Source organism: Bufo gargarizans, chromosome 2, assembly GCF_014858855.1.
Source record: "Bufo gargarizans isolate SCDJY-AF-19 chromosome 2, ASM1485885v1, whole genome shotgun sequence".
NCBI lineage: Eukaryota > Metazoa > Chordata > Amphibia > Anura > Bufonidae > Bufo > Bufo gargarizans.
Genome location: NC_058081.1, coordinates 507,466,580 through 507,610,758, shown reverse-complemented (window position 1 = coordinate 507,610,758; position 144,179 = coordinate 507,466,580). Strand labels below are relative to the sequence as shown.

The following is a 144,179-nucleotide window of genomic DNA, read 5'->3' as shown; positions in this document are numbered from 1 at the left end:
CGTCAAAGCACATTTTTTGTTCTGGGTTGAAATACAATTCCAAATTTAGCAATTTCATAATTTAGTGGTTTCTGCTATATCAGAGCTATTTGAAATCTATCCCTAAAAGGGTATATAATATTCAAGGTGCACATAGGGTCATTCAGAATAACTTCACACACACGCTACTGTGCATTTCCAAGTCTAATTCTGTTAGTAAATCCATACCGGTCACCCAGCGCCTAAATACTAGGCCTCAAGGAGGATATGAATAAGGTTAGGGAGAAGGTGAAGGAGTTGCAGATAACATCCGGAAGCATGAAAAACGATATAGAGGGTTTAAAGAAAAGAGTGGAAGGAATGGAAGAGGAAAAGAAGACTCTTTTAGAAAGAGTCACAATAATGGAAGATATATCCAGGAGACCAAATATTAGAATATTTGGATTCCCTGAGGGAACGGAAGGTGAGGATACAACAGGGTTTATTCAACAGTGGCTGCAGGAGAGCTTTAAAGACAAGGGTCTAACTAACTCGTTTTTAGTGGAAAGAGCCCACAGAATACCAGGGAGACCCCCTATTAAAGGGGCTCCTCCGAGGGCAATCCTTGCTAAAATACAAAGTGCTAAAGACAGGGATATAATAATGCGAACGAAAAGAATGCTGCAGACAATTGAGTTCAATGGAAATAATATAGCGATTTACCCTGACTTCTCAAGAGCTACCCAGATTAAGAGGCGGGAGTTCAAAGAAGTGAAAAAGAGATTAGCTGACGCCCAGATACAATATTCCCTGTTGTATCCTACCAAGCTACGCATAGTATATCGTGAACAGGTCAGATTTTTTGCATCGCCGGAGGAGGTAGTGGAGTGGTTGGACAGTAAAGGAATAGGAACATGATAAGCGTTAACCTGGCTTGTGGGGCGGGGGGTGGGGGGTGGGGGAGGGAAGGGGTCGTGTGTAAGAGGTGGGGGAAATTTTTGATTTCTGCCGACCAGATAGGGGGGGGGGGAGAGGGGGGTTGGGGGGGGGAGTAGGGTGGGTTTGGTTGTCTTGGGAGGTCCAATAGGGTCTAAGGTGAAGAAAAAGTAAGTGACTGATCTGAATGAGTAGTATTATGACATGGAATGTACGGGGCCTAGGAGATAGGGTCAAAAGGGTTATGGTTTTTGATACCGTCTCTAAACATCTCCCAGCTATTGTAGGACTAATGGAGACTCATAGTACAAAGGATAAAATAAATCTGATAAAGAAGAAATGGGCCCGGTATCAATACCATTCATGTTTTTCTACATATTCATCTGGAGTTAGTGTATACGTCCACCATAAAGTAGATTTCCGTCCAATTGATGAGAAAATAGATGACAGGGGTAGATATATATTTCTTCATTGTCAGTGGAATGGTTTTGTATGTATATTGGCCTTTGTATATATACCTCCCCCTTTCTCTTTAATGGTTATCCATAGACTAGTGGAGTATGCAGATTCAAGAGGTAAATGCCCCATAGTAATTATGGGGGATTTAAATAATGTTATGAACGATGAGTTAGACAGATACTCTGTGATCCCAAAGGTTAAACAGACGACAGGGCGACAATCAGTGTTGTGGAAAATATCACAGGAACTATCCTTAATAGATGTCTGGAGACATCTCTATGATGACAAGCCAGGGTTTTCCTGTTTTAGTCGGGGAAATAAAATAATGTCCAGGATAGACTTGGCATTGGTTAGCTCAGAATTAGTACATAAAATAGCTAGCATGAAGTACGAAGTGAACAGTATATCAGATCACTCCCCCGTTTGCCTGCGGTTTAAAACAAATATAGGACGAATACCCCGTGAGTTTCGCCTGAATCCTCATTGGCTGAATTTAATTAAGGAGGAAGATGATATTAGGGTGAATATAGAGGAGTTTTGGGAACATAATTTAGGGTCAGCGGGCTCAGGTTATGTCTGGGACGCCTTTAAGGCATTTCTACGTGGTATTTTGATAAGTAAAATTAAGGGCTTGAAAAGGGGATTTGCAGAACAGGAGAGAAAGCTGACAGATAGGATAAAAGAAATAGAAGTAAAACTTAGGGTTAAGGAAATCCCTGAATTGATAACCCAGTTGGACCAGGCTAAAAGTACATTGAGGAGTTATTTTAGTGATAAGGCACAACAAAAAGTGTTTTTTGAGGGGGAACGATACTTTAGGGAATCTGGGAAGTCGGGAAAATTGCTGTCCACACTTATACAGAATCAAAGGGGGGGCAATAGGATTGACGGTGTAGAGGGGAGAGCTGGGGGGATGGTATCCAGCCAGGGAGAGATAGAGCGTGAATTTATGGAATATTATGAGGCCCTATACTCCTCGGAGGGGGGGGGGGCCTGAAGAAATTAGAATCTTCATGGAGGGAGTACCAATTCCCAGACTTACGGATGAGGAGAGGGATTGGTTGAATGGTCCCATTGAAGTTGAGGAATTACGAGAGACACTGAAAACTGTTCAGGGGAACACCAGCCCTGGGCTGGACGGCCTACCCTTCGAGATATATAGAAGGTATGGAGATATCATTCTTCCAGTGTTAGTACAGGTTTTAAATGAATCAATGGATAGTGGTGAACTTCCGCCCTCCCTCTCCGAGGCAGTGATAACTTTGATAGGTAAAAAGGGGAAGGATGAGCGAAGGGTGGACTCGTATCGCCCCATCTCTCTTCTCAATACCGACTTCAAAATCTGTGCTAAATTACTTGCAAATCGCCTAAGAAAAGTTATAGAGAAGTTAATACACCCGGACCAAACCGGGTTTGTACCCAAACGTCAGGCGCAGATGAATATTAGACGAACACTTTTGAATATGCAGATGGTTGGTGAGGGTGCCCACTCCATCCTGTCTTTGGACGCGGAAAAAGCGTTTGACAGGGTTGAGTGGGCATACCTCTGGAAGACTATGTACGAGTTTAATTTGGGGGAGAAATTTATTAAATGGATACAGCTTTTATATAATAACTCGAAAGTTAGGGTTAGGATTAATGGAGTAATATCAGAGTCAATACCTCTGCAGAGGGGAACTCGTCAGGGCTGTCCACTCTCCCCATTGTTGTTCGCTATATTTGTAGAACCACTAGCCTGTAAGGTCCGAGCAGATGGAAAAATAAGGGGATTTGGGGGAAACGGTGCATCGGATAAGATATGTCTCTACGCTGATGACATTCTGTTTTTTGTGGATGGAGGAGTACCAATGGTACAGTACTTGATGGGGGTAGTTAACCAGTTTGGCCTTGTCTCCGGCTTTAAGGTGAATTGGACAAAATCGGTACTGCTTCCAATTGGTCAGGAAATTGGGCCGGAGGAAATTAACATCAAAGTTTTGAAACCCACGGAATCGTTTGAATATTTGGGAATAAAAGTCAGCTCGAGGATACAGGAGTATCTAGAACTTAATATTGACCCTTTATTAAAAAGGGTTAGGGAAAAAACAAGTTCTTGGCAAAAACTGTTGATCCGTCAAGCGGACCGAATAGCAATAATAAAGATGGTTCTATTACCACAGATTTTGTATGTTATTTCCTCATGCCCAATTTGGATAGGGGACCACTTCTTTAATGCATTGGAAGGAGCGATAAATGATCTCATTTGGGGGAGAAAAAGGGTCAGGCTGAAACAAAAATATCTATGGTTAGATGAGGAAGATGGCGGTCTGTCTATCCCATGCTTCAGGGGCTATTACTTTGCATCCCAGCTTCAGTGGTTAATGATGGAGGATGACAGACTGCGTCGCTTCCTGGAAGGGGAGTTGGAAGTTCTTCAATATAATATTATCAGTATATTGGAAGCAGGAATGTTAAAAATAAAGGGGAGGCAGTGCCCAATTAGTAAGATGGTACATTTAGTTTGGGTTAACATTAAAAAAATTATTGGGAATAAATCACTCACTAAAGTTCACACCTATCTGGGGAAATATTAACTTAAAAGAATTTCTGAAGTTTGAGGATTATTTGTTCTGGGAGAAAAAGGGCATTAGATTTGTGCCCCAGATAGTAGTGGAAGGAAAGTTGAAGACACCAGAGGAAATGGGTTTAAGTTTAGACAAAGATTATCTCACAGGGTTTAGATATAGTAGACTGAAACACGCTTTTGATAAAACGAAGATTAAAGAATATTTTATTATACAGCACTCAGAATTTGTTGATTTTTGTCATCAGGGAATAGGTAGTAAAATCTCAATCTCACAGATTTATAAAAAGGTAAAAAAGGGTCTGGGAAGGGTGATTAGTTTTAAAAGTGAAAAGAAATGGGCAGAGGAGGTGGCACCCTTAATCATGGACTGGAGAAACATATATAAAAGTGTTAAAAGGAGTACAATTTCCAGTAGCTTCCGATTGACGCAGTTTTTTATCCTTCACTGGACCTATGTTACCCCAAGGGTTATGAGTAAAATGTATAAAACAGGAGATGCAAGGTGTTGGAAGTGTGGAGAGGAAGGGGCCGATTTTCTCCATCTGATTTGGTCCTGCCTGATTGTACAGGGGTACTGGTCTCAAGTTTTCCAGGACCTCGAGAGAGAGACAAGGAAATCTGCTCCTTTTGAGATTAGTATAGCAGTCCTGGGAGACACCGGAAGAATGGGGGTAGACAGAGAAAGTGAAAGGAAATGGGAAAAAGGTCTGATGCTGGCACGTGTTGTTCTGGCTAGAGGTTGGGGAGCGGATAGCCCGCCAAGTGTGGTAGAATGGAAAAACCTATGTGAAAGGGTGACAAGCTATGAGAAAGCTAGACAGACGAAGTTAGTGAGTAGATAAGGAAGAAAAAGGGGGAAGTTTTAGTTTTCTTTTTTTGAAAAGAGGTTACTGAAAGGAAATATTACTAGGATACTCCCAAGACAACCAAAAAAGGGTGGAGGGGTGGGAGGAGGTGTGGGTGGGGCTGGGGATGGGAGGGGGGGGGGGAAAGCACTCTCTTTTGTGAAGCCTTTTGTAAAAGTATAAATGAAGGGGATAAACTGTTATGATATGTTTGTGTTGCTTAGGAGTATGTATATCGATATTGTTAGGACACACTTGTGTAATTTATGATGGTGTATATATGTATTTTTTGTAATGGTGAATCCCCACCTATGTCTTTTATAATGAGAAGAAGAAAATTACAAATAAATATAATAAAAAAAAAAAAAATACTAGGCCTCAAATTTATATCCCGCTAAATCTGTCGTTACCGCTGTACTGTTGTGGCTGGGCAAGTTATTTAGTGTCCGTCAAAGAACATTTTTTGTTCAGGGTTGAAATACAATTCCCAATTTAGCAATTTCATAATTTAGTGGTTTCTGCTATATCAGAGCTATTTGAAATCTATCCCTAAAAGGGTATATAATATTCAAGGTGCACATAGGGTCATTCAGAATAACTTCACACACACGCCACTGTGCATTTCCAAGTCTAATTCTGTCACTAAATCCATACCGGTCACCCAGCGCCTAAATACTAGGCCTCAAATTTATATCCCGCTAAATCTGTCGTTACCGCTGTACTGTTGTGGCTGGGCAAGTTATTTAGTGTCTGTCAAAGCACATTTTTTGTTCTGGGTTGAAATACAATTCCAAATTTAGCAATTTCATAATTTAGTGGTTTCTGCTATATCAGAGCTATTTGAAATCTATCCCTAAAAGGGTATATAATATTCAAGGTGCACATAGGGTCATTCAGAATAACTTCACACACACGCTACTGTGCATTTCCAAGTCTAATTCTGTTAGTAAATCCATACTGGTCACCCAGCGCCTAAATACTAGGCCTCAAATTTATATCCCGCTAAATCTGTCGTTACCGCTGTACTGTTGTGGCTGGGCAAGTTATTTAGTGTCCGTCAAAGCACATTTTTTGTTCAGGGTTGAAATACAATTCCCAATTTAGCAATTTCATAATTTAGTGGTTTCTGCTATATCAGAGCTATTTGAAATCTATCCCTAAAAGGGTATATAATATTCAAGGTGCACATAGGGTCATTCAGAATAACTTCACACACACGCTACTGTGCATTTCCAAGTCTAATTCTGTTAGTAAATCCATACCGGTCACCCAGCGCCTAAATACTAGGCCTCAAATTTATATCCCGCTAAATCTGTCGTTACCGCTGTACTGTTGTGGCTGGGCAAGTTATTTAGTGTCCGTCAAAGCACATTTTTTGTTCAGGGTTGAAATACAATTCCCAATTTAGCAATTTCATAATTTAGTGGTTTCTGCTATATCAGAGCTATTTGAAATCTATCCCTAAAAGGGTATATAATATTCAAGGTGCACATAGGGTCATTCAGAATAACTTCACACACACGCTACTGTGCATTTCCAAGTCTAATTCTGTCACTAAATCCATACCGGTCACCCAGCGCCTAAATACTAGGCCTCAAATTTATATCCCGCTAAATCTGTCGTTACTGCTGTACTGTTGTGGCTGGGCAAGTTATTTAGTGTCCGTCAAAGCACATTTTTTGTTCAGGGTTGAAATACAATTCCCAATTTAGCAATTTCATAATTTAGTGGTTTCTGCTATATCAGAGCTATTTGAAATCTATCCCTAAAAGGGTATATAATATTCAAGGTGCACATAGGGTCATTCAGAATAACTTCACACACACGCTACTGTGCATTTCCAAGTCTAATTCTGTCACTAAATCCATACCGGTCACCCAGCGCCTAAATACTAGGCCTCAAATTTATATCCCGCTAAATCTGTCGTTACCGCTGTACTGTTGTGGCTGGGCAAGTTATTTAGTGTCCGTCAAAGCACATTTTTTGTTCAGGGTTGAAATACAATTCCCAATTTAGCAATTTCATAATTTAGTGGTTTCTGCTATATCAGAGCTATTTGAAATCTATCCCTAAAAGGGTATATAATATTCAAGGTGCACATAGGGTCATTCAGAATAACTTCACACACACGCTACTGTGCATTTCCAAGTCTAATTCTGTCACTAAATCCATACCGGTCACCCAGCGCCTAAATACTAGGCCTCAAATTTATATCCCGCTAAATCTGTCGTTACCGCTGTACTGTTGTGGCTGGGCAAGTTATTTAGTGTCCGTCAAAGCACATTTTTTGTTCAGGGTTGAAATACAATTCCCAATTTAGCAATTTCATAATTTAGTGGTTTCTGCTATATCAGAGCTATTTGAAATCTATCCCTAAAAGGGTATATAATATTCAAGGTGCACATAGGGTCATTCAGAATAACTTCACACACACGCTACTGTGCATTTCCAAGTCTAATTCTGTCACTAAATCCATACCGGTCACCCAGCGCCTAAATACTAGGCCTCAAATTTATATTCAGCTGAATTTGAATACAATACATTGGGCCAAATAATATTTTTGTTGTTGTGGTGAACCATAACAATGAGGAAAACATCTAGTAAGGGACGCGGACGTGGACATGGTCGTGGTGGTGTTAGTGGACCCTCTGGTGCTGGGAGAGGACGTGGCCGTTCTGCCACATCCACACGTCCTAGTGTACCAACTACCTCAGGTCCCAGTAGCCGCCAGAATTTACAGCGATATATGGTGGGGCCCAATGCCGTTCTAAGGATGGTAAGGCCTGAGCAGGTACAGGCATTAGTCAATTGGGTGGCCGACAGTGGATCCAGCACGTTCACATTATCTCCCACCCAGTCTTCTGCAGAAAGCGCACAGATGGCGCCTGAAAACCAACCCCATCGGTCTGTCAAATCACCCCCATGCATATCAGGGAAACTGTCTGAGCCTCAAGTTATGCAGCAGTCTCTTATGCTGTTTGAAGACTCTGCTGGCAGGGTTTCCCAAGGGCATCCACCTAGCCCTTCCCCAGCGGTGGAAGACATAGACTGCACTGACGCACAACCACTTATGTTTCCTGATGATGAGGACATGGGAATACCACCTCAGCATGTCTCTGATGATGACGAAACACAGGTGCCAACTGCTGCGTCTTTCTGCAGTGTGCAGACTGAACAGGAGGTCAGGGATCAAGACTGGGTGGAAGACGATGCAGGGGACGATGAGCTCCTAGACCCCACATGGAATGAAGGTCGTGCCACTGACTTTCACAGTTCGGAGGAAGAGGCAGTGGTGAGACCGAGCCAACAGCGTAGCAAAAGAGGGAGCAGTGGGCAAAAGCAGAACACCCGCCGCCAAGAGACTCCGCCTGCTACTGACCGCCGCCATCTGGGACCGAGCACCCCAAAGGCAGCTTCAAGGAGTTCCCTGGCATGGCACTTCTTCAAACAATGTGCTGACGACAAGACCCGAGTGGTTTGCACGCTGTGCCATCAGAGCCTGAAGCGAGGCATTAACGTTCTGAACCTGAGCACAACCTGCATGACCAGGCACCTGCATGCAAAGCATGAACTGCAGTGGAGTAAACGCCTTAAAACCAAGGAAGTCACTCAGGCTCCCCCTGCTACCTCTTCTGCTGCTGCCGCCTCGGCCTCTTCTGCTGCTGCCGCCTCGGCCTCGGCCTCTTCCTCCGCCTCTGCAGGAACGTTGGCACCTGCCGCCCAGCAAAAAGGGGATGTACCACCAACTCCATCACCACCTCCGTCACCAAGCGTCTCAACCATGTCACACGGCAGCGTTCAGCTCTCCATCTCACAAACATTTGAGAGAAAGCGTAAATTCCCACCTAGCCATCCTCGATCCCTGGCCCTGAATGCCAGCATTTCTAAACTACTGGCCTATGAAATGCTGTCATTTAGGCTGGTGGACACAGACAGCTTCAAACAGCTCATGTCGCTTGCTGTCCCACAGTATGTTGTTCCTAGCCGCCACTACTTCTCCAAGAGAGCCGTGCCTTCCCTGCACAACCAAGTATCCGATAAAATCAAGTGTGCACTGCGCAACGCCATCTGTAGCAAGGTCCACCTAACCACAGATACGTGGACCAGTAAGCATGGCCAGGGACGCTATATCTCCCTAACTGCACACTGGGTAAATGTAGTGGCAGCTGGGCCCCAGGCGGAGAGCTGTTTGGCGCACGTCCTTCCGCCGCCAAGGATCGCAGGGCAACATTCTTTGCCTCCTGTTGCCACCTCCTCCTTCTCGGCTTCCTCCTCCTCTTCTCCCACCTGCTCATCCAGTCAGCCACACACCTTCACCACCAACTTCAGCACAGCCCGGGGTAAACGTCAGCAGGCCATTCTGAAACTCATATGTTTGGGGGACAGGCCCCACACCGCACAGGAGTTGTGGCGGGGTATAGAACAACAGACCGACGAGTGGTTGCTGCCGGTGAGCCTCAAGCCCGGCCTGGTGGTGTGTGATAATGGGCGAAATCTCGTTGCAGCTCTGGGACTAGCCAATTTGACGCACATCCCTTGCTTGGCGCATGTGCTGAATTTGGTGGTGCAGAAGTTCATTCACAACTACCCCGACATGTCAGAGCTGCTGCATAAAGTGCGGGCCGTCTGTTCGCGCTTCCGGCGTTCACATCCTGCTGCTGCTCGCCTGTCTGCGCTACAGCGTAACTTCGGCCTTCCCGCTCACCGCCTCATATGCGACGTGCCCACCAGGTGGAACTCCACCTTGCACATGCTGGACAGACTGTGCGAGCAGCAGCAGGCCATAGTGGAGTTTCAGCTGCAGCACGCACGGGTCAGTCGCACTACAGAACAGCACCACTTCACCACCAATGACTGGGCCTCCATGCGAGACCTGTGTGCCCTGTTGCGCTGTTTCGAGTACTCCACCAACATGGCCAGTGGCGATGACGCCGTTATCAGCGTTACAATACCACTTCTATGTCTCCTTGAGAAAACACTTAGGGCGATGATGGAAGAGGAGGTGGCACAGGAGGAGGAGGAGGAGGAGGAGGAGGAAGAGGGGTCATTTTTAGCACTTTCAGGCCAGTCTCTTCGAAGTGACTCAGAGGGAGGTTTTTGGCAACAGCAGAGGCCAGGTACAAATGTGGCCAGCCAGGGCCCACTACTGGAGGACGAGGAGGACGAGGATGAGGAGGAGGTGGAGGAGGATGAGGATGAAGCATGGTCACAGCGGGGTGGCACCCAACGCAGCTCGGGTCCATCACTGGTGCGTGGCTGGGGGGAAAGGCAGGACGATGACGATACGCCTCCCACAGAGAACAGCTTGTCCTTACCCCTGGGCAGCCTGGCACACATGAGCGACTACATGCTGCAGTGCCTGCGCAACGACAGCAGAGTTGCCCACATTTTAACCTGTGCGGACTACTGGGTTGCCACCCTGCTGGATCCACGCTACAAAGACAATGTGCCCACCTTACTTCCTGCACTGGAGCGTGATAGGAAGATGCGTGAGTACAAGCGCACGTTGGTAGACGCACTACTGAGAGCATTCCCAAATGTCACAGGGGAACAAGTGGAAGCCCAAGGCCAAGGCAGAGGAGGAGCAAGAGGTCGCCAAGGCAGCTGTGTCACGGCCAGCTCCTCTGAGGGCAGGGTTAGCATGGCAGAGATGTGGAAAACTTTTGTCAACACGCCACAGCTAACTGCACCACCACCTGATACGCAACGTGTTAGCAGGAGGCAACATTTCACTAACATGGTGGAACAGTACGTGTGCACACCCCTCCACGTACTGACTGATGGTTCGGCCCCATTCAACTTCTGGGTCTCTAAATTGTCCACGTGGCCAGAGCTAGCCTTTTATGCCTTGGAGGTGCTGGCCTGCCCGGCGGCCAGCGTTTTGTCTGAACGTGTATTCAGCACGGCAGGGGGCGTCATTACAGACAAACGCAGGCGCCTGTCTACAGCCAATGTGGACAAGCTGACGTTCATAAAAATGAACCAGGCATGGATCCCACAGGACCTGTCCGTCCCTTGTCCAGATTAGACATTAACTACCTCCCCTTAACCATATATTATTGGACTCCAGGGCACTTCCTCATTCAATCCTATTTTTATTTTCATTTTACCATTATATTGCGAGGCTACCCAAAGTTGAATGAACCTCTCCTCTGTCTGGGTGCCGGGGCCTAAATATATGACAATGGACTGTTCCAATGTTGGGTGACGTGAAGCCTGATTCTCTGCTATGACATGCAGACTAATTCTCTGCTGACATGAAGCCAGATCCTCTGTTACGGGACCTCTCTCCTCTGCCTGGGTGCTGGGCCTAAATATCTGACAATGGACTGTTGCAGTGGTGGCTGACGTGAAGCCTGATTTTCTGCTATGACATGCAGACTGATTCTCTGCTGACATGAAGCCAGATCCTCTGTTACGGGACCTCTCTCCTCTGCCTGGGTGCTGGGCCTAAATATCTGACAATGGACTGTTGCAGTGGTGGCTGACGTGAAGCCTGATTCTCTGCTATGACATGCAGACTGATTCTCTGCTGACATGAAGCCAGATCCTCTGTTACGGGACCTCTCTCCTCTGCCTGTGTGCTGGACCTAAATATATGCCAATGGACTGTTGCAGTGGTGGCTGACGTGAAGCCTCATTCTCTGCTATGACATGCAGACTAATTCTCTGCTGACATGAAGCCAGATTGTCTGTTACGGGGCCTCTCTCCTCTGCCTGGGTGCTGGGCCTAAATTTATGAAAATGGACTCTTACAGTGTTGGGTGACGTGAAGCCTGATTCTCTGCTATGATATGAAGACTGATTCTCTGCTGACATGAAGCCAGATTGTCTGTTACGGGACCTCTCTCCTCTGCCTGGGTGCTGGGCCTAAATTTATGAAAATGGACTCTTACAGTGGTGGGTGACATGAAGCCTGATTCTCTGCTATGACATGAAGACTGATTCTCTGCTGACATGAAGCCAGATTGTCTGTTACGGGACCTCTCTCCTCTGCCTGGGTGCTGGGCCTAAATTTATGAAAATGGACTTATACAGTGGTGGGTGACGTGAAGCCTGATTCTCTGCTATGATATGAAGACTGATTCTCTGCTGACATGAAGCCAGATTGTCTGTTACGGGACCTCTCTCCTCTGCCTGGGTGCTGGGCCTAAATTTATGAAAATGGACTCTTACAGTGGTGGGTGACGTAAAGCCTGATTCTTTGCTATGATATGAAGACTGATTCTCTGCTGACATGAAGCCAGATTGTCTGTTACGGGACCTCTCTCCTCTGCCTGGGTGCTGGGCCTAAATATCTGACAATGGACTGTTGCAGTGGTGGCTGACGTGAAGCCTGATTCTCTGCTATGACATGAAGACTGATTCTCTGCTATGACATGAAGACTGATTCTCTGCTGACATGAAGCCAGATTGTCTGTTACGGGACCTCTCTCCTCTGCCTGGGTGCTGGGCCTAAATTTATGAAAATGGACTCTTACAGTGGTGGGTGACGTGAAGCCTGATTCTCTGCTATGATATGAAGACTGATTCTCTGCTGACATGAAGCCAGATTGTCTGTTACCGGACCTCTCTCCTCTGCCTGGGTGCTGGGCCTAAATTTATGAAAATGGACTGTTACAGAGGTGGGTGACGTGAAGCCTGATTCTCTGCTATGATATGAAGATTGATTCTCTGCTGACATGAAGCCAGATTGTCTGTTACGGGACCTCTCTCCTCTGCCTGGGTGCTGGGCCTAAATTTATGACAATGGACTGTTGCAGTGGTGGCTGACGTGAAGCCTGATTTTCTGCTATGACATGCAGACTGATTCTCTGCTGACATGAAGCCAGATCCTCTGTTACAGGACCTCTCTCCTCTGCCTGGGTGCTGGGCCTAAATATCTGACAATGGACTGTTGCATTGGTGGCTGACGTGAAGCCTGATTCTCTGCTATGACATGCAGACTAATTCTCTGCTGACATGAAGCCAGATTCTCTGTTACGAGACCTCTCTCCTCTGCCTGGGTGCTGGGCCTAAATATCTGACAATGGACTGTTGCAGTGGTGGCTGACGTGAAGCCTGATTTTCTGCTATGACATGCAGACTGATTCTCTGCTGACATAAAGCCAGATTGTCTGTTACGGGACCTCTCTCCTCTGCCTGGGTGCTGGGCCTAAATTTATGACAATGGACTGTTGCAGTGGTGGCTGATGTAAAGCCTGATTCTCTGCTATGACATGCAGACTAATTCTCTGCTGACATGAAGCCAGATTGTCTGTTACGGGACCTCTCTCCTCTGCCTGGGTGCTGGGCCTAAATTTATGACAATGGACTGTTGCAGTGGTGGCTGACGTGAAGCCTGATTCTCTGCTATGCCATGCAGACTGATTCTCTGCTGACATGAAGACAGATTCTCTGTTACGGGACCTCTCTCCTCTGCCTGGGTGCCGGGGCCTAAATATCTGAGAATGGACTGTTCCAGTGGTGGGTGACGTGAAGCCAGATTCTCTGCTATGGGACCTCTGTCCAATTGATTTTGGTTAATTTTTATTTATTTAATTTTTATTTTAATTCATTTCCCTATCCAAATTTGTTTGCAGGGGATTTACCTACATGTTGCTGCCTTTTGCAGCCCTCTAGCCCTTTCCTGGGCTGTTTTACAGCCTTTTTAGTGCCGAAAAGTTCGGGTCCCCATTGACTTCAATGGGGTTCGGGTTCGGGACGAAGTTCGGATCGGGTTCGGATCCCAAACCCGAACATTTTCGGGAAGTTCGGCCGAACTTCTCAAACCCGAACATCCAGGTGTCCGCTCAACTCTACTAAGCAGTCACAAAACGCTGTGGCACTTGAACAGCTGATTGGTGGGTGTCCCAGAAGTTGGACCTTCACTGATCAAATTCTCATAAAAACCCCTTTAAAACAGGCAGGCAGAAAATGACTAACTTAAAGTAGGGCTTCAGAGATCAGACATCATGACAGAGTATGACCAGAGAGTAGGGCGGCAGGCACTTCGAGATAACCGTGTGTAAATGGCCTCCACTCTCAGTTCAAAAGAAATGCCAAACTGGATAAAGCAAGCTGCCATTTTGACAAGAAAAATAACAAAAAAAAAAAAGCAGAGCTCATTAGCGAGATCAATGCAGTAATGATCCTTCTAGCTTGTGTGTGGGGCTGTAGGCTGGGAGGCATGACATTATCCACAGAGATTTAATGTGTGAAATGATACACAGTTCTGGCCTAAACCCTTAAAGGGGTTGTCCAAGTTATATTTATTGATGACCTATCCTCAGGATAGGTCATCAATATCAGATCGGCGGGGGGTACGACACCCGGCACCCCCTCCGATCAGCTGTTTGAAGAGAAGGCGCGTGCGGTGTCAGCGCTGCCTCCTCTTCACTGTTTACCTTTTAGCCGTTGCATCTGCAGTGGTGAGCAGGTGTAATTACAACCAAGCTTGCCTATTGAAATGAATGGGATGGTTAGGTGTAATTACACCTGCTTATAGCTGCAGATGCAACGGCTAGAAGGTAAACAGTGAAGTGGAGGCGGCGCTGGCACGGCGCACGCCTTCTCTTCAAACAGCTGATCGGAGGGGGTGCTGGGTGTCAGACCCCCTCTGATCTGATATTGATGACCTATCCTGAGGATAGGTCATCAATAAATATAACTTGGACAACCCCTTTAACAACTAGTGATAGATATATTTGTCATGGGCACATGCCAACTGCAAAAGTATTCACACCCCTTGACTTTTTTTGTATTTTGGTGCCTCACAACTTGGAATTAACATGGATTGTTTGAGGATTTGCATCATTTAATTTACAGAACACGCCTACAACTTTGAATATGTTTTTTTTTATTGTGAAGCAAACAACAAATAGGACAAAATAACAGAAAGTCAATGTGCATAATTATTCACCCCCCTAAAGTCAATACTTTGTAGAGCCGCCTTTTGCTGCAATCACAGCTCCAAGTCGCTTTGGATAAGTCTCTATGAGCTTGCCACATCTTACCACTGGGATTTTTGCCCATTCCTCGCAGAACTGCTCCAGCTCCTTCAAGTTGGATGGTTTGCGCTTGTGAACAGCAATCTTTAAGTCTGACCACAGATTTTCTATTGGATTGAGATCTGGGCTTTGACTGGGCCATCCCAATACATTTACATGTTTCCCCTTAAACCACTAAAGTGTTGCTTTAGCAGTGTGTTTGGGGTCATTGTCCTGCTGGAAGGTGAACCTCCGTCCTAGCCTCAAATCACGCACAGAGTGGTACAGGTTTTGCTCAAGAATATCCCTGTATTTAGCACCATCCATCTTTCCCTCAACTCTGACCAGTTTCTCAGTCCCATCCCCACAGCATGATGCTACCACCACCATGTCTCACTGTGGGGATGGTGTTCTTTGGGTGATGTGATGTGTTGGCTTTGCGCCAGACATAGCGTTTTCTTTGATGGCTGAAAAGTTCAAATTTAGTCTCATCAGTCCAGGGCACCTTCCTCCATACATTTTGGGAGACCTTTTAGTTTTTTTGCTGAAAGTAATGGCTTTCTTGTGGCCACTCTGCCATAAAGCCCAACTATGGAGCGTACGGCTTATTATCGTCCTATGTACAGATACTCCAGTCTCTGCTGTGGAACTCTGCAGCTCCTCCAGGGTTACCTGAGGTCCCCCCCAAAAAATAATAATAAAAAATACTCATTAAAAGTAGTAATAAAATAATAAAAAAAAACTGAGGTCCCCCCCAAAAAATAATAATAAAAAATACTCATCAAAAGTAGTAATAAAATAGGTTCGCTGTAAAAAGTTTACATGGAATAAAGTAACATTATTTACATGGCACATTGTGTTAAAACATGGTAGATGTGTTGCTTTTATTATTAGCTTCCAAATCAATACCAATAAAAAAAATTTACAATTGGGGCCCCCCCCCCCCCCCCAAAAAAAGCCCTCCTATGGATATCTTGAAAGAGAAACAACAGAAAAATGTGAATATAGTGACAATTTTTCCCCATAAAGTGTTTTTTTTTATAGTGTATAAGTAGTAAAGATAAAATAATTATACATATTTTGTATTGCTGCACTTAATCTGACCCTTAGGGCTCATGCACATGAACTTATTTTTTGTCTGCATCCGATCTGCACGTTTTGCGGGTTGGATTCGGACCTCATTCACTTCAATGGGGCTGCAAAAGAACACGGACAGCACACCATGTGCTATCTGCCTCTATATGTCCATTCTGCTGCCCCTCAAAAATATAGAACATGTCCTATTCTTGGCCGCATTACGGATAAGGATAGGACTGTTCTATAATGTGCTGGACGTTCTGCAAAATGCAGAACATACATGGCCGTGTATCCGTGTTTTGTGGATCTGCAATTGTGGACTGCAAAACAGGTTGTGTGCATGAGCCCTTAGAATAACGTTAAACCGCTATTCTTTTTTTTCACAAACCGCTCCACAGGCTACACATTATGTAGACTTCACACTGTGGAAAGATGTTTTTTTTTTTTTTATTTATTTTTGCTCTGAAGTGAGATTTTCCTTTAACTAAGTGTACAGTAAATTTGTCTATTGTAGGGAAGCAACAGGTCAGTGTTTCAAAAGAAAGGCGATGAAATGTAGATTCCAATTAAGAAAATTGTCTGCTGCCGCTTTTCTCTGATTGCAGTTTTGTGTACAGTTGCCGTCTATAAACGTTAAGGCGCCATCTGCAGCTCTCATTTACAACTTTGCTTTGCAGTTTTCATTTAATTCATTAGATCTGAGGCTTAAATGAATAGATGTAGTCAAGAGTGCGGGAGAAAAAAAACACCAATTATCGCATATTCTGTTGTCATAAATCACTTCAGCAGCTCTTGAAGAGAGATAAAGCGTAGAATAAATTTGCATCAATGATACTGTAAATTGCATGCAGATTTGAGGTTTAAAGGAGATTTCTGACCTCTAAACAAAAATTCTAATATTAAAAAGGAAAAACTCACGGTCCTTGCATTCTCAATGCTATGTTTGTTTCTTGCAGTCAAACTAGGGGGAGTTCACTGCATACGATTTATACCTTGAAGTCAATCAAGCAGTATGCATTAAGCTTCTTAGCTCCCTCTAGTGGTGACAGCAGGCAGCCATAATGTAAACTCTGGTTGAGAAAATGTTTACTCCACACACCTTGAATCCAATGTGGGTGCCCGTGAGAGTAGTGGAACAAGTATAAGGTTAATCCACAGCACTCCAATTCTTATGCAAAACATTTTTTTACATTTTATTTTGTTTGCAGATTATCATTATATACATCCAGAGTAAATAATGGATGTCCAACGTCACACCTACTGCCCTGCCACTAAGACCCCGCTGAGGAAGGTCACACCAGACAAAACATCCAGGAATTATGATTTATGTGGCTACATACTAATTATTTACTCTGGATATATATATAATGATAATCTGCAAACAAAATAAAATTTAAAAAACATTTTTGCACAAGAATTGGAGTGCTGTGGATTAACCTTATAATGTTAAACTCTGTCTATGCTGGTCATTTGGAGCTCTGTATCACAAAATAACTCCAACCCCATAAATATAATAAAGCTTAGCACAAAATCTTAGACTACAAAGAACTACGTTTTATAGGTTATGATTTAATACAGTCTTTTTTTCTCAAACACTGTGATTAGATCCAAAACCAAAAGGAGGAACACAAAGGTTTTCCTGCAAAAATACAATTTATGGAGAAAACGAGCCCTTACAGTAAAAATATACTGCGGGAGGATTTGATGTGCTGCTATCCAATTAAAAATATACATAGACACAAATAAAATATATTACGAATTATACATACATCTACTAGAGAAAAATGTCCCATTAGTATTTATTTTAAACTCCAAGAACTGTAAGTCACATCGAAAACATCCCAAATAAACCCCTGGGCCCCATAAACGAGACTACTTATGTGTCAGCAAAACGCGTTCTAAATGCATCTCGACCCCTTGTACCTCATTAGCATGATCACCATCAGCCACTTTAAATAAATAATTGTCCCTCTTAGAATTGCAGGGTTAACAGCGCAACAAAAGACTTCTCCCCACAAAGCTGAAAAGGCATAAAACAAGCTGTGCATTAGGAGACCAATGTAATATTTATGCACAAAATTTCCCTGCAGAATTAATAGGACTTCCATTAATTATAATAATTACTGAGTGCATTTTCAAAGTACGTTGCTGAAAGTTGAAGCGCCAGGACTAAATTAGTATTTAGCTAAAGTTATAGTTGCTTTAATAATTCATCTACTACTCTGCTTGATTGTGTGCCATGTTGTCCATGTATTGCAGCGTGTAGTGGTAAAACGTCTACTGCTTCTCAGAACTGTAATTTATTGTCATCTGCATATGCAAATTGCATGTTATTGGAACAGTCTGTACCTGTCCTGCGCATAGTATACAGTGACCATTTTGTTGCCATGCAAACTATATACTCATATTAGCTGCTCCCCCAGAAAGTGAGAGGACTAGGTTTTCAGAGGATTACCTGTGTATATAGTATTACTATCCAGCTTTACGTAGATCTCTGACAGCACAAGAGAGGTGACATTAACTCGCCTGCCCTCTAATATTGAGACGATCCTGCTCCTCCTGCCCTAGTCTATACAGCAAAGCTGGCATGTGAGATACAGAAATCAGGAACTGTTAGCATATTGGGGGTATTTTATGAGGTCAAGTTATCTTTATTCTGCAAAAATTGTCTAGAGATTTCAGTTCTATTCACCACAACTCTGGAACAAGACATGTGGCTTTATTTTTATTTTTTTATTTTACAAACGTTACAGTTGATGAACCTAATTAAAGGTGTTCTCCAGGATTTTCATACTGGTGGTGCTTGTTGGGCTCCGATATCTTCCTGACAGGAATATATTGGCAAAAGTCTCAGCTTTTAATATCTGCATTTATGACTAGCCAGTATAGTCAGTGGCATATCCGTGTGGTGCATTTTTTCTGTGATTTATGATTATATTTTCATCCGCACAATGCTCCGTTTTGTGTAGGATGCCTTTGTGGTGCATGTGGACCGCGCCGACATCCTCCACCGTATGCAAAATATTTTTTGCTGGGGATAGTCGTTTGCTGCGGTCCACATGCGGTGGGGCTGCTCCCCCAATGAAAAACACGCTACAGTGTTAGGGGTTGAGCAGCTACCCCAGATTTGCCACTATATTTCTGTGTTTTTGTCTTGTTTTATATGTAGTGTATGTGCCTTTACCTGGCATTCAAACACTCTCCTTTGCACCTGGTAACCTCCATCACATGGTCTGATATGGGTGTGGCTTACAGTCTGGCTTTGTCCACATTGCACTAGTTGTCCTGCTGGGCGGTTGTGTGGAAGCTTGGCTGTGAGCTGGATTACATCACCCTCAGACCTTGTTCACACCATAGGTAGCGTAGTGGTAGGACCCCTTGCCATGCTGAGAACCGTGACGTGGTGCTTGTTGGGCTCCGATATCTTCCTGACAGGAATATATTGGCAAAAGTCTCAGCTTTTAATATCTGCATTTATGACTAGCCAGTATAGTCAGTGGCATATCCGTGTGGTGCATTTTTTTTGTATGGTGGCCTAGGATGTCAATATAAGACCGGCAAGGGTCAGACTCTAAAAACGGATGCAACCATCATTTTTATTTTTATTTTTTGAATGAAAACTGATTTTTTTTTAAATCAATTTTTGCTTTTTTTTTTTTTACACAGATAAGTTAAAAACTGATGGAAAAAAATGGATGCTACTGAATTCAATCCGATACTCCTATTACTTTCAATAGATTTTTTCATCGCATCATTTTTTTTTGCCAGATGGAAACGCACAGAAATCTGCAGTTTCCTGGTATCAAGTAAAACAAACCAACAGGAATGCAAACTGATGCACTTTTGGCATCATTTTTCTATAGAAGCTTATGTATCAGTGGGATTTTTTTTAGCAAAAACCTGATCCAGTTAAGGCCACGTTCACATCTGTGCTAGATATTTCCCTTGATCTGCTCTATTAGAGTAGAATCTGCATTTACAGTCTGGAAAAGAAATATTTGAACACCCTGCGATTTTGCAAGTTCTCCCACTTAGAAATCATGGAGGGGTCTGACATTCACATTGTAGGTGCATTACCACTCAGAGACAGAATATAAAAAAAAAAAAAAAAAAAAAATCAGGAAATCACATTGTATAATTTTTAAAGAATGTATTTGTCTTGTACTGCTGAACATAATTATTTGAACACCTGAGAAAATCTGTGTTAATATTTGGTACAGAAGCCTTTGTTTGCAATTACAGAGGTAACATTTTTCCTGTAGTTCTTGACCAGGTTTTCACACACTGCAACAGGGATTTTGGCCCACTCCTCCACACAGATCTCTAGATCTGTCCGGTTTCGGGCTGTCGCTGAGCAACACGGAATTTCAGTCCCCTCCAAAGATGTTCTATTGGATTTAGTTCTGGAGACTGGCTAGGCCACTCCAGAACCTTGATATGCCCCTACGGAGCCAGTCCTTGGTTATCCTGGCTGTGTGCTTCGGGTCGTTGTCATGTTGGAAGACCCAGCCACGACCCATCTTCAATGCTTTGACTGAGGGAAGGAGGTTGTTGCTCAAAATCTCACAATAAATGGCCCCATTCATCCTCTCCTTAATACAGTCCAGTCATCCTGTCCTTCACAGAAATGCACCCCAAAGCATGATGTTACCACCTCCATGCTTCACAGTAGGGATGGTGTTCTTATGATGCAACTCATCCTTATTTTCCCTTCAAACACGACGAGTGAAGTTTAGACCAAAAAGTTCTACTTTGGTCTCATCTGACCACATAACTTTCTCCCATGCCTCCTCTGGATCATCCAGATGGTCATTGGCAAACTTCCGACGGGCCTGGACATGTGATGACTTGAGCAGGGGAACCTTTTGTGCAATGCATTTGAAACCATGACGGCATAGTGTTTTACTGACAGTGACCTTTGAAACTGTGGTCCCAGCTCTCTTCATGTCATTGACCAGCTCCTCCCTTCTTGTTCTGGTCTGATTCCTCACCTTTCTTATCATCAGTGATACCCCACGAGGTGAGATCTTGCATGGAGCCCCAGTCCGAGGGAGACTGACAATAGTCTTTAGCCTCTTCCATTTTCTGACAATTGCTCCAACAGTTTATTTTCACCAAACTGCTTGGCAATTGCCCCGTAGCCCTTTCCAGCCTTGTGGAGGTCCACAATTTTGTCTCTGGTGTCTTTTGACAGCTCTTTGGTCTTGCCCATGGTAGTAGTTGGCGTCTGACTAACTGTAGGGTGGACAGGGGTCTTTAAAGAGCTCAGACAGGTGCTACTAAGTTAGATTAATAAGTGGAGTACAGGTGGACTTTTTAAAAGGCACAGTAACAGGTCTTTGAGAGCCAGAATTCTTGCTGTTTCTCAGATGTTCAAATACTTCAGCAGTGCAAGACAAATAAATTCTTTAAAAATCATACAATGTGATTTCCTGAATTTAATTCTGTCTCTCAGAGTGGGAATGCACCTACAATGTGAATGTCAAACCCCTCCATGATTTCTAAGTGGGAGAACTTGCAAAATTGCAGGGTTTTCATATACTTCTGTTCCTCACTGCATGCATCTTGCCTGTTGTATAAATCATAGAAAAACCTCAAGTATCACGTCTTCAGAATACAGGTGCCCCTGTGAACGCTGTAAATGTTAATTCACGTTACCGCTCTCACCCTCTCTACTATGTGGTGTCACTATAATCCCTACACACATTCTAACTGGCACCAGTGCAGGGCACAGCAGTTTTAATAAGCTTTTTTTCCGCCTAGGCCAATGAAGGGATTATCAGTACTTCTCAGGACAACTGTACTTATCAGCAACTGCCAATTGTATGGGGATATTAGACTGAAAAAACTACTCTGCATGTAACTACTGAACCAGTTTTCCTATGTATGACATAGCTGCCGAGTAAAGATTAACTAGATGGCTTAACAGCAGCCTAATGAGTGTGCTGCTCTTAAAAGGGGAATTCTAATATGGCAGAAAATTTATATTTGTCGTGATCCACCCTCTGAGACCCCATGATTCCTAAACATAAAGCAACTCTGACTCCCATCTTCCCCATACACATGCCTGCTCAGCCAAGCGTGTATGTGTCCTGGGGGAGAGGTGACAAAGCTGCTGCCAGACACCTCTGCCAGCATCTTATCTTACCAAAAACAAAAGGATTGGGCAGTTCAAAAGTAAATGCCTTTCTCCTTATCTCTCCCAACATCTGCAATTGGGGGAGAACGCCATAAATATTACATGCTGCCTGGTTCTGCCAAAACCAGCTTCATTTATCTAACGTGTGTTGCCATCCTAAAGAGGACCTGTCACCACTTCCGACACACCTGTTTTAATAGCTTCATGCATCCCCAGTGGAGAATCTATTCTTCTGGCTCTGTGTTGTGCACATTTCTCTGTTATTTCTACTAGAACAGTGTTTCCCAACCAGTGTGCCTCCAGCTGTTGCAAAACTACAACTCCCAGCATGCCTGGACAGCATTTGGCTGTGCGGGCATGCTGGGAGTTGTAGTTTTGTAACAGCTGGAGGCACACTGGTTGGGAAACACTGTACTAGAAGTTCTGAATTAATTGCTAGCAGTCTGCAGTAAGGGTATAGGGGGGTGTTAACCAGTTGTGGGGTGTGTACCAGCACAGTCTGACAATGGCAGCACTGACAGGATAGAGTGTGTCTGTGCAGGTACACCACCCAACTGGTTGCCTCCCCTCTGTACCATTACTGCAGACTGCTAGTAATTCATTCATAACTTCTAGTAGAAATAATACAGGAATGGCACAACATACAGACATAAGAATAGATGCTCCAGAATTGTTATTACATGGAGAATGTATAAATCTATTAAAACAGGCATGTCAGGAGTGGTGAAAGGTCCTCTTTAAAGGGGTTTTCTGAGTCTTTTAAACTGATGAACTAAACTATCCTCAGGACAGGTCATCAGTATGTGATCGGTTGGGGTCTGACTCCCCACTGATCAGCTGTCTGAAGAGGCTTCTTCACCGCTAATGGGACAGCACTACACCTAGGTCATGTCACCGAGGTGCCGGAGTTGGACCCCCACGGATCACATACTGATGACCTATCCTGAGGATGGGTCATCAGTATAAATTATTTGAACCCCTTTAATCATCCATGTAAATGGCACTGTCATATGGATGAACCCTGTATAACAACACACTGCAGAGTTGCAGACACACAGTGTGCTGCCATATGGTGCCTCAAACCTTCCGTTCTGCTCTAGCAGCAGTGCTTCCAGGGGCGAAATCCAATCTGTTACATGCCATGCTTCTCTTTTATTTGGTATGTGCCACAAACCTTTAGTGTGTTGAATAAAATCAGAGGCACCAAGAGGTACAGTAGGGGCTCCTAAATATGGCAACAAGTGTTTAGAGAGACATCTTGCCATGTACGACCTGCCACTTAACTCATTTCTTTCATAAAGTGAAAAAGAGTCATCGCTTAAAGATAGATCTTAAAATGTTTTATTTTGCCTACATACAGTTTGGCCAGTGAAACCGCCCTGCTTTAATATTATCAATGCACAATTGGGGTCTTCTGGCATACAAGCTTAGTATGGGCACAGTCATCCAAAATAATACAGTCCTGGATATCCATGAGTAAAAAGCCATATTAACCAGTCAATATAAGTTGAAGAGTATCCACTTGGTGGTCGTCTTGCTAATCCCATTTTGGAAAATCTTCAGAAATGTTACATGGGGTTGATGTTGTCTTGACTATGGAGAAGTGGGGTTCCTAAGAATCCATGGATTCTGCAGCTACTGCACTGGTTGATGCAGGGCTGGATAAGTTGGTCACCATTAGCCGTTCTCTGCCACCAAAGGCTTCTTTAACTGGAGGGGGAGGTTAAAAAGCATATGTCAATGATTAATTATTTCACATTTTGAAGAATAGACATAGAACATAATGTTTTACTAAAGTTCCTCATTACATGTACATATTTGTCAGGTACGTGACCACCTGGGTGGGAGCCATCCATCAGACCATGACTATCTTTGTGAAGATTTCTGCAGGTCCATTTACAAAGTTAATCAGGTTGTCCTGTCACCTCTGAAGGTCCATTGTGGATGATCCATTTTTAGAAATAGCTGGGTGCCTGTGGCCTACCTTGGAATACTTGGCTGTTTGCCAAGTGTCCTGGGAGCTGAACCCATGACAATCAGTTCACTACTGCAGCAGATTCCATATTCCAGAGTAATCCTTTATCCCAGCATTAGAGCATAGTGTCAGCTCAATGATACAGCTGGCACCCACAAGTGAAGGCACTGTGCCCATTCCAACATTGCACTGTAACAGTACAGCGACTTGTTGGACTGCACAGTTCCAGCATTATAATGCTACAGTGTAGAGGGTAGAAATTAGTGAATCGACGTCAGATGAAACATCCGAAGTAGATTCGCATAAAACTTTGTTTCAATACTGTACGGAGTGAGCACTCCATACAGTGTTAGAATGTATTTGCTCCGATGAGCCGAAGTTACGACTTGGAACTGAACCCGAGTTCGGGAGATTTTTTTTTACAGTAGAAATCAATTTATGAAGTTATTGCCCAAAGTCTCACGAGACTTTGTGAAGTAATAACTTGGGCTCATCAGAGCCAATACATTCTAATACCGTACGGAGTTCTCAACCCATACAGTAATAAAACAACGTTTTTTGTGAATCGACTTCGGATGTTTTATCCGAAGTAGATTCGCTCATCCCTAGTAGAGTGTTAAAGGGTTAAAAAATAAAATAGGTACTCAGCCTCTCATGTGATTATATGGAAACGTGACTCTACAAGCTCATTAGTCCAGAGTAAAGGCTATATTACACTGGCCGATAATCGCTAATGAGTGTCTGCATGTAATACTGCCACCTATGAACGAGCAAACGCTTGTTCCTCGGGCAATTCAGATTTTTAAGCATGCTTAAAAGTCCTCGCTTGGAGGCGGCAGATCGTGCTGTCTAATAGCAATCTGCTGCCTGTAAACCAGTAGGCAGTATGGAGATGAGCGATGGCATAGCGATCACTGATCCCCATGCTGCGGAGGAAATCTCTGCATGTAATAATAGCAGTCTGCTCCTCTAGTGAGCAGGCGATCTGCCTGTCCAATAAACTCTTAAGATCCAATGCAATTGTTATTACAATCAATATCAGTGGCATATTGACTCACCAGCTGCAATAGTGCTGATGTCCCATACTCTCAGGCCATCCTTCTGGCCCCCAAATGCATACAAAAAGGGCAAGTCTGGGCAGCATGCTGTGCAGAACAGGATGCCCTAGGGAAAAAAGTGAGGTTTGTAAATGCAATAAAATGAGTGAGAAATACAAATAGTAAACGGTTAACTGACAGATTAATGAGAGATAATAGGCTGTATTTAAAGTCATTTTTAAATGCAACCTCTGCTTACTGACTACCTTCCTTGTAAGGGGAGGATCAGAAGAGTATACAACAAACATAATAGTAATGTCAAGAAACTCAACAATCCTTAAAAGGGTTGGTTGTGTAACCTTTTGCTTCCTGGCTTGCAATTAATTTTTTAACGTATATGAGGAATAAAAGAGGAACAGCACAACACAGAGTCTTAAGAATAGATGCTCCAGTTATTACACGGGGTTTGCAAATAGTTACTAAAACAGACATGTCAGGAGAGGTGACCGGTCCTCTTTAAAGGTGTTGTGCAACCTCCTCCCGAGTGGATATGTGAAGGGAAGCAGAAGCATGCTTACTTTCTTCCTATTGCTGTCTCCCCACTCCTCTCCCCAGACTGGCCAGCTCCACTGCGCTCCTAGAAGCAGTGACCACCGCCCATTACGTCACATGACCATTTGAAATAACACAACTGAAGCTAGTCACCACTGAAGCCAATGATTGGCTGCAGCAGTGTCAAAATGGAAGTTTACATTCTGGGAGCACAGTGAGAGGTTGGGGACAGAAGGATTGGGGAGCCAGAGATGCGAATAAAGTAAGTATGCTTCTGCTTCCCTTCACATATCCACTTGGAGTGGGGGAAAAGGGGGGGGGGGCAACATCTCTCCTGACAGGTCTGTTTTAGTAACTATTTGCAAACCATATGTAATAACTGGAGCATCTTTTCTTCTGATTCTGTGTTGTTCCTCTTATTCCTAATAAAAGTTTAAAAATGAATTGCCAGCAGTCTGCAATGAAGGTCCACATGGGTGTTACCAGTTGGGAGGGTCTCCCTGCACACTCTGACACTGATTGGATGTCAGACTGTTCACGGACACACCCTCAATTGGTAACACTCAGTTGGATCTTTATGGCAGACTGTTAGTTCATTCAGAAACTTCTAGTAGGGATAATAGAGGAATGGCACAATATAGGAATAGCTAAATGCAAATAAACTCCAGAATTGTCATTACGTGCCAAATGCAAGTAATTATTAAATAGACATGTCAGGTGAGGTGACAGGTCTTCTTTAAAAAGTTATAACCATCTGGACATTTATGGCTTATCAACAGGATATCTGGAAAACAGGGACGTGTCTTGTACCGCTAGGAATGGACACATGGCTGCACATGTGTGGCTCTCTCCATCGACGTCTATGGGAGTTCCAACAATAGGCAAGCAAGTAAGCTTAGGTATTTTAAGAACTACCGGGCACCGGCTGTGTGCATTCCACATCACGGACCCATTCACTTGAATGGGTCTGCAATCACGGAGATGCGGAACGGAGGCACGGATCGGAACCCCACGGAAGCACTACGGGGGGCTTCCGTGGTGTTTCTGGCCGTGCCAGTGCACTGCAGAAAAGTAGCGCATGCACTACTTTTTTGCGGTGCGCAGCACGGGCACGGAGCCCTAACGTTCGTGTGCATGTAGCCTTAAAGAGAATTCAGAACAAGTCAGTGTTGTCATGGGAGCCTAAACATAAACCTAGTGTAACTGAAGAGTTTGGGTCTGTAAATCAAGTATTGATGACACAACAAAGAGGTGTACTGAAAGGCCTGTTGTAAATTTCATCTTCTGGTAGCCTTTGCTCCATAGTGAAGTTTACATGTGATGAGCTGTCCAACTATCTATTACCGGTGAGATAATTTATACAGGAGTCATTGAGGGTGAAAATGAAGCGACCAAAAACGGCGAATCAGCCATTTGAACGCTTTTTTCCGTTTTGCTGTATGGGGAATATATTTTTATACTATGGGCGTTTTTGCACATTGCTACACCCATGATGTGAAATTTTTTTAAATTTTTAGTTCTTTTATTTTGGGAAAAGAGGGGTGATTTGAATTTTAATGTTTTTTTAGATTGCTATTCTCATAGACTCCAATGCACTAGCCCTATTACAGGCAAGGGCTCCATAGGAAATACTATGCAACAGTCTCCTGTCATTCACAAAGACAGGGGCTGCTGCACACACGCTCCGGCTCAGCCGATCGCCACACAGTTTTCAGTGCACTCAGATGCTGTGGTCAGGATTGACCACGGCATCTGAGGTGTTAGATGTCTGAGGGATTAAATGTCCACGATCGGCACTACTGCTGGTCGAGGACATAAGCTGTTAAAAGAAGCAGGTGGCCACCCGCGGCTATGGCATCCGCAGTGGGCGCCATCTTTAAACACATGCTCAATGACGTACATGTACATCATCAGGCATGAAAAGGTTAAACCAAGACCAGAAAACATTATCTCCTCTACATCGGGAGATATAGGACGATTTATCAATCTGGTGCAAAGGAAAACTGGCTTAGTTGCCTATTGCAACCAATCAGATTTCACCTCTCAATTTTCAGAGCTCTTTTAAAATAAAAAGGTGGAATCTGGTTGCTATGGACAACTAAACTAGTTTTCCTTGACACCCGTTTTGATAAATTTCCCCCATTTAGAAATAGTGTTGAGAGTGAAAGCGGCTAAAACCAGATTTCACTTTCAGCTGCTTTCACTTCCGACCCGATTGTTTTAAATCTGAGATTGCCAGCTTTCAAAAAAGACCAGCAGCTACACAGCCCAAGATATGAAGGCTTAAAGCAGCTCTCACCCCTCACCTTGCTGGGGCTAAACTGTTAGGGGGTTAATATAAACTTGCTTTGCAGGTTTAGGAATAGTGAGATATGTGGGCAGGTGATTCTGGGATGATTAAATGGTGAGTGGGGGTGTTCTTACCATTTTCATATCCCGGGAATGAACGAGACTTGGTTTGTCCAGTAAAACGTCCCAGATCTTCACATGTTTATCAGCCGAAGAGGTCACTAAGCACCCTTTCACCTGACTGCTCAACTCCAGGCCTGGGTGCACAAAAAAGAAAAAAAAAATGGAATTTGACGTCAGATGAAAATTTTATCTCGCAGTACAAGATTATATTAAACTCCCATTAAACTACAGTATACACGGCCACATGTAAGTGAACACGAACATCCCTTCCATATGAATAGCTCATTCCTAAACTGTTCATTAAAAAGGGATGTACAGGATTTTTCTCTTTAACAACTACTCTTTTGGCCCTGGGCTGCGTCTGCTATTGCACCTTAGCCCTAATCACTAGCCTGTGACAAAGCAGCAATAGCAGACACAGTCCATGGACAAAAGTGGCGCTGTTTTTAGAAGAAAAAAATAAATAAAATAAAAAACGTGAAACTGCAGCTGTACTGACTACACAGATGTCCCTAAATTAACTGGAAGTCAGGGTTAATTGACCAATTGGCTTTGTCGATTCACCCAACATGACATATCCAACGTGTCTGGCCCCATAACTGGTTCGGGGGAGGTGTTGGAAGTACTAAATCAATAGCAAATGAAACAAAGTCCCCTTTATGTGAACTGGAAAATGATATACTGATGGTAAGAATGGCTGCAGCAGAAAGCGATTTCATCTGCTATGCTAGCAAACGGTAAATCTGAAGAGTGACCTTTATGTAGTGCCAGAAATAAAAAGGAACTGTAACCGAAATTCTGCTCTCAGTGAGATCTTTACATGCCGCCACATTGTGAAGAGAGCAAACAAAACATCAATAACATACTTGTTACAACCCTGGATGGAATAAGTCGCAGAATATTAAGTCTTCTACTCACTGTGGGTAAAGTCAGAGATGACGTCAAAGGAGAAGATTCCTTAATGGCGTGTGTGGTTTTGCAGCACAGTCTCACGTTACCTCTGTTAGCGCTATTTTTGGAAGAAATAAGCCATGTTTTCAAGCCCTACACAAGCCATTAAGGGTACTTTCACACTAGTGTTATTCTTTTCCGGTATTGAAATCCGGAAAAGGGTCTCAATACCGGGAAAAAAAACGCATCCGTTTTGTCCCAATGCATTCTGAATAGAAAGCAATCCGTTCAGTATGTATCAGGGTGTCTTCCGTTCCGTCCCTTGTACGGTATTTGACCGGACAAAATACCGCAGCATACTGCAGTATTTTTTCCAGACAAAATCCCGGAACACTACCGCACTTGCCAGATCCGTCATCAATTTCCATTGAAATGTATTAATGCTGGATCCAGTACCAAGTGTTCTGGAAATTGCCGGATCCGGTTTTCTGGTCTGCGCATGCGCAGTTCTTTCTAGCTTTGAAAAAATTAAATACTGCATTCGTTATTCCAGATGATACCAGAAAGACAGATCCGGTATTTCAATGCATAAGTCTTTCCGGCAGGCAGTTCCGGCAACTGAACTGTCTGCCGGATTCTTCTAATGCTAGTGTGAAAGTACCCTTAAGCGGGCTGTAGACTTGATAGGAAGCAGCGGCTGGACTGAGGAGGACCAGAGACATTTAAGGGGTTGTCCAGGATTAGAAAACATGGCTGCTTTTGTCAAAACCAGCACCAGACGTGTCCACAGGCTGTGTTCAGATTTGCAGATCTGTACCATTCACTTCAATGGAGCCAAAATACCAGATCTAATCCATGGACAGAAAGCAGCCACATTTTTATAATCCTGGACAACCCCTTTAAGGGAGACTCCAAACTGCACACTAAAAGCTACTTAAAGGGATTTTCCATGATATTTTAAAGCTGCTTCCCTGGAATTTATATTGATAACTTCTCCTCTTGATAGGTCATCAACAGGGATGAGCGAATCAACTTCGGATGAAACATCCGAAGTCGATTTGCATAACACTTTGTTTTAATACTATACGGGGCGAGCGCTCCTTACAGTATTAAAATGTATTGGCTCTGATGAGCCAAAGTTATTACTTTGCGAAGTCTCGCACGATTTGCTCATCCCTAGTCATCAATATCAGATCAGTGGTGGTCTGACAACCGGGAACCTCAACGATCAGCTGTTAGAAGAGGGCAGCCCCGGCTTCTTCCTAGGCCATGTGACCTCACCATACATTGGCCATGTGGCTTGTTTGAAGCATAGCCCCCATCAAGTAAATTGGGCTGAGCTGCAACACCAAGCACAGCTGCTGAACAATGTACTGTGCTGGGAAAACTGGCAGGAGCCCACTGTGGCCACCATAGCTGAGTGCAGCAGCACCCTGAAATAGCTTATTGGCAGGGGTGCCGGGACTCGGACCCCCACCAATATGATCGGTCATCATTATCAATTCCTGGATAACCGCTTCAACTGATGGCATATTCTCTGGATAGGTCATCAGTATCTGATTGGTGGGGGTCCGACACCCAGGAACGCCACCATTCAGCTATTTGAGAAGGCAGCAGCACTAACAGTAGCGCAGCAGCCTTCTCTCTGCTAACCAAACAAAGCGGCTGTGCTTTGTTATTGCAGCTTAGCCCCATTTACTTCAATAGGATTAAGCTGCGCCTAGGCCACGTGACCGATGAATGTGATGTCACATGGCCTAGGCAAAGCTGCAAGAAGGCCGCTGCGCTACTGCATCCTCAAACAGCTGATCAGTTGTGGTCCTGGGAGTTGAACCACCAACGATCAGATACTGATGAGCTATCCGGAGGATAGGTCGTTTGTTAAAATGTCTCAGAAAACCCCATATGTAGGACTTGTCTGCTTTGGACAATCATCCTTGTTAGAAGGTTCACTCAAATGGCTGCAAGCTTTAAATACCAATATGATGCCACAGATTTGTACAAAGGAAAGGTTGCGATTAGTGATAAGCAAAACAAGCATTGGATGTTACATCCAAAGTCGCTTTGTTCAAAACTTCGGATTAATACTGTACGAAAATCTTGAAACCGAACTTGGCTTTGGTTCCTACTGGTACCTCGGACCCGAAGCAGAGTTTGATTCCAAGTTTTAATTTGGTTTTCCACTTTTAAAAAAATCAACTACCGAAGTTATTCAAAGAAGTCACACGCGACTTAGTGAATAACTCACTTCGTCTCATCGGAGCACATACATTTTAATACTGTATGGAGACGAATCTCCGTACAGTATTTATCCGAAGTTTTGAACAAAGCTACTTCAGATTTAGCATCCGCTTTGCTCAACTCTAGTTACGATGCTACCAAAGATGTGTATAATATCCACTGTTTTGGGATCTAACAACAAATATGGTCAGAGTGCTCTAGAGTCCTTCAAAAGACCTTGGCCTGTCCACCCACCTTCATCACGTCACAGGAATGACTGAGGAGCTATTTCAAGCACAAAGGGAGATACGTACCAGACACCTCACCGTCGTGAGCCTTTAATGTGAAGAGAGGCTTGTCCGACCGGGCATCTAAGCAGTACACAAACCCGTCCTCCGTGCTGGCCTAGAGCAGATAAAAGAGGAAGTGATCTATCTGTGCGCCAATTATTGATCTTTACATTAGAACAAGACAACTTCTAATCTTTCTACAAAGCCAATTGAACCGAGAAGATAAAAAATGGAGCCTGATGTTATCGAACCTCTCATTCACACTCCTATGATGGCGCTTTTTAGAAATCAATGTTTGCTTATAATTCTTGATGTACAGCGCCATAGAATTAATGGCACTTTCAAATAAATATTGCTCAAGAGGGCATATTGGCGGCTAATAAAAGGGACAAACACATCCATTGACAATACAGTGTTTGCCGTTACTCTGAATCACAGAAATAGTCAATGACTACCGAGTATGCTGAAAACTTTTATGAAAGAATGTTACATAGCAATATGAGGCAGAAAAGCACATACATCCATCCAGATCAGCCTGTTAGGCCTCATGAACACCACAATATCCATTTTGCGTTCCATGGTCTGTATTTTGCAGCATGTTCTATCACTTTGCGGACCTGGCATATGGAGGACATCTGTGTTTAGGCCATTTATTTTATTTATATTCTTTTGTGGACCCATAGAAAAGAATAGGTTCGCAAAAAATGTGGATCAGACACAAATACTAAATACGGCAGTTGTGTGCATGAGGCATTAGGCCCAATTCAGACGACTGTATTTTTGCCCTGAATTAGCATTATTTGTGGATCGGGTGTGAACCAATTAGTTTCAATGGGGCTACAAAAAACGTGTGTCCGCATCAGTAAAATAAAAGAACTTGTGTTATTGCTTGTCTGTTTTGTGGAAAAGAATATGCATTGTTACAATGGGCGAAACAAATGCAGGCAACATGTACGTCACACTGATGTCATCCGTATTTCTTGTGGATCTGCATTTTGCAGACAGCAAAATACATACAGTCGCGTGTATGCACCCACATCCTGAAACTGCTGATCCAGAGGAAGGCCAAAAAAATAAAAATTACACAAAAGCCACTACCTTTAGGGAAAAAAATCCCCGGACTACCAACCTTTCATTAGAATTGAGTAACTACACGTAATAGATAATAGTAATAGATAATAGATGGTTGAAACGACCTAGTTTAGCTGACCATGGTTTTGAAAATTTTACCCAAACTGTGACTAGTCAAGTTAAAATATTTTGGCTATGGTTGGCTGAAACAGTGTCCTGCTTCATCAGCCAAACTCGGCAAATCATTGGCCATTGTGCACAAGTGCATTGCACGTGTTTTTTTTTTTAAAAGAAGTGTTTGACTGGCCAGTATAGTGTGGCATATTGCTGGTGGGATCTTTATATTATGCATGCACCCTATGGTTGTATAAGCCTTGGCAGCAGCTGACTGACACTATAAGGGTACTTTCACACTTGCGGTAGAGGAATCCGGCAGGCAGTTCAGTCGCCGGAACTGCCTGCTGGATCCAACAAAATGTATGCCAAATGATTGCATTTTAAGTCTGATCATTCCTATGTAAAAAAATAAATACATAAAAATATTACGGATCCGGCATTCAGACAAGTGTTCGGTTTTTTTGATCGGAGATAAAACCGTAGCATGCTGCGGTATTATCTCCTTCCTGAACAGTCAAAATGACTGAACTGAAGACATCCTGATGCATCCTGAACGGATTTCTCTCCATTCAGAAAGCATTAGGATAAAACTGATCAGTTATTTTCTGGTATAGAGCCCCGAGGACGGAACTCCGTGCCGGAAAAGGAGATTTTTGTGAAACTCACCTGTAAAATCTTTTTCTCGTCTTTTCCATTGGGGGACACAGACCATGGGTATAGCTTAGAGGTATTAGTAGGAGGGACACTATGCAAATGAAAGAGCTCCTCCTCCTCGGGCTATACCCCCAGACTCCACCAGGAGGAACTCAGGCGTTGCACAAGCAGTAGGAGAAGGAGCAAGAAAAAATCATGGAAACCATCGGACCAAGCCATAAGGTCCAACCAGAAACAGAAAAAACTGAACTAAAGACCCCTCCTGCAACAGGAATAATGGGTGGGAGCTGTGTCCCCCAATGGAAAAGACGAGAAAAAGATTTTACAGGTGAGTTTCACAAAAATCTCCTTTTCTCGTGCTTTTTTCCATTGGGGGACACAGACCATGGGACGTCCAAAAGCAGTCCATGGGGTGGGAAAAAATATCAGCACCGCCAGGAGGAACGCCCCAACGGTCAAACAGGAACCACAGCCTGCAAAACCCTGCGGCCAAAGCCGCATCAGCCGAAGCCAGTGAATGCAACTGACAAAAATTTGCAAAGGTATGCAAGGACGACCAGGTGGCCGCCGTACACAGCTGAGACGCAGAGGCACGACTGCGTCTTGCCCAGGAAGCCCCCTCCGCCCCAATGGAGTGAGCGGCAATTCTAGCCGGGGGAACTCCACCACAAGCGTGACAAGCCGCGGAAATAGCCAAGCAGATCCAGAGCGCCAAGAACGGCGGACGGAAGCAGTAGCCGCGAGACACACCTTCAGGACCCGTACAACATCCAGGGAATGCAGAGTGCGTTCCTCGGGGTTAGCCGGAGAAGGACAAAAGGAAGGCAGGACAAGATCCTCATCAAGGCGGAAGGGAGAGACCACCCTGGGCAAAAAGAAGGGGACTGGACGGAGCACAACTTAATCCTGGAGGAAAACCATTAAGGCTCCTGACAGGAAAGAGCGGCCAGCTTCGACACCAGTCTGACCTAAAAGCTCGTGATGGGACGTGAACTCACCGCCACTGCATAATAGCCCAGAACTTTAATCACTACGCTATGTAGCTGTATCAGAAGCTATGGTCACAAGGAAGTCCAGATGAGAACAGTCAGAGAGACCCTCCTCAAAGGCTCGAAGGGAGCCGACTGCAGAGCGCGCAGAACCAAATTGAGATCCCAAGGAGACAAAGGGGGAACATACGGGGAACCGAATGCGCCACCCCCGAAGAAAGGTCACCACCGGACCCTTAAGAGCAAGGGACCTCTGACGGCCCGCGCCGAAACCTGACCTTACAGGGAACTAAGCGACAGTCCCTGCACAAGCCCAGACTGAAGAAAAGACAGTACCATCAAGATGGAAAACCGAAGGGGAGGGAACCCCGAACCCTCAAAAAAGGATAGGAAGGCCATCCAGGTACGATAGTAAATCCGGGAGGAAGAAGACTTCCCCGGACTGATCATGGTCCTAACCACTGAATCCGAGAACCCCATCTTTATCAGGATGGCGGTTTCAACAGTCACGCCGGTAAACGAAGAGACCGCAAATTCCGGTGGAAGAACGGGCCCTGAGACAGTAAGTCCTGTCCGTCGGGAAGAGGCCATGGGGCGTCCGCCAGCAACCGAACCACGCGCGGCGAGGCCACTCTGGGGTGATGAGAACGGTCGGAGTCCCTTCCGCCTCGAACTGGCGTAGACCCTTTGGTAGGAGAGGAAAACAGAGGAGGCTGAAGTCCTGCCACGGAGACACCTGCGCATCCATCCGTACGCCTCCGGATCTCGGGCGCGAGCCAGGACCACTGGGATCTTGTTGTTGAACCCGGACGCCATTAAGTCCACATCCGGACGGTCCCATCTGTGGCAGATTTCTTCGAACCCTTCTGGATGCAGAGACCACTCGCTTGGATCCACCGTGTTGTGGCTTAGAAAGTCCGCTGTCCAGTTGTCCATTCCTGGAATGCAAACTGCTGACAACACCGGAACGTGAGTCTCCGCCCACGTCAGAATTCACTTCACCTCCTGCATCACCATCCGGCTGCGGGTCCCGTCCTGATGGTCGATATAGGCCACGGCCGCGGCATTGCCCGTTTGAACCCGCACTGGGAGGCCCGCAAGGAGAGAGGTCCAATAGGAGAGAGAGAGCGGAAAAAATCGCCCTCAATTCCAGAAAGTTGATTGGAAGGCGAGACTCTGCCGCCGGCCAAATTCCTTGAACCGTGCGAGACTGGAAAACGCCCCCCCAACCCAGGATGCTGGCATCGGTGGCGGCGATCGCCCAGGAGAATGCGAGAAAGGAACTCCCCGACCTCAGGTTCTTTGGGAACAGCCACCAAGGGAGAACTGCCCGAACCCGCTGAAAGGTAAAGGATCTCCTGTTGCGCCAGGCGAGTGTGAAACTGGGCATATGGAAAGGCCTCGAAAGAGGCTACATAAGACCCAGGACCTGCAAGTATTCCCGAATGGAGAGGCACGGGGAGCGCAGCAGATGCGACACTGCCCCCTGGACCTGGGAGGACTTGAAGGCTGGTAGAATACTTTGGCAGCCGAGGTGTCCAAAATCACCCTCCGGAAGGAGAGCCTCTGGGACGGGAAGAGGCAGGAGTTTGGGAAAGTTACCAGGCAGCCGAACCGTTCCAGGGACTGAACAGTGATCCGGACGCTGTCCGTGGTCTGCGGTAGAGAGGGGGGCCTCTATCCGGATATCGTCCCGACAGGGCAGCAAAGGAATGCCCCTGGTACGAAGAAGCGCCATGAGCGGTCCAGGACCGTGGCAAGGACCCGCGGGGTGGTCGCCAACCCGAAGGAAGGGCGACAAACTGACAGTGTCGACCCATAATGGCGAAGCGCAGGAATCGATGGTGGGATTCCGCAATCGGGACATGTGATAGGCCTAGGAGCAGCAGGGCGGGCTGACTGGGCCCTCTAGTGCCGGGAAGGCTGGTGCAAAGGAAGGCCTCTTTGCGGGCGACCTGAGACCCCCGGCGGAGGAAGCAGGCGACGGCCTACCAGATGAGAAACGGCAAAAGGCATGCAGAGACGAACTCGTCCAGCTGATCCCCACAAGGCCTGGAAACCCCAAAGGGGAGATTAGCAAGGGAACGCTTGGTGTGTCAGCGTCCCACACCTTCAATCAGATCTCTTCGCGCTGAGTGACAGAGATGGCCAACCTGCGGGCAAAGAGGGAAACAATGTCCCTAGAAGCTTCGCAAAGAATGTTAGAAGCCTGAGACATCTGGAGAACCAACTCCAGTGTGTTAGTAGCCGCATCTCGTACCGCCAGTTCCTGGTGGTGGTGTTGTAACCACACCGAGAGAGCACTGGCTACCCCTGCTGAGTGAAAGGTAGGTCACAGGGACGCGCTGCCAGCGAAAAAAGGACCTGGAAGAGAGTCTATGCGTCTGTCTACAGCATCCTGGAAAGAGGAACTGACTAAGACAGGAAGGGCCACATAATTGGCTAATCCGGCCACCGGAGGATCCACCTTAGGGGGAGGAGACACCTCTCCTCGCCGTCAGCAGGGAAAGGAAAGTATATTCATGCGCTGGGTGGTCGAGAACCTTATTAAGACCACCCCAGGCCCTGGACATGACCGCGGAAAAATCCCTCATGGACCGGGAACATGGTAGTCTCCGACTGCCTGGACGGAAAAAGGGGGAACTCCTGACCAGTGGAAGGAGGAGAATCCCCTTGGAGAATAAAGGTGTCTCGGACAGTCACCACTAAGTCAGCCACCCTGGTGGAGAGCTTAGGCGAGGGGTCCCGCTCCATGACCTAATCAGAGCCGGAAATTCTCCTTCAGACTTGCGCCCCCTAAGGGAGGGGAGAGTCGCCCGAACGCGCCTCTAGACGAGGGGGGGGTGGGGGAGAGCCAGAGCCATCCGAGGAGGGATGCTGCTGCTCACGCTCCCTGTTAGTATTCGGGCGTCTTCTGTGGAAAACCACTTAGAGAGGTGGTTGGCGTCACAGGATTTGAAAATGCCCTATAGTCCAAAAAGGACGTGGCTCGTCCGAGCCGGATAATTCTCCTTCGGAGTACTCTCCCTAGGGAGGGGGAAGAGCAGTCCGCAAGCGCCACCGGCGAGGTGAGGGGGGTGGAGAGACAGAGACATCCGAGGTGGGATGCTGCCGCTCACGCTGCCTCTTCGTAGTCAGTCACCCACTGTGGGGACCACTGAGAGAGATGGAGTCGTTAGCGCCACAGGATTAAAGGACATGGTTGCCTTGGTGACTAAGACCAATTTAGCGGCCGCGCTGGACATGGCAGATGCCCAAGCGGGGACCGCAGGCCCCCAGGGACGTGGAGGAGGGGTGGAGGAGGGGGGTAAGGCAGGGATGCAGGTAATACTTATCTGCTCCTGCAGAACTTCTCCCTCGACTCCAGGACCAGCAGGGATGCACCTCTTCAGGCGTCTGACTCCTTGTCCAGGAGTGCAGTGTTCTGGTGGAGGGTGGCAGCAGGAGACCCAGTAGCTGGTGGGATACCGGAGCTGCAGGTCGAGCCCGGATCCACTTGTCTTCTTTGGGGGGCAATGGAGGCAGCCAGGCAGCGTCCAAGGACGGCAGCGGGCATTCCACGGGGGACCAGGAAGGCGCCATGCCGACCTGTGTCCCCATCTAGAATAATATAAACAATTTTTGAAGGCTGAAAGGGGCTTTGAACTCAGAAAGCCTGGACATGGGGCAACAGCAGCAGTACCACTGAGCTACCAGCTTGCCTGGCACAAAATGGAGTAGAGTGATGAGGAGCTGCACGGCCATGAGCAAACAGAGTCTCCGGTGTAAGGAGAGTCAGAGCGGCATGCCGAGGCTCCGCCTCCCCTAACGCGTCATTATGGCGCGAAAAAAAGCGCGCGAAAATAAGCGCGCGCACGAAAAATAAGCGCGCGCGCGAAAATATGGCGCGCGAAAATTTGCGCGAGCGCGAAAATATGCGCGAAAATAAGCGCACCACGTGGAGGAGCGGCCTGCCGGCGGGCGCTGAGGGAGCGCAGCAGCCAAGGCCCGACGAGAGAAGCGCTGAAGCCCACAGTTTAAGGGGAAGAGATGCCAGTACTCCAGTGCCAAAATGAAGAAAGTGCCCCATCAGGATCCTTCTTCAAGCTCACCCAGGCAGCCACAGACAAATAGACACAGAGGGAGGGGGAGGGATTGTGCAACACTTATCTGCTCAGCATGCTCCCTCGATGTCCAGACCAGCAGGGATGCGCCTCTTCAGACTTCTGACTCCAATCCAGGAGAACAGTGCTCTGGAGGAGGGTAGGCAGCAGGCGTCCCAGCAGCTGGTGGGATGCCGGAGCTAACAGGTCGAGCCCGGATCCACTTATCTTCTTGGGGGGAAATGGAGGCAGCCAGGCAACGTCCCAAAGACGGCGGCGGGCACTCCACGGGGGACCAGGAAGGCGCCATGCCGACCTGTGTCCCCATCTAGAATAAAAATAACAAAAAGGAGTAGAATCAGAGAGTGTCAACCTCCTTCACCAGACACTAAGCAAAGACTGAGTTCCTCCTGGTGGAGTCTGGGGGTATAGCCCGAGGAGGAGGAGCTCTTTCATTTGCATAGTGTCCCTCCTACTAATACCTCTAAGCTATACCCATGGTCTGTGTCCCCCAATGGAAAAAAGCACGAGAAAAGAAAAACGCTAGTGTGAAAGTACCCTAAAAATGGTTATAATTCAATTCTCATGACTTTGAGGGCATTAACAGTCAGGGCTTGCTTTCTTGAGCCTGAACCACAAATGACTGACATGCCCATAAGGATCTAGGAAACAGGAGTACTATTACTTGGGGTGCCTGGTCTCCGATGCCTACTATCAAAAAGGGCAGCGGGGGGGGCATGCCCAGTCAATCTTCATTAAAATTAATGGGAGATACAAAAAAATTAGAAGAGAGCATCCCCATTAATACGAATGCAATGTGAGACATAGATTATGGAGAAGGGTGGCGGCATTTCTGGAACAAAAGTATTCACTTGTTTCTTACAACTTCGGCAAATTGGACATTAAGACTTAAAACTTACTAAAAAGTTCCTGGGCGAAAAATGGTTCCATGTGACTCGTTCGACTTGTCCGCTAAATCTCCATGTTCTGTGGTTTTCCTGGGGACTCCTGCAGTCGTACAATATTGCAGACCTACAGAGAACACCAAAGAACAGTTAGACCAGGTATAAATATTATTTGGCTGCAGGTATCCAGGACAGAGCTAAACAGCCTGAATCATGCTGCTGGAACCCCACAGAGAACAGCTGTAATCTGCTGCAGTGCCACCAAAGGAGAAAAGAAGTATTACACGGCACTCATTGAAATGAATAGATTTTCTGTGTATTGCATGATGTGCCCAATTTTCCAGAATTGTAGAATTTAAAGGAGCTTTCCAAGGAAAATATTTAAAAAATGGATTAAAAATAAAAAACAATCAATACTCCCCATCACAGATCCTCCACCACTGCCATCCTAATGCTGCCCCATATCCCACTTCTCTCTACTTCTTGGACTGCCTGCTCACCGTTGTGGCCAGTCACTGGTCGAGCAGGCAGTCCAAGCCATTTCCTGTGCATCGAGACCAGGAGCAGGAAGTGGAGCACAGAGGAAGGTTGAGCAGCTTGGAGATATTGGAGAGGAGTACTAATTTTTGAGTATTATTTTTAACTCATTCCACTAAAATGGAGAGCCAGTGTTTAAGATTGCTTCCCACTCTAGTCGATACACAAACCATCTAATAAATGTAGGATTAAGGCCTCCTGCACATGAACGTGTGCACCTCGTGGCCGTGCTGCAGCCCGCATTTTGCACGAACACCGACCGTGGGGCACCCGCAGGGGATCGTGGAACCATTCACTTTAATGGGTCCGCGATACGGCTGTTCCACACAAAAAAAGGACATGTTCTATCTTTTTGCAGAACGGAAGTACAGGATGAAACCCTACAGAAGCACTAGAAGCACTCCCTAGTGCGGAATGCACACGGAACGGTGCCCGTGTATTGCGGATCCGCAAAACGGCAATGGGACACCTACGGTCGTGTGCAGGAGGCCTAAATGACAGCTATTCAGAATAAAGGCAGTCCACTTGATACTACATCTCCCAGCAGGCCATGCCTAAGGTAGTCAGAAGCTAGACTAGGAGCACATGAGAGGGTCTGGATACTCTGTGGATTTTCCTCCTTTATTAAGTTTTACCAAGTCTCATTTAGATGCTGCATAAGAAAATTGCGGTGACACTGTAGCAGAATAGACCTCTACTGTACATTTTAAAGCGATCCTCCAGTTTAAGGAGGAAAAAAATAAATAAAAAAAACGTATTTACCGGGGAACGAACAGAACATTTACCTGGTGCCATCTTTTTCATCTTTTTAGCTGCAGATTCACAAATTTCCAAGCTCCTCTTCTGCCATCCAAGATGGCCGCACCACTTCTCAGACTACCTGATGCATGCTGTGCATTTGGTTATCCAAAGGCACTTCCTGCTGCCCTTGGATTGGCCAGCACTGATCATGTGAACAAAGCTGGCCAATCCAAGAGAAGGGCTGGACAAGTAGGAAGTGGTTTCGGCTACCGATGTACAGCGTGCAACTGAGAAGTGGTACAGTCATCTTGGATGGCAGAGGAGCCCAGGAATCTGCTGATTTGCAGCTAAAAAGATTAAAAAGGAGATCACTATGTAGGTGTTCTATTCCACAGTAAATGTGATTATTTTTTCTTGAACCACAGGGTCGCTTTCAATCTACATGTTGATTAATGTAGGGGAATTTTGCGCAAATTGCTCAAAAGCAAATTGTCCTCTAGAAAAGACATCACAAGCTAACCCCTTTTTCATCTAAAAACAATGGTGAGCCGAACCTTACATTGCACGTTCCTTGACTTTAAAGTTTATAGCAACCTGAACAGACGAGTACAGAGGAATCAGGACCTGGGCAAGCAGCTCATATGAAACTACAACATCGCAGAAGAAAAACAAAAGGGCTTTGACAAAAAGGAAACTTATCCCAGAACTGCAAATCCTCAAAGACCTGAGCTTCAACTACAAGTGTGTCTGGGCACCAAGCATCAAAAGATAATTGACTATAAGTGCGTACGCACAACGCATTTTAGACACGATGCTTCCGAAATGCATGTGTCGGGGGAATGCAGACAACGTAATTTATTACATCGCTCATCAAAAAATAAAATTCACATCCCACCAAGGGTTCAGCTGCATTAGATAAATGTTCTAAAAACACCACCACATGCCCATCTGCTGCAGAGCAAGAAGAAGTCCCTGATGTACCGCCATTCACATTATCAATGTACTCTGTGACAAAAAGTCAGATGATAAAACTGGATTCAAGGTTCGTTCAGCACGACAGATGGCCTGGGCTATTTCCATAGCATTTTACTGGACTGATGGCGGTTTTGCCTTTGGTTATCCATGACAAGGTTGCTACTATGAAACTGAAATTAGTATAAACTTGGACAACATGTCACAATTAAGTTGCAATAAAAGACTTGAGAGGTTCTCTTCTGTCAACTGGTTAAAGGGGCTCTCCAACTTTGACAATTACTTTTTGTGTACCACTTCCATAATTGATCGGGGTCAGTTGTAATCTATGGATAATTAGGCAGCAAGTGATCCATTCCCCTTCAGCGTCACCACTGGGGAAATTAAGTATTACACAGTTCTGATTGAAATGAATAGGCTGCCTTGTAATGCACAGACATGCTCTTTGTAGCCACTTTTAATATTAAGGGGGCTAACCCACATGCGAATCAGCAGCAGTCTCAGATTTCTACCACATAACCTCTTGTAATATATATGTCACACCCTGCCCTGTGAGAGACCTGAGAAGATCTGACAGACTTGCTGCACATGAGTCTTTCTGACAGATTGTTCTGTTTCTCTTTGTTGTGGTTTTGGGCAGGATCCCACCTCCCCACAGGTTCTGCTCATTCGCTATTTAGTCGTGCTATTTATCTCCGCCTTTCCCTATAGCCCTTCCAGTTTATATTTGCTTATGGAGTTCTCAGCTGGCATTTGGTGGATCTCCTGCTCCCCGTCCGTCTTAAGCCAAGTCCTACTCCTTCTCTTTTGTTGTGTGTTCTTGCTAGGCCTCAGGAAGATGCTGGTTCCTGCACCTAGTGCTAGGAACCGGTCGTCTTATCTCCAGCTCCCTAGCTGAGGGTTTGTTTCAGTTTCAGCTAGGCTTAGGTTCCAGCGCATGAGCACTTCCACCTTAACGATTTGCTCATGTTGTCAGCAGTCAGGGAAAGGCTCAGGGATTGTCAGGTGGTGACCTTTCCCTGTTCCCTTGCTGTGGGGCCTAGCCTGGTGTTTTGTTGCTTTTGTTGTATTTGGTTTGCTTCCCTTCCCTCACCTACCGTGACAATATATGTCAGATTTAATTTCGACATGCCAACATACCCCAATAATCTGAATGCACCTGTAAAGAAGCAATCCCATAATATCATTTTGCACGGTGTTTCAATGATAGAAGAATGTACTTTACTTGTCAAATGATCCAGAGATCAGCGTCTGTGGCTCAAAGGGGTGGAACTGTAATGTCTGAACCTGGAGAAAAAAGCCAAATGGTCTTAAAAACCAGGAATAACATCACAAGTATACGCTGTCAGGAGAACATTTAACGTTGAACACGAAATACTTTCACTTAAAGAAGTCCTGTATAGTAAATACTTGGAATCCTCATAAAGTAACAATTCTGGAGATTTTTTTTTTCTAAGAATTCTACATTGTCCCGTTCCTCTGTAATTCCTCCTGGAGGGGTTTCAGTAATTTGACAGCCATGCATTAACATTCCTCTTGTCAAAAGAATGTGTACCTGCACAATCCAAGAAAATTCAGGGGTTGGCAGCACTACTCATCCCACTCATTTGGGTACTGACCAGGAAATGGCTTACAAGCCAAATGGTGCGCGCAGATAGGGATCCTGGCTGGGGGTCCCAACTCATCCAGACAATTCAATAATCCGCAGCACTCGCCGGTGAATAATGAAAATAGTGGTGATTTATTCACTCAAGCAGCCAGTATACAGCGACGTTTCGACCTCAGTTGGTCTTTATCAAGCAGTGCTTGATAAAGACCAACTGAGGTCGAAACGTCGCTGTATACTGGCTGCTTGAGTGAATAAATCACCACTATTTTCATTATTCACCGGCGAGTGCTGCGGATTATTGAATTGCCTGCACAATCCAAGACAGCTAGCTCTGATTGGAAAACATGAGAAAGTGAAGGGACATGCCTCCTTAAAGGGGTTGGCCCATCTCAGACACTGATGGAATAGGATATGCCATCAAGGTCAGATAGGTGCAGGTTCCAAAAGATGGGGGCACGCGCAGTGTACTCTCCATTCACTGCTATGTGGAGAGTACACCACACATGCACGCCCACCTCTCCATTCACCGCTATGGGACTGCAGGAAATAGCTAAGCCAGAGCTTGGTTATTTTCAGACTTCCCATAGTGGTGATAGCGCTTGAGCTGTGTACTCTACTTCACTTTGGAGGGGGGCTGCTCTGGGACCCGCACCTATCTGACACTGATGGTATTATCCTAGCGATCCTAGTGATATGCCATCAATGTCTGAGATGGGAATTCTCCAGTTTCACAATGAAATTTATTTTTCATCTGCCTAGAGCACTGTAAACACTACATTGTACCTGTCTGAACAGGCAATTACCCATTTCCTCAGCTTTTTTTTTTTTTTTTTTTTTTTTTTTCACCAAACGCACCATGCTTTGCTCTGTAATGTTTCACAGGGCTTGTTCCGCCTAGATAACATTGAGAGGGGAGATGTAGGGGGCATGCCTACTGCATACAGAATGGTGCGACAGGTGGAGCAAGCCCTGTGAAGCACTACAGAGCAAAGCGCGCTGGGTTTCGTTAGAAAATCGAGAAGGAAGCCATGATGGCAGGATGCAGTGACGCCAAGAAAAGGGTAAAAAAAAAACGCTACTAACAGCTATATGGGGAAAAAATATGCAGTGTTTGGGGTGCTCTGGGCAGATAAAAGGCATTATGAAATCAGAGAACCCCTTTAACAAAAGGGAGAAATTCAAACATCTCCAGGAGGACTGACAGGGGACAGCATAATGCAGAGTTTTATGAATGAACGCTCCGTAAGTATTAAGTGGAACGCAAACAGTTAAAGACATATCTAAAGGACTACTACTAGAGAGAAATCACAGCCATGCAGATAACCAGTGGCTACAGAGAATATAAAGGTCCTTGCCTGTTAATAGGCAATTAATAGCGGCATGACCACCTGAAGACTAAACCCACCACCAGACTACTGGACCCTATTACAGAAGTCTACATTTTACAGGTAGGCAGTTATGAAGGCAAGGGCACATGTACCCCCCTACAGACCGCTCACTTTAGCCTCCTAACCCTGCATACAATCACCCTCCTCACAGTTTTGGAATGGTGCTACCATTTTAGCAGGTTAGGGATAGAAGCTAGCACCAAGTAATGCTGATTGTATAGGGTTGAGGAAGGCTCCCCTTGTCACTACATGAGGAGGTTGTAATTTCTATAACGGTTCTTTCCATTTTTTAAATACCCTTCAACATACCATAGAATGGCGATTACCTTGTCTGTGTGCATTGTAAGGCTGGCAGCTGGTTTACCTACGGACAGATCCCAAAGTAGCACTGTATTATCTGCTGAGGCACTCGCCAACACATTTCTGTCAGGGAAAAGAAAAAACGTAAGTTTCTTTTTCATGAAAGGGTTTATCCGGGATTTTGATATTGGTGGCGTATCCTCAGGATGGGTCATCAATATCAGATTGCCAGAGGTCCGAGTCCTGAGACCCCCACCAATCAACTGTCTGAAAAGGCCGCGGTTCAGTGACATCACCATACATCAGTCACATGGCCAAGGCGCAGCGCAGTCCCATTCTGAGCTGGTATACCAAGCACAGCCGCTATACAATGGAAGCATAGGCCATCAATATCAAAATCCTAGATATCCCCTTTAAGGGTGTTGTCCAAGACTAGAAAAGCATGGCTGCATTCTTCTAGAAACAGCGCCACGCTAGTCCTCGTTTTTTGTTGTCGTCAGAAAAGCAGCCATGTTTTTTCAATCCCGGACAACTCCTTTAAAATAACTAATCAGATATTCATTGTGCTCTCTTACAGACAGGGACACAGAGCTAACGAGATGGCCAAGAGAGCACCGGTGCAGACAAATTTAATATCTAAATTTTTTAATTATTTTTGAGTTAACCATGTTTACTTTAGTAAAGAATGCAGATCCATACCGGAGAAGCACAATTCCAGTAAGCATTTCCAGGAATCTAACCGCTCTAAACTAAACACAGATTTGCACCAACGTCATGTAACCTAATACACATCCAACAACAGATGACACAGAAGGAAATCTTGGAGAATTCATCCATCTAAATTGTTTCCAGGGCCATTGTCACCTTAAAAGCAGACATCCAAATAAAGACATATCCTATCCTCAGGATAGATCATCAATTTCAGATTGGTCGGACTCTTGGCACCCCCACCAGTGGTGGTACAGGGTAATTTTCCTTATTTCGCTGTCCACCTCACTGAGGTGGTCGCACATGCTTGATTCTATCATTCAACTGCCGCCTGCCTTATCTATAAGAAGCTATGGAAAATGCAGGAAAACCACTGCAGCAGAAAGGACGCAACCCCTGAGAAAGGATGCACCCTTGAACTGCTAGCCTAAGGAGAATCTAGCAGAGAAATTGGAGTAATGAATGGGGAGAGATCTGGATCCATGAGATATACAGGGCTGGTTATAGTTTTGTTATGTACTATATGATGTCCAATTTTTTTTTCCCCATAAATCATGGAATAACTCTCTTCAAACAGAATGGAATTGCCTAAAATGTTCAGGAATTACATTATGAGAAATTAACACCTTTACTGTTCAAGTTACAATGAACTGGGAAATTCAGTCCAGTCAATAAATCACAGCCCATTAAAGGGAGCTGCATATGCTGTTATACATTAAGCTTGCACTTCTTGTTATAGCAGTGGGTGTGGAACCACCATGTCAACCAACTGGTTTGACTTTGGGCTAAACCTAAGGGCACTATCCTGGCAGTCCCCTGGTATTCACTCTTTAACCCCTATATACGGTAGGGATCTGGACTTCACTGCAAGAGAGCAACCAGGCCACTTTCTCTTGGAGCAGTCCCGATGTTGTTGATAGCTGACCGATGGGGTCACAGACACCAGTGCAGGGTGCCAAAGAATCTGGCAACTCAGATAGTCGGTAACAGGGCGAGGTCAGTATGATAATCAGACACCATTCAGGTCAGTCAGCGGAGGGACAATATGGGTAAACTGGCAGAAGTCGGTACAGGGGAAGACAAAAAGGAGATTTTTGTATAACTTACCAGTTAAATCTCTTTCTCGCTCTTCCTTGGGGGACACAGACCTTGGGTATAGCTCAGCTCCCTAGGAGGCGTGACACTAAGTAAAACTGTTAAGCCCCTCCTCCATCAGCTATACCCTCAGCCTGGAGATAGAGGCTACCAGTTGCGTGTCCAAGTAGTGAAAGGATAACAACCAATAACGGAAACAACCAGCCAGCAACCCAACGGGGCGCCAGACCATAACCCTGTAACCAAACACAGAAGGGTGGGTGCTGTGTCCCCCAAGGAAGAGCGAGAAAGAGATTTAACTGGTAAGTTATACAAAAATCTCCTTTTCTCGCCCATTTTCCTTGGGGGACACAGACCTTGGGACGTTCAAGAGCAGTCCAAGAAGGGAGGGACCACAAACCCAAGGCGGAACACCACCAGAGCATCAGGAAACCGCTGCCTGCAAAACCAGGCGGCCCAAAGCAGCATCCGCTGATGCATGCGTATGCACCCTATAGAACTTTGTGAAAGTGTGCAGAGAGGACCAAGTGGCTGCTTTGCACAACTGTTCAGCCGAGGCCCGATGCCTCTGCGCCCAGGAAGCTCCGACTGCTCTGGTGGAATGAGCAGTGACGCCGAAAGGCGGAGGTCTGCCCTTGGCTCGATAAGCCTCAGACACCGCCAGTTTAATGAAACGGGCAATAGCCACCTTGGAGACCGCCACCCTTTGCGCGAACCCTCCGGAACCACAAACAGGGAGTCCGTGCGCCGAAAGGACCCGGTGACCTCCAAGTAAATCCTCAACGCCCTGACCACATCCAGACGGTGCAGTTCCCGTTCTCTGGGGTGGGAAGGAGAGGGACAGAGCGACGGAAGGACGATGTCCTCATTGATGTGAAAGGCGGAGACCACCTTTGGCAGGAAAGTCGGGACAGGCCGAAGCACAACCTTATCCTGGTGGAAGATCAGGAAAGGTTCGGAGCAAGAAAGAGCCGCTAACTCCGACACCCGTCGGAGAGACGTGACGGCCACAAGAAAAGATGACCTTGCAGGACAGAAGGCGAAGGGAGACCTCCCGTAAAGGCTCGAAGGGGGCTGATTGGAGCGACGAGAGCACCACATTCAGGTCCCAGGAAGGAACTGGAGGGCGGCACGGCGGAACAGAGTGAGCCACCCCTTGTAAAAAGGTCTTAATTGGCCCTAGAGGGGCCAGGGGACGCTGGAGAAGAGGGATGCTCCGGGACTCACAGAACCCCAGATAGGACCTCCAAACCCGATAGTAGATCCTAGAGGATACGGGCTTACGAGCCCGGATCATGGTGCGGACTACGTCCGCGGAGAAACCCCGTCGCGTTAAGACGGCGGTCTCAATAGCCACGCCGTCAAACGTAGCGAGCCTAAATGCTCGTGGAAGATCGGTCCCTGAGAGAGAAGGTCTTCCCTGGAGGGCAGTGGCCACGGTGCGTCTGCCAACAGCAACATTAGGTCGGCGTACCAAGACCGGCGGGGCCAATCCGGGGCGATTAGAATCGCGGGGACGCCCTCTGCCGCGATCCTCCGAAGAACCCGTGGCAGGAGGGGAAAAGGAGGAAAGACGTACAGAAGGGAGAATTCGCGCCACGGAAGGACGAGCGCGTCGGCGCCGTATGCCTTCGGGTCCCGTGCCCTGGCCAGGTATAGGGGGACCTTGTGGTTGAATTTGGAGGCCATGAGGTCCACGTCGGGGCGACCCCAGCGAAGACAAAGGGCTTCGAACACCTCTGGGTGCAGGGACCATTCTCCCGGGTCGATGGTGGACCGGCTGAGGAAATCCGCCGCCCAGTTGTCCACCCCCGGGATGTAAATCGCAGATAAGGCCGGCACGTGCGTCTCCGCCCAGAGGAGAATGAGGGTCACCTCTTGCATCGCTGCAGCGCTGCGAGTGCCTCCCTGATGGTTTATGTATGCCACAGCCGTGGCATTGTCCGATTGGATCCGAACAGGGTGGCCCCTCAGCAGATGGGTCCAGTGTCTGAGGGACAGAAGAATCGCCCTCAGTTCCAGAATATTGATTGGAAGTCTGGACTCCGATAGAGACCAAACGCCCTGGACGGACCGGGGAGGGAAAACCCCCCCCCACCCCCGTAAGCTGGCATCTGTGGTAATCACCAGCCAGTTCAGTGGAAGGAAGGACTTCCCCCTTAGAGGGATATGCAACCACCAGCCGAGGGAAGCCCGAGCCAGGGGAGGCAGAAGAAAGGTCCTGTCCAGACTCCTCGGTGATTTGTCCCAGGCCGACAGAATTGCCCTCAGAAAGGTGCGGGATCGGAATTGTGCGAACGGCACCGCTTCGAAACAGGCAACCATCTTTCCCAACAACCGCATGCTGGATCTGAGGGAAGGGCGGTGATGACGGAGGAGACTGCGAACCGACCCGCGAAGGGCCAGACGCTTGTCTGACGGAAGGCGGACCTCCGCCAACTCTGTATCCAGGAGCATCCCCAGGAAGATCAGCCGTCTGGAGGGGGTAAGGGAAGATTTGGGGTGGTTGATAATCCAACCGAACCGTGTCAGGGTCTCCAGAGTGAGTTCCACACTGCGGGATGTCTGAGAGAAGGAGGGTGCCTTGACCAGGATGTCGTCCAAGTATGGGAGAAGAAAAACACTTCTTGAACGTAGAAGGGCCAAGACAGGGGCCAGGACCTTGGTGAACACTCGAGGAGCCGTCGCCAGACCAAAGGGAAGGGCGACGAATTGGAAGTGATCGTCCCCCACCGCGAAGCGCAGGAAGCGGTGATGACATGGAGCAACCGGAACGTGGAGGTATGCATCCTGAATGTCGATTGAGGCCATGAAATCCCCTCTTTCCAGGGAGGCCACTGCGGACCTGAGAGACTCCATCCGGAATCTCTGCAGTCGGAGAAAACGGTTCAGGCGTTTTAGGTCCAAGATCGGACGCACTGAGCCTTCCTTCTTGGGAACCACAAAGAGGTTCGAGTAGAACCCCCTGAACCTTTCCGTCGGAGGCACGTGGGCGACGACACCCTTGTCCATTAGAGAGTGAATGGCCGCGAAGAAGGCGGCCACTCGTAAGGGATCTCGCGGAGGACGGGATCGGAAGAAACGGTCTGGCGGAATGGACGCAAATTCGATTTTGTATCCGCAAGATACAATCTCGAGCGCCCATGCGTCTGAGATGTGGGCCCGCCATACGTTCCTGAATAGGAGAAGGCGGCCCCCCACCCGGGTGGGTGGGGGCGCACCTTCAGGCAGAGGGCTGCTGGCCTGTGGGAGCCCGTGCAGGCTGGGACTTGCGCCAGGTAGGTTGCGTCCGAAAAAACGGCTTCTTGCGTCTATCCTGGGCTGGGCCAGAGGAAGAAGAACTGGCCGCGGGTCTAGACCCGGTGGGCTTGCGAAAGGACCGAAAACGGGACGAACCAGCGCGACCACGGGGGGCGCCCATTGGCCTGGACTGGGGGAGGTGAGTACTCTTCCCACCCGTGGCCTCTGATATAAGTTCGTCCAGACGGGTTCCGAACAGGCGGGAACCCGTGAATGGTAGGCCGGCCAAAGAGCGTTTGGAAGCGGCGTCCGCCGCCCAAACCTTCAGCCAGAGTTCCCTCCTGACAGAAACTGCCAGGGCAGAGGAACGGGCAATGAGGGCACCCGCATCAAGGGAGGCCTCACAGACGAATTTTCCGGCCTGAACAATTAGTTGGGCTAAGGAACGGAGGTCCTGAACAGGGACGTCCGACCCTAACTCCCGTTCCAGTTGCAAACCCCATTCAGAGACCGCTTTGCCAACCCAGGCGGAGGCAAAGACCGGTCTAAGGGCCGAACCAGAGGCAGTAAATATGGCCTTGGAGAGGGATTCCGTACGACGGTCCTCAACAGACTGGAGGGAAGATCCGTCCTGTACAGGAATAGTAGTGCTTTTGGACAGGCGAGCCACGGGAGGATCAACCTTAGGCGGGGATGTCCACGTGGTCACAGAATCCGCTGGAAAGGGATAACAAATGTCCAGCTTTTTGGGTGTAATAAAGCGGACGTTAGGCCGAGTCCAAGCCTTGGATACCACAGAAGAAAAATCAGCGAGTATGGGAAAAACCTTGGAGGCCTGTTTGGGGCGGAGAAAGGACACGCCGGCCTGTTCAGAGCTGGGGGGGTCATCGTGTAGCTGAAAGGTATCACGGATGCTAGTGACAAGATGCCCCACCGCGGACGCCAATTTGGACGGAAGCTCTGAGTCCATGTCCACGTCCGAATCCGCCAGTTCTCCCTCAGAAAGCGTATCCCTTTGAGAGGATAGACTTGACTGAGCTCGCACGCATGGCGGAGAGAGCGAAGCATCTGGAGAAGATGTGCGCTCAACCCTTGAACGTTTCTGAGTATGCCGGGCCCTGGAAGATTCGCTGCGAGGCAGGGAACCAGTGGGGGCGGCAGAAACGGTAGTCCCAGCGGGTGCGACAGGGATTGTGGCAGCCTGCGGGAGAGGCGGTCTATCCACGAGACGGCCCACTACGTGTGTAAGGCTTTCCACCGCCTGAGACAGAGACCTAGCCCAGTCAGGGGGTTCAGAGGCACCGGGGGGCGCAGCGGGAAGCGGGCCCTGCACCGGGGCCTGACATGCAAGGCAATGCGGCTCAGATTGCCCACGCGGAAAAAGTTCCTTACAGGCGGTACAGGCATGGTACCAGGGTTTGGGGGCACCTGTGGGATCTGACATGCTGAAGTATGGTTGTACTCTAATATAGAGACCACAAAGGGTTATAGCAGCTATGACCAGGAGGGTTAGGAGAGGGTTAACTGTCCTACCAGTGCCTCAGAAGAACGTCAGGAGATGGCCCAGATCAGCAGCAGCAGAGAAGCAGTGAACAGCAGTGAGCAGCAGAGAGCAGCAGAGAGCGCCCACAGAAGCCGAGAGATGTACACAGGAGGTTAGAGTCCCCCACCGTGTCCCAGCTTCCTGTCAGGAGTGAGGAAGCGCGGGAACCCTCAGCAGAAAGCACGGGGAACAAGCTCCGCCCCCTCCAGCGCTTGAAATGTCTCCTGTGAAGGAGAACGTAGCTCCGCCCCCAAAATGACGCGCGCGTAAGCCCCGCCCCCTACCGGGACCGCTAAGCCCCGCCCCCCGTTCTCGGCGGGAAGGGGGAGAGAGAGAAGAGAAAAATGGAGTCAGCCCTGAATGAGGGGGAGGGGGGGGAGAAAGATAGCAGCGTGGGGGGGAACGGCGTGGGGGTGCTGAGGATGCTGCTGTGCTGCATTGTCCTGCAGATGAGCGCTCAGAATGAGCGACCACGGGTGCCCCCCTTACCCAGAGGGGTAGATGCTGCAGATAGGGACGGGGTATGGGCTGGAATAGCCATCTCACCGTCCGACGTCTTCACCCTCAGTCCTTTCCAGCAGGGTCGCCCCTTCAGCCACTGGCACCGCAGTGGCAGGAAGCTGGAAGAGGGGCTTGGCGTGCGGGCGACCCCCTAGCTGGCGGGATGTAGGGGAGTCATTGCTGCCCAGATCCTCCTATTGCTTCTGTGGGGGAGGCAGCAGTGCAGATAAGTTGGCACTGGCGCAGCTCAACCCCGGGAGAGCAGAGAGGTCTAATGCGTCTCTGGTATCCCTAGGAAAAAATAAAATAACAAAATTAGAAGAAAAAGTAAAAATAACAAGGAGAAAACAGCCCTGCAGTAGCAGGGAGTGTCTTGCCTCCTTGGACACTAAGCTAAAACTGGTAGCCTCTATCTCCAGGCTGAGGGTATAGCTGATGGAGGAGGGGCTTAACAGTTTTACTTAGTGTCACGCCTCCTAGGGAGCTGAGCTATACCCAAGGTCTGTGTCCCCCAAGGAAAATGGGCGAGAAATGATAGCACACCTTTGCAGGGAACTTAGCAAGCTAAAGAACCTTACTGATCAGGTACCCTCTCACTGGGAAAGGTGCACAGTGAAGCCCTTTAAGTGCCAAAGGAAAAGTGCGCGAATGTCCGACGGGTGCAGGGAACAGGCTGACTGGCAAGCAGGTCACAGACTGCGGGAGGAGACAGAGCAGGCCCCAGCCGGGTAATTATATCAGGGCAGCAGCGGCTTGCTGCAAATAATGTAAATCCCAATATTTTAGACATTTCACCCCTAATGTATCTTGTAATATCCTTCTCAGCCTTCTGATTACACTGCTACTGAACAAAGCAAAGACACTACTTACCGGATTTGTTTATTCCATGAAAGATCCAGGACGGCATCAGAATGGCCTTCCTGAGTTTCCTGCGATGAGGCCCCCTGGTAAAAAAATAATTAAAAAATTAAATAAATACATGGTTATGGCTTTACGCTGAGACTCAGTTTTCAGAATGTATTTTTATAATATAGCACTGTGCTTGGTAAGCTGCAATGACATTGGGAAGGCTGTAGTGCTCATTGGAGCTTTGATGAGCACCATAAACAGCTGAACGTCAGGGTGCCAGGAGTCAGACTGTTGCCAATCGCATACTGGTGGCCTATTCTGGTTGCCAATCAGCTGTTTGAAAAGGCAGCGGCGCTCCCAGTAGCTTTTCCTAGGCCAGTGACAACATGTTCATCGGTCACATGGCCTAGGTGCAGCTCAGCCCCATTGAAGTGAATGGGGCTGAGCTGCGATACCAAGCACTGCCACTATACAATGTACGGCACTGTGCTTGGCGAGCTGAGAGAAGGCAGCGGCGGTCACAGGAGCACCGGTGCCTTCTCAAACATCTGATCGGCAGGGGTTCCAGGTGTTAGACCTCCACCGATCAGATACTGATGATCTATCCTGAGGATAGGTCATCAGTATAAAAGTCCTGGAAAACTCATTTAATACCAGGAGGCCAAATGAGAGCAAAATGAAAACGGAGACCAGGTTTTGTTTGGCCACACTGGCTTCATATACAAGGAAGCCTGCCGAGGTAATGGATGGAAGAACGATCACAACAGCTACACTGGTCAATGCTGGCATCTGTGTTCTAGTAATAACATCTATAGGTAGCTAATGGGCATATGAAGTCCGTACTAGGTTATTATAGATTTCTTCTACTTGAAAAGAGAAGTCATGATTATATTAGGGAACTGAATAACTAACAATACCTTGATAAAATGATGTTATAAGAAAACCAGAGGTCCAATGCCAAGCAGATGGTCTGACATATAAGTCTGCACTATATACACACTCTGAAGACTTTCTACAATTTTCCAATTCATCCATTACAATAGTACAATACAAGTAACTTTGTACATGTCCCATATTTAGACTCTACATACAATACACTTTAGTATAAAGCATCCCACCACCACCACCAGCCGAGCAACTCAATTCATCCAGCCCTTACATTGCCTTCAATCTGTTTTCCATCACATGCAGTAACCACATTGGTATTTACTAGCGATTCTGCTTTTCAGTTCCATTAACCATCAGATGAAACTGGTCCTAAATGGGTTGTATTGGGGGTGCGTGCACCCCTCATGTAATTACCTTCTTTCCTTTCTTTTTCTTCTTTTTCATTTGTTTGCTTCCCAGGGAAAAAACGGGCTCTAAGCAGTCAACCAGATCGAGGTCCCAGACGTCAATGACGGGCGTCATATTACCAACAGCTACATAGTTTCCTGGTGAAATGCAAGTCAATAGACGGTGCCGATAATGAGAGACTAGATTGGCTCAGTGCATGACAAATTGTAACAGTCACCAGTCTATGGCTATACGAACTACAAATACAGGGAAACGCCATTAAAGTGAACGTGGCATCAGAAAAAGCCGTATTGTTTAAATCACAGTTTTTGGCAACTTTTTTTTTTCTTTTCCATGTCACCATCTATATTTAAAATATATTTAAAAAAAATAAAATAAAATTATATAATCCTGCAATTTTCACACTGGCCACTAGGTCTAATATATCATGATTTCATGTTCTGTACAGGTAAAGGACAAGTAACACCTCTACAGTGGATATAAAAAGTATACACCCCTGTTAAAATGTCAGGTTTCTGTGATGTAAATAAATAAGACAAAGATAAATCATTTCAGAACTTTTTCCACCTTTAATGTGACCTATAAACTGTACAACTCAATTGAAAATCAAACAAACTTTTTTTTAGGTGGCGGGAAGAAAAAATATAAAAAAAAAAATAATATATAGTTGCATAAGTGTGCACACCGTTAAACTAATACTTTGTTGAAGCACCTTTTGATTTTATTACAGCACTCAGTCTTTTTGGGTATGAGTCTATCAGCATGGCACATTTTGACTTGGCAAGATTTGCCCACTCTTCTTTGCAAAAACACTCCAAATCGGTCAGATTGCGAGGGCATCTCCTGTGCACAGCCCTCTTCAGATCACCCCACAGATTTTCAATCGGATTCAGGTCTGGGCAATTCCAAAACTTTAATCTTCTTCTGGTAAAGCCATTCCTTTGTTGATTTGGATGTATGCTTTGGGTCGTTGTCATGCTGAAAGATGAAGTTCCTCTTCATGTTCAGCTTTCTAGCAGAAGCCTGAAGGTTTTGTGCCAATTTTGACTGGTATTTGGAACTGTTCATAATTCCCTCTAGCTTAACTAAGGCCCCAGTTCCAGCTGAAGAAAAACAGCCCAAAGCATGGTGCTGCCACCACCATGCTTCACTGTGGGTATGGTGTTCTTTTAGTGATATGCAGTGTTGTTTTTGCGCCAAACATGTCTTTTGGAATTATGGCCAAAAAGTTCAACCTTGGTTTCATCAGACCATAACACCTTTTCCCACATGCTTTTGGGAGAATTAAGATGTGTTTTTGCAAAATGTAGTCTGGCTTGGAAGTTTTTCTTCGTAAGAAAAGGCTTTCGTCTTACCGTTCTACTGCGTAGCCCAGACCTATGAAGAATACGGGAGATTGTTGTCACATGTACCACACAGCCAGTACTTGCCAGATATTCCTGCAGCTCCTTTAATGTTGCTGTAGGCCTCTTGGTAGCCCCCCAGACCAGTTTTCTTCTCGTCTTTTCATCAATTTTAGAGGGACGTCCAGTTCTTGGTAATGTCACTGTTGTGCCATATTTTCTCCACTTGATGATGGCTGTCTTCACTGTGTTCCATGTTATATCTAATGCCTTGGAAATTCTTTTGTACCCTTCTCCTGACTGATACCTTTTAACAATGAGATCCCTCTGATGCTTTGGAAGCTCTCTGTGGACCTGAACTTTATTTGGGGTTAATCAGAGGCACTTTAAATGATGGCAGGTGTATGCTGACTCCTATTTAACATGATTTTGAATGTGATTGCTTAATTCTGAACACAGCTACATCCCCAGTTATAAGAGGGTGTGCACACTTATGTAACCACATTATTTTAGTTTATAGGTCACATTAAAAGGTGGAAAAAGTTCTCAAATCATTAATCTTTGTCTCATTTTTTTTACAGCACAGAAACCTGACATTTTAACAGGGGTGAGTAGACTTTTTATATCCACTGTATATAGATAACAGGATCCATCATACACAATAGGTGATATCACAGTTCACCTACTCCCTCCTGACCTCTGCACACGTCACAGAGCATAAACATGCCTAGAAAACTCTCCCATAAGTCAATAGGGTCAGTAGATATACAGACTAAAAAAGAAAATCACCAAAAAATGTAGTACAATAGGCAATTTTCTGATGACACATTCCCTTTGAGCTGCAACTACCGTATTTTTCGCTTTGTAAAGACGCACTTTTCCCCCCCAAAAGTAGGGGGGAAATGGCCATGCATCTTACAAAGCGAATACTAGTGAACGCTTCATTATGGAAGGGCTCACTAGTATGCTTTAGGTGCCGGGAGTAGGGAGTAAAGCGCTTGTAATACTCACCCTCCCGGTCTTCAGTCCTGGAGCCGACACTGCACTGTCCTGACCCCGTACAGCGTCAGAACGTAGTGCGCGCACTATTACCTGATGTTGCATGCAGTCAGGTGACAGTGCAGAGTGGGCCGGAGAAGACAGGGGAGCGCGACTTCTAAAGAGACAACCGGACCCATAGCTTAGCTGCGGCGCAGGAGAGGTAAGAGAAGTTATTTTTTTTCAGTCTGATGGGGTCTAAAAGAAAAAGGGCTGATCTGAGGTCTGATTGGGGGTCTAAAAGAAAAGGACTGATAAGTGTCTGACATGGAGGGCTGATATAGGGGTCTGATGTGATGTCCTGATATTTATGGGGGTCTGATGAAAAATATTTTTTCCTTATTTTCCTCCTCTAAAATCTGGGGTGCGTCTTATCATCGGATACGTCTTATAAAGTGAAAATACGGTAGTTAGTCCAGAAAGTCTGGTAATCTGGTGGGACAAGTTGTACTTTCTAACTTCAGCATCTTATATTGCATATGATGTAGTGGGAAGCTGGAAATTGTTTTATTTTAAAATGGTGTGGAATTGGAGGAAAAAAGCAAAACCACCACAATTCTGCCCTCGTTTTATAAATTTAATTTCTCGCCCATTCCATTGGGGGACACAGACCATGGGGTATAGCTTAGGCTACCACTAGGAGGAGACACTATGCAAATAAGAAAAAACAGCTCCTCCTCCACTGGCTATACCCCCATGCTCCAACAGGAGGACCTCAGTTTTAGCTTAGTGTCGGATAAGGAGGTGACACTCCTGCTCCTGCAGGGTTGTCCCTGTAGTTTTTTTCTTCTCCTGTTTGTTGTTTTTCTAAACAGAGGACGCAGGGTCGCATGGTGCGTCCCTGGTCTCTCAGCGGAGCGAGCGCCGGGGTCGAATGACCGTCCCAGGCTACCTCCCTTTCCAACCAGAAGATAAGTGGAACTGGCCTCGACCTGCAGCTCCGGTGGCCTACCAGATCCGGGGTCACCTAGTCCTGCCCTCTATCCAGTGCACTGCCACTCCTTGTGCCAGATGACTGAAGAGGTGACCCCCTGCTGGTCTGGAACAGAGGGTGAAGACTGCAGGACTCAGATAAGTACAGCGGCTCTCCTGCATGCTCCTTCACCCCCCCCCATGCTCACACTGTGACATGGCTCTTTAGGGCCTACCTGTGGATCTGGGAGAGCCTGCTGGGTGAGAGGGAGGAGGGATTCCTTCTTGGGGCAGTGGCTATTCGCAGCGCCATGCTGCTGTGCCTTTTTCGTTTTGTTCGGAGGGCTTCTTAACTCCTCCTCCCCCTCCACCAATCCAGCCCAGTCCCTCCTCTGCCCCTTCACAGCCCTTCTGGGCCTCTGCCATAGCTAGGGCGGCTGCGGACTTGGCTCAAGTCTCGCACACGGCCATGGCCTTTATGGAAAGCATGGCGGCCACTGATCCACCGCCTGCGGTGCCTGTGGTTAGCACCGTTCCACCTCCCATGCCCCCCACAGAGGACGCTCGACCGTTAAGAGGCAGCGTACGCAGCAGCATCCCTCCTCGGATGACTCTGCTTCTCCCCCTCGCCTGGAGGCGTGTTCAGCCTCTCCCCCTCGCAGGGACTACAGGTCTGAAGGGGAAAGGTCCGGCTTGGACGAGGACACGGAGCCGAAACCCTCGCCAAAGCTCTCCACCATAGTGGCAGACTTGGTCACGGCGGTCCGTGACACCTTTGACATCCAAGGGGAACCTCCTACTAGTACCCAGGAATTCCACCTTTTCCACTCTAGAAGGGGTGGTGCACCAGAGGCAATCACATTCCCCATTCATGGCGAGTTCGCCAAGGTCCTTTCAAAGGCTTGGGAGCGCCCTAATCACAGTTTTTCTGCCACAAGGCGCATGGATACTCTGTATCCTTTCCAGGTAGATAATGTGCAGCAGTGGTCTTCTCCTCCTAAGGTCGACCCGCCGGTGGCCAGATTGGCTAAGAATACGTCAATACCAGTCCTGGACGGGTCCTCCCTACAGGACTCCGTTGACAGGCATTTGGACTCTCTTTCCAAAGCCATCTTTACTCTGGCGGGCACAGGTCTGCGGCCCGCGTTCGCCTCGGCCTGGGTAGCCAGGGCGCTGTCGGTGTGGTTGCAGCGCCGTCATCAGGACCTCGCAAAGCAGGATGCCTCTGCGGACACCCTGAACTTTGTCCTCCAGATGTCCTAAGCGACAACATTCCTCTGTGAGGCCTCATTGGACGTCAGCACTCTCTTTGCGCGGGTTTCGGCCCTCTAAGTCACGCAGCGCAGGGAGGTCTAGTTGAAGGTCTGGGGCGCCGACGCTTCCTCCAAGTGCTCCCTCACTAACCTCCCCTTTGAGGGCTCCAGGCTCTTCGGTGCCATGCTGGACGAGATTATCTCTGACGCTACGGGGGGCAAGAGCACACACCTGCCCCAATCTCGATCCAAGTGCGCCGTCAGAGCTCGCCCCTTTGGCTCTAGGAACCAGTCCTTTCGGCGCTTCTCCTCATCCAGGTCTGCGACAGCCCCCTCCTCCTGAGGCAAGAAGAGTTCCTTTAAGCCTCAACCTTCCTGGCGCCCGGGGGCACAATTCCAGGGGAGTTCTGCCCGCCCCGCGCCTCCCAAGCAGTCCTCCACCTGACCACCTCCGCCGTCTGCTCTCCTTTCAGCAGGTCTGCAGAGCTCACGTTGAAGACGCCTGGGCCCTGGAAATTGTAACTTCTGGTTACAAGATAGAATTTGCTTCCAGACCTCCGGAACGTTTCTTCCCTTCTCGGGTTCCGGAGGATCCGGCCCGAGCCTTGGCCCTTTTACAAACGGTCTCTTCCCTTCTGGTCCGGGGGGTAGTTGCCCCAGTTCCTCTGGAGAAACAAGGTACAGGGTTCTACTCAAATCTCTTTGTAGTGCCAAAGAAGGAGGGATCAGTACGTCCGGTCCTAGACGTCGAGTTCTTAAACAAGTCCCTGCGGGTGCGGAGGTTCCGGATGGAATCCCTCCGTTCAGTTATTGCTTCTCTTCTTCCAGGGGAGTTCCTCGCGTCAGTGGACATCCAGGACGCCTATCTGCATGTCCCTATCGCAGAATCTCACCACAGATTCCTGCGCTTCGCCATTGGCGGCCGTCATTATCAGTTCGTCGCCCTTCCCTTTGGGCTGGCGACAGCCCTGCGGGTATTCACAAAGATCTTGGCGCCGCTCATGGCACTTCTTCGCACCAGGGGCATATCTCTGTTGCCCTACCTGGACGACATACTGATAAAGGCTTCCTCTCGTCCCCAGGCTGAAGACAGCGTCAAGATCACTGTTCAGACTCTGCAACAGTTCGGCTGGCTGATCAACTTCCCGAAGTCCTCTCTCCAACCTTCCCAGAGGGTGACCTTCCTGGGGATGATTCTGGACACCACTGCAGCCCGGGTATTCCTTCCGGATTACAAGTTCTCACGGATACGGGAGTCGGTGTCTCGCCTTCTGCATTCTGAAGGAAGGCCAGAATGTTAGGGACAGAGAAACAGAGGGGACGAAAACTCCCAAACTCGCACCAGGCAAAATACGCTCTCCAGGTCCGGTAGTAAATACGGGCCGACTGGGGTTTGCGAGCGTGAAGCATTGTCTGAATGACCGATTCCGAGAGGCCACGGGACTTCAGGTCTCAACAGCCACGCCGTCAAACGAAGCTGAGGTAAATTCGGGTGGAACAGAGGGCCCTGTGAAAGGAGATTGTGGCGCAGAGGAAGACGCCACGGAACGTCGGCGAGCAGAAACACTAGATCTGCGTACCACGCTCTGCGGGGCCAAACCGGGCTGCCTTGAGACGCTTGAGCACTCGGGGCAGGAGAGGAATGGGGGGAAAAAAGGTACAGAAGGTCGAACTGAGACCAAGGCAGAACTAGGGCGTTGACCGCAAGAGCCTGAGGGTCCCTGGACCGTGCGACATAGCGCGGAAGCCTGTGGTTGAGGCGAGACGCGAAGAGATCCACGTCCGGAGTTCCCCATCGGTGACAAAGTTGAAGGAACGCCTCTGGGTGGAGAGACCATTCGCCCGGGTTGACGAGCTGACGACTGAGGAAGTCTGCCGCCCAGTTGTCGACCCCGGGAATGTGAACGGCGGAGAGGACGGGAACGCGTTTCTCCGCCCACCGCAAGATATGGGAGGCTTCCTGCAAGGCCATCACACTCCTGGTGCCCCCTTGGTGGTTCAGATAAGCCACGGCGGTGGAATTGTCCGTCTGAACCTGGATCGGGAGACCGCGGAGACATGGGGTCCAGTGAGACAGTGCCAGGAAAATTGCCCTGAGCTCGAGAACATTGATCTGCAGGGAAGACTCCTGAACAGACCAAAGACCCTGGACCGTGAGAGACTCGAATACTGCTCCCCAACCCGAGAGACTGGCGTCCGTCGTGATCACCCGCCAACTGGGGGGGAGAAAGGACCGGCCCAGGGACACCGTCCGAGGAAGTAGCCACCAGGAAAGGTCCTGGCGAAGCTGAGGGGGGAGACGGGTAAGGCGATCGAGGCCTGCCGGGGACTTGTCCCACCTGGATAGAATGAACAACTGAAGGTCCCGGGAGTGGAATTGGAAATGGCTTCGAATGAGGCCACCATCCTCCCCAGGACAGGCATACACGTCCTGATAGTCAGAGAGGACGGGCCGCGGAGAAGATTTACCCCAGCCTGAAGAGAAGAGACCTTCTCTGGAGGAAGGAACACCCGCCCGAGGCGAGTGTCGAAGATCATGCCCAGAAAGGGCATCCTCTGGCGTGGGAGGAGGGAGGACTTGGAGTGGTTGATGAGCCACCCGAACTGGGCAAGAGCTGAGAGGGTGATGCTCAGGCTGGACAGGTTGTCCTCCAACGACGGGGCCCAAATCAGAAGGTCGTCCAGGTAAGGTACCAAGTCGACCCCCCTGGCACGAAGAAGGGCCACGAAGGGAGCTAACACCTTGGTGAAAACCCTCGGAGCGGAGGCCAGGCCGAAGGGCAGGGCTACAAATTGGAAATGAAGAGAACCTACCGCGAAGCAAAGGAACTTTTGATGGGAGAGGGCAATGGGGACGTGCAGATAGGCATCCTGAATATCGATGGACGACAGGAACTCGTCCAACTCCAAGGAGGCGATCACGGACCGGAGGGACTCCATGCGAAAATGACGGACCCGGACGAAGTGATTCAGCGCCTTCAGGTCCAGGATAGGACGGAGCGAACCGTCCTTCTTGGGAACAGTGAACAGGTTCGAGTAGAAACCCCGAAAACGTTCTGACTCTGGAACCAGAACGATGACCCCTAGAGAGCGCAGGGAACGAATGGCCTGAAAAAAAAAAACGTCTGCCCCGGCGGGAGACCTGGGGGGCAACGTCAGGGAGAACCATCCGAGCGGAAGATCGGAAAATTCGATCCTGTATCCGGAGGAGACCACCTCGAGAACCCAAGCATCTTCTACACTTGCTTGCCAGACATTCCGAAAGGAGAGCAGGCACCCTCCCACCTTGACCGAGGTCGAGTCATGCGGAAGGAGGCTTAGTGGACTGGGGGCGAGCAGGTTTGGGCTTGGCATGCCAGGAGGGCTTGGCCTTAAAGGAAGGCCTGGAGGTCTTATCAGATCGGGCGGGGGGGGGCCCCGAAAGGACCGCGCCCGAGAGGACGACCCAGGGAAGCGACGGTGGCGAGGCTGATTCTGGGGAAGAAGGGAACTCTTACCGCCAGTGGCCTCTGAAATTAGCTCCTCCAAACGCTTCCCAAAGAGCTTCCCACCAAGAAAGGGAAGGGAAATTAGAGCTTTCTTGGAGGCGGAATCCGCCGCCCAAGAATGAAGCCAGATAGTGCGGTGGATGGCCACAGGAGCGGTGGGCCGATTCCATAGAGGCATCACAAAGAAACTTGGATGCCTGGTAAATTTGAGAGGCAAGCACTGCCAAATCCCCATGATCCGAGTCTGGAGGTAAGGCACGGATAAGCTGTTTTGCCCAGATAGCGCAGGCCTTAGCCACCCAGGAGGCGGCAAACGCGGGGCAGATGGCGGCGCCCGCCGCTACGAAAACAGACTTGGCCAAGGAGTCGACCCGTTTGTCAGCGGGATCCGACAAGGAAGCCGCATCAGCCAGGGGAAGGGTAGTAGCTTTCGCCAGGCGAGCAACCTGAGGGTCTACCTGAGGAGGAACCGTCCAGAGATTGACAGATTCCTGAGAAAAAGGATAAGGGACATCAGAGGCCTTGGTAAGATGAAGGCGCCAATCAGGGTGACGCCACTCCTTAGCGAGAAGTGCGTCCAGATCCTCGTGATTTGGGAAGACCACAGTGGACCGTCTAGAACGGCGGAAGGACACAGACTCCAGGGAAGAGGAAGAAGGAACGTCCTGCACATGGAGCGCTTCCCGGACGGCCTTGATGAGATCCTGTATGGCCGCCGACATCGCCAAGCACCACTCTGATTCAGAATCAGAAGCGGAGGAGTCCCCAGGAGCGGCGGAAGCGGCTGAAGAAGAAATTTCGCCTGACTCAGACCTAACCGGGGAGTGATCCGGGGTAACTGAGGAGGAGTGGGACTCAGCCGAGATCGTACGAGGTCGCTTGCGGGACCGCGTGCCAGAGCGAGAACGGGAACTTTCGCCAGGCGCATCACCAGCGGGAGGGCCCCTGCCAGAGGCGGCCGCAATCTGGGCAGGCAGACTGTCCAAGGACTGTGCCAGGGATTGGGAGAGGCTGGCAAGGTTACCTATGGCCTGGGATAGGGTAGCAGCCCATTCCGGAAGAACCGATAAAGAGGGGGCCGCGGGGGCGGACTGGGCGGGCCTGGGGTTGAGGCACTGCACGCAGAGGGAAGTAGGCTGGCCGCATGGGAACTTCCTATTACACACAGAGCAGGCGTAATGAGTGGAAATGGCGGCGGGGGGAGTGGGGGCCTGACCAGAGGAAAACATGAGGGCAGATGGTGGAGCCTGCAAAGAAAAAAAGAGAGTCAGCCAAAGGCTGCCTACCAGAACCAATGGTGCTGTGTCCCAGAGAACCGATCGCAGGGAAGCTGCAAGATGGCGACCAGACAGAGCCTGAAGCAGGAAGGAACCGGCAGTTCAGAAGAAAACGCCCCCCCCCCCAGCAGCCCGCGCTGGCGCTGGATTGGGCGAAACAAACGCCTCCCAGGGCACCACCCACAGAGGGGAGGGACGCAGCAAGAAAAGCCCGGGAAGCCGGTAAAGGCGGAGACAGAGCGGCCTAGGCCAGAACAAAGCCGGGCAGAACAAAGCCGGGGCCCAGAGTGAAAAAACGATGCCGGAGACGGGCGTCCGCGATCGCAGTGATGTCCGGTGGCAGCAGCAGAAGAGGGGACACAGTGCCGATGCGGGAGGCCCGGAAGGCCAGGTAGGTGGAGCAGGAGAAGGCCCGAAATGAAAAAAACGGCAGTCTTAAAGGGCCAGGCCCCATGAAAAAATGCGCCCCCATGCAGGAGTCCCTGCCCAAAAATGACCCCCAGAGAGCTGATTCAGAGCCTCAAGGACCGTGCCTAATAAGGGGCCAGGCCACAAAGGGACTCAGGAGAACAAGGAGAGGGGGAAGGGAATAGGATGACCGCCATACTCACCTTCCGACATCTTCAGGCGCAGCATGACCACCCCCTCGGCGGACTCAACACAGAAGCCGTGGGTCCGCCGGAATTCCACTGCGGAAGCAGGTCAAGTGGGGACTGGGTGGCTGACGGGTACCTGAGTACGCGCCAGCAGGGGGGGGGGGGCAACTAAGGTGGAGCACGATGGAGCCACCCCTGCAACCTGTAGAGAAAAAATAAAATAAAGAAAACAAAATTAGCAGGATGACCTGCGAAAAAAGAATAGCAGGTCATGTCTGCCTCCTACAGACACTAGAACTAGACTGAGTTCTTTTGGCTCTGGCAGAGGGGTATAGCCAACACTTTTTTATTTCTAGTGTTAGCCTCCTAGTGGCAGCTGGGCATATACCCATGGTGCTGTGTCCCCCAATGCCATGCACAAGAAATCTCCTTTTCACAGGGTTCCCTATGTGGTAAAATGGACCTGTTACTTTTATTCTCAGGGTCAGTAACGATTACAGCAATACCACATTTATATAGTTCTTTATCCAGTTTTTTTTTTCTTTGCATTGCCATATTCTGACCCGAAGTGCTTTATTATAGTTACGCCTATAGAGCTATGTGAGGGACAATTTTTGAGGGACGATTTGTAGCACGTGTATAACATCTTTGATCTCTTTTAATAAAATTTTGAAGTGAAAATGAGGAAAACCCATTTAAGTAGCAAAGACTACAAGTCAAAAATGAAAGGAAAAAGGTTTGTATTTTCAACTTAAGGTATAAGTAAAACCACATACACAGTCCAAGGTAAGCTGCTCACTGAGCTAGGGTATGCTATTAACCCCTCAGATCAAAACCCAGGACTGTATACATACAAAGGGAGCAGACTAGTAGCTGGAAATCAGGGGGGTGGGAACCTAGCATTGAGCGCTCCCCCAGTATATAACCAGTTACTAAACTGCAACATATTAGTATGGGTCTTCTGCCCTTTGACTGTGAATTACACTAGGCTACCTGTATGTGGCGCTATTTACATTGAAGCTGTCTATCTCTGCAGGATGGGCAGCCTGGCTCGACGCGATTCTTAGGCTGTTATTCATTATACAGCCAAGTCATCAGGAGCTATTACAATTAGACAGACAAACAAACAAACGGTGCTGCAGGCTCTGGTACATAGCGTGCAGACACGTAGCCTGCGTCACTGGGATGGCACGCTATGTACCAGACCCTGCAGCACTTGTTGTTTGTTTGTCTGTCTAATTGTAATAGCTCCTGATTAGAGTTGAGCGAACCCGAACTGTAAAGTTCGGGTTCGTACCGAACTTTAGGGTTTTCGGCACCTGGACCCGAACATTTATGTAAAAGTTCGGGTTCAGTGTTCAGCGATTTTTATGGCGCTTTTTGAAAGGCTACACAGCAGGCAATCAACAAGCGAATACTAGTGAACGCTTCATTATGGAAGGGCTCACTAGTATGCTTTAGGTGCGGGGAGTAGGGAGTGAAGCGCTTGTATGCTCATCCTCCCGGTCTTCATTCCTGGAGCCGGCGCTGCACTGTCCTGACCCCGTACAGCGTCACAACGTAGTGCGTGCACTATTACCTGACGTTGCATGCAGTCAGGTGACAGTGCAGAGTGGGCCGGAGAAGACAGGGGAGCGCGACTTCTAAAGAGACAGCCGGACCCATAGCTTAGCTGCGGCGCAGGAGAGGTAAGAAGTTTTTTTTTTTTTCAGTCTGATGGGGGTCTGAAAGAAAAGGGCTGATCTGAGGTCTGATGGGGGTCTGAAAGAAAAAGGTCTGATCTGAGGTCTGATGGGGTCTAAAAGAAAAGGTCTGATCTGAGGTCTGATAAGTGTCTGACATGGAGGGCTGATATAGGGGTCTGATGTGATGTCCTGATATTTATGAGAGTCTGATGAAAAATATTTTTTCCTTATTTTCCTCCTCTAAATCTGGGGTGCGTCTTATCATCGGATGCGTCTTATAAAGTGAAAATACGGTAGTTAGTCCAGAAAGTCTGGTAATCTGGTGGGACAAGTTGTACTTTCTAACTTCAGCATCTTATATTGCATATGATGTAGTGGGAAGCTGGAATTTTTTTTTTTAAATGGTGTGGAATTGGAGGAAAAAAACAAAACCACCACAATTCTGCCCTCGTTTTATAAAATTAAATTTCACAGGGTTCCCCAAGTGGTAAAATGGACCTGTTACTTTCATTCTCATGGTCAGTAACGATTACAGCAATACCACATTTATATAGTTTTTTATCCATTTATTTTTTTCTTTGCATTGCCATATTCTGACCCGAAGTGCTTTATTATAGTTACGCCTATAGAGCTATGTGAGGGACAATTTTTGAGGGACGATTTGTAGCACGTGTATAACATCTTTGATCACTTTTAATTAAATTTTGAAGTGAAAATGAGGAAAACCCATTTAAGTAGCAAAGACTACAAGTCAAAAATGAAAGGAAAAAGGTTTGTATTTTCAACTTAAGGTATAAGTAAAACCACATACACAGTCCAAGGTAAGCTGCTCACCGAGTACGGGTATGCTATTAACCCCTCAGATCAAAACCCAGGACTGTATACATACAAAGGGAGCAGACTAGTAGCTGGAAATCAGGGGAGTGGGAACCTAGCATTGAGCGCTCCCCCAGTATATAACCAGTTACTAAACTGCAACATATTAGTATGGGTCTTCTGCCCTTTGACTGTAAATTACACTAGGCTACCTGTATGTGGCGCTATTCACATTGAAGCTGTCTCCTATCTCTGCAGGATGGGCAGCTTGGCTCGACGCGTTTCTTAGGCTGTTATTAATTATACAGCCAAGTCATCAGGAGCTATTACAATTAGACAGACAAACAAACAAAAAGTGCTGTAGGCTCTGGTACATAGCGTGCAGACACGTAGCCTGCGTCACTGGGATGGCACGCTATGTACCAGACCCTGCAGCACTTGTTGTTTGTTTGTTTGTCTGTCTAATTGTAATAGCTCCTGATTAGAGTTGAGCAGTTCGGGTTTGTACCGAACTTTAGGGTTTTCGGCACCCGGACATTTACGTAAAAGTTCAGGTTCGGTGTTCGGCGATTTTTATGGCGCTTTTTGAAAGGCTGCACAGCAGGCAATCAACAAGCGTCATACTACTTGCCCCAAAAGGCCATCACAGCCATGCCTACTATTGGCATGGCTATGACTGGTCAACTGCAGCATGTGACCCAGCCTCTATTTAAGCTGGAGTGACGTCGCGCCACACGTCACTCTGCTCGGATTAGTGTAGGGAGAGGTTGCAGCTGCTGTGAGGAAGAGATCAGGGAGAAATCTTATGAAGATTCAGAACTGCTTATTTACTCAGCGATCTACAGCAAATGTGTTTTGTGGGTGCAGTGCACAATTTTTTTAAGCCTGCCATGAGCCAACTACTACTGAAAACAAACTTTTTTTCTTCAGTTAGTCAATATCAATACATAATCGGCAGCCATTTTATGCAACGATAGTGCACCAGCACAGACTATCTGCATGTCTGCAAGTCCAGAAATACAACTTTTTGCTTACTGGGGTTAAAAAAATACATCTGTTAAATATAGTGCACATCTGGGATTACACATGCATAAGTGACTGTCACATTTAGGCCAGAAATACGGCTTTTTGGTTACTGGGGTGAAAAAAAACCTCTAATATACTGCACATCTGGGATTAGACAAGCATAAGTGACTGTCACATTTAGGCCACAAATACGGCCATTAGGATAATGTGGTGAAAAATTCCTCTGATATGCAAGTGTAATCCCAGATGTGCAGCATATCAGAGGGATTTTCCACCACAGTATCCTAATAGCCTTATTTGTGGCCTAAACGTAACAGTCACCTATGCAAGTGTAATCCCAGATGTGCAGTATAGATGACTGTCACATTTAGGCCACAAATAAGGCTTTTAGGATACTGTGGTGAAAAAAAACCTATTTTTCATATGCATAGATAACTGTCACATTTAGGCCACAAATACCGCTGTCATAAGGAGTTTTAAAAAAAAATAATTGAGTGCAATATCCTACATCAGGGTTTTTATTGGCGGTTAATTATTTTTAACAGACTTAACCACTTTTTACTTTGCTTTGTGAACGCTAACTATGAGGCAAACATTTAATAAGGGACGCCGTCATGGTCGTGATGTTGGTGGAGCCTCCGATGCAGGGAGAGGACGTGGCCGTTCTGTCACAGCTTCACATCCTATTGAACCTACTACCTCAGGTCCCAGTAGCCGCCAGAATCTACAGCAATATTTGGTCGGGCCTAATGCCGTTCTAAGGATGGTAAGGCCTGAGCAAGTACAGGCGCTAGTCAATTGGGTGGCCGACAGTGGATCCAGCACGTTCACATTATCTCCCACCCAGTCTTCTGCAGAAAGCGCACAGGTGGCACCTGAAACCCATGCCCATCAGTCTGTCACATCACCCCCGTGCATATCGGGGAACCTGTCTGTGCCTCAAGTCATGCAGCAGTCTCTTATGCTGTTTGAAGACTCTGCTGGCAGGGTTTCCCAAGGGCATCCACCTAGCCCTTCCCCAGCAGTGGAAGACATAGAATGCACTGACGCACAACCACTTATGTTTCCTGATGAGGACATGGGAATACCACCTCAGCACGTCTCTGATGAGGACGAAACACAGGTGCCAACTGCTGCATCTTTCTGCAGTGTGCAGACCGAAAATGAGGTCAGGAATGAAGACTGGGTGGAAGACGATGCAGGGAACGATGAGGTCCTAGACCCCACATGAAATGAAGGTCATGCCACTGACTTTCAGAGTTCGGAGGAAGAGGCAGTGGTGAGACCGAGCCAACAGCGTAGCAAAAGCTGTCTGGCCACCGTCACCAGGGACCGAGCACACCAAAGGCAGCTTCAAGGAGTTCCCTGGCATGGCACTTCTTCACACAATGTGCTGACGACAAGACCCGAGTGGTTTGCACGCTGTGCCATCAGAGCCTGAAGTGAGGCATTAACGTTCTGAACCTTAGCACAACCTGCATGACCAGGCATCTACATGCAAGAAAGGGCTCAGGACCCTCCTGCTCCCTCTTCTGCTGCTGCCTCGGCCTCTTCCTCCGCCTCTGGAGGAACGTTGGCACCTGCTGCCCAGCAAACAGAGGATGTGCCACCAACAACACCACTTCCGTCACCAAGCATCTACACTATGTCACACAGAAGTGTTCAGCTCTCCATCTCACAAACCTTTGAGAGAAAGCACAAATTCCCACCTAGCCACCCTCGATCCCTGGCCCTGAATGCCAACATTTCTAAACTGCTGGCCTTTGAAATGCTGTCATTCAGGCTGGTGGAGACGGACAGCTTCAAACAGCTCATGTCGCTTGCTGTCCCACAGTACGTCGTTCCCAGCCGCCACTACTTCTCCAGGAGAGCCGTGCCCTCCCTGCACAACGAAGTATCGGATAAAATTAAGTGTGCACTGCGCAACGCAGTCTGTGGACACGTGGACCAGTAAGCACGGCCAGGGACGCTATATCTCCCTAACTGCACACTGGGTAAATGTAGTGGCGGCTGGGCCCCAGGCGGAGAGCTGTTTGGCGCACGTCCTTCCACCAAAGATCGACCTGTTGCCTCCTCTTCCTACTCGGCTTCCTCCTCCTCTTTTACCACTACCACCTCCTCATCCGGTCAGCGACAGACCTTCACCACCAACTTCAGCACAGCCCGGGGTAAACGTCAGCAGGCCGTTCTGAAACTGATGTGTTTGGGGGACAGGCCCCACACCACGCAGGAGTTGTGGCGGGGTATAGAACAACATACCGACGAGCGGTTGCTGCCAGTGGGCCTCAAGTCCGGCCTGGTGGTGTGCGATAATGGGCGAAATCTCGTTGCAGCTCTGGGACTAGCCGGTTTGACGCACATCCCTTGCCTGGCGCATGTGCTGAATTTGGTGGTGCAGCAATTTATTCACAACTACCCCGACATGTCAGAGCTGCTGCATAAAGTGTGTGCCGTCTGAGCACGCTTCCGGCGTTCCCATCCTGCCGCCGCTCGGCTGTCTGCTCTAGAGTCTAACTTCGGGCTTCCCGCCTCATATGCGACGTGCCCACCAGGTGGAACTCCACCTTGCACATGCTGGAGAGACTGTGCGAGCAGCAGCAGGCCATAGTGGAGTTTCAGCTGCAGCACGCACGGCTGAGTCGCACTGCGGAACAGCACCACTTCACCACCAATGACTGGGCCTCCATGCGAGACCTGTGTGCCCTGTTGCGCTGTTTTGAGTACTCCACCAACATGGCCAGTGGCGATGGCGCCGTTATCAGCGTTACAATACCACTTCTATGTCTCCTTGAGAAAACACTTAGGGCGATGATGGAAGAGGAGGTGGCCCAGGACGAGGAGGAGGAAGAGGGGTCATCTCTAACACTTTCAGGCCAGTCTTTTAGAAGTGGCTCAGAAAGAGGATTTTTGCAACAGCAGAGGCCAGGTACAAATTTGGCCAGCCAGGGCCCACTACTGGAGGAGGAGGAGGATGAAGATTAAGCATGTTCACAGCGGGGTGGCATCCAACGCATCTCGGGCCCATCACTGGTGCATGGCTGGGGGGATACGGAGGACACAGACGATACGCCTCCCACAGAGGACAGCTTGTCCTTACCTCTGGGCAGCCTGGCACACATGAGCGACTACATGCTGCAGTGCCTGCGCAACGACTGCAGAGTTGCCCACATTTTAACGTGTGCTGACTATTGACTGGGTGGCCACCCTGCTGGATCCCCATTACAAAGACAATGTGCCATCCTTAATTCCCTCACTGGAGCGTGATCGGAAGACGCGCGGCTACAGGTGCACGCTGGTAAACGTGCTCCTGAGAGCATTCCCAACTGACGCCAGGGGACAAGTGGAAGCACAAGGCGAAGGCAGGGGAGGAGGAAGAGGTCGCCAACGCAGCTGTGTCAGCGCCAGCACCTCAGAAGGCAGGGTTAGCATGGCCGACATGTGGAAAAGCTTTGTCACCTCGCCGTAACAACCAGCCCCAACTGCTGATATGGAGCGTGTTAGCAGGAGGCAGCATTTGAACAACATGGTGGAACAGTACCTGTGCACACGACTACACGTACTGACTGATGGTTCTGCCCCATTCAACTTCCGGGTCTCCAAATTGTCCACATGGCCAGAGCTTGCCCTGTATGCCTTGGAGGTGCTGGCCTGCCCTGCAGCCAGTGTACTCTCTGAGCGTGTATTTAGCACGGCAGGAGGCGTCACTACAGACAGACGCAGCCGCATCCCTCACGACTTGTCTGTTCCTTGTGCAGAATAGACATTTATACCACCATCAAACATATCGTGAAGTCAAGTGCAATGATTCTTTGTTTTCTTTTTTTATTTGTCCCAATAAAAAAATAAAAATAATAAAACATTGTTGGCTACCTCCTCCTCCTCCATTGCTGCCTCCACCTAATACACCACATTCACCGCCTCCTCAACCTCCGACTCCATATCCACCTCCTTCTCTGAGTTGCAGGTTAATAATTGGTAATTCTTTGTTATTTTATTTCTTTTTAAGATATTTCCCTATCCACATTTGTATGCAGAGCAGTTGCCATGCTCTTAAGCACATTTCACTGCCTTTTACATCCCTCTAGCTTTTTCAAGGACTATTTTAGAGCCATTTTAATAAAATAGAAAAAAAATAAAAAGTGCCAATTTTAGTGGCCTAAATTGAAAAAAATCTTATTTTCAATTGTCGGGTGACATTTTACCATTTTTGGAGTATACAAACCCCTGCTGTGCCTGGGTGACAGGGGCCTAAATCTCTCAAAATCCTCTGTTCTATTGCTGGGTGACAAGAACCCCCTTTTGCTGTGAATGAAGCCCTGCTGTGCCTGGGTGACAGGTACCTAAATCTCTCAAAATCCTCTGTTCTATTGCTGGGTGACAAGAACCCTCTTTTGCCGTGAATGAACCCCTGCTGTGCCGGGGTGACAGGGGCTAAATCTCTCAAAATCCTCTGTTCTATTGCTGGGTGACAAGAACCCCCTTTTGCCGTGGATGAACCCCTGCTCTGTATTGCTGACAGGGAACTAAATTTAGTGAAAACATCTGTTACTGATCGGAAGACGCGCGACTACAAGCGCATGGTGATGACAGCATTCCCACCTGACAGCGGGGGCACAGTGGAAGCACAAGGCGAAGGCAGAGGAAGAGGTCGCCAATGCAGCTGGGGCACCACCATCACCTGAGAAGGCAAGGTTAGCATGCCCAAATGTGGAAAAGCTTTGTCAGCATTGGAGGTGCTGACCTGCCCTGCAGCCAGTGTATAGTGTGAACGTGTGTTTAGCACGACAGAGAGCATTAACAGGCCGCAGCCAATGTTGACAAGCTTACGTTTATTAAAATGAACCAGGCATGGATCCCACAGGACTTGTCCGTACCTTGTGCAGAATAGACATTTATACCAGCCTCAAGCATCCAATCTTGTACTCAAGTGCACTTATTCTTTGTTTTATTTTGTTATATGTCCCAATATTTTGGGGGATACCCCAATTTAAAAATAAAAAAACAACACAAATCAGTGTTGGCTACCTCATCCTCCTTCACCGCCGCTTCCACCTACACCGCCACGTCAACCTACACCTCGACATCCACCGCCTCCTCAACCTCCTACTCCTAGATCCATATTGTTATTTAAAATTTTTCTGTATTTTAGTTATTTTAAGTAATTTCCCTATCCACATTTGTTTGCAGAACAGTTGCTCTTAAGCACATTTTGATGCCTTTTGCAGCCCTCTAGCCCTTTCCAGGACTATTTTAGAGCCATTTTAGTGCCCAAAAGTTCGGGTCCTCATTGACTTCAATGGGGTTCGGGGTCAAGTTCGGGTCCTGAACACAAACTTTTTTTTTCCCCAAGTTCGGCCGAACCCGAACATCCAGGTGTCCGCTCAACTCTACTCCTGATGACTTGGCTGTATAATTAATAGCCTAAGAAACGCGTTGAGGCAGGCTGCCCTACTATCAGAATAAAAGTTATATTTTAGCGACAGCATTTATTAGTTAAACGTAATTCTTGTGGTCGCCTGCTTTCTACATTATTCTAGTGAATTAAGACTACAAGTCCCAGAATACAATCAGCAGACAATGCTCCTCTATACAGACACTGAACTGGCAGAATGGCAGTGTGATTAAAAATGATTTTAAAATCGGGAATAAACGGGCAGTGATTGGTGCTAGCCTATGAAATACTGCTAACAGGAACAGTATATAAACCTTCAAGAACAGTCCAAAATACACAAAATTTGCTGCTACAACCTTTTTCCAATCAGGAATTTCCTAAATGGTTTGTGTATGTGCAAGACCCCTCTCTCTATACTCACTGTCTAATTAACACTATGGGGTCATTTATCAAACTAGTGTAAAGTAGAACTGGCTTAGCTGCCCATAGCAACCAATCAGATTCCACCTTCAATTTTCCAAAGAAGCTGTGAAACATGAAAGGTGGAATCCGATTGGTTGCTATGGGCAGCTAAGCCAGTTCTACTTTACACCAGTTTGATAAATGACCCCTTATGTACAATGCCTTTAGTCTAATATTCCAACATCCAAAAAGGCTAATAATTTGGAACACATTTTTTAATAAACATATCCATACACACATCTAAAAAGAAAAATTATTAATATGTTGTATGTTTTACACCGATTTTATTTTATTTTTTTCTAAAGTGTATGTTCCATGTGGTTCCCATGACGCACCGCGTTCCTCTGAATGAACGTGGCAAATCACATCTGTGATATTTTCATTAAACTTCACATAAACATCCATTAGAGCTGGAACTATTTGATGTTGTTAAGTAGCAGCAACGTGATGCCCCCCCTGTGTGAACGAGCCCTGAAGACATCATAACCGTGCTGTGAGATCCATTAATAAAAACACACCCCAGGACAGCGCTGAGAAGCGGCCAACTCCGATCCAATAAGAGGTTCACATACAAGAGGGGAGAAATAAAAGTTTTACAGCAAATCATGATCGCTGACCATCTATTGCGTCCTCCTTCAGGGGCTTATTATACACTTCTAAGTAATGACTAAGGTGTATTGGACAGACTGACGACTGTTAGATTGGAAAAAAGTAATAGGTTTAGCTAGTGGTTGTCATGGTGATAAATCCCCCGTAAGAGCACGTCGACATGGGATGTAAAACTCTTCAGATAGTCAGATATGGATTTTATTGAGTATCCGCAACAAAACGCATGATAAATCCGTGGTAAAACCTTCATGAGTTACATGTGGATTTTACCAATTTCCCGTGAAGTTTACCCTCTGGATAGCATTATATGATGTTATGTAACTATGGATAACAGCGTCAGCATTATGTCAGTGTCATCTAATACATTCCAGAACTGTAAGGCCTCCTGCACACGACCGTTTTCTTTTAAGGTCCGCAAAAACGGGGTCCGTAGGTCTGTGATCCGCGACCGTTTTTTCGTCCGTGGGTCTTCCTTGATTTTTGGAGGATCCACGGACATGAAAAAAAAGTTGTTTTGGTGTCCGCCTGGCCGCGCGGAGCCAAACGGATCCGTCCTGAAATACAATGCAAGTCAATGCGGACGGATCCGTTTGACGTTGACACAATATGGTGCAATTGCAAACGGATCCGTCCCCATTGACTTTCAATGTAAAGTCTGGAGTCCTTTTTATACCATCGGATCAGAGTTTTCTCCAATCCGATGGTATATTTTAACTTGAAGCATCCCCATCACTATGGGAACGCCTCTATGTTAGAATATACCATCGGATTTGAGTTACATCGTGAAAACTCGTATCTGACAGTATATTCTAACACAGAGGCGTTCCCATGGTGATGGGGACGCTTCTAGTTAGAATATACTACAAATTGTGTACATGACTGCCCCCTGCTGCCTGGCAGCACCCGATTCTTTTACAGGGGGCTGTGATCAGCACAATTAACCCCTCAGGTGCCGCACCTGAAGGGGTTAATTGTGCGTATCACATCCCCCTGTAAGAGATCAGGGGCTGCCAGGCAGCAGGGGGCAGACCCCCTCCCTCCCCCGTTTCAATTTCATTGGTGGCCAGTGTGCGCCCCCCCCCCTCCCTCCCTCTATTGTATTTATAACATTGGTGGCACAGTGTGCGACCTCCCCTCCCCCCCGATCATTGGTGGCAGCGGAGTTCCGATCGGAGTCCCAGTTTAATCGCTGGGGCTCAGATCGGAAACCATGGCAACCAGGTTTCAGATCGGAAACCAAGGCTGCACACTGTGCCACCAATGTTATAAACACAATAGAGGGAGGGAGGTGGGGCACACACTGGCCACCAATGTTATAAATACAATAGAGGGGGGGGGGGGGGCGCACACTGGCCACCAATGAAATTGAAACTGGGGAGGGAGGGGGGTCTGCCCCCTGCTGCCTGGCAGCCCCGGATCTCTTACAGGGGGCTATGATACGCACAATTAACCCCTTCAGGTGCGGCAACTGAGGGGTTAATTGTACGGATCACAGACACATGTAAGAGATCGGGTGCTGCCAGGCAGCAGTCATGTACACAGTTCGTAGTATATTCTAACTAGAAGCGTCCCCATCACTATGGGAACGCCTCTGTGTTAGAATATACTGTCGGATCTGAGTTTTCACAAAATGAAAACTCAGCTCTGAAAAAGCTTTTATGCAGACGGATCTTCGGATCCGTCTGTATGAAAGTAACCTACGGCCACGGATCACGGAGACGGATGCCAATCTTGTGTGCATCCGTGTTTTTTCACGGACCCATTGACTTGAATGGGTCCGTGAACCGTTGGCTGTGAAAAAAATAGGACAGGTCCTATTTTTTTCACGGCCACGAAACACGGATCACGGATGCGGCTGCCAAACGGTGCAGTTTCCGATTTTTCCACGGACCCATTGAAAGTCAATGGGACCGCAGAAAAACACGTTAAACGGGACAACGGCCACGGGTGCACACAACGGTCGTGTGCAGGAGGCCTAAGGGTTACATAGCATCATAAATCAATATAATGCTATGCGAGTCATTGCTGGGAGGTCAGAACAGGAGCTGCCGAATACTCGCACTGCGAGTCCGATGCGTGGAACTCGCTCGTTTGAAAGGGGCGGAAATCCTCCCTCAGAATAGATGGACATGCTGCAGATTTAAAATTCATACCACAGGTAATTTTACTATGCAGATTTTTCCCACAGTACGTGGATGAAACTTCTCACCCTCTTGGCAGGTACTGTAAAATGCTGCAGATTTGCTGCACACAAATCCTCGTGTCACAGCAAATTTTCATGTCGTGTGGATATCCCCTAAAAGTTCAAATTTATGATAATGTAGTTCTCCTGAGTAAGTATACTGAGGTTATAGAAGGAACTTGCTCTATCATCCACCGAGAAGTAATGCAGCAAAGAGGGTCTCTAAAGGTGGTCGTGTAGTATATGCTCGACCACTCACTTCAATGGGCATCATTTAATACTTAAAGGCGTTGCCCCACAAAAAATATTCTGCAGGTTTCAAACCAGCACCTGGATCTGAACACTTTTGTAATTGCATGTACTTAAAAATGCATATATTCCAGTATAGCGCCACCTGCTGTTTGTTATTTTCCTTATTTCTCTGTTCACCTTACTGAGATTGACACACATGCTCAGTTCCAGCCTTGAAATGCCTCCTGAGCCATGCTAGGGAAAGATCTGCAGCAGGAAGGACACATCCCCATGCGCAATGTCCTCTGACCTGACAGCTTGACATAAATCTAGCAGACCAATGAATGGGGAGATCTCTGGATCCATGTGAGGTACGGGGCTGGTTCTAACTTTGTTAGAAAGAGGTAGTTATGTACTATATGATGTCGGATTATCATTTTTCTACATTGATCATGCGTTGAAGAGGACCTTTCACCGCTCCTGACCTGCCTATTTTAATAGCTACATACATTACCCACATACTAACAATTCTGAAGCATCTATTCTTATGTCTCTATATTGTGCCATTCCTCTATTAAGGGCCGCTTCACACGAGCGGATGCCGTGCATCCGCTCGTGTGAAGCGGCCCTTAATACTACTAGAAGTTATGCATGAATTGGTATTAGCCTTCAGTAAGGGTACAGAGGGGAGGTAACCGTTGGGGGTGTGTACCTGCACAGTCTGAAAATGGCAGCACTGATTGGATAGAGTGAGTCTGTGCAGGTACACCCCCAACTGGTTACCTCCCCTCTGTACCTTACTGAAAACTATATATCAGTCTGCTCAGCTCCTCCTGCTCTATGACATGCATTTTCATGGTGTTCCCTTTAACATTATTTTCATATGACATTGAACGTTTGCATTTAGAGAGCCAGTTTCTTTCCAGTAAATTATGGGCTCAAGGCCTAACTCACCTGTAGACTCTTCGGGACTTGGGTCAAAGTTCAGCCACTCAATGCAAAGAGGGTACGCTGGTAAAAGAATGTCGTGATGTACGTAGAAGGAATCTTCCTCATGGTTATATACTGCAGGGACCACAAGAGCAGAAGACAGGTCAGGTTCACGAAATGCTTTATACTTCTAATCCATCGTTACTGAGACAGAAGACCTGTCCGCATTAGTAAATGCTTGTATCCCCCATAAAATAACAAATTCTAGAAGACCTTGGAACCTATTTCCATTATTCCTCTTGAATATTTATGAACACATTGACAACTGGATATTCCCATTTCCCTTGTCAAAGGAGCGTGTGCTAAAAAATGAGTGGTACATCTGCAATCTATTCAATATCGATTTATTTTGACTAGGAGAAAACATTTCTATTGGGGGTAATACCCTTGTCGGCAACGGTCCGATTTGCAGGGACTGTCCCGGGGGCCAAATATAGGCAGGGTCTATATAAGTGGGTGGTCTGGCCTGGTAAGGGACATCCTCGGGTGGGGAGGGCCATACGTGACACAAATTATCCAACTGCAATTTTGGGACCTACGTAATCACTTTTGTACACGTTCTTGTATACCGCAGAGTCTGGTAAAAAAAAAAAGTGGAACTCTATGGTGAACGGATGCCACTGTATGGCATCAGTCCGAGGTATCCATTTGACATATGCATTTTTTGCATATGTTAAACAGATGGGAAAAACGTGATGTGAACCCAGTCTTAGGAGTTAAATAGGGCCCCTCGGCTCTCCTGACATGTCTATTTTAAGACTTGTATTCTCCATGAACTAATTCTGGATATAATTCTTTTCCTTGAGCTGCATTGTGCTTTACTTCTGTTATTCCTCCTGGAAATGTATAACTAAAGTTGGAGGTTTGTTAGGACACGCTCTGATGTTTCATTGGTAGTAGACAGAGCTATAGTGGATCACCCAATTTTATTGATATACATTATAAAGACTCATAAGCTAACACAGTGTCGGGTCCATTTGTTTCGTTTTTTGCAGATTTATCTTTCAAGTGAATACAAGTCGCTCCCCTCCGTAGATGGGCACAGAAAGCGCCACAGTGAAGGACTGGCCATTTCACTGGAGTGCTGTACGCCAAATTACACTGTGACAAGGAAACCATGGACGCCGCTGATCATACGGCTTTATATATACAAATTGACAGCACTCCAGAGATTTTACTCAGCCGGACATAATTTCAGGCAACGTTTCTGGCTATATGCAGCCCTTCATCAGTCCCAGTGTGGGGAGCATCAGCGTGGAAGCCGGCTGATCATACGGCTTGTGACTATAGCGTCTCCAACGGTTCGCCTTAACCACTGAGCGCTTGGAACCCTTAGAAAGATAAATACGCCTGCTATTATTTGCTTAAAGGCTTTGTCCCAGTTACAGATGCAGTTGTGCTTGCTCTGCTACGCTGCTTGCATAACTCCCATTCACTACAATGGCAGCTACGAAAAGAGCGGAGCACCGGCTGGCTTGGCTGTGGACTGAGACGGACACATAAAGCCACCCTCTAGACCTCCATGAAGGACACAAACAGGGGCTCTGCACCCATGAGCAAACCGGAAAATGGACAGAAAAGTACATAAGGATGTACCCGGTCACAACAGCTGGGACATCTGATTGAAATTCCTCAATTCCTCTCAGTTTGTGTGCCCAAAGCGTAAAAGCGCGCACAAATGTATGTACACTCCCATCCAAAAGGATCACACCTGTTTGAGCACTATTGCACATTGAGCTTTCAAACTACACAGTGTACAAGTCTCTCTCAAACAATGTACCCAAAAATTAAAGGGGTTTTTCCCAAGAATTAATAAGGCCGAGGATAGCATCAGCATAGGTCATCAATATCAGATCGACGGGGGTCTGACACCATCGAGACCCCCACTGATAAGCTGTCAGAAGAGGCTGGGTGCGCTGTGAGTGACTTCACGGTACATCGGTCACATGGCTTAGGCGCAGCTCAGCCCCATTCAAGTGAAAGGGACTGAGCTGCAATACCGAGCACTGCCACTATACAATGTACAGCGCTGTGCTTGGAAAGTACCCAGCCGCCGCTGTCACCAGTGCTCCGTGAGCGCCGCAACTTCCTAAAACAGCCGATTGGTGGGGGGTGCTGGGACTCGGACCCCCGCCGATGTGATATTGATGACCTATCCTGATATGTCCCAGATAACCCCTTTAAGAAAGTTTTCACAATGCTACAAAAAGCAAGAGAAATAGAATACACACGATTACAGGCTCACCGTGGATTTCAAGATTACAGTGATCCTTTTCTGCTCTCCCACACACCAGAAGGTTATCTGTGGACCTAATAACAAAGTCCTCGGTTTCATACTGCTCCTATATTTCAGAAAATAGACGGGTATTATTTGACAGAAATAGAAGGGTATTATTTGCACATTTTGCTTCCAGAGCTGTATGTCTAGGTACCTTATTTTGTATATGTATATGTATAGTGGTAAGTATAAGGGAGCATCCACACATGACATTTGTGATGCATCCGTTTTTTGCAGATCCATTGCAACAATGCCTTTCCTTGTCTGCAAAACGGACAAGAATAGGACATGTTCTATCTTTTTTGCAGGGCTATGGAATGGACATACCGATGCGGGAAGCACATGGTGTGCTGTCCTAATTTTTTTGCGGACCCATTGAAAGGAATGCGTCCGCATCCTATATGTCGATTAGATATGCTCCAGCTTTGAATCCCTAACCCTTGTTAGTGTTTCTATTACAATAAAATTCCATCAATATGCCACCCAGGGGTGTACAAACCTCACCAATATATTTTACATATATAAAATGAAGGATGACAAGGATAAAAGTGTAATTTTTATAGACTGTCGACCCCTAAGGTGGGGCCTTTGCTTGCATGTTAACGAATTACATATATACCGATTCCCAATACACAGAGGTGCCCTCCATTAAAGGGGTTGTCCAAGTTATATTTATTGATGACCTATCCTCAGGATAGGTCATCAATATCAGATCGGCTGGGATCCAACACCCGGCACCCCCGCCGATCAGCTCTTTGAAGAGAAGGAGCGCACCTCCTCTTCATTGTTTACCTTCTCGCCGTTCCATCTGCAGCTATAAGCAGGTGTAATTACACCCAAGCCATCCCATTCATTTCAATGGGACGGATCGCTCCTATACAAGTGTATGAGAACAACCAGTACCATTGAAATAAATGGGATGGCTTGGGTGTAATTAACACCTGCTTATAGCTGCAGATGGAACGGCAGTGAAGTGGAGGCGGCGCTGGCACGGCGCGCTCCTTCTCCTCAAAGAGCTGATCGGCGGGGGGGCCAGTTGTCAGACCCCAGCCGATCTGATATTGATGACCTATCCTGAGGATAGGTCATCAATAAATATAACTTGGAAAACCCCTTTAACTTCTGTAAACATGTAAACCTGTGACAAATGCAATCCGTTGGCCATCGCCTCCAAAGTATGTGTGTGTGTGTGTGTATATATATAAAAAAGCATATCCTGAGAAATTGTCCTTGTATGGGGTTTTCCATGACTATTAAGGCTCCTAACAGATATCTAGTATGCTTACATCAGGTACATCTTCCCCGCACTGCTTCTTTTTCAGTCTGGACTCCTGTGACTCCTTTTCACCATGTAAACAATTCACACTGGCTTCTTTTCATCCTGTATGTTCTTGTTGCTGTCTCTAACCAAACCCAAGAGGCATTTTTCCTTTCTCTGCCATAGCTCCAGCACCGGCCCTAACAAAGCCAGACTAGCTTATAGCTCCTCCCACCAGCTAGTTACATAGACACTCCTCCCCTATCGCTGCCCCTGACAATGCCCAGCTAGTTTATAGCTCCTCCCACCAGCTAGTTACATAGACATTCCTCCCCTATCACTGCCCCTAACACCAGGCTACTTTATAACTCCTCCCACCAGCTAGTTACATAGACACTCCTCTATCACTCCCCTGCTGCTGCTTTGACACGCCTATGAACATCACAGGAAATAAGAGCTGCATGGACATGGTCATGAGACCACAGCCCACAACAGAAGATAGGAGCAATAAAAGGTAAAAGAAACATTATAAAATTACAGATACCTTCATAAATTATTATTTTAAAGGATATTGATGCAAACTGGAAAGCCCCTTTAAGGATGCATCTGTACCAATTACTGGAATTGTTCCCTTTATGAAAGTAAACCACTTCCACAGATGCAGCATTACACAATACAGGTGAAGTAAGTATACGTACTGTATCTTTTAAAGTGACGTAAGCATCAGTCTCGTTACTGGAGTAAACTGCAAGGCCGGCAAGACTGTCTCCAAGGTTCACCACATCTTTAAGGGGAAAAAAACAAAACAGCGATCTGTAAATAATTTGGCACCTTTCTGCGTGACTACAAACAATCTAAACAATCCCCACAACAGCCATAAAGACAAAAACTGTAAATCATACATGAAATCTACGCCAACTCCTAGCCAGTATAGATCTTCGGTCTGGTGCACCCACGGGCCACCGACACACCATTAAATCAGAAATAAAAAGGGTTGGCCAATTTATAAAAATATTTCCCAGTATCCCAAAATCTTCTGTGTGTCCAAGATACATCTATATTTCACAGCATCACTCAGTACTGCCATGAAGCAGAAGACCCCCACGTCCACATGAGAGGGCTGCAAAAACACCTATGATCCTCAGGCACTAATTCCATGGAGTGCAAGGTGATGGCGGTGACGTTTACGGTCATTAACGAATCCTGTTTGCGTTGAACAGTAACTGAACATGTTCAGTGCAAGGGCAGAAGACAATTTGTCCAGGAAGGGCACAGAAAGCAGTGACTATGGCGAGTCACGTCACTGCCACTATTTAGCACTCTATGGACTGCAGCATCTGAGGATCATAGTTGTTTACACAGCCCACCAATGGGGACCCTTTTGCTGCACGGCGGAGGTAAGTTATGGTGTGACATACAGATGTAGGTCACACAAAAAATAGATTATGGGATATTAGGAAATATTCTTATAAATGGTCCAGCTCCTCTAAGATTGGCATACAAAATGCTCCCCAATGCTGCCATATCCTTATCCATCCAGCCTTCCTAGCTGGTAGCATACTCCACAATATGTCCACCATAATCCTAGCCATCCTGCCTTCCTAGCTGGCAGCATGCTCCAGAAAATAAGTCCACCATAATCCTAGCCATCCTGCCTTCCTAGCTGGCAGCATACTCCACAATATGTCCACCATAATCCTAGCCATCCAGCCTTCCTAGCTGGCAGCATACTCCACAATATGTCCACCATAATCCTAGCCATCCTGCCTTCCTAGCTGGCAGCATGCTCCAGAAAATAGGTCCACCATAATCCTAGCCATCCTGCCTTCCTAGCTGGTAGCATACTCCACAATATGTCCACCATAATCCTAGCCATCCAGCCTTCCTAGCTGGCAGCATACTCCACAATATGTCCACCATAATCCTAGCCATCCAGCCTTCCTAGATGGTAGCATACTCCACAATATGTCCACCATAATCCTAGCCAGCCAGCCTTCCTAGCTGGCAGCATACTCCACAATATGTCCACCATAATCCTATTCGTCCTGCCTTCCTAGCTGGCAGCATACTCCACAATATGTCCACCATAATCCTAGCCATCCTGCCTTCCTAGCTGGCAGCATACTCCACAATATGTCCACCATAATCCTAGCCATCCAGCCTTCCTAGCTGGAAGCATACTCCACAATATGGTCACCATAATCCTAGCCATCCAGCCTTCCTAGATGGTAGCATGCTCCCTGGAAAAAGTATGCAAAATAATTGGGAGCAACTCAAAAAGACCAATGCCAAGTACTGCAAAGAGAAGTCTACAGGCAGTGTATTTGCCATTCAGCAGCCTTGGGGAGCTGGGTGGCAAGTAATGGCAGACATTTGTGTTCTCCCTCAGCTTCCTGGCATGTACAAGCACACTTAACATGATAGAGTACTCTGCTGGCCGGGAGATTAAGACTTCTTGTAGTTCTGTCCCTGACCATGTCTCATAGAAAAATCAATTCTTTCCAATTAATTCTGAAAATTTGTATCATCTCGTGAGCGGAAATTGATTAGAGTGTAATTACCATGGCTGTAACCCAATTAATCAGGAGGAGGAATTTACACGTTAACTGTGCATGAGTGACGGGTGTAACCCAGCGAAGCCAAGAATAATCCATCATGTGATGGCCGAATAGGATTTCTCAAAACGGTTTATTAATACTAAGGATCGACCGATATTGATTTTTATCGACCGATAATCTGTGAAATTTCAGGCTGATAATTTATACCGATATTCTGTGAATTTTCATTTTTGAAAAAAAATAATAATAGTTCCTACAGATCTGCTGAAAATGAATATGTTTATTGTTAACGTGTATTTTTATATTTTTGTAAATCTTTCTTTTTCATTTATAATTAATATTTTGGTGTGTTTTTTTTTTTTTTTTTTTACAAACTATTAGCCCCCTTAGAGACTAGAACCCTTGTCCTAGATCTCCATCAGGGTGAATAGGACCTCACACTGTCCCTGCTGCTCTGTGCTCTGTGCACACAGCAGCAGGGAGATGACTATGGCAGCCAGGGCTTTAATAGCGTCCTCTCTGTCATTGTAACCGATCGGATCCCCAGGCTTACACTGCTGGGGCTCCGATCGGAAATTCCACTGAGGAGGAGGGGAGCGGGGACATTGTGGCCACTGCCGCCAATGATTATTACTGGGGGGCTTGGGTGGGGGGGCGCACTGCGCCACCCATGATTAATACTGGGTTGGGGGGCACACTGGACCACCAATGATTAATACTGGGGTTGGGGAGCTGAGGGGTTAACTACCGCAGATCGCAGCTACTTGTCATAGAGGTCGGAAGCCGGTGTAACGGTATATTTCCCTACTTTGTGATATTTCCCTACCCTCATCACTTCCGGTCACACATGACGTTAGGAGGTGTGCCGCGCAGGCGCACAACGACGGGGTTGGGAAATTTCACAGCAGAGAGCGCATGCGCCGGGAGCCTCGCGGTTAGGGTAAGGAAAGATTACGGGCCAGTGAACAGGCACGGTGATCAGATGGATGTTCTCAGCTGGACACCGGCCGACACTGCACATGCGCCGGTAGCCTCGCCAGCGGTTAGGGAAGGGAAAAATTAAGGGCCAGTGCCTTTTCCCTACCCCCCTTAACCACTGGTGAGGCTCCCAGCGCATGCGCAGTGTCGGCCGGTGTCCAGCTGAGAACATCCATCCGATTACTGCGCCTGCGCACTGGCCCATCATGTCCGGTGCGACCGGATGTGACGAGGGTAGGGTAATCTCACGAGGTAGGGAAATGTAACGTTACACCGGCTATGTGATTCTGCAGCCAGCTCCCGCCTCCTGTATATGAATTAATGAGTTATCTTCATTGGTGGCGCAGTGGCCACAGCCCCTCCCCTCTTCTTGTCCTCCTTCCTCTCATTGGTGGAGACGGCAGCAGCGGCACAGGGAGGAGGGAGACACTGCTTCCTTCTCCCCTGTACTGCTGAGGGAACACGGTGAGCGCTGTCAGCAGCGCGATCCGTGTTCCCGATACGTTATCGGTATATCGGCAAAATAGATGCCGATAACTATAACGTTCAAAACCCTGAATATCGGCCGATAATATCGCTAAAACCGATAATCGGTCGATCTCTAATTAATACTGACGCACGGCGCATGTAAAGCCAAATTGCCATTCAGGGCACTTTCAGATGGCTGTGAGGTCTTGTACCTGTTTTCCCTTCTTCATCATAATTGTCCAAGTCGTATTCTGCAAGTTCGTCATCATTCAGCTTAGAAATGTTCTCGTCCTCCCCCTCAGCTGACTGAGTGGTGTCTTCCTCAGCGTCGCCCACCCCATCCTCTCCTTCTTCCCCAGCTTCCTCTTCATTATCCTCAAGTTCTTCCCTGAAAGTCAAGAAAACAGATCTACTCAGAAATGACCAACCATAAAACGTGTGGCTGTATTGGGGGGGGGAAGGGGGGTGGATCATAAGTATCTGATCAGTGGGGGTCCGACACCCAGGACCGCCGCCAATCAGCGGTTTGAGAAGGCAGTGGCGCTCCTGTGAGTGCTGCCGTCTTCTCTCAGCTTTCCCTGGGCCAGTGACATTATATTCATTGATCACATGGCCTAGGCGCAGCTCAGCCTCATTGAAGTGAATGGGGCTCAGCTGCGATACCAAGTACAGCCACTATACAATGCACGGAGCTGTGCTTGGGGAGCTGAGCTCAAAACAGCTGATCACCGATCATATACTGATGACCTTTCCAGAGAACAGGTCATCAGCATACAAGTCTCAGACAGGGGTTTTCCAATTTGCACCAGCGTCCTTTAAAATAATAATTGATTAAGGTACTAGTCATTTTATAATGTGTTTCCTGTATCTACATCTTTCGTTCAGGGTCACATGACCATGTCCATACAGCTCTTTATTTCCTGTGATGTTCTGTCTATGGCCGTGTCTATGTAACTAACAGCGAGTGACGTCACTTCCGTAGTAGTGTTGAGCGAACTTCTGTTTTAAGTTCGGCGTCTAAAGTTCGGCTTCCGGTTAGCGGAGAATCCCGATATGGATTCCGAATTATTCTGTTGTGGTCCGGGGTAGCGGAATCAATAATCGGCCATTATTGATTCCGCTACCACGGACCACAACGGTATTCGGAATCCATATCGGGATTCTCCACTAACCGGAAGCCGAACTTTAGACGCCGAACTTAAAACAGAAGTTCGCTCAACACTATTCCGTAGTCACCAGTGACCACAGATGTGACTACGGAAGTGACGTCACTCTCTGCTCCTAGTGAGCGCAAAAAATGCTATACTCCTACCTGTTGCAGCATCGCGCCGCCAGCTGGGGCGCAAGGCAGCATGCCACTAAAGCGGACTACATACAAACTTATATCCCGGATAATGGAAAATAATAAATTAAATGGACTTTAATGGGGTCCCGGTGCTCATAATAAAATCTACAGAACACCGAACCCAAACCCAAACTTCAGTGACGAAGTGCGGGTTCCGGTCTGGGTACCACATTCAGTTTTTTATCACGCGCGTACAAAACACATTAAAACACTTTGCACTCGCGTGGAGAAAAACTGAACAGCGCAATTGCAGACAAATTGCGTGCAAACTCACGCGGGTTTCCCCGATACCGCCCGCAACGCATCCAGACTGAATCTGGCGCGCTTGTCTGCAAGAAGCTTTAGGGGCTGGGAAGGGGGCGCGGCGAGCTCGACTTCAGGAGAGAAAGCTACTGCCCCCTTGAATTCAAGAGCCTAATTTACATGACGCGGGTTGGGGAATAAAAATAGTTTTTTGCCATTTGGCGCATCTGACACCAAAGACAAAACAAAAACAATCTTTGGAAACAAGCTACAGACTTTTATAAGGTAATGCTGGCCGTTTAATATGCGTTTTCTATGTGACAGGTTTCTTTTAACCACGGCATTGGTAAACCCAACGGTGTGGCGGCACCCGTACCCCTCCACCTCACGTTACTTACTCGAGCTGCTCCTTGGCTTCAGTGATCAGCTTGTTTAGCTCTTCCTGGTTCAGTTGAACCTGAACGGTAAAAAAGCAACAAGAAGCATCAAAACCACTATTCACAAAACATAACTTACTGTATGTGTATCTATAGTGGTGTATGACCTGTGTACATAATGTATATGTGAGTGTACTGTATGTGTCTATAGCTGTCTATGATCTGTGTGTAATATATTTGTGACTGTACAGTATGTGTCTATAGCAGTGTCTCTAGAGTTGTGTATGACCTGTGTATATAATGTATATGTGACTGTACTGTATGTGTCTATAGCTGTGTATACAATGTATATGTAACTGCACTGTATGTATCTATAGCTGTGTATATAATGTATATGTGACTGTACTGTATGTGTCTATAGCTGTGTATATAATGTATATGTAACTGTACTGTAATTGTATCTATAGCTGTGTATGACCTGTGTGTGTATGTAATGTATATGTGACTGTACTGTATGTCTAAAGCTGTGTAAATAATGTATATTTGACTGTACTGTATGTGTCTATAGCTGTGTATATAATGTATATGTAACTGTACTGTATGTATCTGTAGCTGTGTATGACCTGTGTGTGTATAATGTATATGTGACTATACTGTATGTGTCTATAATGTATATGTGACTGTACTGCATGTATCTATAGTTGTGTATGACCTGTGTATATAATGTATATGTGACTGTACTGTATGTGTCTATAGCTGTGTATATAATGTATATGTGACTGTACTGTATGTGTCTATAGCTGTGTATATAATGTATATGTAACTGTACTGTATGTATCTATAGTTGTGTATGACCTGTGTAGATAATGTATATATCTATAGTTGTGTATGACCTGTGTGTATAATGTATATGTGACTATACTGTATGTGTCTATAGCTGTGTATATAATGTATATGTGACTGTACTGTATGTATCTATAGTTGTGTATGACCTGTGTGTGTATAATGTATATGTGACTATACTGTATGTGTCTATAGCTGTGTATATAATGTATATGTGACTATACTGTATGTGTCTATAGCTGTGTATATAATGTATATGTGACTGTACTGCATGTGTCTATAGTTGTGTATGACCTGTGTATATAATATATATGTAACTGTACTGTATGTATCTATAGTTGTGTACGACCTGTGTGTATAATGTATATGTGACTATACATGTATGTGTCTATAGCTGTCTATGACCTGTGTGTAATGTATTTGTGACTGTACTGTATGTGTCTATAGCCGTGTATATAATGTATATGTGACTGTACTGTATGTGTCTATAGCTGTGTATGACCTCTGTATATAATGTATATGTAACTGTACTGTATGTGTATCTATAGCTGTGTATGACCTCTGTATATAATGTATATGTGACTGTACTGTATGTGTCTATAATGTATATGTAACTGAACTGTATGTGCATCTATAGCTGTGTATGACCCGTGTGTATAACTACATCTGTGTGTGTGTGTGTGTGTGTGCGCACCAGTGTGTTTGCACGTGTAGTATAATTGTTTTTCAGTATGATGCACACAGAGGGGGAGATTTATCAAACTGGTGTAAAGTAGAACTAGCTAAATTGTCCATAGCAACCAATCAGATTCCACCTTTCATTTTGGACAGCTCCTCTGGAAAATGAAAGGTGGAATCTGATTGGTTGTTATGGGCAGCTAAGCCAGTGCTACTTTACACCAGTTAAATCTCCCCCACTGTTTGTCTGGTTATATATAGACTAAATATAAATGTTGTGAAGTTGGTAGTTTTACATTGGCACGTTATGGCCTGATTAGATGACTAATGTGTATATCTGAAAGCTCACCTTATCGCCAGTTCACCAGAGAACCATACCCACAAAACGGAACAATAGACGCTACATTAAGTATATCTCATTTAATTTTATTTTTTAAAGGGGTTCTCCGGGAATTAAGAAAATGAAAATACTTAAATATTACTTTATTATAAATATATTCTGAAATAACGTTCATTGGGTATAATGGCTTGTTTCTTCTGGGGAGCGATCATCAGGGGAAACAAAATGACCGCCATTCTATTAGTTCACACAAAACCTGTCCTGAACGCACATGAGGACAAGGTACTTTACAACACTGAGGTAAAGAGCTGCCTCATCCTCCTCTCTGCTGTACTTGTCAAATGATACACGAGCTCAGCTATAAGCTCAAATTGAAGATTTATCAACAACTGATACCCCATGAACTTTAAACACAAGAAGCCGTGACCCGGAAAAAACAAAAAAAAACTACACATTGGGAGGGTGGGCGGGGCAGCGACAATCTTCTTTTCTTCTCAGATGAGGTAACGTCCCAGCTTCTTCTGTACCCGCATATTTATTACCTTAAGCCCCTTAGCCATAACCAAAAACAGCCTTGTCACCAAGGCAAAAGAAATAAGAATATCCAGCACTGTCATTGGCCAAACTTTTAACCAATAGAATAAAGGTTGCCACACGGGGGCAAAATTGCCCAAGCGTTGGCAACCCCAATCAAATCCATGTTGCCATCCCAGGCAATCTGCCCGGAGATGGCAACACTAAAAATGGCGGGAAATATTCCCGGCAAAACTATCAAGGGAACCAACATAGGGATGACCCTAATCCCATGTGGATCCCTCCTTAACGTCCGGGATCCTACCTTTCCTGAAGAGCAGAGCTGAGAGGAGGATGAGGCAGCACGATGGCTCATTGTGGTGAAGTAACTTGTCCTCCTGTGTGATTAGGACAGGTTTTGTGTGTACTGATAGGACGGCAGCCATTTCATTTCTCCTAATGACTGCTCCCTAGACAAAACTAGCCATTCTAAGTAATCAAAAGTATTTGTGAATATATTATAAAATAATATTTATGCATTTTCATTTTTTTTATTCCTGGAGAACCCCTTTAATGTGTAGGGGCAGAGTTCCCTGCCTGGCTGCGATCACAGAGCAGTGAGCACTGACAGTGTAGGTTCCCTATGGATCCCCAGTGCGCAAATGTCACCAGCCGACCGGAGATGAAGTTGTTCTATAGATGTCCCCTATATAGGGTGGGGATACTGAGGGAATGTACACTGTCAGCGCTCACCACTAACATAATTATACTAACTAAGGAGATATTTCTGTGAGATGTAATAGTCTGTCAGGCCTGGTATTATCATATGCTGCCCTCAGAGGGCGCTGTGGAACACAGTTATGTAACATGAGAGGTGCTGATTTACAGACAGCTAAGGCCTCTTTCACACTTGCGTTGTCCGGATCCGGCGTGTACTCCACTTGCCTGGAAATACACGCCGGATCCGGAAAAACGCAAGTGTACTGAAAGCATTTGAAGACGGATCCGTCTTCAAAATGCTTTCAGTGTTACTATGGCACCCAGGACGCTATTAAAGTCCTGGTTGCCATAGTAGGAGAGGGGAAGCGGTATAGTTACCATCCGTGCGGCTCCCGGGGCGCTCCAGAGTGATGTCAGAGTGCCCCATGCACATGGATGACGTGTCATGTGATCACGTCATCCATGCGCCTGGGGCGCCCTGACGTCACTCTGGAGTGCCCCGGGAGCCACACGGACGGTAAGTATACCGCTCCCCGCCACACTTTACCATGGCTGCCAGGACTTTAGCGTCCCGGCAGCCATGGTAACCACTCTAAAAAAGCTAAACGTCGGATCCGGCAATGCGCCGAAACGACGTTTAGCTTAAGGCCGGATCCGGATCAATGCCTTTCAACGGGCATTAATTCCGGATCCGGCCTTGCGGCAAGTCTTCAGGATTTTTGGCCGGAGCAAAAAGCGCAGCATGCTGCTGTATTTTCTCCAGCTAAAAAACGTTCCGTTCCGGAACTAAAGACATCCTGATGCATCCTGAACGGATTTCTCTCCATTCAGAATGCATGGGGATAATCCTGATCAGGATTCTTCCGGCATAGAGCCCCGACGACGGAACTCTATGCCGGAAGACAATAACGCAGGTGTGAAAGAGCCCTTAGGCTACTTTCACATTAGCGTTTTCAATTCCGCTATTGAGATCCATCATAGGATCTCAATAGGGGAAGAAAACGCCTCAGTTTTGTCCCCATTAATTATCAATGGGGACAAAACTGAACTGAACGAAACGGAATGCACCAGAATGCATTCCGCTCGGTTTGGTTGTGTCCCCATTGCAGACAGAATAACGCTGCAAGCAGCGTTTTTCTGTCCGTGATGTGGTGCGGAGCAAGACAGATCCGTCCTGACACACAATGTAAGTCAATGGGGACGGATCCGTTTTCTCTGACACAATAGAAAACGCATCCGTCCCCCATTGACTTTAAATGGTGCTCATGACTGATCCAAAATGGCTATATAAGACATAATACAACCGGATCAGTTCATGATGGATGTATGCGGTAGTATTATGGTAATAGGAGCGTTTCTGCAGATCCATGGCGGATCCGCAAAAAAACACTAGTGTGAAAGTAGCCTAAAATAGTCAGGTTTGGGAATATATAGGAACTATATGACCTCATGGAAATATAGAGAAAATACGTTAAGGGAATGTATAGCAACTGCCTGGTGCGCGTGTGTGTATGTATATATATATATATATATATATATATATATATATATATATATATCTCCTCATGCACAACTGTATCCATTTTCGGTTGGCAAAACATGGATAGCAGCCATGTGCACCTGTAGTGAGACTCCTCTGACAGGAGGAATAGTAACACCCTGCTGAGGTTTTTTTGTATACATTTCTAGGAGGAATAACAGAGGAGCAGCACAATGCAGAGTTATATGAACAGATACATGTAGAACTGTCACATGTGCCATAAAGGTCTGATGGGTGGAGATCCTCCTCTGTAACCCGGCATGGCTGCTCCGAACGCCATCGGAGACTCCTGCCCAGCAGCCATTTATATCATGCTTTCATTTTCCCAGACAGCTGGGACACATGTAGCCATGTACATGGCAGCAGCTACACCGATTATACCCTGGGGTGTCCAGAAAGGGAATCATTACTAATTGCTGCTGTCTGGGTGACATCACAATCTGAAGCGCGCCTCCCACCTTATCGGGGACTTCCTTGGCCACCCCTCGCTGCACCCAGGACACGCAGGTAATCTGACAGCTCATACTGCACACCGGAGAGATCACAGCAGCGATCAATGGCAGCCCCCGTACAGCGCACGTGGGTTCCTGTTCGAGTTCACTTCCGGTCACATGACCTCTTTAGGCTTTTGCAGGAAGGAGAGAGCAGACGCCATCTTTATTATGGGAAAACCGTAATTGAGCTTCCCAAAAGGCTTTGCGCTGCTTTCTCCAAGGCAGTCACGAAGGAATGTAGTCACAAGGCACGCTCCGTGCCAGGTCTTATTATATAAGCTAGGGTGCAGGAGCGTATTCCGCCATTTATATTACAAATATATCCCCATAGCAGCCTGTGAGGGGAGTCCAGGCTTGGAGACTATGTTATGGCCCATACCATCTACCATCATTGCTTTTTTGTATTTTTATAGTTTTGTCGGTGGAGCAGGATAAGAATTGCGCTACATGCTTCGTTAGTCTTCGTTCACAATGGGGCACATTTACTATGGTGTCTTCGCCTGTATTTAGGTGTAAAAATGCAGTTTTAGACTTTTTTTTTTCTCATTTACTAATGAAAATGCGACTTTTTTGGAGTCATTTGCACCTCCTTTGCCTAAGTTTTCTTATTTTGCGCCTGATTTAGTCGTAAAGACAGTCTAATTTCTACTCCACTTCCGGACTGGTGTGTGTTTCTACGTCTGTTTTGTGTGCTGAGTTGCGCCACATTTTGCCTAAAAGGTCGCCCTTTTATGGAGACTTGTGCCTAATTTCAGCTCACTTGCGCCACATTTTCATGCGCACAATGATTAGACCAGTCTTTGTGAATATGAACCTGTCGTACTGAAAAACAACCACCAGAGGTCAGACTCAGGTCTCGTGCACACTGAGGTATGTATTTTGCAGTCCACAAAACATGGCACTGCAAAAAAAGAAAAACGGATGATGTTCGCGTTATATCTATTTTTTTTGTAGATCCATTGTAACCATGTCTGTCCTTGTCTGCGAAATGGACAAGAAAAGTTTTTTTTTTTTTTTTTTTTTTTGCGGAAACGGAAAAAAATACATTAGTGTGCATGAGCCCTAATAGCAATACGCCTGGTCCAGGGATGCTCAACCTGCACTCCCTTCAGCTATTGCAAAACTACAACTCCCAGCATGTCCTAATAGCCATAGGCTGCCCAGGCGTACTGGGAGTTGTAGTTTTGCAAGTTTGGGCATCCCTGGCTTATAATTCATGACGTGCTTGATAAATAGCAAAAGAAAGACGGTTGAATACACCTGTCTAAGGGCTCATGCACACGACCGATGCCTGTTTTGCGGTCTGCGAATTGCAGATCCGCAAAACACTGTCACCAGCCATGTGCATTGCGCATTTTTCGGAACTGAATGTCCGGCCTATATTAGAACAGTCCAATACTTGTCCGTAATACGGACAGTACTAGAACATGTTCTATTTCATTGTGGAATGACATATGGAAATGGAATGCACACGGATTAAATTCCGTTTTTTACGCGGCTCTGTTGAAGTTTATCATATGGGCCGCAAAAAAAAAGGGTCACGGAAACAGAAAAAAAATGGTTGTGTGCATGACCCCTAATTGAAAGCCTAAACAGGTGCGCTTGATAAATGTGCCCCACTGAATGTACCAGTCGCTGTTCACATGCATAGCATCAGCCTGTTGGGGGCTAAAACGCAGTGTGAACCCAGCCTTACTCCTATCAAATGTAATGCGATGCTCAACCTGCGGCCCTCCAGCTGTTGCAAAACTACAACTCCTAGCATGCCCTAGTAGCTGTAGGTTGTCCAGGCATGCTGGGAGCTGTAGTTTTGCAACAGCTGGAGGGCCACAGGTTGAGCATTCCTGATCTACACCTACAGGAAGTTTTATGACATCCCAGTCTAAATCCATGGGCATTAATGTAGAGTTGGTCCCCCTTTTGCTGCAAAAACAGTGTCCACTCTTCAGGGAAGGCTTTCTATAAGATTTTGGAGGGTGTCTGTAGGAATTTTTACCCATTGATCCAGAAAAAGCATTTGTGAGGTCAGACACTGATGGTAGATGAGAGCTCCTGGATCAGTTTCCATTTTAGTTCATCCCATAGGTGTTCGATGGGGTTGAAGTCGAGGCTCTGTTCAGGCCAGTCGAGTTCCATGCCAAAGGCATTCAGTCATAGAATTGCGTTATGGTCCGTAGTAACGGAATCCATAACGCAATTTACCTTTCACTAGTAAACGAAAGCGTGAGCGAATTTCATAACCTGAAATTCGCTCATCTCGACTCCTGATAGATCGACGCTCACCTTTACCGATCTAGAGGTTTGTCCCACAAACCTTCCCACCGGGGCCCTTCAACGTGTAGATTACGTTCTTACTATCACAGGTATGAAACCCCTTTATTTCGATTTTAAAACCTTGAAGTGGATGTAGTATATACTCACCCTTAAAGGGGTTTTGCCACTTCAGCAAATAGCATTTACTGTGTAGAGAAAGTTTCCATGGTTACGACTAGGGATGAGCGAACAGACTTCGGATGAAACATCCGGAGTCGATTCGCATAAAACTTCGTTCTAGGGCTACTTTCACACTAGCGTCCTGGGTTCTCACAAGCGGTACAAAACGGATCAGTTTTGCCCTAATGCATTCTGATTGGAAAAGGGTCCGCTCAGAATGCATCAGTTTGCCTCCGTTAAGTCACCATTCCGCTCTGGAGGCGGACCTGAAAACGCTGCTTGCAGCGTTTTGCTGTCCGCCTGATGAAGCAGAGCCAAACGGATCTGTCTTGACACACAATGTAAGTCAATGGGGACGGATCAGTTTTCTCTGACAATAGAAAACGGATGACTTTCAATGGTGTTCATGACGGATCAGTCATGGCTATAGAAGACATAATACAACCGGATCCGTTCATGATGGATGCATGCGGTTGTATTATTGTAATGAAAGCGTTTTTGCAGATCCATGACAGAGCCGCAAAAACGCTAGCGTGAAAGTAGTCTTATACTGTATGGAACAGGAGGTCCGTACAGTATTAGAATGAATTGGCTCAGATGAGCCAAAGGTATTGCTTTGCGAAGTCTCACGAGACTTCGCATAATAACTTCATAAATTGATTACTGTATAACACCAATTTTCCAAACTCTGGTTCGGTTCCAAGGTATCACTTTGAACAGAACCAGGGGTTCCAAATTTTTTACAGTACAAGTTTATGAAGTTATTACACGAAGTCTCGCAAAGCAATAACTTTGGCTCATCAGAGCCAATACATTCTAATACAGTACAGAGCTCCTGCTCCGTACAGTATTAAAACAAAGTTTTATGCGAATCAACTTTGGATGTTTCATCCGAAGTCAATTCGCTCATCCCTAGTTACGACCACCCTGCAGTCCAGCAGCATGGCTGTACTTTCACACTATAGAAAAAAGTACCAGCTCCCACGGTCCCGGCCACCAGGGAGGCTGCCATTTTTTCTGTAGTGTGCTGCTGGATTACAGGGTGGTTGTAACCATGGAAACGATCAGTGTATAATGTGATGGAAAAATGAACCAAGGAAGCAATAAGGACAATACATTAGTAAGTGCCTTGTATTAACTTTCTCTACATGATACATGCCACTTACTGAAGTGAGAGGACCTCTTTAAGACCTGCCCCGGTCAACTATTAGTGACAGAGCTGTGTACACACTTAGGCCTCATGCACACGAACATTTTTGGTTAGGGCTGCAAAAAATGTGGACAGCACACAAATGTTATGTGTGCGGTCCGCATCCATTTATTGGCCCCTTTGCTAGCTAGATTCATTTTTCCATCACATTATAGACTGCTCGTTTCCATGGTTGTTTCCTAGAACCCTACTTTGCCATATGCTAGACCCCTAGGTTGTACCCCAGTAAGTGCAGAAGAGGTAATGACATTTTGGGGACTCGTGCTGCATATGGGCGTTGTATAAAAACCAACCATTAGGCAATATTGGAGTTTGGACACTTTCTACCAGACTCCAATTTACAGTAAGACCATGACCTGGAATAGATTTGATTAAGCGGAACCTGTCACCTGGATTTTTTGCATAGAGCTGGGTACATGGGCTACTAGATGGCCACTAACACATCCGCAATACCCAGTACCCATAGCTCTCTGCGCTTTTATAGTGTTAAAAAACAGTTTTGATCGATATGCAAATGAACCCGATATGTGTCCTGTATCCGGAGAGGAGTCCAGCACCGCCCCGCGTCCTCCGACTCTCCTCCTTGCTGGTTGACGTCAGAGCTGGAGCGCCGAAATCTCACGATGCGCGAGCTAGCGCATGCGTAGTTTGTTCCCTGTGCTGATGCCAGCACAGGGAATGAACATGCCGACACTGCGCATGCGCTAGCTCGCCCATCGCGAGGTTTCGGCGCTCCAGCTCTGTGACATCAGCCAGCAAGGAGGAGATTCGGAGGACGCGGGGTGGTGCTGGACTCCTCTCCGGATACAGGACATACCAGGTTAATTTGCATATCGATCAAAACGTTTTTTTAACACAATAAAAGCACAGAGCTATGGAGACTAGGTATTGCAGATGTGCTAGCGGCCATCTAGCAGCCCATGTCCCCAGCTCTATGCAAAAAATCCTGGTGACAGGTTTCCTTTAAATTTGGAAATTCCTACACTACAATGACAATTCCCACCCCAAAATTTGACCTTTGTTCAAGGTTAGGCACATCCTTGACCACTTTAACACCAAGTTTGCTGAGGTGTATAACCCAGATAAAAATGTCTGTAGATGAGTCCCCATTTCTGTTCAAAGGGAGGATTAGATTCCACTAGTACCTGCCTAGCAAACTGGCAAGGTATGGCATAAAGTTATATAAACTTTGAGAGTAGCTCCAGGTACACACAAATTCCACGTTTAAGAAGGGAGAGATTCCCGGATAGAACCCCCAGAATGCCCCCCCCCATACTAGGAGTTAGTGGGCGAGTTACTGCACCCACTGCTGGATAAGGGTTACCACCTCTACATGGATAACTACAGGTCCTTCTCAAAAAATTAGCATATTGTGATAAAGTTCATTATTTTCTGTAATGTACTGATAAACATTAGACTTTCATATATTTTAGATTCATTACACACCAACTGAAGTAGTTCAAGCCTTTTATTGTTTTAATATTGATGATTTTGGCATACAGCTCATGAAAACCCAAATTTCCTATCTCAAAAAATTAGCATATTTCATCCGACCAATAAAAGAAAAGTATTTTTAATACAAAAAAAGTCAACCTTCAAATAATTATGTTCAGTTATGCACTCAATACTTGGTCGGGAATCCTTTTGCAGAAATCACTGCTTCAATGCGGCGTGGCATGGAGGCAATCAGCCTGTGGCACTGCTGAGGTGTTATGGAGGCCCAGGATGCTTCACTGCAGCGTGGCATGGAGGCAATCAGCATGTGGCACTGCTGAGGTGTTATGGAGGCCCAGGATGCTTCGATAGCGGCCTTAAGCTCATCCAGAGTGTTGGGTCTTGCGTCTCTCAACTTTCTCTTCCCAATATCCCACAGATTCTCTATGGGGTTCAGGTCAGGAGAGTTGGCAGGCCAATTGAGCACCGTAATACCATGGTCAGTAAACCATTTACCAGTGGTTTTGGCACTGTGAGCAGGTGCCAGGTCGTGCTGAAAAATGAAATCTTCATCTCCATAAAGCTTTTCAGCAGATGGAAGCATGAAGTGCTCCAAAATCTCCTGATAGCTAGCTGCATTGCCCCTGCCCTTGATAAAACACAGTGGACCAACACCAGCAGCTGACATGGCACCCCAGACCATCACTGACTGTGGGTACTTGACACTGGACTTCAGGCATTTTGGCATTTCCCTCTTCCCAGTCTTCCTCCAGACTTTGGCACCTTGATTTCCGAATGACATGCAGCAGTCCAGTGCTGCTTCTCTGTAGCCCAGGTCAGGCGCTTCTGCTGCTGTTTCTGGTTCAAAAGTGGCTTGACCTGGGGAATGCGGCACCTGTAGACCATTTCCTGCACATGCCTGTACAAGGTGGCTCTGGATGTTTCTACTCCAGACTCAGTCCACTGCTTCCGCAGGTCCCCCAAGGTCTGGAATCGGTCCTTCTCCACAATCTTCCACAGGGTCCGGTCACCTCTTCTCATTGTGCAGCGTTTTCTGCCACACTTTTTCCTTCCCACAGACTTCCCACTGAGGTGCCTTCATACAGCACTCTGGGAACAGCCTATTCATTCAGAAATTTCTTTCTGTGTCTTACCCTCTTGCTTGAGGGTGTCAATGATGGCCTTCTGGACAGCAGTCAGGTTGGCAGTCTTACCCATGATTGTGGTTTTGAGTAATGAACCAGGCTGGGAGTTTTTAAAAGCCTCAGGAATCTTTTGCAGGTGTTTAGAGTTAATTAGTTGATTAGGTTAATAGCTAGTTTAGAGAACCTTTTCATGATATGCTAATTTTTTGAGATAGGAATTTTGGGTTTTAATCATCTGTATGCCAAAATCATTCAATATTAAAACAATAAAAGGCTTGAACTACTTCAGTTGGTGTGTAATGAACCTAAAATATATGAAAGTCTGTTTATCAGTACATTACAGAAAATAATGAACTTTATCACAATATGCTAATTTTTTGAGAAGGACCTGTATTATACCAGCATACCCCTATTCAGGTCCCTAACTGCCAGAGGTACTGTGGCTTTTGGCACAGTGCGCAGAAATCAGAGAGGCCTCCCTAGATCCCTGGTAGGGCAACCACTGAGAATGGGTGAAAGTAGGGCTCTCCGCCATGAGAACATGCTGGTGTTTAAGTAAAAGGACAAGAGGGATGTCCTTGTTCTGACCACCATTCACACTAACGCCAGCTCCCCTGCCACTGTAAGTGGTACCACAACCACTACCCCCAAACCAGTTTGTATCCTGGACTACAACAGGCACATGGGAGGGGTGGATCTTTCAGATCAACTTATGAAGCCCTACAGTGCCACACGAAAAACGAAAGTGGGGTACAAAAAGCTGGCCGTACACATTGTACAGATGGCAATGTGTACGTGCCATTTCGTTTCAACCCTAAAATACATGTCTGCCAATTCAGGCCAGCAAAATCCATATTTAGCAGTTTCACTCTTAGGACGTATGGGGTGTTGGGGGGGAATGGGGAACAAAATGTGGGTTGCATTTTGTCCCGTTACCCCTTGTGAAAGTGAAAAAATGTGGGTGTAAAGCATTTTTTTCCCTCTTCATTTTCACAGCCAAACATTTCCCAATTCTGTGAAACGCCCGATTGGTCTAAGTGCTCACTACACACCTTGAGGGGTGTAGTTTCTGTAATGGGGGTCACTTTTTGGGCGTTTCCACTGTAGGGCCACCTCAGGGTGTCTTCACATGTGACAGCTCCCAGTTACCATTTTGCTAAATCCCCTCTCCAAAATCCATATGGTGCGCCTTCCACTCTGAAGCCTACTGTGCGCCCATACTTCAGTTTTTAAGCACATATGGGGCGTTTCTGTAAACTCCAGATTCAGGGTAATAGTTTGAGGGTTTTTTTGGCCATTAACACTTAGTGTTGCAGAAAAAAAAAAAAAAACTAAGTGAAATTTCATTCCCACTTTTATTTAATTCTGGTGGGGCACCTAAAAGGTTAACAGTTTGTAAAATCAGTTTTGATTAGCTAGAGGGGTATAGTTTCTAAAATGGGGTAATTTATGGGTGGTTTCTAATATGCAAGCCCCAGAAAGTGACTTGGGGTTTGGAAATGTACTAAAATGTTAAGATTTGCTTCTAAACCTTCTAACGTCCCCCCAAAAAAATAGTCATTTTCAAAATGATCCTAACATGAAGTAGACATATGGGGAATGTAAAGTAATAACTATTTTTGGAGGCATTACCATTATAAAAGTTGAGAAATTGAAATTTGCAAGTTTTTGGTAAATTTTGTATCTTTTATAACTAAAATGACATTTTGACTCCATTTAGCACTGTCCTGAAGTACAATATGTGACGAGAAAACAATCTCAGAATGGCCTGGATAAGTCAAAGCGTTTTAAAGGCATTACTACATAAAAGTGACATGTCAGATTTACTAAAAATGGCCTGGTCCTGAAAGGGTTAAAATGTCTGGCCTGTCAAGAGGCAAAGCTATGCCAGTCCTAAGCATCTATGCCTCTTGATGCAGTTCACAGTTTAAAGGGAACCAGTCACCATATGCAGCCCAAGCGCCAATGTTCTAGAGCAGGGACTCAGCAGATTGAGATATAGCTTTGTGGGAGAGATTCAGTATCACATGTAGTCCATTCATGTAAATCTTTCATCATTCTGCTCAGTGAAGGACAGCCTGGTTGAGCTTATACATGGGTTCCCCACTGGGGAGTGACCATATCTGTGGATGTACCATTAATAACTACCCCATTTCCCATCACTGAAACAGTTAAAAGTAAATATTTCCCTCTAGTCCTAGTATCCTCATTGTATGTGGTACAGCAACCACCTTTGAAGAGTCCCGATACACAGCATCCACAGCCTAAGGGCTCATGCACACAAACGTGGTTTGGTTCCACATCCAAGCCGCATTTTTTGTGGCTCGGATGCGGTCCGATTCACTTCCACGGGGCGCAAAACATGCAGACAGCACTCGGTCTGCAACAAAAATTATATGGAACATGTCCGGAAAACTGACAAGAATAGGCATTTCTATTATGGATGGTCTGTTTTCCAAATTGCAGAACATACAAGCGGCATCGGCGGTTTGTGGATCCGCAATTGTAGACTGCAAAACAATAGTTGTGTGCATGAGCCCTTAGGGCTCATGCACACGACCTCAGTTTTTGCAGACCCACAAAACACACCGGCGGTGTGCATTCCGCGATTGATTTCTCCGGTGTAGAAATGCCCATTCTTGTCCATGGACAATCTATTTTTGTCTGCATCTTTTGCAGCCCCATTGAAATGAAGGAGTCTGCATCTATTCCGCAAACTTGTAGAACAAATGCAGAATGAAATGGGCCTTCACCCTGGAACTTCTCTCCTCACAGATGCTGATTGGACCCATGTTTATAATGACATTATGGTAGACATGTTTTGACTGCAGGTAGGGCCCCATTCATACAGGTGTAGTTCACCCATGACCATCTGCTATATTCGGAGCCCCTCTCCCTGGTCTACTGAGCAGACCCTACAGCACCATAGAAGAATCTACAACAGCAAGCACCTTCAGTAGCAGATTTTATTCTGACGACTATTCTTACTCTAGAAATCAGTATACAAACGCATTAGTGATAAAGGCATAATGTGCTGGACAAGCAGTGTTCCAGGACATTTAGAGGTCTTTGAGGTCTTTCTGGATGCTCCACAGAGTTTCTGCACTCTTCTTCAACTGAGCAACTTCACTGTCGGTTAGCTTCTGATTCACCACCTGGACAAGCCCTTGGCCATTCAGGATGCATGGGAGGCTGAGGAACACTTCATCATCGATGCCGTAGAAATTCTGGTAACAAAAATAAAATTATATATGTAAAATTTAAGTTATTTGTACCCACATCAAGTTTTTACCAACCATCCTAAAATCTGGTAAGATTGTTATAAGATCAGGTGTCACTTGGTCCACCATTCAGTGTATGGAATTACCAGAAACAGCTGAGCTCTGAAGTCTCAGATGTGAATAGAACAGTGGGACACATGCCTGACCACCACTCCATTTAAACAGGAAACCGTTTCCTCATAATCACTGATCCAACAGTTAATCCCTATCCGGGATACTTTTTTTACATAGACGTAGTCCAATGCTACGAGACCTTACCTTAACCATTGTGGAGACAGGATGTACTCTAGACAGGTTCTTGGTTATGGATTCTGACAGGTCAGCCACACTCATGCCAATGGCCCAGTTGGTGTATCCCTTACACTTGATCACCTCATAAGCACTGCAATGAGATCAGATCGCATTCAGACCTGCCTTTTGTACAGTGACACAAGCTAGCTTACACTTAAGCCTGTATTTTTTAAATTAAAACATAAGAGCAGAGGCCTCCAGCTTTATATTCCTTAGGCCAATTTGATACCAGCAAGTTCTGTCCAGATGAGTTCTTATTTCAATGGGTATCTGCACATTAGGAGGGGGGTTAATAAGAGTAGTGTTATGTTCTATACTGTTTTTCACACAGCCCTGGTTGTATGTAAATGCATGAAAGACAGAAGGCATACAGACGCAATACATTTTTTTTTAAAACAAAGCCTATTGCATCAATGTGGGAAAAAAAAAATACATACAAGAACGAACTTAACAGATTTGCAGAAAACCCTGGAGGAAATGTCACTTTTTGAACTCACAAGTTCTGCATTGCTTGCATGAATGAGGCTTTAGTTATATGAAATTAGTCAAGGTCTGTTCAGGGCAAAAAATAATCTGATGGTTTTACAAGCAAGATTAATCAGTTTTGTATCTCTCCTCCCCCCATCAAGGCAGTTTTTTTGTTTTTTTTCCATGTCAAAAAAACGGAACATCTAGCAGCAATCAGTGAAACCCCTTACATGCCTACAGTATTCCAAGCAAGTCCCATTCATTTATATGGCCAGAGCTGCATGATAGAACATACTGCAATTTTCCTGAACACAAAGATGATGCATTCAAAACCACGTTCACATACACAAACCCATTGAAGATAATTGGTCTGGATTCAGTCCAGATGCCATCTGTTCGAAGACAATCCCTCACGTGAAAGAGGTCCTACACTACAAGCAACTTCTGATGAAGACAGCTCCTGCCATGAAGGTCTCCTCATGCACACACAGTATTTTGCGTTCAGTATACTGGCCGTTTTTTTAGTTCAGTATGCAGTACATATACTGAACCACTCATTTCAATGGTTTAGAAAAAAATAAAAAGGAAGTGTCTCCGTGTGCATTCAGTTTCAGTATTTCTGTACCGTGAAAAGATAGAACATGTCCTATTCTTGTCCGCAAATCATGGTGCTTGGCTCCCATTCAAGTCAATGGGTCCGCAAAAAAAGAAAAAAGGGAACACATACAGAAATGCATCCATATGTCTTCTGTATCCATTCAGTTTTTGCTGAACCATCTATTGAAAATGTTATGCCCAGCCCAATTTCTTTCTATGTAATTACTGTACATGGCAAACGGAACAGAAATGGAAATGCAACGGAAACAAGAAATAGAATTGATCCGTAAAAAAATGGACCGCAAAACACTGAAGCCATACGGACGTGTGCGTGAGCCTTAAGGGAGCCCCAGCCTCATTTCCAAGGTACTGAATATCTACAAACCAGCAAGCCAAAACAAACCCCTTTTAGGCCTCATGCACATGACCACTTTTGATCCACATTTTTTGGGGGGATAGGACCCGTTCATTTCCATGAGGAGAACACACTATGTGCTCTCCCCGTTCCATTGTCCCGCAAAAATTGAGCATGTCCAGTTCTTGCCTATTTTGCAGACAATTGACATTTGTAACATTGTGGGGCCTGCGCAAGTGGAAAATGTTGGATGCACATGGCCAGTATTGATGTTTTATGGATCCACAGTTTGCAGGCCACAAAAAAAAACTGTTATGTGAATGAGGTCTTAACCAGATCAGTGCCAGAATTATGGTCAGTTTTCTTTAGCCACCTCTTACTATTCTGTATAAGACTACTTGCTTTTTTGCCGATCCGTTACAATACAACCACATGCATCCATCATGAACGGATCCAGTTGTATTAAGTCTTCTGTAGCCATGATGGATCAGTCATGAACACAACTGAAATTCATTGGAGGATGGATCAGTTTTCTGTTGTGTCCGAGAAAACTGATCCGTCCCCAATGACTTACATTGTGTGTCAGGACGGATCCTTCTTGCTCCACACCATTTTGTGGACAGAAAAACACTGCTTGCGATGGGGACGCAACCAAAGCGAATGCATTCTGGTGCACTGAGTTTCGTTCAGTTCTGTCCCCATTGACAATGAATGGGGACAAAACTGAAGCGTTTTCTTCCCCTATTGAGATCTTCACGGATCTCAATGGTGGATTGAAAGTGCTAGTGTGAAAGTAGCCTACGTGAGATAAGAACATGTCATGCCACCATGTGCAGCGTCAGATAGGAGGAGACGAGGGAGGGAAATGTTTAAATCAATATGTCTTCTACTCTTCTGTAGTATTTGTTATTGCAGTCATTACCTGTCAACCACCTGTTTGTGAACGTCCTTCCAGTTCTCAGGGTCCTTGTCAGTTCCAATATCAGGGTTAAGGGACTGTAAGGAAACACCAGCCACATTCACACCACTCCAGGCAGGAACTGCAGAACAAAGAACATTTTGTTTCATGATCTAGAATAAGTGATCCTCATGCATCCTTGCTGAAATACAGTCACTTACCACTGGAGTCTCCATGTTCTCCAAGGACATAACCATGGCAACTGCTAGTACTGATGCCAAGCTTCTGAGAAATCAAGTAGCGAAATCTGGCAGAATCTAGATTGGTTCCACTTCCTATGACACGGTTCTGTGGCAGACCACTCAATTTCCATGTGACATAAGTCATGATGTCAACTAAAACAAATTGTTAGTTAATTGTCAATATATTCAAGACGTTCCTCAAAGGTTATGTTTAGTCACTTAAGAACATCTACAAGCTATAGTAAAGTCAAATACATGTACAGTAGAAATAGTACTCAAGAAGGTCCAGTTGAGCAGTTACCTGGATTGGAGACTACAATGAGTGTGCAATCAGGGCTGTGTTTCACAACCTGTGGAATGATGAACTTGAAGACATTGACATTTCTCTGTACCAAGTTGAGACGACTCTCGCCCTCCTGTTGTCTCACACCACCAGTGACCACTACAATTCTCGAATTTGCTGATACGGCATAGTCTGCAGAGTAGGAAAACATAGGAAACAAATATAACAGCGAGAATCAATCAAGCTTGTGCGCTAAAGAATATCACAGTTTGAAGACTTCCAATGGTCATCAGCAGGTGGAAGTCATTTTTTTACATCCTGCATGGTCTTTAAAATGTGTGCCTCTCAGTCTGAAGTGGTATAGCATGCCATGAAAACTGGCAACCCCCCCCCCCCCCAAATCAACTTTAGTACAGACCTCTCCGAAGTTTACTGAAGTTCTTTCCAAAGTGGTTCTCAGTTTTTGCTACATTGATTTCCTATTCTCAGGTCATCAATATAGCAGAAGTGGAGAACCCCTTTAAGGGACATTATGTGAACACTATAGTATTCATAAGTGCTCATGCTCAAAAATATTTTCTTTCCATGCCTGTTTATTTTTTTTTCCAGCAGTACATTAAGGCTAGGTCTACACTGGTCGCAGCTGGGATTGCAGAGTAGTGGTGATCCCATAGAAGTGAGTGGGTTCACAGCACAAGTCAAAAATTTAATCCAGCAATGTTAAAAATAAAAAAAATTAGGGACTTGTGCTGTGATCCCATTCATATGGGATCACCGCTACTCTGCAATCATGGGACCAACAACGGTCACACAGCCAGTGTCTTCATGTAGCTGTAGGAAAATCAGTCCTGAAATTCATCCACACTCCTCACCTTTGTCTGCAACAATTGTTGGCGTTTTAAGGAACAAGCTTCCGTGTTGCAGATCCAGCATCTCACCCCTCAGTTTATCTTCCAAGATATCAACCAAGGCCATTTCATCAGCAATCTCCTGTTGAAGAAACAGGTGTTCAGCATCCAGTTACCTTGTAACCTCTAAGCATGTATAGAAGATCATCATCTCGCCTGGCAAGTTCCAGGAACTCATTACTTACTGACCACACCAAGGTGAAAATATATTATAGCGCCATTCATTCATGGCGCTGTACATATGAAAAGGGGTCTACATAATACTACACAAATGCAATATGCATGAACAAGATGAGTTACAAACTGGTACAGAAGGAGAGGACCTTCCCACGAAGACTTACAATCTACAGGGAAAGTGTAGTTACAGATTTCAAACAGCATTCTAGTCTGTAGTTCAAATGTGGTCAAAGCAATTTTTATCAGCTTTCTTATTGCAAGAACACTTTAGACACACCCCTTCATGATCTTCCATGTGGACCTGCCATTGGCAATGTTCTAGGTCAAAGATGGCCAACCTGCGGCTCTCCAGCTGTTGTAAAACTACAACTCCCACCATGCCATGCTTAGGCAGTCTGGGCATGCTAGGAGTTGTAGTTTTGCAACAGCTGGAGAGGTTGGCCATCCCTGTTCTAGGTGATGCAACAAGATCTGTAGATCTTCCACTTACTGTATAGGGGCGTGTAATTAAACAGCATAACCAACTAGCTTATCACATCACCGGGATCCATGTCAGTTTTCTGGGACATTATTAATACGTGTGGCATAGCGAGAGAAGCCGCAGCTGGCCATACAGCATAACAATTTTGTAAGCTAACCCCCCCCACCATTATATCCATATACCCTTTATGAGACACCTCCTTCAATATATTTACTAACAGGAGATGCAGAGGATATTTATTAACCCTCTTGTAGAGGACATGCAGAGTACAATTCTTTTTTGTAGACCATGTTAAACTGTATAAAGTAGTAAACATAGAAGACCGTGCACTGCTAAATATGGATCTGGCTAGATTGGAGGCTTGGGCAGAGAAGTGGCAGATAGGGTTTAACACTGACAAATGTAAGGATATGCACATGGGAAGGAATAATGCAAGTCACCAGTACATACTAAATGGTAAAACACTAAAATGAAAAAGAACTTAACTGTAGCAACCAGTGTCAGACAGCTGCTGCCAAGGCCAAATAAGATAATGGGTTGCATCAAAAGGGGCATAGATGCATGTGATGAGAACATAGTCCTACCACTTTACAAATCACTAGTCAGACCACACATGGAGTACTGTGTACAGTTCTGGGCTCCTGTGAACAAGGCAGACATAGCAGAGCTGGAGAGGGTTCAGAAGAGGAAGACAACTGAGGGGAGATGTAATAACCATGTATAAACATATCAGAGATCTCATCCATCATCTATTTATCCCCAGTACTGTGACTGATGAGGGGACATACTCTGTCTGGAGGAAAGAAGGTTTGTACACAGAAGAGGATTCTTTACGGTAAGAGCAGCGAGACTATGGAACTTTCTGCCTGAGGAGGCAATGATGGTGAACTCACTAGAAGAATTCAAGAGGGGCCAGGTTGCATTGATGGAGGGTAATATTACAAGTTCTAGTTACTAGAATGCTGGAGAAGGGTAGTTAATCCAGGGACTAAAATTGGCTCATGAGGGCTTTTTGCCTTCCTCTGGCTCAACATTGTAAGGATGAAAAACACATGTCCAGCCTGTTATCCTGCAAACTATGTTACTGAGCTGCTCGATCCTCAGCCACCCCCTACTTTTGCCCTAGATCAGCAGATCACCTGGATTACCATGTCTGGTTGTAGATGGATGCTAAATGCACATTTCTTGTAGAACGGTATAGTATGGTAAAGAGTACTACTTAGAGAAGCACAGGAAAGTGCATCGTGTCCAATGCAACCTTGAAGTGACCAGCATTCTGTCTATGCTTTAGAGACAAAAGGTTGCTGAAGGTCATCTGTGCAGGAAGCAGTCACATGCTTTGTTAGCGGAGATATATTTGGCACATACCTTATTTAGGATGCTTATGGCACATGCCATGCCAACTTGTCCGACACCTACGATTGTTATCTTGTTCCTTGGAGCAGCAGTCTTTTCGCTCACAACGCTGCTGAACAGTTTATCTTTTACAGTTGCCATGGTTACTAAAGAAAAAAAATGACATTAACCAAAATGTTTAAAATATTTGGTTACTTTGCTTCAAGATCATTACTCAAGGCTTGACTGCCTTTTACCTAAAATCACAAGTGTGATCATGCTGATGTAGTAATTCTGGAGCATAATAAGAGCATTTTATTAATTGGCAGCAGTCTCCAGCTAGCCAATCAAGGTCCAAATGTGTGTTACCAACTGGGGGTGTGTCCCTGCACACTCTTACTCTAGCCAATCAGTGCTGCCAGAAGTGAATTGCACAGGGACATCTCCCACTAGTAACACCCAGATGAACCTTTATTAGACTGCTAGCAATTCATTCATAATTCAAGAACAGAGGAAAGACAGTAATAAGAATATATGATCCAGAATTATTACATGGAGAATCCAGGCAGTTACTAACAGACATTTCAGGAGAGGCAATAGGTTCTCTTTAATAGTCACTGTATACGATCTCTGCTTGCAGTCAATGAATGGAGACCAGAATCCATCTCAATTAATTGGTACAGCTGATACATTTAACAAGCCCTGCATCTGAATAAGGTTCAGAGAAACCCAAATAAATATTGTTTCCATTCACTGAAAGCAGACTGACCTCCATCACCAATTCAAACAAAATATAGTACAGTTTCAGAACATTATCACATAGGCAATGTGAGCGCCAGCAGGGAAACCCTGTTCACTGTATCCAGCATAGCTGATGGGGCCACACACCCCATCGAACATGCAGCTGCCACTAGGGGGGAGCTCAGTGCCAAGACATTATTGCTTCCATTGCACTGTATAAACTCCTGCAGACTAAGCTCCCCCTAGTGGTGGCTGCAGGCAGACATTTGTAATAGTGTTATGTGAAGCTGGAGAATTTATCAATGTATTTATACCATACTGTAAGCCCCTTATTGATACTATAGACAACCAAAAACTGAACATTGTGAAAATAAATGTTGCACATCATATGCAAATTTAAGAGGCCTTATTTGCAGGGAACATTCAGGTAAGATATGTGACACAGATGGCATGTGGTTTTCATCACTGGGGTCTGGAATAAAACATGACAGCTGGAAGGAGGGGGGGGGTGATTAGAACGTTGCACATGTGGAGACTCATGCAATTTGTATTAAAACGGTATGTAGTTTTGGTTGTGCAACTTCTGACGTTCCCATGTAAGCCAACAACTCCATTGCTCGGGTTACAGTATGGTAAAGCCCTGTACGTGCATTCAGCCTGACATCTAATGGAAGCAATGTTGCCCATGTTAATCCCAGTGTCGTATTTCCATGTCAGTGTATGGCCCTGCTGCGCTGCTATTAGGTCTGTGTTCTCCTCGATGAAGTGGAAAGCATTCTAAACATTTTAAATAGGAGTTTAGGTCATGTAAATTGTATGCCCTTCACACGGTAAAAGTCAAAGTAAATATGTGCATTTAACGGAGTCCAAGATAACCACATTCAACAGTATAACTGGCATGACTAGCCATTACTATTACGCCAGGCTAATGCCCATGATGTGTACTGACCCTGTACCTTGGCACAAGTCCCCATGGTTCTGTAATGACTCCCCTACAATATCTGGACAGTACAGATCGGAGGCCATAGCCTTTGGGTTTAGTCTTGTTCACACAGCAGGCACCTGGGGCTAATGTGTACAACAATGCCAATTGCAGACATTTAACCCCTCAGATGCCATGCTGTGCTTCAGGAGTCCAAACAGCTTTCTGCGCCGGAATTGGGGTAGCCAATTGTTTGTAGTGATAGCCTTGATCAGACTCCAGCCTACCAGGCCCATCACATGTGTATTCGAATGTAGGCCTGTAGGTAGAGTCGGACTAGGGTGCCAAGGGCCCAACAGTAGAAGTGACTAGGGGCCCACCCTATAGTTTCACGAAAATATTGATATTTAAGGGATTCTGTCACCAGTTTTTACCCCCTCCAGATAAAAATATGGTTATGTTCAGGGAGCTTTAGCGATTCCTAATGTGGTCTTATAACTGAAATCTGTAGGCTCATTTTGCCTAAAAAACGCTATTACTAACCTGTCATTCATAAAAATAAGTTGCCCAAGGGGATGTAAATGGCTCCAAGCTGCCACCCACACCCGGTCGTACCCAGCTCCTCCTTTCCTGACATTAGCGCCGCCTCAGAATCCTGTGTGACGCCTCCGGCTCTCCCTCCCTCCTTCTGCTTTAACATCTCGCGCGTGCGCACAGGCCTCTGCCTTATGCACCCATGCAGACTTCTCCGTTCGGCTTCATGGAGCGAGTGTGCAGGTCCTCTGGAGGTTGAGCGAAGTGCCGGCGCATGTGCACTTCGCTCCATGAAGACGAACGGAGACGTCCGCACGGGTGCATCAGGCAGAGGCCTGTGCGCACGCATGAGATGTTAGAGCAGAAGGAGGGGGAAGTGAGGGATAGCCGGAGGCATCACAGGATTCTGAGGCAGCGCTGATTTCAGGAAAGGAGGAGCTGGGCACGAACGGCGGCGGGTGCGGGCGGCAGCTTGGATCCATTTACATCCCCTTAGGCACCTTATTTTTATGAATGACAGGTTAGTAATAGCGTTTTTTTAGGCAAAATGAGCCTACAGATTTCAGTTATAAGACCACATTAGGAATCACTAAAGCTCCCTGAACATAATCATATTTTTATCTGGAGGGGTAAAAACTGGTGACAGAATCCCTTTAATGTGAGTTTTCTGATTTTCATCAGCATCCTATAAGATAATCCTTTCTATGCAGCAGGAAGCTGTAGTGTAATAGCGCACATGACCACTGCAGCTAACCACTGGCCTTGGTGCTGTATACCCCTGAGATCACCGATTAGTTACAGCAGTCAAGTACGGTACTCATGCATTTTACCGCAGCAGTCAAGCAAAAATATGTCCCAGCTGCAGCGTGGAGGAGAGAACAGTAGTGTTTTTTTTGTTTAAATTTTACCAGCCTCCCTGTAGTTTAGCCAAAAAATAAATAAAAATTGAACTTAAAGGGACTCTGTCACCACTTTCTAACCCCCACTTTTAAAACTATAGTTCTGTCCATGGAGCCCCTGTGATTTCAATGGTGTTGTTATACGCGAAATCCGCAGGCTCGTTTTGATAAAAAAAACTTTTATCTAACCTGTCAGTCATGAGGATAAGGTGCCCAGGGCGTTTCTCCTGGTCTGAACATGCCGCCAGCCGCCGCCGCCGTTGGTGCCCAGCTCCTCCTCTGCCTTGAATTTGCGCCGCCTGAATGTCAAGAAATACGCCTCCGGCTCTCCCTCAGTCCCCCCTCCTTCTTTTCTAAGATCCCGCACGTGCGGCAGTGTTCGCGTTATCGGGAGGTTGAGCGAAGTGCGCATGCGCACTTCGCTCAATGAGGCTGAATCGAAAAGTCTGCACGGGCGCATCAGGCACAGGCCTGTGCGCACGCGCGAAATTTTAGAAAAGGAGGGGGGACTGAGGGAGAGCCGGAGGCGTATTTCTTCACATTCAGGCGGCGCTGAAAGGATCAGAGGAGGAGCTGGGCACCAACGGCGGCGGCGGCATGTTCAGACCGGGAGAAACGCCCTGGGCACCTTATCCTCATGACTGACAGGTTAGATAAAAGGTTTTTTTATCAAAACGAGCCTGCGGATTTCGCATATAACAACACCATTGAAATCACAGGGGCTCCATGGACAGAACTATAGTTTTAAAAGTGGGGGTTAGAAAGTGGTGACAGAGTCCCTTTAAGCATCCCCTTCACGCTCAGTACTTTAGATACCATAATACCGAGCTGCGTGCGTAGCCGCAGGCACCAGAACAGCACTGTGTGCGCAGTATGCGGCGATGCAAAGAAGAACTTTTTTCAGTATTAAAAACACAAGAAAAACGAAGTGAAAAATCATACTGACTACCCGGAGGATGAGAATGTTCTTTTTAAACATGCAGGGTGAGTCTTACGAGTCAGGCCCATTGCCCTGGCCTTCGTGTCGAGAGTCTCCACGTGTACAAGAACCTACGAGATTTTTTTATTCTGATGTAAAGATCTCATAAGAGTTCCAGTAGCCACAGCAGAGAATGACAGTAGTCCTGGAAGATTACATGCAGCTATGGAACTGGGGGCCTGTATATTATGGCATATCCTGGGGATTTCTACCTAAAGCAGATTTAATGGGGCAATATGAACAGGCCTGTATTGTGCATAGTTTGTGTGTTGAGCTTAGAAGGCTGCCTTTATTGCAGGAGTGGAGACCTGGCAGGCGTCCAGCTCACGTCCTCTGAAGAAAGAGGCCTGTGCAGGATTGTACTGAAAAGGCACAAGATGTGCAGTGATAACAAAGGGTTACACAGGCTGCAGCTCCGTCACATTGTGCAAGTCAGAACACTAGAGCGTTAAAGGGAGTAGAGAAACCGCCACAAAGTAGTCAGACCACTGATGCACCCTGTACCAGGCGAGCAGGGGTGACTGCCAAAATGCTAGGGTTCCCCAGGACATCCTGGTCCTCTCAGAGTATCAGAGTACAAACATCTAGAGTCTTCAGAGCTGCTACATCAGAAGCACAAGCGAGCTTAACCCCTTCACCACCAAGAGCGGCAGACAAAGCCAGGGCATACCCAAGCACCGGCGAGTACAGCTGCAGAATACATACGTGAGGCTAAGGCTGGAGAAGTCTGATTGTACGAAGCGTCTGCTGTCAGAATGAGGCGGAGGAGCGGTTACAGTCTTTATACTTCTGTCGAGCAGACGACATCACTACAGCCGAGACACACCCCATCACCTCATTCAATCCCCTCCAAGGACAACTCTACAAGGGTAGAGCAAGCCCAGCCCTTCTTCATACGCCTCCTTAGCCTAAAACTTCCGAGGCTGCACAGGAGCTCATTGTTAGAGAGCGTTCTGTGTTCTTGGATGATAGAAAGTGAAGCCAGAACTGGCTACTGATAGACCAGCAGCCATGACAGATAATAGACAAGCGTCCAGCCACACGGGCAGGTTTCTAAATGCAGTTTTGGAAGACAAAAATCAGGAGTGGAAGCACAGGTTCTACTTCTCTTTCTGAATTCACTCCTGGTTTTGGCCTCCAGCAGGAAACCTGAGTGCGGGGCCTTCCCCAATAGCCATGTAGTTGGAGGGGTTCACATAGCATCCACTTGGCTTGCTTTGTATGGGGGCAAGGGTGGCAGGGGTCTCCCTGGATTAAGGATAAGCATGTAATAAAAGCAGTAGAGTTACTAATGTAACTGGAAAGCTACGCTTTATAAAGCCCTGCGACTGACGTCACTCCTGATCAGCAGGTTATCAAACTCAAATTATGGCTGCACCTAAATACACTTACTTTCTAAAGGAGGATCAGGTGCTCGAGATACCACAGTGGGCGAGATTATCAGTAATGTTAAGGATTCACAGAACTGAGAAAAGTTTGCCAAAGCACAGCATTGTTCACTCCATAGGTCGTGAATAGGGATGAGCGAATCGACTTCAGATGAAACATCCGAAGTCAATTCTCATAAAACTTTGTTTCAATACTGTATGGAGCGAGCGCTCCGTGCAGTATTAGGGTCCATTCACACGTCTGTAATTTGGGTCCCGTTCACTTTCAATGGGGCTGGAACGGATGCGAATTCGCATTTTCGGGATCTGCATTTTCGTGATCCATAATTCCGTTCCTGAAAAAAATATAAATAGAACATGTCCTATTCTTGTCCGCAATTGCGGATCAGAAAAGGCATTTTCTATTAGGGTCCATTCACACGTCCGTAAGCGTTTTTGCAGATCCGCAAAACGCAGACACCTGCAATGTGCGATCCGCACATCACAGACACTATGAAAGAAAATGCCTTTTTTGGTCCGCAATTGTGGACAAGAATAGGACATGTTCTATTTTTTTAGGAACAGAATTGCGGATCCCGAAGATGCGGATGCGTTCCAGCCCCATTGAAAGTGAATGGGTCCACGAATGCGGACCCAAATTACAAACATGTGAATGGACCCATAGTGGTTTGTGTATCCGCAATTTGCGGATCCACAAAACACAGACACCTGCGATGTGCGGATCCGCAAAATGCTTAGACGTGTGACTGGACCCTTAGGCCTCTTCCACCCGACTGTATTGCTTTTTCAGTGTTGTGGTCAGTTTTAAACGGATCCGTTGTTCCATTTTTTGTTTCCATTGTGTTTGTTTCCATGCCGCTATTCAGTTCTTCCATATGGCTTACAGCAATTACATAGAAAACAGTGGGCTGGGCATATCATTTTCAATAGATGGTTCCGCAAACACGGAACACATATGGATGCATTTCCTTAGGTGTTCCTTTTTTTGAGGACCCACGGAACGTGATTTGCGGGCAATAATAGGACATGTTCTATCTTTCAACGGAACGGAAATGGAATGCATACGGAGTGCATTCCTTTTTTTGTGGAACCATTGAAATGAATGGTTCCGTATACAGAACGCAAAAACAGCCCGTAAACGGGACAAATACACAAAAAACAAAATAAAACACAACATTTCCCAAACTCAGGTTTGGTTCCAAGTGGTACCTTGGAACCAAACCAGAGTTGAGGAAGTGGTTTTACAGTATATACACTATTTGCGCACTCCATACAATATTGAAACAAAGTTTTATGCGAATAGACTTACGCTGGGTTCAGACCTGAGCGTTCTGAAACGAGCGCTCTGTATGCGCGATTGTACGGGCGTTTACAATCGCGCATACAGAGACTGGCGTTCACACATTGTCGCGCGTTCCCGAATTTCTATGTGCGGGAACGCGCGACAAACGCCCAAAAAAAAGCTCAAGCACTTGTTTGAGCGTCGGGCGTTTTACAGCGCGATCGTACGCGCTGTAAAACGCCCAGGTGAGAACCATTCCCATAGGGAATCATTGGTTCTTGCCTGTTGTGCGTTTTACAGCGCGTAGGAACGCACTGTAAAACGCTCAGGTGTGAACCCAGCCTTAGGCCAAATGCACACGTGGAACTGCGGCCTGGATTCCTGCTGACGCCGCAATACAGTAATGCACTGGTATGATCTATACCAGTGTATTACTGTACTGCGGCGGCAGGGAGTGCACAGCGTCATAGCAACCAATGACGCCGTGCGCTCCTGCTCTCAGCAGGAATCCAGGCCGTGAAAAACGGCCGTGTGCTTTCGGCCTTAAGAGGTTTCATCCCTAGTGGTGAACACATTTGGTGTGCGTGCAGTGAAAGCTCCCGGCACATACACAGAACAAGACCATAGACATCCCAATTCACACAAAAAAATATATATATATCTGGTCTGTTTAGTGTCTGGCACTGCGCACTCGGTCTGAAACTACAACACCTAAAATTCACACTCACTCGGCTGTTCTTGGAACTATGGAGTGAACAGCGCATGCTGGGAGTTGTAGTTTTACAACATCTGGAATGGCAGAGGTTGCTGACCTTTGGTGTAGTATGAACATGTTGGGGGGGGGGGGGGGATTTGTCAAAATGGTTATAAAGGAGAACTGGCTTAGTAGTCCATAGCAATCAGATTCCACCTTTCACTTTCCAAAGGAGCTCTGAAAATGTAAGGTGGAATCTGATTGGTTTGCTGTGGGCAACTAAGCCAGATTTCCTTTAATAAATCTCATCTACCCCCCACCCATATTAAAAGGGTTTTCTGCGATTCACATACTGGTGACCTATAGGTCCATAATACCTGAGCGGTGGGAGTCCAGCCCCGGGGACCTCCACCAATCAGCTGTTTGAGAAAGCTCCTGTGAGCACCGCGCCATACATTGTATAGCGGCTGTGCTTGGTATCGCTCTCAGCCCCTAGGCCGCGTGACCGATGAACGTGTCGTCACACAACCTATGGAAAGCTACAGCAGTACTGCGAGTGCTGCTGCCTCTTCGTACAGCTGATCAGTAGGGGTTCCAAGTGTTAGACCCATCAATCAGGTACTAATGACCTATCCTGAGCACAAGTCATCAATATTTAATTCTTGAAAAGCCTAGTCCTCCAGAGTGGTGGACACTGCTAAACAGGATACCCCACTTGAGAGTTTCAAAACCCGACAGCCCCTTAGAGCTGCCCCATGGTGTTTAAGTTAGAGACTTCCATATAGAGCTGAGGCTACTTTCACACTTGCATTGTTAATTCCGGTATTGAGTATCCGAGGAATTAAACAGATCCTTTTTGATTTTGCACATTCAGATGCATCCGTTCCATTAGGATGAGGTGGTGCGAAATCAAAATAGGAAAAAAATAAAATTAGTCACTAAGGCTCCATTCACACGTACGCAATTCTGTTCCGCATTTTTCAGAACAGAATTGCATACCTATTCATTCCTATGGGGCCGCACGACGTGCTGTCCGGATCCAGAAATGCAGAGCCGCACTTCCGTTCCCGAAAAAAATAGAACATGTCCTATTCTTGCCCGCAGTCAAGATTAGGCATTTTCTATTATAGTGCTGGCAATGTGCAGTCTGTAAAATGCAGGACGCACATTGCCAGTGTCTTGTGGAAAATTATCTATCTATCTATCTATCTATCACACACGGATGATCCAGGGAAGACATCCTGAACAGATTTCTTTCCATTCAGAACGCATGAGGACTAAATGGAAACATTTTTTTCCCCCAGGTATTGAGATCCTCTGCCAGATCTCAATTTCAGAAAACTCCTCAAGTATGAATGTAGCCTGAGGAGCAAGTCTGGTGGACAAGCCACAGAACCTGCTCATAATTACAATAGCTGCCAGGGCCAGGATTGCAGAGTAGCAGTGCTCCCATAGAAATGAATGGGATCGACGCAGCAGTCACAACAAATCCAATAGAGCTGGATTTCTTGCAATCTCATTCATTTCTGTGGGATCACCCATACTCTGCAATCCCAGCCACAACCAGTGCCACCCTAGCCCTACTTAATGTTAATAAACCCTTTAACATACATAAAGACTCTGCAGAGACCATGAAACATCTGCACTCCAAGCCCTTTGGGAATGGCCAGCATCTAAAGGGTTTCATTATGGTGTTTTGGCATACCTACAATATGGTGGTGGGGGAGAAGACCTCCTAAAATACATATAAAAATCATTTTATGCACTGGGTGTAAAAGAGAAAACCCATATAGCAAAAAGCTCCAGCCTGAGCACTACATACTCACCAGTTCTGCTGTCCAAGGCCCAGGGAGTGACTGGCTTCTGGAAGCCCACGGGGCTATTTATCTGCTCAGTGGGTGTGATCAGACGTCTGCTGGGTATCTCGTCTAGAGGGAGATGAAATGAATGCATCAGGTGAGACATACTAAGCTAAGGGAGCTGGAATCACGTGTTACGAGTAGTGTTGAGCAAACTTTTAAGTTCAGCGTCTAAAGTTCAGGTTATTGAAGAATCGCATTATGGATTCTGCTACTACGGACCATAACGGAATTTAGAATCCATAAGGCGATTCTTCGATAACCCGAACCCGAACATTAGACTCCGAACTTAAAAGACAAGTTCGCTAAACACTCGTTACTAGTTGTTTTTGTAGCATTTTTCCCATGACCATTGACCACTATTTGATAGCGCAATGTGGCCATTTAGGTGAGGGCTACACAACGACATTTGTCACGCGACAATTTTTATAATAATAGTCTAGGTCAGGCATCCTCAAACTGCGGCCCTCCAGATGTTGCAAAACTACAACTCCCAGCATGCCCGAACAGCCTACAGGTATCAGCCTATGGCAGGGCATGGTGGGAGTTGTAGTTTTACAACAGCTGGAGGGCCACAGTTTGAGAATGCCTGGTCTATGGTGTCGCGCTGCGACTGCGACATGACAGTCGCAAAAAAACATCCAAAATAGATTTTTTTTGCAACTGTCGCATTGCAGTTGCATCATGTCGCAGTGCGACACCACAGACTATCATTATAAAAAATTGTTGCGAGACATTGGTGTGACATCAATGTCACGCAACACGTTGCAGTGTAGTTGTGCCCTATGTGTATTTACATGGATCGACCAAATGAAATAACACGGCCAACGTGCGGTCTGAGAAGAAGAGTGTCAGCCGCATTTCCTGGACTGACCATGACTAGTGTGAGCTGAACTCAATGGGGTACATTTATCAAACTGGTGTAAATGAAAATTGGTTTAGTTGCCGATAGCAACCAATTAGATTTCACCATTTATTTTCCAGATGAGCTCTCAAAAATGAAAGGTGGAATCTGATGGGTTACTCTGGACAACTAAACCAGTTTTCCTTTACACAAGTTTTGATAAACTGCATTTGATAAGCCCGACTACTCAGACGATGCTATGAGTAGGACACCAGGACAGTGGCACTTTGGTGTGGGTGGGGCTTGAACTCACAGCATCACAGATCCCACGATGCCTTGCGTTCTGGCCAGCTAAGCTGCAGCCTGTACAGGAAATGCTGCTGACGCACAAATCATTTTACCCGGCCTCACACGGCAGTCTTAGGCCTCATGCACACGACCGTTTTATTCCGTGTCCATTGTGCCGTTTTTCGTGATTTTCTGCAGACCCATTGACTTTCAATGGGTCAGTTGAAAACTCGGCTAATGCACCGTTTGCATCCGCGTCCGTGATCCGTGGTTCCAGTCTGTCAAAAAAATATAACCTGTCCTATTATTTTCGCGAAAAACGGTTTGCGGACCCATTTAAGTCAATAGGACCGCGAAAAAACGCGGAGGCACACAAAATTGTCATCTGCGTCCGTTTTTTTCCTATCATTTGCATGGCAAACCTGTCTTAGACTTTTTTTTACTTTCCTTTTTATGTCTGGTGGTTCTCCAAAAATAAAGGAAGACACACGGAAACAAAAACGGAAACGGATCACAGAACAACGGAACCCCATTTTACGGAACACAACAACGGTCGTGTGCATGAGGCCTTAGACTAGTCTAAGGAGAAATAATGGCGCACATTTACTAAAGTGTTCACAACTATTTTCATTCTAAAAAATTCTGTTCAAGGCTACTTTCACACTTGCATTGTTTGCCAGTATTAAGATCCTCTGCCGGATCTCAATAACGAAAAACAACAACGCAAGTGTGAAAAAAAAAAATTCAGTTTGGTCCTCATGCATGCTGAATGGAAAGAGTTCAGGATGTATCACGATATCTTCCGTTCCGGCAGCATTCTGTTTTTGTGACTGGACACAAAACCGCTTTCCGGCACTGAAAACAATGTTAGGGTCCATTCACACGTCCGCAAAATGGGACTGGATCCGTTCCGCAATTTTGCGGTACTGGTGCAGACCAATTCATTTTTAATGGGGCTGGAATGTGCTGTCCGCATCCGCATTTGCGGATCCGCACTTCCGCATCTGTGCTTCCGTTTCCGCAAAAAAATAGAACATGTCCTATTCTTGTCCGCAATTGTGGACAAGAATAGGCATTTTCTATTATAGTGCCGGCGATGTGCGGTCCGCAAATTGCGGAATGCACATTGCCAGTGTCTGTGTTTTGCGGATCCGCAGAACACTTACGGACGTGTGAATGGACCCTAAGGCCTCTTTCACGCAACCGTTTTTTTCCCTGTTTACGGGCAGTTTTTTGCGTTCCGTATATGGTCTGTATACGGAACCATTCATTTCAATAGTTCCGCAAAAAAAAGGAATGTACTCTGTATGCATTTTGTTTCCGCATTTCCGTTTTTCTATTCCGTTGAAAGATAGAACATGTCCTATTATTGCCTGCAAATCACGTTCCTTGGCTCTATTCAAGTCAATGGGTCCACAAAAAAAACGGAATGCATATGGAAATGCATCCCTATGTCTTGCGTATCTGTTCTGTTTTTGCAGAACCCTCTATTGAAAATGTTATGCCCAACCCAATTTTTTCTATGTAATTACTGTATACTGTATATGGGTGGGTTCACACTAGCGTTAGGGATTCCGTTATAACGGAACATAACGGAATCCATAGGATGGAATGCAAAACGGAAGACTTTAAGAGGCATTCCGTTTTGCTCCGTCCTAATAGAAGTCTATGGGAAAACATAACGGATCCGTCTGGGTCCCGTTATGCAAGACGGAAAACAAAGTCCTGGCATAACGGGAACCAGACGGATCCGTTTTGATTTCCATAGACTTCTATTAGGACGGAGAGCAAATGGAATGCCTTTTAAAGGCGTCCGTTTTGCATTCCGTCATAATGCAAGTCTATGGGCAGCAAAACGGATCCACCCTTCCGTCTTATGGATTCTGTTATGTTCCGGTATAACCCTGTTATAACAGAAAGCCATAACGGAATCCCTAACGCTAGTGTGAACCCACCCATATGCCATACGGAAAAACGGAACAGAAACAGAAACACAACAAAAAACTGAACAATGGATCAGTGAAAAACAGACCGCAAAACACTGAAAAAAACATACGGTCGTGTGAAAGAGGCCTTTGGCTCCATTCACAATTCCGTTCTGCATTTTGCGGAACGGAATTGCGGACCCATTCATTCGCACTTCCGGGTCTGCATTTCCGTTCCCGAAAAAAAATAGAACATGCCCTATTCTTGTCCGCAATTGCAGACAAGAATAGGCATATTCTATTAGGCTACATGCACCCGACCGTATGTGTTTTGCGGTCCGCAAAAAAAGTTCTGTATGGCATCCGTTTTTTTTGAGGATCCTTTTTTTGCGGATCCTTTGTAATAATGCCTATCCTTGTCCGCAAACTAGAGAAAAATAGAACATGCCCAATTTTTGGGGCTGGGTCCGCATCCTAGCCGCAAAAAGACCAGAACGGACACAGAAACAAACAACGTTCGTGTGCATGTAGCCTTAGTGCCGGCCAGGGCCGACGTCATAACCCGGCATCCCCGGGCAAGTGCCGGGGCCCAATGCTCCTGGGGGGGCCCACTGAGCTGCTATGAGCACTTCCATCAATACAGATGGGAGCTCTCACTGCTGTCACTTCACTTACGCAGTACCCCCCTGGTTGGCCCTCTGAGCTGCAGAGACTCAGGACACGCCCCCTTTACACAGGACACGCCCCCTCTACACAGGACACATGCTGCCTGAGGAGAGAGACCGCAGGGCTGGAGCAGAGAAGTGTGAAGACAGTCTGTGAGTGAGTCTGCACTGGGACTGTCTCTTGTCTGTGGGACAGAAGGGGGGGGGAACTCGTCGATCTGCTGCTGCTTCATTCTATTTAGTTGTGTTACTGTTTCATTAAGCAGTTTGCCCCCATGACACCTGCCCCCCCCCCCCATATCCTGTCCTATCTCATCCTCATAGAGCCCTTGCTGTCGCCTTTCCTCCCTCATGTATCCAGAGCTCCTGTTTCACCCCCCTATCTCCTGTTGCTGCCCTGCACAGACCTCCTGCCCCTACTTCTTGTATGAATCCCCCTCAGAGCCCCTTCCCCCTACTTGCTGTGTCCACCCCTCCTGTCCATCCAGGCCCCTGTCTCACTCCTCTGCCTCTCCTTATGGTGGCATCTGAACTGCATTCACCATAAGGACCTTCTAACGTCACAGGGTCAGGTGACTGTGCCCCCCACCCCGTACTGTGCCCCTTTATACCCTGCATTGTGCCCTCTTACCACACCCTGTCCAGTGCCCATAGTCATTCCCTGTACTGTGCCCTCTTATACCCTTTTATCCGGTCACTGTATGGTGGTTTTATCATTGTATGGCGGTGTTATCACTATATGGCGGTGGTATCCAATAACTGCATGGCTATAACTGTATCACCTTCCATGCCCACACCACATTTTTTAGACCTGGCATGAGCGGGAAAAGATACAGATTGCGGTGCTAAGGACCTTTGCGCCACAATCTGTGTCAGAAATACGCCTAATATAGACGTATTTCTATATAATAAATGACCCCCTAATTGTATTATTATTTGGGGGTAGGGCTAATATCTTTATATTATATACATTCTAGTGTATTATACTGTCTCCTGTATTTCCCTGTAGAAAATGATCCTTGGGAAGCACAGTCCTCATCCCTGGCCACCAGGACCAGGTAGTGCTCTGTCAGTACATGGCGCCCTCCCCTCTCCGCCACGCTGCTCCGCTGTGTACTGGGGCTTATTCTGACACTAGGGCTTGGTTCACATCCCATTTGTGCCATCCATTTAATGTATACCAAAAATGTATGCGTTACCAGATGCCTCAGACTGATGCCGTACAGAGGCGTCCGGTCACCATACAGTTCCATTGTAAAAATCATATACGTTAACGTAATGCATTTTTTACTTAACTCTGCAGGATACAAAAACGTGGAGTGCTGCACATTTGTATACATCAAACCGATAGGAAAAAGTGATGTGAACACACATTGGGGGGAGGGGGGCGTACTAAAATTAGCTGTGGGGCCCAGTCAGTTCTAGCTACATCACTGCACATCTCCTTCTCTCCTCCAGGCCTGGCTCACTGCTGCAGCGGCCGCCGGAGAGAAGGAGCGCAGGGAGCTGCGGTTAGTGAATGACAGGACCACCGGCTCCCCTGCAATGATAGGTATGTGAGGGGCCACTGGGGGGGTCATTCATCACACTGTGAGGGCCCCTTACACAGTATAATGACTCCCAGTGCCCCCCATTTAGTATAATGATCCCCATTGACCCTCCATTTAGTATAATGACCACCAGAGCCCCCATTAAATATAATGACCCCTCGTGCCCCCTCCATACAGTATAACCCCCAGTGTGGGGGCGACTGGGGGTCATTATTCTGAATGGAGGGTCACTGTGGGGTCATTATACTGTGAGGGCCCTTTACATAGTATAATGACCCCCAGTGTCCCCCATTTAGTATAATGATCCCCAATGACCCTCCATTCAGTATAATGACCCCCAGAACCCCCTCCATACAGTATTCCCCCAGTGTGGGGACTACTGGGGGTCATTATTCTGAATGGGGGCTACTGGGGGTCATTATTCTAAATGCAGGGCCACAGGTGGTCATTATACAGTGGGGAGGGGATTGGGGGTTCATTATACTGTGTGAAGGGCCACTAGTAGTCATTATACTGTGTGAAGGGCCACTAGTAGTCATTATACTGTATAGGGGCCACTGGGGATCATTATACCGTGTGGGAGCCACAGGGGGACATGTCAATGTAAAAAAATGCCTTATGGGGGCCCACTGGGATTTATCGCACAAGGGCCCACATGAACCTTGAGCCGGCCCTGGTGCCGGCGATGTGCAGTCCGCAAAATGTGGATCCGCAAAACACACACGGATGTGTGAATGGACCCTAAGTCAATGGTGAAGGATCCGTTTTTTTAGGACTTTCAATGTATTTAGTGGTGATGGATATGTTTAATTCCGGTGTTGGGATCCTCTGCTGGATCTCAATACCGGAATTAAGAACGCAAGTGTGAAAGTAGCCTTAGGCTACATGCACAGGAACGTTGTTTGTTTCCGTGTCCGTTCAGTTTTTTTTTTTTCAATGGGTCCGCAAAAAACACGGACCCATTGACCCGTGTGCTGTCCGCATCAGTATGTCCGTTCCGTTACTTCGCAAAAAAAAATAGTGCATGTCCTATTTTTTTCTAGTTTGAGGACAAGGATAGGCATTATTACAACAGATCCGCAAAAAAAACGGATGCCATATGGAACGTCATCCGTATTTTTTGCGGATCCGCAATTGGCGGACCGCAAAACACATACAGTCGTGTGCATGAGGCCTAAAGCTACCTGCACACATTGAAGATTACGCACGGTCTTTCTGGACAGATCTGCACCATGTGCAGGTACCCTAGTACATTCTCTCCTGATTTTGGCTTAGGGTACTTTCACACTAGCGTTATTCTTTTCCGGCATAGGGGCGGTTTTTCAATTGCCGATATTTCGCATTGAAAAAAATAATGAATGGAGATTGCAAATTCGAATAATACATCTGGTATGTCACTGTCCATGTTGTGGTACTATTTGTGCACTTCTAGTAATTATTTCTTGGCTGCAAATATGACCTGAAGGTTTTTCAGGTTCGCCTGCCATTAAAATGAATGGGACCCGCCACGAACTTGCGGTTCGCGAACATTTGATCACGTTCGCGCACCGTCCCGGCAGATATTCGTCCATCACTATTCACCATGACACAACACTTCATCAGGGTCACTACCACTCCTTTTCTCTACACCAGCTCCCCAGGGGGGCACTGCACTAGCGTTGTGCAGTTTGGCCTTTTTAATGGTGTTTCTGCTGTAAAAACATCAGCTCTAGATGTTAGCTGCAGGTCTATGTGATTACAGGACATACAAGCTGTGTTTTGGTCCCGGTGTTTTTGTTCATTAGGTGACATTTCTTTTTTATCTTTCTGGCTTTAAACAAAAATTTTTTTAGCATGTTGTAGCCCTTGGCATTTTCACATCACCTTGCCTCAGCCTCTTTACATTCATGAATTTGCACCAGCATTTTTTTAAGCATTTTTGGGACTTTTTTTACCGCAAACAATGGGAGACATCTTTCAAATCTGCTATACCAGTTTTGTAGTGTAAAATGGCGCAAATGATGCCTGCGTTCAGCATTTGGTGCATATTTTTGCAACACTGGGTCCAATTTGGCGATCCTCGTCACTTTTAGAAGTGGAGTGAAAAGTAGGTCAGGATTTTAGATTAGAACACCTAAAGGGGTCCTCTCACTTCAGCATATGACATTAATCATGTAGACAAAGTTAATACAAGACACTTGCTATTGTATTGTGATTGTCCATATTGCCTCCTTTGCTGGCTGGATTCATTTTTGCATCACATTATAGACTTGTTTCCATGGTTACGACCACCCATTCACTGCTGGATTGCAGGGTTTGTCGTAACTATGGAAACGAGAAGTGTATGATGTAATGGATCATGCTGACAAAGGAGGCAATATGGACAATCATAACACATTAGTAAATGCCTTGTATTAATTTTATCTACTTTAAGTCTAATTTATAAAGTCCCCTTTAAGTCTCATTTATAATGTGCGGCTTTTTAAAAAGGTGACATCTCCATGCCAGGCAACCCCCTGGCGTACTTTTACAGACATAGGCGTACACCACATTGCACTTGTGCCAAATATATTATTACTATGTGCCATTTCATAAATTTGGCGCAACCTCACAAAGCAAAGAAATACTTAAAAGTAACACCAAAACTACCACAAATGATAAAAGAATTGTACCTAATTAACCCCTTCAGTACCGGGCCCCTTTTTTACCTTAAATCCCAGGCCGATTTTTGCAAATCTGACATGTGTTACTTTATGTGGTAATAACTTTGGAACGCTTTTACTTATCCAAGCCATTCTGAGATTGTTTTCTTGTGACACATCATACTTCATGTTAGTGGTGAATTTGAGTCAAAATATTTCATTTTTATTTATAAAAAAAATACCTAATTTACCAAAAAATTTGAAAAATTCTCAATTTTCAAAATTTCAATTTCTCAGCTTTTAAAACAAATAGTGATACCTCCTAAAATAGTTATTACTTTACATTTCCCATATGTCTACTTCAAGTTTGGATCATTTTGTAAATTACATTTAATTTTTTTGGGACCTTAGAAGGCTTAGGCCTCTTTCACACAAGCGTGTCCGAATTAGGTCCGGATGCGTCCTGGTGCATTGCGGCAAACCCGTGCGAGTAGGTAAGCAATTGCAGTCAGTTTTGACTGCGATTGCGTTCCGTTGTTCAGTTTTTATCGCGCGGGTGCAATGTGTTTTGCATGCGCGTGATAAAAAAAACTGAATGTGGTACCCAGACCCGAACTTCTTCACAGAGGTTTGGGTTCAAGGTTGTGTAGATTGTATTAAATAATAGCATTCTGAATACAGAATGCTAAGTAAAATAGGGCTGGAGGGGTTAAAAAAAATAAAAAATTATTTAACTCACCTTAATCCACTTGTTCGCGCAGCCGGCATCTCTTCTGTCTTCATCTGTGAGGAAAAGGACCTTTGATGACGTCACTACACTCATCACATGGTCATTCACATGATCCATCACCATGGTGATGGATCATGTGATGAGCGTAGTGACGTCATCAAAGGTCCTTTTCCTCACAGATGAAGACACAAGAGATGCCGCCTGCGCGAACAAGTGGATTTAGGTGAGTTAAATTATATTTTTTATTTTTTTAACCCCTCCAGCGCTATTTTACTTAGCATTCTGTATTCAGAATGCTATTATTTTCCCTTATAACCATGTTATAAGGGAAAATAATAATGATCGGGTCCCTATCCCGATCGTCTCCTAGCAACCGTGCGTGAAAATCGCACCACATCCACACTTGCTTGCGGATGCTTCGATTTTCACGCAGCCCCATTCACTTCCATGGGGCCTGCCTTGCGTGAAAAACGCACAAAATAGAGCTTGCTGCAATTTTCATGCAACGCACAAGTGATGTGTGAAAATCACTGCTCATGTGCACAGCCCCATAGAAATGAATGGGTCCGGATTCAGTGCGGGTGCAATGCGTTCACTTCACGCATTGCTCCCGCGCGGAAAACTCGCCCGTGTGAAAGGGGCCTTAGAAGTTTAGAAGCAAATCTTGCAATTTTTCAGAAAATTTCCAAAACCCATATTTTATGGACCAGTTCAGGTCTAAAGTCACTTTGTGAGGCATACATAATAGAAACCACCCATAAATGGCCCCATTTTAGAAACTACACCCCTTAAGGTATTCAAAACTGATTTTACAAACTTTGTTAACCCTTTAAGTGTTCCACAAGAATTAAACGAAAATGTAGATGAAATTTCAGAATTAAAATCTTTTGGCAGATTTTCCATTTTTTCCAGTAACAAAGCAAGGGTTAACAGCCAAACAAAACTCAATATTTATTAGCCTGATTCTGTAGTTTACATAAACACCCCATATGTGGTCGTAAACTGCTGTACGGGAACACAGTAGGGCGCAGAAGGAAAGGAACGCCATATGGTTTTTGGAGGGCAGATTTTTCAGAATTGGATTTTGGGAGCTATGTTGCATATGAAAAAACCCTGAGTTGGCCCTACAGTGGAAACCCCCAAAAAGTGACCCCATTACGGAAACTACACCCCTCAAGGAATATTTCAAAGTGTGTAGTGAGCACTTTGACCCATCAGGCGTTTCACAGAATTAGGAAACACTTGGCTGCGAAAAGGAAAAGTTAAAAAAAATTCCTGAAAAAAATGCTTTACACCCATGTTTTTCACTTTCACAAGGGGTAACAGGAGAAAATGCACCCCACATTTTGTTCCCCATTTCCCCCCGATTACGGCAACATCCATATGTGCTAAAAAAAAATATGTATGGGTCACAGCAGGCTTTAGAGTAGAAGGAGCACATATGGCTTTTGGAGAGTGGATTTAGCTGGAATGGTAATTGGGAGCTATGTCGCATATGAAGACATCCTGAGGTGGCCCTACAGTGGAAAGGAAACAATAGATCATTATGTTGTACATGTAAATAAAAAAGGAATTAATTATACATTTGTGTGAAATTGTGAGGAAAAAAAGGTAAAATAGAACAAAGTAAAAAAAAATTAAACATTGTCAAACATTGCCTTGTCAGTTTCTTCCTTATACAAGATCCCTTTATGCACATTATGGTGCGATGAGTTCCTTCTACATGTAGAGAAGAAATGGGTCCGGTCTTGTGGATATGTTGTGGAACTATATGGTGTTATATTTATATCCCCTGCTATATGCACGACTCTCCTAAAACTTATTGCATTCTGTCGCGTAAGATGCCTCCATCATAACTGTACGCCCAATTTCAGTCAATTGCACCTGTCAACCTAATATGCTGTTACATCTGGGTAGACAATGATATAGAATGTAGATACTGAGTCAGTTAGCCATTTTGGTGTATTGCAACCATGGGTCCCATACTTTTAGGAAAGAATCATGCCTATTGGTCCGCCAACTAGTCAGCTCCTCCTTACGACAGATTTGGTGTGTTTTTTTTTTAAACCATTGTTGTTCAGAAGTTGGCTGCAGCGATAACCGTGGGATTAAGCATTTAGCCGCTGCTAATAAGTGCGTTATCAAAGAGCCTCTGGAAGGTCGATGATGTTGTGAAGGTAGAGCCAATAGTACCAATCCTGCTGTCAGAGTTATGTTTGATGGGTCAAGTGCATGTATATGCTTTTGGATTTCTGTCCAGAAGGAGCTAACCACCGGGCACCACCACAAAACATGGCTCAAGGTTCCAACTAGCGACTGGCATCTCCAACATTTATTTGAGACTGATAATCCCATTTTATATAGCAGGTCAGAGGTTTTATACCATCTGGATAAGAGCTTGGAATGATTTTCTTGTATTTTAACACATGTTGAGAAGCCAAGAGAGTGCAGCAGTATAAATCTCCTATCTTCTTCGGATAGCGTTATGTCCAATTCTTTTTCCCAAGCCTTCAGAAAAGGAGGAGGGTCTGTTGATCTAGGGAGTGAAAGATGTGAATAGAGAGAAGATAGTTTTTGCTTCTTGCTTTTGTGGAGGAGGATTAATTGTTCAAACCATGACAATAGTCTGTTGACTTGATTATGGGATAAAAATAGTGTGCATGTGGCTTTGAAGTGTTCAAATTGCAGTAAATTGACTTCTGATGGTATAAGGAATGTTTGTAGTTTAGTGAAGTCTAGGTAGCTACACTACATATCTTTTAGTTGTGACCAGAATGATCTCATAATTATCTTGTCTCTTTTTACTGCATGTGGGATCAGACGAGCCGGTAAAAATAGTGAGATACCCTTTAGGATTGTATTGGAATGTTGAAGGAATTTTCATACCATAACAGTGCCTTGTACTAATGTATAGGCGAGGGCCTGGATATCTTTGTGGTCTGGTAACCACAGGATTTTTGAGTATGCAGGGCCCCAAGATCCTTACATCTGATTTGTGGCATGGGGCTGTGGGGCTGGTGGCTGCCAGTTCGGGCCATCTTTGCAGGTGGAGCACTATGTAATACTGTTTGATCTCAGGGAGGCCCAGCCTACCTCTGGACTTTTTGCGGGTGAGTATCTTGTATGATAATCTAGGTTTCCTTCTTCTACACAAAAAGGAGGAGAGGTACTTCCGCATGGTGGTGAAGAAGGTTTCAGGTAAGTACATAGGTAACATCTGTAAATAGAATAGTTGTAGAATTTAGAGAAGGCTGTATGTCTGCAATAAGTTTTTGTGGCCCATCCAAGACAAGTATGGAAAGTTGTATTCCTTGAGTAGTCTAGATATCTTAAGTGTTAGAGGATGAAAGTTGAGTGAGTACAGGTCTTCTGGTTTGTTTGGAATTTGCACCCCCAAGTATTTTATGGAGTTTTCTGCCCAATAAAACGGGGACGTTTGGCTTAACAGGGTCGCCTGGGATTGGGTGAGAGAGATATTCAGAAGGTCAGATTTGGAGTACTTTATTTTAAAATTTGATATATTGCCGTATTGTTTTTAAAGTTTCCAGTAGCCTGGACATTGCAGTGTTTGGGTTGGAGATCAGTAATAGTAGATCATCTGCGAAGGCAGATATGAGATGTGTGTGAGTTCTGTGTAAAGCCTTCTATGACATCGTCCTGTCTGAGCTTTTGAAGTACTGCTTCCATTGTCATTATAAATAGGGAGGGGGAAAGGGGACAGCCTTGCCTCGTGCCATTTGTTTTGTCGAAAGACTGAGACAGGGTTCTGTTGACTGTGAAGATTGCTTCTATGTATTGGAGTGGAAGATTGAATTACCGCAGTGTATAGTGCATAAAGTCCCAGACGACCCTGTCGAATGCCTTCTCAGCGCCAGTGCCTACAAGCACAAGGTGATGGTTTTTTTTTACCTTACCAGATATATTGAGTTTAACAGGCGTATGACATTAAACCTACCCTCTCTTCCTTTGACAAATCCCATTTGATCAGATTTCCATTCAGTCGCCTAGCTAATAGTTTGGCCCAGATTTTGATGTCAATATTTAGCAGTGAGATGGGCCTATAGCTGGAGCATAGGCTAGGATCTTTTCCTTCTTTAGGTAGAATTGTTATATGCGTTTCCAGCGCTTGTCGTGGGAGGTGACCCCCTGTGAGTAGGTTATTGCATAGGAAAGTGAGACGGGGTAGGAGAATGTCTTGAAACTGTTTATAGTATCTGAGCATTAATCCATCAGGACCTGGGCTTTTTCCTAGAGGGAAGGAGAGCATTGTGTCTTTTACTTCCTGTATTGTAATTGGTTGGGTTAGGCTTCATTCACACGTCTGTAATTCTGTTCCGCATTTTGCAGAACGGAATTGCGGACCCATTCATTTCTATGGGGCCGCACGATGTGCGGCCCGGATCCGGAAATGCGGACACGCACTTTTCCGGGTCTGCATTTCCGTTACCTAAAAAAATAGAACTTGTCTGCAATTGCGGACAAGATTAGGCATATTCTATTATAGTGCCGGCGATGTGCGATCCGCAAAATGCGTGTGAATGGACCCTTAGTGTTTATCTCCTTCTGAGACTGTAGGAAGATTCAGCCCTTTAAAGAAAGCTAATATATTTGTTTGTTTGTTGGAGATATTTGAAGGGGAGTCTTGATTTGCTAAATTATATAGAGAGGAGTAATATTCTTTGAATGCTGCTGCTATTTCAGAAGTACAAGTGACCATGCTACCTGTCTGGGTGGTAATTGAGGATATAAAGGTTGTTTCTCTACGCTTCTTGATTAAAGCCGACATCAGTTTGTCTCCTTTGTCTCCATGAGCATAAACTTTTTGTTGTAATAAAGTACATTTTTAGCCATTTTTGTATTTAATAGTAGTTTCAATTGCTCTCACATTTTAGACAATTCCTCAAGTAAATTAGAAGTGGGAGTATTTTTATTCTTTTTTTTTCTAGGTCTCTAATATGTGATAAGAGAGTCATTATTATTTTCTCCCGCGTCTTTTTTACCCGTGTGCCAAGTGCTATAAAAAGCCCTCTCATATACGTTTTATGTGTTTCCCAGATTATGGGTTCTGTCATGCCGGGTGTTGGTGTTTGTGTCAAAAAAGAACTGAAGGTGGTTCATTAGGAAGTCTATTTCTTTTTTATTATCTAGTAATGTTTCATTAAGATGCCAAGTCCAATCCCTCCTAGGCAAGTCTTTGATTGTTAGTTGTAATAATACGGGTGCGTGGTCCGAGAAAGTGGTTAGGCCTATTTCGGCTTTCTTTAGGGCCGATAAGGTACTATCATGTATAAAGAGCTAGTCAATTCGCTGATGTGTTTTATGTTACTATTAAATTTATTATATCTTCCGAAAAAAAGATAAAAAAATAAAAATAAATTCTGTGAAGCCCGCACAATCTGAATTCCTGAGTTGCCCACAAACTCAGGAATTTGGGGCTGATAATCCTCAGGGGGTGGGGTCCATGTGGCCTCCTCTGCTACCCTGGGGCACCTTTCTGGAGGGTCCCTCATCAGCAGACTCTTCTCCCTCACTAGCAAACTCAGTATCGGAGGCAAGCATAACGTATGCCTCTTCAGCTGATAATACTCGTTGGGATGGACGAGACAATTTTATTTTATTGGGATGTGACGTGTGAAATGTGTAAACTTTTATGTGAGGGGTGTGAATGTTGTGTTTTCACACGTGAAGGGGCTTGTTATAAATGTGAAATTAAATTTAGAAGAAAAAAAAATTTGAAAAAAAGTATTTTCTGCAAAAAAAAAGTCTTCTGCACAAAAAAGTCTGTTCCGCACAAAAAAAAACTTGCAGTGCAAACTGAGCAGACGCGATCAGTAGTAGACACTACTGATTGGTGCACAGTGGTTGCAAAATGCACACACGCAGATGGTATGTTCATGCAAAAATCTAAACTGACACTAAAATTTATATATATACAGTCATGTGAAAAAATTAGGACACCCTTTGAAAGCATGTGGTTTTTTGTAACATTTTTGATAAAAGGTTATTTCATCTCCATTTCAACAATACAGAGAGATTAAAGTAATCCAACTAAACAAAGAAAACTGAAGAAAAGTCTTTTCAAGATCTTCTGTAAATGTCATTCTACAAAAATGCCTATTCTAACTGAGGAAAAAGATAGGACACCCTCACATGTATTCCCTCTTAAATTGGCTCAGATCTCACACATGTATATCACACCAGGTGCACATAATTAGTAGATCGTTACTCTGCATGTTGAATGAGGCTTGCCCTATTTAAACCTCAGACATTTAGTTTGGTGTGCTCCTGACTGTTGAAGTGAGAGTGAGCACCATGGTGAGAGCAAAAGAGCTGTCAGAGGACTTCAGAAAAAAGATTGTAGCAGCCTATGAGTCTGGGAAGGGATTTAAAAAGATCTCAAAAGATTTTGAAATCAGCCATTCCACTGTCCGGAAGATAGTCTACAAGTGGAGGGCTTTCAAAACAACTGCCAACATGCCCAGGACTGGTCGCCCCAGCAAGTTCACCCCAAGAGCAGACCGCAAGATGCTAAAAGAGGTCTCCAAAAACCCTAAAGTGTCATCTCGAGAACTACAGCAGGCTCTGGCTACTGTTGATGTAGAAGTACATGCCTCTACAATCAGAAAGAGACTGTACAAGTTTAACTTGCATGGGAGGTGTGCAAGGAGGAAACCTTTGCTTTCCAAGAGAAACATCGAGGCCAGACTGACATTTGCCAGAGATAAAGTTGACAAAGACCAGGACTTCTGGAATAATGTTCTTTGGACAGATGAGTCCAAAATTGAATTATTTGGACACAACAGCAGAGGACATGTTTGGCGTAAACCAAACACAGCATTCCAAGAAAAGAACCTCATACCAACTGTGAAGCATGGAGGTGGAAGTGTCATGGTTTGGGGCTGCTTTGCTGCAGCAGGACCTGGTCAGCTCACCATCATAGAATCCACGATGAATTCTACTGTGTATCCGAAGGTGCTTGAAGAACATGTGAGACCATCAGTTCGAAAATTAAAGCTGAAGCGGAACTGGACCATGCAACATGACAATGACCCAAAACATACTAGTAAATCAACCAAAGATTGGCTGAAAAAGAAGAAATGGAGAGTCCTGGAATGGCCAAGTCAAAGTCCAGATTTGAATCCCATTGAGATGCTGTGGGGTGACTTGAAAAGGGCTGTACGTGCAAGAAACCCCTCAAACATCTCACAGCTGAAAAAGTTCTGCATTGAGGAGTGGGGTAAAATTTCCTCAGACCGATGTCGAAGACTGGTAGATGGCTACAAGAACCGTCTCACTGCAGTTATTTCAGCCAAAGGAGGTAACACTCGCTATTAGGGGCAAGGGTGTCCTATCTTTTTCCTCAGTTAGAATAGGCATTTTTGTAGAATGACATTTACAGAAGATCTTGAAAAGACTTTTCTTCAGTTTTCTTTGTTTAGTTGGATTACTTTAATCTCTCTGTATTGTTGAAACGGAGATGAAATAACCTTTTATTAAAAATGTTACAAAAAACCACATGCTTTCAAAGGGTGTCCTAATTTTTTCACATGACTGTAGATATATACACCGTGTGTGTATATATATATATATATATATATAACTACCACTAACTGCAGTTCTTTTTTCACACACAAAAAAATAATAAAAAAATGTGCAGATGCAAATGAGCACACTACTGATCGGTTCTCTGCAGCACGCATACAGATCGTGCGTGCGTGCAAAAACTGTAGTATAAAAACTAACTACAGTGTTAAAAAAGTGAACATTGGCTAAAAATTAACATATAATATAAATATATATATAACTCTCTATATATTTATATATAACCCTAACTACAATTTCTTCTTTTTGAACCCAAAAAAAAAGGAAAAATTGGCAAACAACACAGATGTGAAAAAAAATATAATAAAATACGCAAATAATAATCCCCAGGTGCTGATCAGGCAGGTATGCACTAAACAGCACTTGGAGGTCACAGCTCGCATGCTTAAAAAGTGGCGCAGAGCTGGAAAATTGTAAAAAATAATAATTAAAAAGACCAAAAAAAGCGCACACACCAAATGGGGTGACAGGAGGAGGGGGAGCAGGGTCACTAGTGGGAGGACAGGAGGAGGGGGGAGCAGGGTCACTAGTGGGGTGACAGGAGGAGGGGGAGCAGGGTCACTAGTGAGGTGACAGGAGGAGGGAAGGAGTAGGGTCACTAGTGAGGTGACAGGAGAAGGGGGGAGCAGGGTCACTAGTGGGGTGACAGGAGGAGGGGGAGCAGGGTCACTAGTGAGGTGACAGGAGAAGGGGGGGAGCAGGGTCACTAGTGAGGTGACAGGAGGAGGGGGAGCAGGGTCACTAGTGGGGTGACAGAAGGAGGGGGGAGCAGGGTCACTAGTGGTGTGACAGGAGGAGGGGGGAGCAGGGTCACTAGTGGGGTGACAGGAGGAGGGGGAGCAGGGTCACTAGTGGGGATCACAGGAGGAGGGGGAGCAGGGTTACTAGTGGGGTGACAGGAGGAGGCGGAGCAGGGTTACTAGTGGGGTGACAGGAGGAGGGGGGAGCAGGGTCACTAGTGGTGTGACAGGAGGAGGGGGGAGCAGGATCACTAGTGGTGTGACAGGAGGAGGGGGGAGCAGGGTCACTAGTGGGGTGACAGGAGGAGGGGGGAGCAGGGTCACTAGTGGGGTGACAGGAGGAGGGGGAGCAGGGTCACTAGTGGGGATCACAGGAGGAGGGGGAGCAGGGTTACTAGTGGGGTGACAGGAGGAGGGGGAGCAGGGTCACTAGTGAGGTGACAGGAGGAGGGGGAGCAGGGTCACTAGTGAGGTGACAGGAGGAGGGGGAGCAGGGTCACTAGTGAGGTGACAGGAGAAGGGGGGAGCAGGGTCACTAGTGGGGTGACAGGAGGAGGGGGAGCAGGGTCACTAGTGAGGTGACAGGAGAAGGGGGGAGCAGGGTCACTAGTGGGGTGACAGGAGGAGGGGGAGCAGGGTCACTAGTGAGGTGACAGGAGAAGGGGGGAGCAGGGTCACTAGTGGGGTGACAGGAGGAGGGGGAGCAGGGTCACTAGTGAGGTGACAGGAGAAGGGGGGAGCAGGGTCACTAGTGAGGTGACAGGAGGAGGGGGAGCAGGGTCACTAGTGAGGTGACAGGAGAAGGGGGGAGCAGGGTCACTAGTGGGGTGACAGGAGGAGGGGGAGCAGGGTCACTAGTGAGGTGACAGGAGAAGGGGGGAGCAGGGTCACTAGTGGGGTGACAGGAGGAGGGGGGAGCAGGGTCACTAGTGGGGTGACAGGAGGAGGGGGAGCAGGGTCACTAGTGGGGATCACGGGAGGAGGGGGAGCAGGGTTACTAGTGGGGTGACAGGAGGAGGGGGAGCAGGGTCACTAGTGAGGTGACAGGAGGAGGCGGAGCAGGGTTACTAGGGGGGACAAGAGGTGGGAGCACAGGTGAACAGGCAGGCTACATGTGTAAAATACATCTATACCACTAGTAACTATCACAGTGCCACCTATCCACAGCTGCACCTATGGTAATGGGCATTTGAATGCCCTGAACACTGTACACTGCCATCCTGCAGATCGTACGTTACAGTACAGACTTGTCACCACTTACTCATTGCAGCAGCATCTTCCTGTATATTATTTTTCCCCAACTAGAGGTCTCACTTCCTTGCCTGATATCTTACTTCCGGTTCTTGCGTTCCATATGACGTACGTCTCTGTGTTCCACTCCATATTCAGGTATAGGTGCCGAGGTCAGCAGTACTTCCGGAACTTATGGCTGATGGGTGACGGTCTCCTCCAGATAATATGATAGTATGCTGTATACCGACACCTGATAATATGCTGATAATGACCGAACCGTCTTTTAATGTGCTTTAGCAGAGTATGCCTATATTGGCAGTACGCCACTGCCAGGAGCCTCTCACGGGGCCCCCTAGTGGCCATGGGCCCTTGATCCATGCCCGAGTGCCCGAATGGTCAGCAAAAGTACAGCTTGTGTGCCTTAAGGCTCGTTCACACGACTGTGCCGTGTTTTGTGGTCCGCCCGTGTGCTTTCCGCAATATGCGGAACGAAACAGGAGGTCCATTATAGAGATGCCTATTCTTGTCCGCAAAACGGACAAGAATAGGAAATGTCTCATAATTTTTGCAGGCTCACGGAACGGAGCAACAGATGCGAACAGCACATGGATAAGTTATCTATATTAAACAGCCGGACAACCCCTTTAAGACTTGTGTAAGAAACTTCAGTCTTAATACATTCCCCCTGTGTGTTAAACCAAAAGTTTTATCACACATAGCATGCCAGATTTCTCCAGTCTTTCCATCATTGCCGGATGTTAGCTCTAACGCTTCTGGTACATGGCGATCTTGGTTTCTACACTCGTCCGTGTACCATTGCAGCCACTGAACTGAATGAAGTCAAAGCGCAACTTGACCCAGGGAATTATGAAATGTTCTACAGTTTTTGGGCCCATGCTGTTCCATTTATTTCAAGTGTTATCCCATAGACCTCAAAATAAAATTGTGTATGAAGGAAGGCTTAAAGGGGTTGTCGACTTAAGATAACTTATCTCCGATCCACAGGATCAGCTGGAGTCTGACGGCTGGAGCTCTCATGGTCAACGGGAGGACCGTGCTCCCCCATTTTAATGGAGCGGTGATCACACATGCATGTTTGCTGCCCCATTCAAAGTAGGAAGCACAAGCCCCTGTTCTTTTGATCAACGGGGCCCCAGCTGGACCCCTGCTGATCAGAGGATAAGCTGTCTTAACGGGACAACCCCTTTAATGTCTTCTTGGGCAATGATGTAAAATGCCCCAAATACATATAAATGCATGTGCCGCTCGTAGAATAATTCTACTGCCGATACGCAATGCCAGCTACTGCGATTTGATACTATAACGGTGGTGTGTATTATGCCGTAGAGTCCAGGTGTTGACAGGAATGGACAGAGATCTCTGAATAAAACATACCAGCAAGCCTCAGATTTCGGCACGGTTTCCAGCATACATAATTTCCCGGGTCACCTTGTGTATCAGTGTATACCTGGCAGCCCCAGTCACCTTCACGTCTCAGTGTGAGTAATGTGTAGAGGGAGCAGGCTTCTCAGTCTTGTGTGTACCTGGCATACAGAACACACTCACATTCCATGTTTTATGTGGCTGAGGGGCCACCAGAGGTAGCAAGCCTGGCTGCTCCTATATATGAATCCAATCATTGGAGGAGGAGGGCTTGTCAGTAGTCACTCTCAGACATTTCCGTAGAGGGCACACTTATGTGCAGAGCTGACTAATATTTGTGAGGCTAGAACTTCATGATAACTTGTCGTTGCTTGTGATACAAATACTGGTAAAACTGTTCCAGCAAACTTGAGACTCTTGCAAAAACCCATCATAGATTCATTGTGATGGTCATAAGGTTGTTTGCAACTTTTAGGGCAGTGTTTCCCAACCAGTGTGCCTCCAGCTGTTGCAAAACTACAACTCCCAGCATGCCCGGACAGCCTTTGGCTGTCCGGGCATGCTGGGAGTTGTAGTTTTGCAACAGCTGGAGGCACACTGGTTGGGAAACACTGTTTTAGGGAATCACTGATGATGTGGCAAGGATGGTAGTTTAGTTCAAAGAGGTTGTCTCACTTCAGCAAATGGCATTTATCATGTAGAAAAAGTTAACACAAGGCACTTACTAATGTATTGTCCATACTGCCTCCTTTGCTGCCATGATTCATTTTTCCATCCATTATACACTGCTTGTATCCAAGGGTTACGACCACTTTGCAGTCCAGCAGTGGTGGTCGTGCTTTCACACTATAGGAAAAAGTGCCAGCCTATGTGCGCTCTCGCAGTCCTGGCCACCAGAGAGGCCTGCACCTTTTCCTATAATGTGCAAGCACGGCCACCACTGCTGGATTGCAGGGTGGTCATAACCCCTGGATACGAGCAGTTTAAAATGTGATGGAGAAATGAATCAGGTCAGCAAAGGAGGCAATGTGGACAATCACAATACATTAGTAAGGCTAGTTTCACACTAGCGCTAGACACCTCTGTGGAGATCAGGCCAAAACACGGCAAATATGCAAAGAATCTGCACACAGTGGTTTAAGTCCAGCCAATTCTCGGCATAAATCTCCACCAGTCCCGATTATAGTTAATGGGGTCAGCGTGTATCAGGTACCATCTGGCAATGCCGTCCAGACATCTCTGGCAGACTGCTCACTGTTAGAACAGCCTGCCAGAGATGTCTAGCGCTAGTATGAAACTAGCCTAAGTGCCTCGCATTCATTTTGTTTACATGACAAATGCCATCCGCTGAAGTTAGACAACCCCTTTAAAGGGATTATGTCACCAGGATTTTGCCTCCAGGGCTGTTCCAATATGCACCATGGTCTCCTTGATTACGTTTTAAATATACCAGTCTTATACCTGCCATCTATGCTTTATGTTATCTAAAAAAATTATAATAAAACGCTTTTATTGATATGCAAATCACCTTGATGAGGATCCTAAGGGGCGGTCCCTATCGCCATTGGAGCCCAGCTGCCCCCTTCTCCTGGAGCCCAGCACCTCCCCACATAGAAATTCTCACTCCTTCCAGCGCTCACGCGGTCTTCTAAATAGAATTCGGAGCATTATACGTCCCATAGGCTGTATATGGAGAGAGTGAGAGGTGCCCATCTACTGATACTGGGCAGGGTTGGCACCACCCCTTCCTCACTAGGCAGTAGAGAGTGAAGTCTAGTCTAAGCTGGGAATGAGTTAATGGCTTAGAATCAGAGCTGACAAGGAAAACATGAGGGAAACTTGAGGGAAAGAGTTACTTAAAGGGATTGTCTCACATCAGTAAGTGGCATTTATCATGTAGAGAAAGTTAATACAAGCCACTTACTAATGTATTGTGACTGTCCATATTGCCTCCTTTGCTGGCTGGATTCATTTTTCCATCACATTTTACACTGCTCGTTTCCATGGTTACATCCACAATTGAGTGGATGTGGGAGCTCACATAGTCTGTTTTTTTTTCTTTCTATAGTGTGCAAGCACGTCCACCGCTAATAGACTGCAGGGTGGTCGTAACCACGGATTCTATTTACCCAGCTGCAGCAGTGACTACATGTTGACAAAACGTGACTGCTGCAACCAGTCAGTGGTCTCTGCTGTGCACTTAATGAAGCCAGTGATTGGCTGCAGTGGTCAGGTGTTGTCGAACCCGGGAAAGAGAAGTGGAGTGGCAGCGTGGGATCTGTCAGCGAAGTACTTACCTGTTCTTTATTTCTGGGGGATCCCAGGGGTTTCCTGGTTTACTCCTGAAACCGGACATTGAATGCACACACCATACCGTACCTGGAATGGTCTGTCTGCTTAGTATTTCTTAGACCTCATGCACACAACTGTATTTTAAATCTGTGTACTATCCACATTTTTAGCGGCTATCACACTGACCCGTTATTTCTACGGGGGCCAGCCACACTTCAGTGGGTTTTTTGCAGACTGCAAACTGTCCCATTCATTTCTTTGAGGCCATGCCCACCGTTATTTTTTTGCGGATTGGTTTTCCATTCCACAGATTATAGAACATGTCCTATTCTTGTCCGTATTGCGGATGAGAATAACATTTTCTATTGGTGGGAGTGAGAAAAATATGGAAAGCACCTGGAAGCTAAATGTATTTTGCAGATCCATCTTTTTACAGACCAAAATACAGACATGGTCCATGTGCATGAGGCCTAAGGCGTCTGTGAGGATACGGTTTTTACTCACCCATAGACGTCAGTGGTTGGACCAAGAACGCATGCTTCCATTGTTTTTCTCTTACCCATGGCCAGTGAAAAACAAGGAAGCCCTCACAATTCTCCACCAAAGAAGAAACGAGACCTTGCGCCCAGATTGCACTTTACACCGTGCCCTGTAATTACATTAGGACATGACTTTTGCTGCTGGTCACATTTGCTCTACCTCGGTAATGACCTGAAATCTAGTCCCACTGGCCTTACCAGCATTCCAAAACTGGAACAGGCTTTTTCTTCTTCTATGAGTAAAGATCAATTATAGAAGACTGACAATGCTTTTAGTTCCAGAAAAATAATGTGTGCTCAGTGGGTATCTGAGCCCCCCGGCCTCCAACAATCAGCAAAATAAAGAGGGCCCAGTGAATTGGGCTTGAGTTGTAGCGTCAGGCACAGCCACACATACGAATGTTAAAGGGAACCTGTCAAGTATCATTGGCATCCTGAAATAGTTCTCCCCCACCCTAACCATCCTAGGTTTAAAAAAAAACAAAAAAAACTCCAAGTACTTCTTTCTTTTCAATTCTCTTTTTATTGATTTTTTTCTTTTAAAAAAAGCTGAAAATTGGACAAGTGGTACATTATTGATTAGAAAATACAATTGGCATGAATAATAAAGAAACCATGTATCCAGGTGTATATATAATCGGCATGTTGTACCAAAATGTTATAGGTTATGAAGATATTATGGATGGAAAGGTGGGATAAGGATAGCTTAGGAGGGGCAGAGGGGAGGGGGGAGGAAAGGGGGCTCAAAGTAAACAGATATCTAAAGCTAGTTAGTCTGTTGTATCTTGAGGTTCCTCAGTTAATTGTTGGAGGGCATATGAAGTAGAGCGGAAAGTACTTCTTTTACAGTCCACTTTCGCTTTTTTCAAGTTCTGTAAATTAAATGCTTAACTCATCACTTCCCATTCCTAACCCCACCTCCAGTTATATGTGACAGAATGTAAAGCTCCTACCCTCCTCCCGAACTCACGTCCCAAATCAGAACCAATCACCTCCCTTCCTCATCTCACACCGATCATATAATCGTATACTGCGCAGCTGAGAGACTTGGAAGAGAAGGGGTGGAGATGAACAATCGTAGAGGGTGTGTCTTATTCATTTGTGGGCGTGGCTGGACTCATCTCTGAAGCATGGAGGAGACAGGACTCATCTAAGGGGCATTTACATATATGGCGGGAACATTTATTTTAGGTTTTTCTTTGAACTGATGGTTGATTTTAATATCATTATTAATGTATTAAAAAGTATTTATAGAAAAGTGAGTGGATAAATAGGCTAAGAAAGTGATGACAGGTTTCCTTTAAAGTGGAAATGAAATGCATAATAAAAAAGAACTATAGAAAAGAGATAAAAAATATTCAAAAATATAAAAAAATTGATAATTTTTTTTAAAACACATCCATACCTATAGTAACCCTGATCACCTGATCCTATACATATAATAAAATATAATAGGGAAGACATTTTGTCATTGTTTCAGTATGAATTAGCAAAATGAAAATTGTTGTGCCCAATTGACCTAAATAAAACTAAAAAATCATACAACAAAAGTAAACTGATCACCAGTAATGTACAAAAAACATCATGGGGGGATTTATCAAAGCGGTATAAATTAAACTGGCTTAGTTGTCCAGAGCAACCAATCAGATTCCACCCTTCATTGGAAAATGAGAGGTGGAATCTGGTTGCTATAGGATACTAAGCCAGTTCTACTTTACACCAGTTTGATAAATCAAATATCTTTATTTATGCATCATCAGATAATTCAGAAAATCAGTACTAAAAGTGGAATGAAGACAGCATTCACAGGCAAAGACCTGTAATAAGCATGTATTCATAAAGACTTCATGGAGAAGTACATACAGAGTGGAGCGGCGCGTCAGGTGTTGTCCTCCTCTGGGACATGTAACCATCTAAATTCATTTTTGACATTTAAACAACCACTCTACAATAATGTGCTGTGTAATATAGCAGTTACAGTGTGGATCTCTATGGCAATGTCCGGCGATTGCACCGGCTCCACCCCTCGGCATGTAAGGGAGGAGGGGGGGGGACCACAGTCACAATGGAGAAAAACCATAAGTATGCAGCCAGATTTAACAGACTTCGGCCTCTTGCAGACGAACTTAAGGGCTCCATGCCCGTGTTGCGGGCCACACCATAGACCCTAGGCCAACCGCATGCAGATTCAGAATGGGGTCCGTGATCCGTCGTTCCGCTAAAAGATAGGACAAGTTCTATCTTTTTGGGGAACGGAAGCACGGCACGGAACACCGAGGGGTTCCGTTCCGTGCTTCCGGCCCGCACCATTCCGCATCTCCGGATTTGCGGACCCATTCAGTAGCACTAAACTCTCTTTCCCTGCTACAACAGGTTAAGTGTAATTTTATTGTCCGTCTATGTAATTATATTGTTATTACTGTCATTTAATGTATTTCTAGGCCTGTCATATATTATGCTGTAATTCCCCTCTACACCAGCAGGTGGCAGCATCTTAAAGGGCCCTGCTACTATACCTGCGCAAGCTGCAATTGGCGTCACAAACAAACCATAAACTTATACACATATCTATCCTGACCCACTGCATCATTGGCCACCGTACCACAGTCCTGCTCATTGCAAATGTACTTAACAGTTGGCCCAGCCATGAGTGTCCCCGCCTCCTCCCTCCACACTGATACTTTGCTGGCCACGCTGTGCAGCATAGCGGCCAGCGAAGTATCCGCTTTATAAGACGCTTGGGGGGGAAAAAGTGTGTCTTATAAAGCGAAAAATATGGTACTTACTTGGCTGTTCTTGTAACTCCCATAGAAGTGAAAGGAGGATTCTGCGAGTTGTATTTTCAGAACAGCTGGAGTTCCAGAGGTTGCTGACAGTGGTTATACACTTGGTTCCAGCGACGTTCACCCCTATTAGAATATTTGATAAGCACTGTAAGTCTCAGAGTCACGGTTAAGGACTTGACCTGCCATGATGATATTTTACTCTGTGGGCTTTACAACTTACCATCATTGGACATGGTTTAATTTTTTTAAATAAAATTTTGAGTCTCATGAAGGCCAGTAGTGAAGAGTAAAGGACCATGGGGGGAAGTTATCATTCCTCCACCTATGCCAGTTTTCTGGCATTAAAAAAACTTACGTAAGTGGAGTTTCTACACCGACCTCACCACTTTCCCAAGAAGGGGATGTGGTGAGAGAGGGGTGAGGTTAGTGGGCCCAGCACATTTATCTTCTTTTACACTGGGGTTCAATAAAGGGGTTCTCTGGGTTAAAGTAATTATCAGATCGGTGGGTCCAACACCTAGCACCCCTGTTGATCAACTGTTTCGGGTTGCCACAGTGACAGAGTAGGGTATGGAGCAGAAGGCCCCATTGTGTAGTTACTGGCATGGGTGTACTGAAGCTCAGTACCCTCACACTGCCACTATACAGTGTATATGGAGACGTCTGCCTCTATTTTTGTTCACTGTATAGTTACCGACGTCACGGCAAACCAAAACAGCCGATCGGTTGGGGTGCCAGGAGTCAGACCCCCACCAATCTGATATTGATGAACTATCTAAAGGATAGGTCATCAATATTTGTAGCCCAGAGAACCCCTATAAGGCAGTGCCTAGGGGGTCTATGGCCAGAAGGTGTCAGGTGCAATAAAGCTGAAGTGCATAGTCGACAGAAAAGAAGGGTTACTGTACTATAACAGTGATGCTTGGAAGTGTTTCCATTACCACAACTGTCCAAGTTCTAGACCTCTCTGAGTGGAGCTTTCCTAATTCTACTGAAAAGCTAAATGTTTAAGTATGACCGCAGATAAATCCAATAGTCCACCATGTCACACTTATAAAGGTCTAGGAAGCTGAGTTACCAGTTGTATGGTGGGGACTTACTGTACCTATGTCACTTTCTCCCACTGTGAGAAGTAGCATACCACTTTTAGAATGTATAGAATATTTTTAAATATTGTGCTTTTCAGTAAACCCATCCACAGATCGATCAGTAGTTTCCTGCTTGTTGACAGTATCCAAATAACAACAGATTTTTTCAGACAAAAATAATTTCACTTGTCTCCATCCTTAGGGGTGGTGCATGACACAGGGCTTCAAAGAACACCAAATAAGGAATGACAGTGTCATGCTCCGCCCTTCAGGCTCTACACTAGGCGTAACAGTTTATCAGTTTTGCACGACTCCTTTAAAGGGGTTATCCCAGGACTAATGTAAAACATGAAAATCAGACATCATATATTACATAACTACCTCTTTCTAACAAAGCTAGAACCAGCCCTGTACCTCACATGGATCCAGAGATCTCCCCATTCATTGCTCTACTAGATTTATATCAAGCTGACAGCTCATGTGGAGTGTCGTTCTGCCTCAGCTCAGGGAGCATGTCCATTCTGCTGTAGTTCTCTCCCTATGACAACTCATGAGGCAGCTGAAGAATGAAACTGAGCATGTGCGGCCATCTCAGTGAGCAGGACAAAGAGATAAGAAAAAAAATAACAGGAGGTGGTGCTATACAGATACATTTTATTGAATAACTCACTGGCTATGCAAAATTTTTATTACGTGCAATTACAAAAGTATTCAGATCCAGGTGCTGGTTTGAAAACTAGAATATTTTTCATGAGACAACCCCTTTAAAGGGACACTGACAGGGCCAATAAGCATATTGAGGTCTATATTGTATGTCACTACAGGTCTTATAATGGGTATTACAATCATATAAGTATCCCCCCTGTCCACATTATACATACAGTAAACTTTAAGTTTTATAACCTGCTCCAACGGTCTGCAATCTGCCCAAGGGGCGGCGTTTCACCTCTCTTGCGCCCAGCCAGCCTCCCCCAACTGCTGCTTTGAAGCGCCGCCCAGCTCATGAATATTCAGTTTGCTGGGCGGCTTCTGCGGTCCCCGCTCTGAAGCGCTGCGCTAACAGTGCCCTGCGCATGCGCCGGATCTTGTAAAGTCGGGGACAGTAAGCGCCGCCCAGCGAAGTGAATATTGATGAGCTGGGCGGCGCTTACTGTCCCCGACTTCACAAGATCCGGCGCATGCGCCGGGCACTGTTAAGCGCA

The 144,179-nt window shown here is 46.0% G+C and overlaps 2 protein-coding genes across 2 annotated transcripts; both read right to left on the bottom strand.

The window, feature by feature from the left end:
- Positions 1-23,266: 23,266 nt before the first annotated feature.
- On the bottom strand, positions 23,267-91,951 carry PWP1 (PWP1 homolog, endonuclein). Its single transcript, XM_044281279.1, has 15 exons — positions 91,820-91,951; positions 86,749-86,807; positions 84,975-85,150; positions 81,457-81,542; positions 79,468-79,564; positions 77,187-77,297; positions 53,929-54,059; positions 52,648-52,721; positions 44,717-44,813; positions 42,619-42,680; positions 39,159-39,270; positions 31,350-31,440; positions 27,937-28,058; positions 24,982-25,087; positions 23,267-23,658 (listed from the first exon to the last, which is right to left on the bottom strand). Exons 1-15 carry the CDS (start codon positions 91,883-91,885, stop codon positions 23,561-23,563), a joined length of 1,488 nt encoding a protein of 495 aa, XP_044137214.1. The 5' UTR covers positions 91,886-91,951; the 3' UTR covers positions 23,267-23,560.
- Positions 91,952-101,025: 9,074 nt separating this feature from the next.
- LOC122928445 (L-lactate dehydrogenase A chain-like) lies at positions 101,026-112,327 on the bottom strand. The gene is made up of 8 exons (XM_044281278.1): positions 112,174-112,327; positions 107,427-107,560; positions 105,365-105,482; positions 104,511-104,684; positions 104,189-104,362; positions 103,992-104,109; positions 101,617-101,740; positions 101,026-101,304 (listed from the first exon to the last, which is right to left on the bottom strand). Exons 2-8 carry the CDS (start codon positions 107,553-107,555, stop codon positions 101,137-101,139), a joined length of 1,005 nt encoding a protein of 334 aa, XP_044137213.1. The 5' UTR covers positions 107,556-107,560; positions 112,174-112,327; the 3' UTR covers positions 101,026-101,136.
- Between the last annotated feature and the right edge of the window lie 31,852 nt (positions 112,328-144,179).

What these genes read in the sequence shown, in the direction of transcription:
- PWP1 (XM_044281279.1), bottom strand. Translation starts at nt 91,885, where the DNA reads ATGAGCTGTCAGATTACCTGCGTGTCCTGGGTGCAGCGAGGGGTGGCC. An exon ending in GAAGCCAAGGAGCAGCTCGA is followed by an intron (nt 85,151 to 86,748) that starts GTAAGTAACGTG and finishes CTTGACTTTCAG; the next exon opens with GGAAGAACTTGAGGATAATG. An exon ending in TTTCGCCCAGGAACTTTTTA is followed by an intron (nt 31,441 to 39,158) that starts GTAAGTTTTAAG and finishes TATCTGCTCTAG; the next exon opens with GCCAGCACGGAGGACGGGTT.
- LOC122928445 (XM_044281278.1), bottom strand. Translation starts at nt 107,555, where the DNA reads ATGGCAACTGTAAAAGATAAACTGTTCAGCAGCGTTGTGAGCGAAAAG. An exon ending in AGAACATGGAGACTCCAGTG is followed by an intron (nt 104,110 to 104,188) that starts GTAAGTGACTGT and finishes TTTGTTCTGCAG; the next exon opens with TTCCTGCCTGGAGTGGTGTG. An exon ending in CACAAACAGGTGGTTGACAG is followed by an intron (nt 101,741 to 103,991) that starts GTAATGACTGCA and finishes ATCTCATTGCAG; the next exon opens with TGCTTATGAGGTGATCAAGT.